Below are 103,087 nucleotides of genomic sequence, written 5' to 3' on the forward strand. Positions count from 1 at the left end.
GGTAACAAAACACCCAACTAGAAGATGCGTCAGAGGTGTGAACGCGAAAAACTTGAATTCGGGAAACCTCTATTCGGTTATCACGCGAGGATCGATAAGGGAGGGGAACAGCACGAGAGGTGGGAGGAAAAGATAAAAGCGGCATTACTTGTCAGGGGCTGGAAAAGGCCATCGTCTTTCGACAGCATTTGCAGCGATTAGAGCAGATACGCGGAGCGATCGCAGCCCAACAGGGTGCATATCATCGTTGCATAGGAATGGTGCAAGTTACGCACCGAAACTTGCCTCTTTTCCCCTTTACCGAAACCTGTCTGTCTAAAATTGCCTCTTTCGTAAATCCCAATTGTTTTCGTCTTATTTCTAGATTTCCGAGATGGTGAGTTGATTTTTAACGATAACATACAGTCGTCGCTCAAGACGGGTTAGTGCGCAATACTGGAAACGTATTCTGTCCTGGCGGTTAGTACAAGATCAAGAATGTCGGCGGTTTTCGGGTTTGATCTGGTCGTCTGCCTGAGAAATTGGGTAAAAAAAAACAGAGCCAGTGGGTAGTAATTATTTAGCACAGGTTGTAAACAGGCGCAAAGTGGGCGATTCGTTTTCCCAAGATACATTTGTAAAGTTGGTAACCAAGTAGGAATAACGGAATATTAGTATAACGCGTGTAAACTAGGTTAATAGCATCGTGTAACTCTTCGACAAAAGTGGTTGAGCTATGTGGCGGACGGTAACAAACACTGATATTAGGTTTTTAGGAGTTTAGTATGCATGCACGTGCCCGTAAGCCCACCGAGTCCCAACCTAAACCTTTGCCCTTCTGGATACACTGTTTCCGTGTTGGCCTTGTGGTCTGTCCCGAGAGCAGAACAGAACGAACGTGCGTTGTTCAGGACGGCGATTTTATTATAGCGAAGCTTGCTATGTTTCGCTGATGGCGTATTTCGCGTCGGAAACGCAGTTGACTAAGGGCAATATTCTCTGCCGATGATGATGATTGTGGGGGAGGCGAAAGAGAGAAAACGCTTCCGCTAGTATGAATGGAGCCTCGAGTTATAAAGCCGGCCTATACCCCACTGCGCCGCTTTGACACTTTGTTTTGTTTAATGCCATGTCTTGACACTGTAAACATGGACGAAGTAGTTTAGATTGGAAGAGGGATGCACGGACGTGGAAAATTAAACAAAGTTATGCAAAGTTATGGTAGTCTAATGGCAATTATAGTTAAACGAATTACTTCGTGCGAAATCAAATGGCTAAAGGTCAAAGTCGAAGCTTCTGCGATGAAAAGTCCAATCTGCGTGCGAGTCAAATCCAAAGCTCAACGAATCAAAGTCCAAACTGTCTAAGAGTTAAAAGTCCAAATTCAGACGACACCCGAAACATCCCTCACGAAAAAGCTTCTAGTTCAACCATCGTCGTCGTTAGACGGAGGGGTGCATGACTTCTTTTTTTACAAATTTCTGCGAAATGCGAGCCAACACTAATGTAGCCCTCTTTCTCTGTTTACAGCCCCGAATCACTGCCTCCCAGTGAAGTTGAAGATTTTGCTATATTCACCCCCGGACCTGTAGCTTCCACGAACCGAGGTGAGGTTTCGATTGTTTGCCAGGCAGATCAGGATGGGTATTCGTTTCGGCAGCTCATGTAGACACGCAACAAGTTACTCTTATAACCATAACAGGGGCGGGGACGTGCTTATCAGAAAAGCAAGTGATTAGCTACCAACTGGTAAAACAATGGAGCGTAATCATGTGGTGCGCAGATTACAGGTATAAGGGTTTCGGTGAAAGTGTGTGGACAAGTTGATGTTGGTTGTGATTTCATCAAAGCGGTGGAGCGGAGAATGACACTTTCGCGCACACGTGACAATCGCGTCGATGGTCTAATGCCGTTAAACCTGGATGTATCAAACCTCTATGCAACGAATTCCTGGATTTAACGAAGTTGTTCAATGCCATTGCCAACCCCGTTGAAGCCCATTTGTTTACGACCTGCATATAACCAAGGCGTTCGATGGTTAACCTTTTTGTAACGAATTCGCTACGATGCTGAGTCATTGTTTTTTGGTATTTTCCTGAAGAATAGCCTAGAGAAATGCACTTATTTAGGGAATTTCGCCCTCATCGCAAAATACTGTGCGTGTCTACGTGCGAGTGCGGTGTCAGGTAGGTGCTGGGCCTGCTTGTCGGCGTGTAGTTGCACGTCGCCGTTGCTACCTGTAGCGTCGGTTCTGCTGCAAGAAAACAAATATTTTTGTCTAGTCAAGACAAACTCTAAATATGAAATGCCGCCTCGTCGGTGAGAACGCACCTGCTCCCGACGTCACAGCCTTTAGTTGGTGCAGCCGACGCAGACCGCGCATAGCAGTTTTTCTTCTTTGGGGCATTATAAAATACAGACTTATCAAACCGATAAATGATGAAGAGTGTGTTAATTTGAGACGGTCTACGCAGCGCAAACAAAAATGGGAGCTTGAAGAATTTACTTCAGTGTCACTTTAATACCACAATCGAAAGCTTAAGCGCCCCCTTAATTCTTTTTCTTTAAGCTGTCGAGGGGACAATGTGGTGGGGAGAACGGGGCTCCGCATACGATAAGAATGGCCCATTAAGAGAAAACAACTTGCACACTATGAGAGGTTGGTAACTAGGAAAGTATGGCCGTTCCTTCTGAGAACTGTAGGTACCTGTTTTGAAGGAGAAAAATTCTCGCTTACTCGTGAGCGAGTTAGTCACTGAGTGAGTCAGTGAGGTGGGTTGGTGGGTGGCTAAGTGAGTGAGTGAGTGATTAAGTGAGCGAGTGCGTGAGTGAGTGAGTGAGTGACTTACTGACTAACGGACTGAATGTTCGGATGATCGATATGGTATAGTACTGAAGTTGGTAGTGAGTGAGTTTGCAGAAAAAAATCCTAGATCGACCTGCCTGCTTACTGTTCATGAATCCAGCACGCCCTAAGTGCCCCACTCGGACCTCCAGCTGCAGCGGCAATGCCTGAAGGCGCGGGCTGGTGTAGCCAGCTGGGCCTGGTGATGTGGCACCAGGTGTGGCTGGTCCGCGTGCGACGTCACTACGTCGTCACACTGGCTCAGCTCGCCGTCATGCTCCTGGTCCTGTGTTCTGTGTGGGACGAGTCCGTCGCGCCGTTCCGCGCCGGTCCCCACAAGGACTACTTCTTCGACAGCGCCGACGCCATCGAATTCTGGGGACGACCCAACGAGTCCTGGACCAACGGCGAGCTTGCCTTTGCGCCCGACGAGGCATTCTTCGCTGACCTGGTCCAGAAGGTCTGCGACTCGCTCAAAGGCACTTGGAGTAAGTTCACATTTATCCCTTTGACTGGACATCCATTTAGTAATTACAACGAATACGATTACCGCATGATCGTAACCGCCAATACCGTGAGCATCTACGTCATCATCATACTGATTATTGTCACCGAGGCCACCAGAGTCCTGGTATTAAGCTGGGAACTCCAGAAAAAAAGGCACCTCCCTTTCGCTGACATAAGGCTCTCACCTGATGCGTTGATCTTCCGAAATTCGTTCCAAAAGTGGCTGCTTCCTCAGAGACAAGTACGAGAACAAGTGCATATATAGATTGCTTGCAACTGTAATGGACCTGTCTCCGCCTGCAGAGCCGGTGCCCTTCAAGAACCGCTCCATGGCGGTCGAATACGCCGAGAAGACGCCTGCGTCGGGGTCAGACTTGCAGTCTCGGCGGGTGGCCGTGTGGTTCGACCGGCCTGCCGATGACAGGCTCACGTACCACGTGCGCATCCGTGACGCCAGGTTCGACAGACACGACGATTACCTGCGTGGACTCCTGGTGCCCGGCCCTTTCGACACGGATCGCTTCGACGAGATGAGTTGAGTGGCTCCTTTGCGATCGATAAATAGCCCACCGCATTAAGGGGCGTCCAAACGCAGCATGTAGTCAAGAGGTGTGGGGTCGTTGCGATTTCCCGGCCAACACAGGGTCCTTCATAATGCTGACGGCATTAATGGTACGGTATTCATGTTCCTAAGCACAACTCCCTTCAAACGTTAACTCACAAAAACCGGTAGTCGCTGAATGGCTGTTCAAATGGCGTTGCACTGTTGACGCCTGGCGTCACCATGAGTAATGATTGGGCCGGGGATCACGCCACGGGAACTGAATTAATGCTCGTTGTGCAGACTAGGAGACATTGCATTTATATGACTGCACAGAACTTAAACGATATCTAAACAAACAGCGACAAGGAACACACTATGGACATTCTTTTTACGTTAAGACAAAAGAAATAACCGAAGTGGTACACTACACTGCATACGAATAAAAGGTCCACGAGAGTCCCTGTAAAAGCCCCGAGAAAAGAACGAACTATCGGGGAAGTTCGCTGTGGAAGGGGGTTTCATTGGCGTTTCCGTTGGGTCGATTAGTCGAATTGCGTGAAACGCGTAGTGAACGTACATTGCGTTTCCATCAGATCGTTGAATTCCCGCGAGGGGAGGTGGGCGTAATTTTCACTTTTGACCATGCATACATGCAAATGAAAGTCGTTTAGGCGTTGTTTAGGAGGTACGGTCGCATCAAGTAATCGTCGGGTACGGCAAGAGAGCAAGCGCAAACGCAAGCGCGGACGACCGTCGACTGAGACCGGGGGGAGCGCCCGAAGGAAAGGAGACCGCGGACAGTGCGCACAGTTCGCACTGCGCAGTGCGCAGCCCCGCGCAGTGCGACCGCGGATGTTGGGAGAGAGTGTTCGCTATCGGAGAGTGGAGAGGAGGCGAGCGGAGGAGAGACGCAGCTGTGCGGACGCGGACGACGAACGCACGCAAGACAGGGCCGCCGGCAAGAGATGCTCCTCTCAGCGTCGCATCTAAAATGGCGCGTTCGAAATGAGGCAGAAATGCTCCGGCCATGCTAGAAAAAAAAGGTTGTAGAAATGATGCAGAACGGCTCCAGCCGATCAGGAAAAAGTTCTATGTTCGAAACGACGCAAAACAGCTCCAGTATCCGAAATTAAAGCAGGCGTAAAAAGAACAGAACTCCACCTGGCGCTGTTTCAGGCAGGAGGCGCGGGGGCGGGGGCGGGAAATTCTGATTGCATATTGATCAAGAGAGTAGGGAGACAGGGTGGCGAAGAGCTTCGTGGGTGGTATACCAGTAAGCGAATAAAGGCGCCACCACCCATTATGGCAAATGACTGCTCTGCACTTCCGACAGCTTTCACACTGAGTTGAACGGCTTTAACTTTTCTCCATCTCCCTGGCCGTGCGTCGTGCCGCGTGTCTTTTCTCACCACCAGCCACAATCGCTTGGTTATTGGGAACGTCTTCTTGGCAGCATCGGATGCGCGGCTATTCCCCTTCATGGGTGTTCCATCACACCCGCATACCCTTTTAGATTCAGGTTCAACGTTTTTTCAGATGCAGCACAAATGACCCTACGTTCCACGTTGATTATATAACACCAAATCGTGGGCGAAAACTATGTCACAAATGTGAAGAGAATAATGGAGAGTACACAAGTGGCCCTCAACCTGGTCGAGCGCTAGCACTCGCGATCATTTTAGTAAATCGAAAATATTTTTTCAATCAACTTGTCTCAGGCTCTACGAGCATGCCATAGTTAGGCCTAATTATAAGTTATACACACAGTTCTTTGCATTAGGGGGCAAGTATTTAGGCTTGCGCATTACGAGACATTTTTTAGTGAGCAAATGAGCCTAGAGCATCGGGATATGTAGACCATGCTACAGTGATTGCAATGAAAAGATATTTGCAGCTGTATTTTGGGGTATGACCTTGTTGTTACAAAGAAATATATTCATAAAAATTCCAATACGCATGAACAACCTCTAAAAAAGAACGCGTTGCAAAGATGATGGTCTTTCTTGGGCTACTTAAATGTAGAAATTCTGGTCTGTCTGCATGTCTGTCTGTCGGTGGCTCGATTTAGCCACCCGACCAGAGCGAAACAAAATCTGGGCAAAAGTCTTATATACCCACAGCCAAATCTAAACGTTTATATCCTGTGTCAGTGTTCGCACTTTTCAACATTGCTGAATAACAAGACATTACGCAAATATAAGGCAGCAAATCAATGCGTATGTGATATTTGCAGTGTTTCTTTATTAGAAAAATCATGGATGCCCAGTTTTTGCGATAGCAAAATGAAATATTACATCAAGTGCCGAAACCATTGCATTCTTTTGTCCGTGCTGCCTCGTGGCGGCATTTAAGAAATCAAACAGCAATAGCAACGAAAGGTTCCACTAGATAGGATCCACGTTCCGCTTGGAACGCTCGTGGAGTAGGGCAACATCTTTCTATAAACGTTGCAGTAGGATGCCCCAATTCACGCACGTCTCCGCCGTACGGCAGCGTTGGCATAGACATATGCCACTTGGACCAGTGGAACGCGGTAAATTTTAACTGACTTGAGCAAGCCTCTAGCATATTATCTTGGGCGGGACAAGACAAGAGAGGAACAGCATGAGAGGTGAGCGGGAAAAAATCTGCAGAAAGTCAGAGAATTATGTACTAATGCATACCATTGCATGTCGCTTGCTTTGATTAAGTTTTCTGCAGCCACCAAATATCGCCATTTACGCTTTTATAACGTTCAGAAGTGGAACTTTCGCGAAATCGGCAATAATATGCAAATGCGGGGTGTTACATGATTCACCATTTTCAGTAGTTTTTTTATATTTCTCGTTTTTTAATTTTCCAAAAAATTTCGTTCGAATATTTATTGCCATTTACGCTCTTATAACGCTTACAGGCGGAAATTTCGCTAAATCTTCATTATGGTGGAAATGACATGCTTTAAACATTTTGCCCATTTCTGCAATTTTTTAGTATACTTTTTAATTTTTTTAGTTTTTCGAAATTTCGCGTGGCCAAGTATGTCCATTTACGTTGTTTTAACAATTATATGTGAAACTTGCGCAAAATTTGCATTATTGTGGAAAGGCCACAGTTCACGGTTCGCCAGTTTCAGTAATTTTTATATTTTTCTTAAATTTTTTAGTTCTCCAAAATTTCGTTGCAGCAATTATCTCCCTTTACGCTATTATAATGATTACATGTGAAACTTTTGCGAAATATGCATTATTGCGGAAATGCCATGCGTTATACGTTTTGCCTATTCCGGAAATTTTAAAATATTTTTCTTATGTTTTAGTTTTTCCAAACTTTGTCCGGCAGTTGTCTCCATTTACACTATTATAACGATTACATGTGGAACTTTCGCGATATCTGGAGTATTGTGTAAATGCAGGGCGTTACAGGATTTGCCACTTTCCGTAATTTTTATATTTTCTTATTTTTTTGTTTTTCAATATTTCGAGCGACCAGTCATCTCCATTAACGCTATCATAGCAATTACAGGTGGAACTTCACTGATAGCAGCATTTTTGTGGAAATTCAGGGCGTTACGAGGTCCTGGCTGTGGGAGTACCCGGCAAAGAATGCTACCCAATAAAAGGAGGGAAGCATTTACTTTGCAGTAGCGCCAGTCGACTATCGTCTTTTGTAGATATTTGCAACGAAAGGAGCAAATACGCGGCCATTTTTTTTCCTCACCTGACTTATTCCTACTTTTACCTCATACAATATTTTCTTGCTTCTTGCGTTTCAGGCTTGGCTCGTAACGGCAGGAAATACCGAGAGCAACAGCATTTCTGCGAAGAGTGGGAGCTTAGGTGGCGCAATGTTTAGCTGGAAATTGTCTTCACTTTGAGATCAAAGCACCGGCACCTTCGTAATTCTATGTTTGTTGTTTTGTTTCCAGGATTGCTGCTTCCTATACAGTATTTCATCGAATCGTTGTTTATCGAAGCCATCAAAAACTCCTCAAAGCGATTGGCCCAAATGAAGGTAAGCATCAAGACATTTTCTGGCTTGACACAGAACGCGCGAGATCGACTGCTTGTTCTTTTGTAAACATTCTCAGTTGGGAAACTAGGAATTGCCTCTTTCTACCTACGGAAGAAAAACCATTGCACACGAAACCTTTCAAAATTCAGAATATGGATGGCACCACCAGGCTCTGCGCATTAGTTTCAAGTAACTGATTGTCCCCGTTGAGTTCGAATTAACAAGCCTTTACGGTACCCGACATTTATTGCGAAAGCGCAACTGCCCTACCTGCACACATTTTGCGGATTAAATATGAAGCCTTAGTAGTGGAGCCATTGTTGCAAAGAGCCAGCTACACTGCTGGTGGCGATGCGGGGGAGGGGAGCGGTCGCGGGCATCGGCCGGACTGGTATTGCGCCAAACGTATCTCGTTTTGGGCTAGTGTGGTTATACGGGGCCCTATTCTACATGCCATAAGTTCGACGTTGCTTGGAAAGCTGCTAAGGCTATTGTTATGGCTTCCAAACGTGTAACCAAGATATTGGCGTAACAAGGGCGATTGGCGAAGCATCCTCTTCGTGAAAAGAACACAGACAATTGGAAAGAATGATGACGCATTCACTCTCACATTTTAAGCCACCGAACTGTAGAATTCTGCAATCCAATTGGCTTATACCTTCAAACTTGTTTTAAACAGGCCTTTTCAAGCCGGCTAATTGGCTTGATCCTTTCCACAGTTCAGAAGTTCGTCCGTCCATCCATCCATCCATCCATCCATCCATCCATCCATCCATCCATCCATCCATCCATCCATCCATCCATCCATCCATCCATCCATCCATCCATCCATCCATCCGTCCGTCCGTCCGTCCGTCCGTCCGTCCGTCCGTCCGTCCGTGTGCATGCATGCATGTATGCATGCATGTATGTATGGACGGACCGACGGACCGACGGACGTATGGACGGACGTATGGACGGACCGACGTACGGACCGACCCATACGTCCGTCCATACGTCCGTCGGTCCGTCGGTCCGTCCATACATAACATGCATACATGTATGCATACATATGATCTTGCCATGTATGTATGAAGAAATAGATGCATGCATGCATGTGTCTATGCATGCATTTATGCATGAATTAAATCTATCTATCGATTTATTGATCGACCGACCATTTGATGAAGTTTAATGACGTTTAGGCACCCCGTCCGTACGAGAGACATGTCCTAACGAGCGTTGCTCACACTCTGGGTGAGAAAAAAAATCAGGGAAACTTGCACTCACGCTCAGGACTTGAATGATGAAGCTGCTGAACGTGAGAATCGCGGGACACGTAATTGTTTCAGTATCATTGTTTGTTTGCATAGTAGCGGTGCTAGTAACTGTCGCCATGCGAATCAAACACGTCGTCGTTTTCTTTGCGACGAATGGTGAATGCAAAGTCATCCGAAGCATTGTAGACCTTCACCTGCTCAACTGGCGAAGCTTGCACTAAGTTGCCCAAGCCTAGAAGCACAGCTATGCTGCAGGATTTATTTTATGTGAGCACTGAAAGACACATCACCACGCATTTTCAACTTTGAAGTTGTTTATTCACATGTACCTTTGTTTATCCGCACTGAGCTAGTAGTAATCGTCATATGCATAGTGTTCCTCGTCATAGTGTTCCTCATGCCAAGCATTACATGCACGGTAGCACCTGACGACAGTGCTGGAGTTTTTCTCTTTTTGTTGCTAAAGCCGTGGCTTGAGCCGAGAGCACAGCGCGAGGCCAACGCTCGCGAGTGCTCGGCATTTTCTGGCTCCTCGTGGTTGTTAGCAGTTTTTTTTGCTAAAGCCACTGCGCATTCCGCGAACGCTCGGTGGTCCCCGCGAGACACGCGTTCACGAGCACTCCGTATGTTTTTGTGATTTTCTGTGAAACAGATCATACGGCTTGCACAACGGCTCTGCTGTTAAAGGGCTCCAGTTTGGCGTGCCGAAACGTCATTACATCGTTTTTCTCTTGTGGTCAGCGTCTTCGTCGCAAGAAAGAGCAACTAGTGATTGCAATGACCGAAAACGTTTTTCGCACCACAAGTTTCTATGGTAATTGGGGGCACCTGACTCGCTATAATGTAGTAAAGATAGTGAAGGGTAAAGGGAACTAAGAGGCAATGGTTTTTTTCGGAACTTGAGCACACTGGTTAGATGGGTAAAGGTGTTACAATTGCCCGTAGGTGTTAGATTTGCCATATTTAGTAGGGTTTACAACGCGCCATAACTTTTTTGTGTATTTTGTTTACGTCGATGGCAATAAATAATGAACATATTTTGGCACATTTAGGATGATTGATATAATCCTTAGATAATGCCTAATAGGCAGGCCACCGAACAGACCCTGGTGACAGCCTCGGTGACCTGTAGTAATTTTGGCCTATTTCTTTTGATCCCACTGCAGGGAACGTTTTTTTTAAAGTCTTTTAGCAAAATATTATGACTTGCCAGAACGCAATCTCTTGCAAATAAAACTGCGTTACACATGCTTTTGCCGACGTCATAATCGTAAATTATGATGTCGTAAATACCGATGTCATAACCGTAGTCCAAGAACAAAGCACTCCGCGAAGCCAGGTAAGGGGTGGAAAAGAAAACTCGTCGTATACAGAGACATATTGGCACTCGTTGATTAGACAACGTAGAATCCAGGTACGATATGTTGAGTAATTAGACGAGTATGGGAACTTTTTCAATTCTTCCAGGAAGTGAAAGTTATCTGGATTTTAAATACGTGCATCCACTATGAAATCTGTTGAAGCGCTTGTGTTGTACAAGGCCGAGGTACTTTTTTGGCACGCGCCATGTCACTTGGGCTCTGGCGCTGTATTTAGATGCATATTTCCATTCCCCCGCAGTCACGTTGGCATGCGCCTCTCTGTCTACCTTTACGGTGTACGCAGTATTCGCTTAGAATAGTCATTTCTCACTTTGGTAGCGACTTTCTTCTACTCCCGTAAGCCAACTGGATGGCGCCCAACGGAGCATATTACGCCGCAGTATTGAGAAGGCGTTTTAGCAAACAAGCTCAAGCTCTTAAACGAAAGCTTTATCTGGCTAGGGTAAAGGATAATTCAGCTATCCCGTGTACGAAGAAACCACCTCCGGTGCAACCTCGTGCGTATGCGCGAACCAAAAAAAAAAAAAAAAAAAACAGAAAGAACAAAACAAACAAACAAGGAAAAAAAAAAAACAAGTTCCGGAGGAATTAGACGAAAAGGGAGAGATATCGGCTGAGTTTACCGAGGGCGTAGCCACACTCTCTCTTCTACCGACACCGTAAAGCGGCATCGGCGCATCGGAGGGAGCGAAACAGTCTCGCAGCTGAGCGAGCGGCTAACGAGCTAATGCGTGAAGCACAGCCCAAGCGGCAACGGCAAGTAGGGCGGTGACCGGTGACGGCGTCACAGAACGGCGTCAACATGGGAATACCAAACACCGCCCGCACGTTATTGTTTTTTCGCTGGTTAACCATCTGCGCAGAGTGCAACGGCGCCATTTCCCACTAACCTGTACCCACTTCTCCGGGTCTTGCCGCAGGTGGAGCTGATGCGGTTTCCGTACCCGCGCCTCTTCTACGGCTCCGAGGACCGCACGCTGAGCCGCGTTGCGCTGCGCTTCGCCGTCGGCTTCTTCGTGCCCTTCTGCTTCCTGGTGGTCAAGCTGGTGCACGAGAAGCGCACGGGGAGGAAGGTGCGATCACCCGGAACGCGATGCACTTGTCCGCTGAAATTCCCGCTGTTGAATTTGGGCGCGCTTTTTGAATTCAAAACCCAAATCTTATGCGGATAGAACTCCTCAGGCAACGGAACCCAAATCTGTACTTGCGTATTCTGTATATGATATAAAGCATTTATTTCCTGAATAAATTGTGTTGCAGCTTCGCTTGGTCGGTCACCTGCCACAGTTGTGGTGCAGCGGAGAGCTGGTGCAGGCGAACGTATACGACAACGTTCTTTCTCTTCTGATATGCGTGGGGACGATTTATCTGCGCCCGAAGCATGGCCTAAATACAGAGCGCTCAGACATGCCAGATTTAACTTTTTATAAATAGCAAAAACTGACCACATACGGAAACGTGTAGGTACGATTGATTAAAGATCCTGATATCAAGTAAAGAATTTATACTGTTTCTAGAGTTAAGTTTCATCATCAAGAGAGAGCGAAGAATTTTTTATCTCGAAGTTCGATCCTTACACTAATATGCCTCGTAGGCTCATTCTCAGGCACCTGCCTAAGAGAGCCTTCACGAAACATAATTATCCGTTAATCGACCAGATTTAGGGGAAATCCCCAAGGTGGAGTAAGTTTCTGCAAAGGAAAGTTTGACATCCACCTAAATGCAGCCATACGGCTACAAAGGAAAGCTATGCAGCTTTCTCGGAAACTTCGTAGTTGAAAAAAAAATCGTCGTGGACCAGGACGAATTTTTCTTCAACTGCGAAGTTTCCGAGAAAGCTGTATAGCTTTCCTTTGTAGCCGTATGGCTGCATTTAGGTGGATGTCAAACTTTCCTTTACATAATTATCCGTTGTACGTACGTATTCAGGTGAACGCGGTTCGCCCGCTGGCCGTGAGATTTTAGCTAGGGGAGTGAAGCCTCAGCCGAGGAAATTTTCCTGCACGCAATAGAATAAGTTTTTCGAATTATTTGCCGAGTACCCCCGCCCCCAAACCCTCCCCATGAGCTCCAACTGTGTACCTCTTGCATTTCTACAAACATGCATAATTTAAGGAGTTAACACGTTTAATCATTACAATACAGGGAAGGGGGGTCGAGCGGAATTTTAAGTGCCAAAAGCTACAAAAAGTAAAGCTGCACAAAATTGTGAAATGAAAACTCACAAAACGGAAAATGTGCATATTATACACCGTCCTCCCTAAATAGAGGTGAAAAAAGTCTGCGGCTTAGCTCCGTTAACCTTCGATATGCAAAGCGAAAGCTTGGCGTTGTCTGGTTGAGTCTTCGATTCGCTTGGTTAAACCATTGAATTAGCTGTATTGGCGACCACGTCTCAAAGCCGTTCGGTTCCGTGCAACGATCACAAGAGGAGGCCCAGCGAACGTGGCGTTCGCCTGGGCGAAAGCGGCTTTCATTCATGGCGAACGCACCGTTCCTCTTCGCCGGGCTCCAGACGAGTCACGTTGCCCGAAACGACCCAGCGCCGAATGCATGGGAGGCTGCGGGGGTGGTTGGCTGCTTCGGCCGCAGCGGCGGTGGCGACCGCTGTCGGTGCCAGCAGGAGCCAACAGCGGGAACGGCGAATCAGGCGATGCGCTTCGAGGGGTGGGTCGCCGGGGTTGTCTTCGGTCAAACGTCATTTGTGCCTCCTCCACGAAATCGCTTAACGAAAGTAGTAAAGCTTTGCTTTAAAATCAGAGAAGCCCGGAAAAGGCCAACGATGCAAGAATAAAAATCGTGTAGACCAACTGTGCGACGCCCTGCATTTTCACAAAAAGGCATAATTGGCGGAGTTAACAAATTCAATCGTCCTAACAGCGTGAATGAAGAAAGTTGGTCTAACGAAATTATGGAAACCGAAAATGCAGGCGTAACAGGAACTTCGAAGATGAAAAGTGACTTTACGAAGTCAAAAATACGGGTAGTGTACACCTCCGCCAAAAAGAGGAGGCAAAATGAAGAAAGCCCAGACGAGTACGATTAGCGAAATCGCTAAACGGGACCAAACTTGCGCTACAGCTTGCATCAATGGATCAATACAATTTAAACACCGTTATGCACCTAATCGCTATAATTGTGCGTCTGCACGTCATGGGCAACAAAGCACAAAAAAATATGGGGCCATCTGCACTAAGGTCAAACCTGGGGATGGGGCGAAGCATGCAGTGTATAAGTGTATTCTTGGCGCCACGGCGTTTTTGACTCGGGAGATGAAACCGTTGGGGGTAGAGGTATACAGCCCTTCTGTAAAAGTCTCGTGTCTTAAAAGCCCCAAGCGTTCTAGCACGAGGTGTTGGAAAATGAGTGTCCCGGTGTTTTAGTACAGTGACTACTTGAAACGACGACGACAGGAGAAGCCGACAGCCCGATTTCCTTAGGTGTTCTGCTCCTAAAGCAAACACTAAAACAATAAAATACCCTAACAAATTAGCAGCTGGTTACTCATTGCCAAATTTGGCTGTAAAGAACTAACAATGACAACAATCGTAGTAAGAATGCTATGCATTATTAGATCAATCCGCGAATTTATTCAGAGCTTTTGTACACCAAGCAAAATGTGAAATTGCGTGTAAGGTTTTGTCTGAATGATGGGACATCTCATAGAAATCCTGATTTTTTAACGTCTGTCCTGAAGGGCAAAGCGACCGCGGCTATGGGTCAGTGAATTCAAAGCCAATCATTGTAGATTGCTCAGAGCGAATCGGAAAACTTGGGTGCATACACTTCTCCTTTGCTGTGAATTATTGTCCCTCATGTATACGTAAATAGACTCAAAACGTTGCGTAATCTTTAGTTGCCAGAGGTTGCAGAGAGGAAACGGCCAACTACAGCAATCATTCTCGGTACGTTTGCGGTAACCGAGGACAAGAATATCGTTCCATGTAATAAAAAGGTGACTAGTCTGATAGCATGCTTCATACCACCGTATTTGTCATCAAAGCTATCTAAAGCAAGGATCCAGCAAATCATCTTTGGCGATAGACCAAGCGCAGATGAACTATTTAGAGCGTCTGAAAAAAAAATTATAGAAAATGAACTACGCCTGTATAATTGGCTTATGTATCTTCTAAAAAATGTCTTCACAGCAACGCCTTGGGGATTAGAGGTGAAACTCACTTTAAGAGTCCCGGTGTAAGCTTTGTGTTTGTAAGCTAGCTTTCCCACATGACTATCTAAGGAGGGAGTTTGGTTCAAGTCCCATCAGAGCCACGCTGCACGTTTCTCGCGCAGGCCACGCTACTCATAGCGTTCACAGTAGCTATGTAACATATTGTCTGATGCCGGAGCATAGGCTCATCGCTGCTCAAGCCATAATCGAAACGTCTCAGCCGCCTCAGAACGTTCTCTCGGGTGAGTTTTCGAGCATTTGGATGGCGAAGGGGAATGAGAAACTTATTCGCTGCCAAAGAGAAGTAACTGCACCTTTAAAGAACAATGCACGCAAACTAACACCAGTGTCTTGTTCTTGAGCAGTCTTGCCTTTGAGCGTTATTTCTTTACTTTCAAGACTATGCACAACCCAATCCAATATATCAAAATTTCTATGCCCAAATCAATTATCAGCAAGGAGCCCAGCAAAACCTCAGCAAAACAGACCAAAACCCACATACCAGGGAATCAGGAGCGCCTAATAGTACTGGCAAATCTGTATTCCCTAAACATGCTACTTGCTTTTTATACTTATTGGGAGGTTTTTTTTTTGTAACGCTTAGCGAGGAGTAGGTAAGAAGCAAGTACTTTCCGCAGAACTGTGCAAAACCAGCGGTTCTTCGAGAATAATTCGATTTACCCAAAATCTATCAAAGAAAGGCGGAAATGTAACTAAATTGTTGTTTTTACTCCGACTTTTACGAAGCGCTTCTTAGACTCTATTCAGATGAATGACGTCGAAATCATGAATTATTTTTACGTTCTAGGCTTCACTGCAGCATATTTGTGCTTGCGTACGAATTCGGGCCGATATTTACTAAGTTGTTTCGACGCATCATGAGAGAAGTTTGTCATGAGCCGAACATCTGACTCTAACTTCGCCTTTGGTCGGCTACACACGAAGCACAAGAACCTAGCAATCACAGACTCCAGTTTCAAAATCTTGCGTGCGAACATCCGTGAGAACCTCGACGTTGTAGATTTCCTTCTTTTTTGCCGCTAACGTGGCTACTGAGAAGCGCAATAACCGGATACTGACTCTTATGGTTCGTAGCAACATCATCCCTGCCTGATCCAAAGAATATTGGCGAAGAAATGTTCACCACGACCGAGCTATCCTGGCACGCGAACGTACATAATTAGGCTGCAATTTCGGCGCACGTTAAATATTCCCAGGTGGTCAAAATTAATCCGGAGTCCTCCACTATGGCGCGCCTCATCGCCTGAGTTGCGTCGGCACGTGAAACCCCTACAATCAATCAATTAGGCTGCAATTTTTGCTTGGAGCCGTGTGGGCAACTTATTCTGTGGCAACGAATCCCCTCGACCCACCGTCGTGGCTAAGTGGCAAAGGCGTTGTGATGCTGAGCACTCGGACGCGGGTTCGATTCCAGGCCGCGGCAGCCGCATTACTGATAGGGGCGAAAAACAGAAAAACCCGAGAGTTCGAGATTGCGGTGAAAGTTAAGGACCCGCAGGTTGTCAAAAGTAATCCGGAGCCCTCCAATACGACGTGCCTCATCGCCTACTCAAGGCGCGTTCAAGCCACAATAAATTAAGGAATCCCATCGACTCGCAAACGATACGCCGCGCCGCCGTCTTTCAGGATATGTTGCGTCGCGCCGGCCTGACCGACGTCTCTTACTGGATGGGCTACTTCTTCGAGATGGGCTTCGTGATCGGCTGCGCTATACTGCTCATGTACGTGCCGCTGTTCCTGTACCCCAACTCCAGCGGCACGGCATTCCTGGAGTACGTGGACGCCGGGCTGTTCGTCACGCTCCTCGCAGTGTTCGGCGTGCTAACCATCATGCATGCGATGCTACTCTCAATCTTCTTGTGGGAATGTAAGTGGCCCTTTAAGCGGCTATTCTTTTAATACAAACCCAGTAATTTGTTCTCATTATGGGAAGCACTTAAAACACCCGCGAACAGTTACAAATGGCATATTCTACAGGCTCGACATAAAACGTGCTTTGTGTTTGTGCAAACTGCTGTTTCATTTCTGAAAGAAAGGGGCCTCAACGGCCGACCTTGTGGTGTGCCCCCAAATGTTCTGTAAGTGTGGGCTTCGCGCATGGTGTGGGATAGAACACTGGCAGATCGTTGGACGATTTTATCTTCCGCAGTGCATCTACCACTAGTCTGAACGAGATTTGTCAACTGGGTTAGCTATATTCTCTTTAGAAGAAGCATTTGAAACCAAATAGACCATACCAACCGTACCACCGTACCAACCTAAGCGAGCGAAACTATTGCCTTCAAATCAGGTAGATTTCCTTGCTCTCCGTACCTTCAGGAGGTCCTAACTCGTGCATCCCGATGCAACAAGTATGTCATCATCATCATCATCATACCCATCATCATGACAACCATACTTTATGGCCTTTTGAAGGGTCACCTTGTCGCGGAAGTTAGCTAGCTTTGTTTTGTTATCGCGTGACAGCGCGCGCAGCCGCCCCCATTCCGAAAAAAGAAAACGTTTATAATTGTTGAGCTATTACTGATACGAGGCTCGAATTTGGTACAAATTGCTCTAGAACTTTTTCAAAATATGAAAGAGTAGTGCGAATGCAGCAGGACTTACATGACCGATTTTCTGACGAAAATGTAAAAATTCGCGCAGCACTGTTCATTCGCGTCCGCCCTAAATAGAACCTTTTAGAACGTACCAGCATGTAACCGTATGGAGATGAACCCAACACAATGTACTCGTTTAGGGGATTGGTTACAAAAACTCCGTGCACCTGGCAAGGAATGCCGGCTTCCTAGCTCTCGGGAACCTACTTGCTGAATCGCTCAGCCAGGGGGGTAATGTACATATTGTGATCTCTTGCGACCTAATTTGCTTAACTTAGAAATATTAATACCTTTTGAGATACATGGTAAACAAATCTGGGGGAGGATCTAGCTTCCGTGTCCAAAGATTTGACTTCGAAACATTTTTTTGGGGGGTGGGGAGGTTTGACACTTGATGTATTTCACCTCTCGTATTTCAAAATCCTAACGCAATTATGCAACCTTCGGCACAATCGCAGACAGGTGACGTCACCTGTTTAGACAGCCGGGAGCGCCGGTATTCTTACAAGTGAACGCCAGAATACATGGAGCGAATATGCGACGAAAAGACGATAAACAACGAACGGCGGCGCGCGCCCGAAGACGGGCGAAAACGTCGTCCACCGCCGATTTACCAGGGCCATAAAAGTTCGTCGGTACCACAGCGGCGATGAGCGGCGGACTGAAGGAACCAATCACGTCTTCCAATTTCCCCTTCATGGCATATGGTGTGTACGTTGGTGCAGGCCGCTGCAGACGGCAGCTATGGAAGAGTTCAATAGACGCACGTTTGTACCGCGCCGACTCGAGCTAAAAAAACGTATCTTAAATCTTGAGATGAAGGGGGGTGCAACAGGTGAAGTTTACGCTTTCCCGATAGCTCAAGCCTCAAGCTCAACACGGTCCCGACCCAACTACCGTGTCTTATGACGCCGACGTGGGCGCGCACGATATATTTTGTTAGGTTAAATAAAGGAAATCCGCCTACATAACTTGTATCAACAGGAACATGTGGCCCGTCTGCAAGATCGTAGTGTGAGGAACAGGTGATATTCGCGTGAGGGCCTCTCAAATATAGCAAAATACTAGAAGCAGCCAGCCATATGTATTCAAATCCGGGCTTGACAAGCCCTATTTTGCACCATACCGGCACCTGTCGAGATGGTGATGATGATTGAGGGGTTTAACGCACCGACGCAACGCAGGCGATGAGCGCGCCGTAGTGGAGGGCTCCGGGTTAATTTTGACCACCTCGGGATCTTTAACATGCGCCGAAATCTCGTACACACGGGCGTTTTTGCTTTTCGCCTCCATCAGAAAAGCGGCCGCCGCGGCCGGGAATCGAACCCGCGACCTCGTGCTCAGCAGCGCAACGCCTTAGCCACTGAGCCACACCTGTCGAGATGGAGTGGAGGTAGAACGCCAGTTCCATGTTCCGGGAGCCGCTGGTTTGAGTCTCTCCCGGGGACATTCGTTTCTTTTTAAATTGCCTTTTATGCCTTTGAGAACTGAAAACGCATATTTCAACAGAAAGAAGAGTCCCCGAGTCACGCAGAATTGTCAAACCACGTACAAACCCAGCGAGAAGCTCCTTCATTGCGTCTGTTTACTGAACGCCGTCGTTGACTCTCGGCATGTAGGTTGTTAGCCACACTGAGAGCAACCCAGCATAGGCGCGGCGGCGGACGGCATGTCTTTGCTTCATGTTGTTCAGCCCGACGAACATACGGCATCCTGCTGCGACGGATTTTCCCCTGCGCGAACATCGTCGTGAAAGTTCGCTCCATGCATTGTGGCCTATAGGAATGCACTCGATAGAAGTGGACACCGAAACAGTAGCAAAAGGAAGAAAGACGCTGTTAGGTAAGGGCGGAAATATAGCTTCACCAGGAGGGCACCCCCAAGGAAGGAAGGATCATTGGAAATGCCGCAGGTATGAAAAAGTTAGAACGTGTGCAAATACGCCGTGTTTGCAACACCTAAATAAAAATGCCTTTGTTGCAACTTTGGAGAAGTTGCTCTTCTGAAATTTTTTCGACTGCATAGAAAGGGGTGAACTGATTGCTACGCTACAGTTAGAGGTAGCGTCGCCTGTCGAGGTGTGCGAGTTTTATGTATTCAAAAATGTGGATTTAAAATGATATCAATGCCGGTAGCCCAAATTGACCCATTCCTTCGTGAGGGCACGGAGGCCAAAATGAGACTAGAAGCAGCGGAGTATAACTTCAAGTTGTCCCAAAAGAAAATTATCTCAGGTAAAGAAGGGGCAAACTGAAGTCAAAGGGTCAATTAGCTAGGCAAACTGTGTAGTTGCATCCACAATGGCAAATGCTTGTACCTTCCTTTACGGCAGCCTGCCTGGCAATAGGGTTTGTAAATAAATTTTGCAAAGGTTTTGGTGTTTTTGCGAGAATAAGTGTTTGCCGCGTAACACTTCTGCTCCACCGGCGGCGTGCGGGTGCAGCGTGCGTCGCATTCGCGGCGGCCGTCGTCTACTGGTTCCTGCTGGGCCTTCTGCCATACGCAGTGCTGCAGAACCCCTTCGGCTACGGCTACTACCTCACCAGGCGGTCTGCCAAGCTCGCATCCACGCTCAGCCCCATAATGTACCTGCACTGGTGCCTCAGGGCCATCGAGCGATTCGAAAAGTATGGTACGTGGGCCCTCAGACCAGCCCGGTTTCTTGGGTCATTCCTGTTGCTCGTTTAGGGGAGTGCGCTTCAACAGGAGGGCTGTTGCAATAGATTGAGGAGACGAACGTTTCTCTGCTTTCGTACGCAGTGACTCCCAAGCGCGCTATAGAAGGTAATTATATAAATATATTATCAATCAGATAACAGTCTTGGAGGAATGGACAACCCCACTTCCTCACCTGGAAGCAGCAAGCACACACACTGCTTTGTTGGAAGTAGTGCGCGAGGCCGACCTTACCAAGCGAATGTCACAATGATCCCACTCCCTTTACCCGTTTCCCTCTTCACCAACTGCGATGCAAACCTCCGTGTGTTAGTAATGGAGTTTAATTTATTGAAAGGCAAAATATTTTGCCAATTTGGAGGATTACTTTAGTACCATAAAGCCATCCATAATTTATGGTTGATGTATACTCACCGGAGAGAAATCCTGCATGGTAATGCTTCTTGCCCGCGTATGTGCGTGCACGTGGTAAGAAACAATTGGAAAATAAATTAAGACGTTATTAAAGCCCACATACCCTGAAATACGGGCGCATTTCGTAAACGACCGTACAGGGTTTTTTTTTTCGGGCTACGGCACGGATGTCCCCATGCTATGCCAAACACGAAGCGCTACTTTGCGGACAGAAGTCCATTGCTCCAGCTCGGTATTGAGGCGTGACTTGAAAGGTGGATTCCATTTTGCCCGACCTGACAATTTCGGGGAATAGAATAGAAGAATAGAAGAAATTGCCTCATAATAGAATAGAAGGCAATCCAGGCTATATGTAGTACGACCCCCCGCAGTCGAACATTATTCGCACCTTAAGTAGGAGCACCTAAGCTAACCGGCATCATGACTGTCGGCGTTTTGAGCAGTGCAAAGTATACAGCACTCATAATATTACCATTGAGAAGTGTTTACTCCTGGGTCCGCGCCCACACAAAAAACTATTTGCCATACGCACATAAAGTACGCTTCAAGAATTAGAACCCCCCTAAACTGTACGCTGCGGTCCACTGTCGTCAAAAAGACAAAAGGTTATTTTTGTAACCACCATGCCGCGCTCAGGTATGCAAACAACGTAGCCCGCGGTGTGGTTACTTACGAGGATAATGCAATAATCTCCTGGTGCGCCTGCCCACTCTTCCGTGGCAGAGCTCAGCCTGACGTGGAAGAACAGCTTCGACAGCGGCGCTACCCTGGACAACGTGAACGTTGGAGAGTTAAGCATGCTGGCCCTGTCGACGATGCTGATTCTGGCCGGCCTCATCTGGTACCTTGACAACGTTGTGCCTTGGGGATACGGCGTGCCCAAGCCCTTCTATTTCATCTGCTCGGTATGCATTGGACGCCTTTGTAGCCTCGGAACTCCGGCTGTAGCTGCAACCTGTACTCTGTCGTTTCCAGCGCGCCCGATCTCCAACGTGCGGAATCTACTGGTCAAGTGTGGTAGATAATATAATTGAACAACGAGAACGTTGTTAGGCAGCGTCCTGAGAAGACCCGCCGCGGTGGCTCAGTGGGTAAGGCGTTGCGCTGCGCTGCTGAGCACGAGGTCGCGGGTTCGATTCCCGGCCGCGGCGGCCGCTTTTCTGATGTAGGCGAAAAGCAAAAACGCCCGTGTGTACGAGATTTCGGCGCACGATAAAGATCCCCAGGTGATCAAAATTAATCCGGAGCCCTCCACTACGGCGCGCCTCATCGTCTGCGTTGCGTCGGCGCGTTAAACCCTTCAATCAATCAATCAATCAATCAATCAATCAATCAATCAATCAATCAATCAATCAATCAATCAATCAATCAATCAATCAATCAATCAATCAATCAATCAATCAATCAATCAATCAATCAATCAATCAATCAGCGTCCTGAGAAGTGTTTTGGCCAGTTTATACTTCAGTTGATGGATTCCTCGGTGTGCCGTAAGCCAATTAAAAGATATTCTGACGTATTTCATTGATTGATTTTTTTATTTGTTTAGTGAGCGAGCGAGCTAGTGAGTGAGTGAGTGAGTGAGAATTTCAGTGAGTAAAAAGCTACCGGCTTGTTATGTGTATCTACAACAACAGTTCATTTTTTCTGTGCTCACAGTCAACTTGATCACATTGCACCACTAACTAAATGCGCCACCGTTTCTTTACAAATGCCTACAGTCAATATGGCGCGAGGCTTAGTTGAAAACGCTGCTGTAATCATCATAAAAATGACAGAATGACCACCCAGTGAGATGAACTACAAAACAATACTGAAAACAAGTGTGCCTAGAACAGACTTCTGTGGCACACGACATGATGTAATACATATAATATAGGCTATTAACATAGATCAAGCAGGGTACAGACACTAGTAAGCGAATAAATACTCGACAACAAGATTATGTACGGGAGCGATAGTTTCCTAATTAAGCAGCCATGTCCCACGTCTTCACAAATCTTGAAAAGGTCAAATTACACAGTGTGAAGCGGTCCCGCAGAATAATCAAATTTGGTCGGTGGTGGCATAAGGAAACAAAATTAATAGTTTCCGAGTGGCCCAACAGGAACCCGTCCCGCTCAGAAAGAACTATGCCTTTAACACTGACAGGCAAAATATCGTGTAAAAGAATCTCAAAGATCTACGCACCACACGAAGAAAATATTCCGATTATGTCGAAGAATAAATTGAACTAGAGAATGTATAAATTTTATTGCGAAAGAAAGATTCTCTGAAGTTTACGTTCGAGTGATAAGGTGAAGCCTTCTTCCTGGAGGACCAAAGTCGAAGCAGCATTCTAGAGGTTCAAATAAGAATCCCAATCTCCCTGTAAGCTTTATTTTTGCAAAAATGCAGACATGGCACAAAGAAAACGACAAACATGTAGTAATATAATACCGTAATAACATATTCATAGCTCTGATAGTGCAACAAGAGTTCTTGATATCCTTCTTATTAGCATCCATCTCCTTACACAACTACACAGGCCATACCTTTCCACCGGCTCAAAAGGAATAATGTAATGCTACTGAACGGAGACGTCACAAACTTGATTTCTCTTTTTCTTTCTTTGCAGCCTGAGTATTGGTCGCCGTACCGGAAGTGGGACATACGCGTCGTTTCTACCGGACTAGACCCTCTCTATTTTGAAAGGCACGAGGCCAGGAAAGTCGAACCTGTTATTCACTTCGTGGACTTGACCGCGGTAAGCTTGCTCGTTCGACTAAACTTCGAGAAGCCGTGTCCACATAGCTTCTTCACATGTCCTACTTGTTAGGCCAGAAGGTCTCCTTGATGATACATAAAGTGATTGCTTTTGATGTTGCGGCACGAGACACTTGTGTGCGGAGGTACGGTGACATGCACAGTGTCCCTGCGGCACTGAATCGCCCTTACTTGAACTCTCGTCTCCTCTTTTTTCAATTCACGGTTTTTACTAAAATTGGCAACAAATGCAAAACAGTTTAAATGGTAAAAGCACTATATGAAAGGGTGCCGTTATTTTCTCGAGTTTTCAGCGTTGATACGCTTGGTCAGGGCCCTTTTGTACAGTATGCTTTTGCACGACGGGTGGAAGAATGGACAGAAACCACAAGGTCACTGCAAGGTGACCAGCTCGAAAGGTTTGTGTAATATGCAGGTTGGCATACTACAACTACTGCAACGTTTAAAACATCTCAACTTAACACATCACCACGAACTCTATATCAAGCAATTACGTTTCTTCTGGTGATGAAGTGTTTGACATGGCATCTAAATCAAGCCCGTAAGACCAATTGAGACTATACTTTCTGAACCTGACATGGCATCAAACAGATAGTGATTCCATCAGTAAAAACCTCACTTAAAAATATATCACCTGAGCTGACTGCGCACCTATTGAAAACGGAGTAGATAAGAAAGCTGAACGCAACGGTAATGACAAATTCATGCTGACTAACTGCGAGCCAAGATGAAGGACAAAGGCAAAGAAGGTGACGGGACAAGCGGTGATACCGTCGCCTTCTTTGCCTTTGTCCTTCATCTGTGCGTGCTGTTAGCATGAATCCGTATCAACTCGGCCAGTTGCCAATTCATCGCCAATGACGCGCAATATTTTATTGCAACAAAATATAACATTGTTCTCACAGACAACTACTTTCTTGTTGATAAGGAAACCATGTTCTAGCTGTTCACAAAGGCAACCACTGCGGATATCAAAAGAGGCGAGAGAGTATTTTTATTGTTATGCGTGGTAAATGTGCCCGTGCCTCTTCTCGCCACCGCGTTATACTCAACTTCGAACTTATTTTTTCTAAATAACGCAAACCATTGTTGCTTCGGTAGCACTTGTCACGGATAGCCATCTTAAAGGTTAGAGCGATCTCCTTTTCTAAACTGCACCGATATGTGGCTTGTTATCAGCATTAAAATGACAAGCAAGTGTTGGACCTTTTTTTGTAAACCCTACCACTACATTGATGTGTGTAATAATATCTGCAGAGGCATTTTGCTCATTCTTGTTATCTATAAGTTTAACTGGTTCTGCTTTAAAATATATAGTGATTACCATTTATGTGTATACCAAATCCTGAGTACAACGCTGCTGGATGCGGTCTTCGCAGCAGGGTCGTCACGAATGGAATGACGTCACAACTGAAAGAAGTCGCTAGTGATTACATAAACGGAGGAAATGTCACTTCCAGCTCTGAGATTCCTACCGAGGCTGCTAGCAAGTCCGATTCAGTGAGGCTTCTCACCCGATGGACTCTGTGGCCAAAACGCATTCCCCAACAATCGGAGAATGCTCGTAAGCGTCCCAACAAAGAAACTCTGGACGAGCGACGAGAGTTGGTATTTGAGTAGATAAAGTTGGTGAAATAGTGGAGGTTGTGGAGCTGTCCTTCAATCCAAACTTGTACATTTTCTCATGGTACACTTTCCAGAGAGAGAAACACGTTTTATTCCTGCCCAGACCTGATAAGGACGATTAGGCCGCGGAAGCGCCGCTCTAGGCCCGAGCCATGTCGACCTGGGCGCTTTGGGACTGGTCGTCTGACTTGCTAGATGCATACAAATCTTAACCATTTCTAGCCCGCTTGGGAATGAGTAAGCTGCATCGAAATCGATTCCTTCGATGGTATTATTGCAGTACACGGAATACACAATCTCTGCGCGTTTAGCGAAAGACCCTTATCACGAAGCCCGAAAACACAGTACCTCGTTATAAGGGGGATGTACTCTACAAAGCAATAGCCGCGTTCCTGTAGACGAACTGAATAAATCACTTTTGTGGTAACCCGCTGTTTGTGTCCTTTTTGTCGCAGGCGGGACGGAACTCGGTGGATGTCAAGAATGTCAACCTGACTATCTTCAACCGACAGATAACTGTGATACTCGGGCCGCAAAACTGCGGATCCTCGACAATGCTGGATGTTGTCATTGGTACGTCGCCCTGTGAAAGCTGGGGCGCGCAAGTGTGACGCTAATTTATGTTCTATAGCAGCTCACTGGAAAGTTCTGACTTTACTAGTCCGTCTTTAGGATAAACGACTGTGTATTTCTTTCCTAGAAAAATTACTTACGCACTGGCAAACAACGTCGTCGAATAAGGCGTGAGTTTCACCGGAACGCATCCGCGCGAGTATTACAATCTTGGTTGAGATTTAGGTAAAAAGGAAAAATGCGGGTTTACCTAGGGCACGCAGAAATGTTCCCGTTCGCTGAAATTATGCTATCAAGTATCCGAAGATACAGCGTTTTAATTTGAAACGTAAACGAACGTCGGTTTAAGTGTGGTGTGGCAACATCTGCTTATATATTCATCAAAAGCCCATTTTCAAACCATATAGCGCAGATGGTTGTGCTGCGCAAATATCTCCGCACTGGTAGCAATTTGTTCTTTCAGGGATGACGCTCGCTTAGCTTCCCTGTTTGAGTGGCGAAGTGTCGGCCTTAAGGTTGGATGATAGGTTTTATTTTCAACCAGTGTGGATAATCCCACAACAGTGTCTTGAGTGAAGGCTTGATTACTAGGTGTCTCCATGTGTGCTGCTCGACGGTAGAGGCCTGACAGCAAGCCAGGCTTTGTACATAAGAGGACTTATCATTCGGGGCAAGGGAGTCACTGAGGATTGTTCAGCTACATGTATTTCATACAAAGATGTTCTCTTTACAGCGCTTTTACCAAATAAGTATATTGCGGCAATGTAGCGCTTAATATAGCCCATCACTTAGAAGTTCTGAACTTCCTTCTCTGACAGGCATGAACTGTCCCACAAGCGGGGTAGCGTACGTGTGCAACTTCGATGCCAGCAGCAGTTCGGGGCGTGCATGGGAATACTTCAGCGCGTGCCCGGATGAGGGCGCCCTATTCGACGATCTTACCGTTGAGGAGCACCTCCTTTTCTTCGCAAGTGTGAGTACGCATTCGTGCTGCGAGAACTCACGCCAGTGGGAAAGCGACGAGCAAATTAGAACACCGTACTGATACTGCGTACTCAAACATCTGCACAAATGCGCATGCGCAATTATAATAGCGTGTTAGCAGTTTCTACAAACTACCCTGGATCACATAAGATCTGCCAATTCTAAGTGAGGCTTTTGAGATAACACCCTGCAACGGGGCAAATGTGTCGAATCACTTTCTGCATCCGAAAGCCCGCAAACAAGAGGAGCGCGGCTACATTTCAGAAGAAAATCTTGCAAACGAAAACCAGGAGAGCTCTGTCCTGTTTAGCAATCTTTTTACATGAGAAGCATGGCTGGTGTTACTTTATCTTAAAGATATTTGTGCCATTTAGGGCAATAGCAGGTTTGTAAAAAATCATTTATCTTGAGAACAGGTAAACTGGGCTTTAAAATCAACCCTAGTATATGAACGTTCGTCTAATATTACGCAATAGCCTATAAAGCGGTAATTTTCAGAGAGAGTTACGCAGTGTCTCCAAGAAAAGTGATGCTGCATGGAGCCGGCACAGCTCTTGGTTTGCCGTTTTTGCATTTCCTTTATGCGGAAACTATTTCACGGAAAAAATCTTGGAGCTTTCCGCTGTGGCGAACGCCCGGTTCTCGTCGAAAAGAACGTGGGTGAGAGCAGGCGTGGGAGATACGAAAGGTGGGCGGAGGCAGATAACACCTATCCGTATTCGGGCATGCTGTGCAGACGTGGTGGTGAAGCAATGTCACGTGGCCACGTCTACAAAGGGTGCAGCAAGAGCCGTGGCGGTGTTTCCAGGTCCGGTTGCGGACACACCCGCTACAGGCACTGCTTGCTGAAGTAGTGCGCACACCAAAGCGCTTCCGTTTTTCCATAGGTGCCGAAGTCCTCGAACCATGTTTTGGGGTGTCCTATCCTCTTTGCATGACTTGTGGATCAGGAATAGGTTGCAAATCATGCTGAAAAAGTCCACCAGAGCGGTCTGCACCCAGTACCGTGATCACTACTGATAACTTTCTTAATTCTACCCAGTTAACGATTAGGGCAAAATCACTATATGCTCCGATCTGAGAAAATGCAGCGTCAGTGGCGTGACTTCGACAACTCCAGAAAGGCCATCGAATGCTAGGAAAAATCATACTGAAACCGAACACGCGTAAGCGCCAGCGTACCGCTCCATTGGCTGCGAACGGAGATGTCCGTCGGCATCGCGACTTCACTCCCTATGATACATCATGCGGCTACGAATGCAAGTAAACAGAGGACTGACGTCATCATTTTGTATGAGCCTCCCCTACGTTAAAGGGTCCATGAGGACCAAATACAAGTTTGTTTTGTTCGAAAGATTTCGTGTTTAATAGTGGTCCTAGCACTTGTCCAGCAGCAAATGATGCCCTATTCACTGAGATAGTAAACAATTTAAGTTGAAATTTTGATTCTCGCGACAAATCATGCTTTTTTTGGGACGTCAGCAATGAAATCATAAGCGGGCGTATACAAACAAACTTGCACTGCGTGATTCGACTGCATCGCTGCTTGCCGTCTGCCTTTCCAGATGGGGCTACCGTACTAATACACGGACCATTGTCTGCCCTTGCTTTTGTTTTTTAACCGTATTTGCACCTAGCTTTTTTTTGTTACTGTAGAAAGTAGTCATTTCGTGAAACAGAATATCGTCGATAAACAGGCTCATGTAAGACCACGTCGCTTACGCCAATCGGCCAGTGGCTGTAAGACAACTCGAAAGCGGTAGACTGCTGTGCAGCTAAAAGAAGCATAGTGCGCGCAGTATAAAAAGTACGCATGGGTACTTCTGCATTTACGTGAGTTTTCGTAATCTCCACGGTATATACCCCGTTCTGACTGCTATTAAAAGAATGTGCCCTAAATTTAGGTGCAAGTAGATCGTTCGGCAAGATTCAAGCTTTGCATAATTTGCGTTTGCTTTCGCCGACATCTGCCAATTGCAGAGCTGGCTGGTATGACATCATAGGTTCTTTTGTATGAATTGAGCTAGTAGGTAACATGGCCATTCTATTTTTTCCTAATTTTATAGCTTATTTGAGTAAAGTGTGTCTTAAAAGTGGTGTCAGTATGATTGTAACGAAGCAATCCTTCGAATGAACCACCTTGTGTTTTGTCTTCATGGCCCCTTCGACCCAAGCAGGACGCCTTCAAGTTTACCTTGGTCAACCGCTACTTGCACATTCACGTAGAGCATGTTGGCCGTTTATACGTTCTTGCGCACAACATTACGTTACACAATGTCTATACTCCATATTGTATAAAGACACTCTCGTGGATGGGCCAATGACAATGAGAGATGCTGTGAGCTCATGGCTGATTCACAAATTTCCAGTTGGCTCTGATGCTAACATATCCTCCCACAATTTGCACATGTTCCCTGAGGGTGATTAACAGATGGCTAGTCACAATTGACGCTGCTATCAGAGGCTCATGGCCGATTCACCAATTCGCATCGGCTGATCAACAGCGGAAGGGAATTGAATCGACCGTTGATCCAATGGGGCGTTGGTTTTGCGTCATTCGCGGACTCCTCCCACATTTTTTTGCAGATATAGAATTTACGGTTAAGTATTTTTGCGAAATGTCGGCCTGGCACATCGTGACATATATAGCAGCCCTCAACCGATGGGGCGGATTCAACAATGCTTTATAAGCAGAAATTTAAGCTGGCTATTTCCTACACATGTAAGGGAACAAGCAAAGTAAATTTTGTCTGGCTAGCGACTAAAGTTGATCAAATGAGGCTCTCGTTCGAACTTAAAACAGATCCGAATCATGCCTTCATGGTTTTTATAACTAAACAAACCAACCACCGGTTGTCATGGAGCCAAAGCGGAAATGCTACACAGGTTGGAACTTGTGAAGGAAAATAAAGTCTGAAAAAAAAAACATGGTCATCTGTACTTTACTCCAAATCAGAACAGCGCAAGACAAGTGTAGTAGCCATGGCGTTGCAACGCAACGAAAAGCAAAACAAAAAAACCAGACGAGTCGAGAAGAAACGAGATGAAAACGCTTTATTATGTCATTTATCAGCTAAACAAAAAAAAACAAAAAACAAAATCGGTTTCTGTTCGAGTTAAATGTTCAAGTATCTCAGCATTCATTTCCGCTTCCATGCAGCGAGGTGGAAAACTGCTGGTGGTTCGCTGGCATGAAAACACCTTTCATGTCACTGGCGCGATCAAACATTTATTTATTTATTTATTGGCCTACCTACATTATCTATAAGTCATTGTTGTAAAGGGTGTTATACATGAATAAACCCAACAATCAGAAACACCACCTAATAATAAAGAAAAGAAAGAAAATACTATGTTTGTAGGGATTACAGCAGCTTGCATATATTGAAGTGAGAAATGCCGATTGCAGATTAAAGCGGCACACTCAACAAAATCAGCTCTAGTCTATTAGCAGTTGCACCGAAGTGCTGTCAGAGCGCACCCGAACGTTATTCTGAAGGTGCGTAACAGTACAGTTAGGAACGGCGCTTCACTTTGGCAGTTTTTAGAAAAAGGTACCTTGGAATTCGGATGTGTTCGCTAAACATTCATGAACTTTTAAAAATATCATCAAGTGTTGATATATACGCAGCGGACTTAAGGTAGTTATATCAGTCGGCTAATATTTCCTCACATTTTTGTAGAGTAAACCCCTCGAAAAGGTACCCTGGAGATCATAGTACCCCATGAGACAGAACGTTTTAAATTTGTAACGCTAAGATTATGACTAATTGACTTAGTAAAAAAGCGCACAGAAAGTTTTTGGAGAGCATCCAAGTTATTCATCATTGTTTTAGTTTTCGTGAACCAGACTCAAGAATAGAGCGTAGGCACGCGGCATGGCGGTTTTCCGGAGGCGTGGAGTGTACGCACCTAGCAAGAGTGCACCTTATCCCTTATCCCGCTGCAGCGCCCAAAAATAAATCGCGTTTTTTTTATCTTGGACAGCGGTTCAAAGAAACCGAGGTGCCAGATTGCACACTGCTGCCATGTAGGTTTTGGGGACTACTATGGTGACTTGGACTGTCATATGTAGCTGCACCATCAGGCATTCGACAGGAATTGCTGAGGTGCCTTCAGATTTTTGTGTGTGTTCGCGGTAGAGCTACTAAACTGCCTACATTTTAAGAAAATGATGAAGAATATTACTTTGTTTTTTGAATAAGAATATATTTCTCAATTTTTTTAACTAAGCACGAATGGTTACACACTGCTACGAACTATTATTTGCGTCGTTCCAGAGCTGAAGCGCAACGAAACTTTAATTTATGAAACAAAACTGAGACCTGAACGGGAAACATTATGTTCCAAGACACTGACTAGCTATAGCCAGCCACGTCTGGTGTGCGCATACGCAGCTTCGCCTCCAGTCGTCCAACGAGGTAGAGGCCGCCGTCTCCTGGGTGCTGCCGCAACTGAACCTCGAGCCTTTCAGGGACAGCCTGGTGTCCGACCTGCCCCAGCGGCTACGGAAGGCGCTCTGCGTGGCAATCACCATATGCGGCATCAAGGAGGTGGGCTGCTTCCCTCCCACGTCTCCCACCTCGCTCCGTAAAATTATGCCATGTTAATAACTTCGTCCCGGCCATCGTGCGGAGTGGCACGAGGTCCGGGGCCGCTTACTCGTTCAGCTCCTCTGGCCGTTCCTTCGATTTTGAGCCCGCAGTGCTCGCTGCAAAAAAGGCAACTTTGGCTAGCGTGTTGTTTTCAGCGTTATTTTCGATGTTGTTTATTATTCACCGCCATTTGCGGTGAGCCCGACCAAGGGCGGCGCTGCAAAGCGCGTCTCCATGACGCCCGCTTAAGAATCTGGCATTTTTCGTTTGCTTTTCTCGGCTCGCTCTCCCGGCTGTTTCGTGGCACTCCGTTGACTTTTGATGCTTGTCTTCGCCAGATTTTCCGTATGTGTAACTTGTTATCATAGTGAAAGACTTAAAATCGCATACACTACGTCAAGGCGTTACTTAAAGTATAGTTTTTCATACCGCTCCTTGCCGGCGCCACTCCATTCCTTGCGAGTCAATCCTGTGTGGAGCGCGAAGAGTTGGAGCTGGATGTTTGCTTCTGTATTCAGCAATCTTTCAAACAAAGCGAACAACCAGTATCCAATACCGGCAACAGCCAAAATGCAAGACCAAAACAAATTCCAAGCCTTAGGGGTTGTCGGCTTTGGCACGTGGCATTACGATTCCCGGTAATAGTATGGAAGGTAAAAGCTTTTGCAAACTTGCCGAACGCTCGAATGTATTTTATCAAGGCTTTCATGGCATGAAAGTATGCTGACATGCAATATGGGGTGCAGAAAGTGTAGGATGAGTTCCAAATATTCTACTGTGTGTGTAGGTGCGTGTTGGTTTTACACCAGGCTTCTAACCAGTATGGGACCTTACTGAGCAAAAAGAGTCACGTGCAGGGGAAAAATACAGTAACTTTATGCTCAGATTTGGAAGGATATTTTTGTACATTTACAAAAGCCATACTTTCCAAATATACAGATATGCGTTGAAGTAAAACTGAACGCCAGAGGAGGAGGATGAGGAAGACAAGCAGGAGGATAAAAGCTTTGTTTAACAGTGAAATCGAGCTGGTAAGTGTGCTGGCTCCTCAGTCCAGCACAAGATAGTAAGAGTAATTTTCTACATTTGGTAGAATGCCATTTCGAGTGCGCCAGGATTTGTCCTTTACGGCCGAAAAGCTTGAAAAAAAAAAATAGAGCTGCTTGTACATATCCATCTTTTTTGATTCTTAATTGTAGTGGGAACCGGTCCGTATACCATTTCTTGCGTTCGTTAGCGTGTATCCCCATCCTTCAACACTGTAATCACGTCATAACTGTGCGGGTTGAGAGTCAGGTCGTTATGGTAACGATGGCAAGTATAAAAATTCTGGGCAAAAAAGCCGCTTCGAGTACTCTGGACAACTTGTCTGCGCCATTTCGCAGTGGCGTAGCAGAAATATTTACATTGCATATTGCATGTGAATTATTAACAATGCATCGTGCGGATATGCAAATTCTTACATGCAGCCATAACGAAAACCAATTTGTGAAAAAGGTACCGTATGCCTTACAGCCTGAGCAAAATATCCAGACGAACGTGTTGAGTCTCCCAAGAACCCCCAAACTCCGTAATAAGACATTTGGGGCTACGAAGAAAAAGAATGCGCAGGGCACAAAAAAAATATTCATGTGATACAAGTTAACAAAAGCAACATAAATAGGAGACAACTAGTTTATTTCCCGCTGTGCGATACGCGTGCAATGGCCCCCTGCCTGGTGCGTAGCATTTGACTGTTGAGTCTTCATAAGAGCATCTCAAAAATACTTTAGGCAAGCCTACGCATTTGGATACTTATCGAGAAGCTCTGAGCACTGAACCTCGTGAATAAGAGAGGAAGGGCGAGCTAACACAATTATCTGACTGATGCTCTGTCTGAAGAACGTTTGTCTCTCGCACCTCGTATGTAAACACCTATAAATAAAGCACATAAAATGGTAGTCCCAAGCATGGACAAACCAGGGCATTTAATGTTCACTACAACCACGAAAGAATAATGAGCGGAATCACTATACCAAACAGTTCAGAACTTCTCAGCACCTAACGGTTGCAGTAACCGAACTACAGGCTAAATGGGCGCAACGCTCTGAAGTAGCGGAACGAAGTGCCCGAAAGGTCCCTGAACTTGACGTCATGACACCAGTGGAAAGGCTTTAGCAAAATAGAGAGAGTGTTGCCGGAGTGCACATCGGTGGCTTTTTCCACGCGCTCGCGTAGTCCGGAATGTTAAGTGCCCGCCTGTACGTATGGATGAATTTTGAAGCGAGGATGTTATTGCACCTTTACCAGTATCGTTCTTGTCTACCCAAGGAAAACGCGAGAACATACTTCGCTACCATGATTCGGTTGTGTGCGGCTAGAGCTGGCAATGGGATGTATCTCGTCAATCGAGAGGCAGTGACTCGGGTATTTCCACGAACGACGTACAGCCCCCCGCCCGTTTTCATGCAGAGCAATTGGCAGGCATTCGATAAAGGTGCATAGGAAGAATGCTGCCCATTTGGGCATCCGTTTTGGCACCCCATCAACATTTGTGCTCAGACGAAAAGCCCGTCCTCTGGTGACTCTCACTCTGGCGTCTGTCCCTTCGTTTTCAGAGAACCCTAGCTGCTGCAGCTCTACAACAGTGATGTCGTACCAGCTTTGCTACACCATAAAGTGAAAAGCGCTTGGTGGAATGCATTTTCATTGAACGCGTTTTTTTCGCGCTCCTACCCACCCGCAGACGCCGCTCCTGATCTTCGCTGAGCCGACTAAGTTGATGGACCCCAAGAATCGGCACGAAGTTTGGGAAGTTCTGGCCCGCGTCAGCCGCCGCAGCGCCGTCCTCGTCGCCACGCAGAGCATCGAGGAAGCAGAGGTCTTGGCCGACCGGCTCATCATCATGCGCGACGGCCGAGTGGTCTGCGCCGGCTCGCCTATGTGGCTCAAGACGCAGTTCGATTCCGGCTACTTCCTCCGTTTCACCAAGCTACCGAACTTCAGGTTTGATTGGATTGAGGATTTAATGCGAGGTTCTATGCGGCGAAGCTATACCTTGGCTGTGAGTAGACTGGGACATGTAAAACCCAACTGCGCTGAAATCTGGACGAAGGTGATATTAGATCCTAGTTTGCGTCGAAAAAAGTGCCGCAAAGTATAATCGAATTCGCGACTTTTTGATAGGTAGCCTGCCGCATTATTCCTTTAACCACAAGCGGCTGCGCGATGTCTAATTCCTGTAAGATAAAACAATGATTGATATATTTACCCTACAAAAATAAGTAGTAATACATTGACTTCTTTACGATAGAGGCAGCATATGAACATGTCTGGATGGCAGAAATCAAGGAGATTTTCCGCATCTCATAGGTGCCTTGTGCCCTCTAAATATAAGTTTATATTGTGTTTTTAGGATGTCTTATAGTCAGCCTATCACGTTTTCTGAAATAGGTCAACCTAAGAACAAGAGCAGGAGTTTTTTCTTGGTCGCGCGAAACTCGGCCCTAACGCTTTGCGTGTATGTATTAATTTTTATGTTTGAAAACAAGTTCTTCCCACCTTGGTTTTCTGAAAAAGCTAAGCCGGGGCTGTGAAGGGTGCCGAATTATATAGGCCAACTTTGCAGACCCTATCGCTTCGAAGATTCCGGTATTCGCGTGCCACTGTCGAAGCAGAAATGAGTTTGCAGTAACAGCCCGGACACTATTCCGATACAAGCGTGGGTCCCATCACTGCAGCTATGCAAATAGAACAATTCTGCCGGACCTTTATCGTCCGCAGGGGCAATGACGTGAAGCGTGTCGTCCAGTACCACATGGGACAGGGTGAACCAACGCGGAATACCAAGGTTGAAATGGTGTTCAACTTGAGCGACGCTAGAGAGGTAAGTTTGGAAATTGGGGAAGAGAGCGGGTGTTTCGGAATTTCGGAACTTGAGCGAAGTAATTTACCTGAGATTGAATCTCGAGGAAATTTTCTTCAATGTTTGATATGTGCGTTTTTGTTTAGTTTTATGGCCGACCCGCAAAGAAAGGAGGAGCAGCAAATAAACTTAATAATGCCTTTATTTCCATCTACAATGATGTAGGAAGAGAGGGGAAAAAAGCTAATCTGGTTAGCTTGACGGCGCTCCCTCCTCCTCGAATAAAACATTGATAATTCAAGAGGCACGCAGCACAGCACAAAGCGTAAAAAAAGGAAGTAACAAAAAAAGCGATGGCGCTGAATTTACAGTCGTTCAGAAAAAAAGAAACAGAAAAAAAAGTTAAATGGAAATCGGCCGCGACATTCACAAACGCTTTCTTTAACACTGGAAGAACTAGCAGGCTAGTAAAACAGCGAAGCAAAATATAAAAAAACAACAAAAACCACCTTCAGGAAAAACATCCATTTCACACCACAACGTAGGGTTGTTACGAACAGTTCAAAACTGGAACTAAACATAAACAAGAAAACACTTTTTTGCTTGGCAACGCAGCGTTGATAGTAGACCAGCGCACGTTTCAGAAATATACAAACAACGTTAGCAACATTAAAATGCTTTTTACACAGAAAACCAGTTTTGACCGTGAGATAGCGAAAAGGAACAAACCATCGATTGCACTCAATACAACAAAACAGAAATAGACAAGAGCCACGATTAGCTTTCTTTACGGCTGCAAATAAACACTCGTAAATCCCTTTTCTTCGCAGTATTCAAATTTATATTTGAATTGAATCTCTTTCACTTTGTTCACACTCTGAGTGAGTGAGTGAGTGAGTCAGTGAGTCAGTAAGGGAGCGAGCGAAAGATGGAGCAAGTGAAACAATATACAAAGAGAACGGATAACGACTCTTTATTAGGGCTTCAAGTGGGTGGTCGCCTTAGTTACAGTGTTCACTATTGGAGGCGAAGCACCTTGGGGGCACGGGCTGACGGCGTCTCATGTCGGCATCTCACGTCGTCAAGGCAAATCAAGCTGTGAAACGATCGTCAAAAAACGAGCGTATTATGTGCAAAACCGGTTCAAAATGACCTATCATGATTGAAACTGATTTAAAAATTGTAAACGCCAGGCTTTCCTACGAAATGCATATTTCGCAGCATGCTTCGGCTTGTGATACGAAGACAACTTACGGCCAGCTGTGTGTAATTTATTTTCTTAAATCCGCTTCAACGCAAGAGAGGGCGCCACCGCCTTAGCTAGCTCACGATCGCTTCACCCACCGGCGCTTCTCCGCCACCGAATCAGCAGTCGCCGTGTGTTAAGTGAGATACTTACAATCTTTGAATACATTTACACACTGGATGCTTCATTCTTTCTTAGTTTTCATGTTAGCGGAGATGAACCGGAATTTTGGAGCCACATGGACAATTTGGTCAAATGTTTCCACCACAGAACAGTGAGGAAGAACCAAGAAAACAAGACCGGTACTGACTTTCAACTACTTTACTCGTTAAAACGCAGACAGCTTATATATGCGTCAATTTTGATGAATCACCAAAAACAAACACAAAGAATGCATAAACCACACACGGCGCTCTGCTACGAACGTGGACAGGTCTGTTCAAGCGAAAAGTTTAGTTCCTTACCCGACCGGGCCAGGGATGGCACACTGACTCAGTAGTTTGGCAATTCCAGCAGCTCCAATAAGTTCTCGTACTTCCTTTTTGTGGTGCCTTGCAAAGTTACGGGTGCGTGAAAATCATAGAGTGCAGCCGCAGTCACGGCAGTGGGTGGCAAGGTGGCCATTCACATTTCGTTTCACTTTGTATTCATGCTCGCAAAGCCTGTATTCGTGCATGGGCCTGCTTGCCCCACGCACTCCATCGCAATCCAGCAGTATCGAATGCAGAACGCCGTGATTAGACATCGGAAACCGATTTTTGTGCTTTATCCAGCAGGTACGAGGCTCGCTCGTGCCTCCGTTGACACGTTTGCACAGCGCTTCCCATTTGTTGGGCGAAGAGAACACGTCGCCTACGTTTCACGGCGAGTGACCTTTTTGAGGTGGTGGGAAATGTTATGTATGTATGGTTCGACGAGTACATTTTTGTTTTTAATTTCGATGGGGCCTCCTTCAATTATCGCGTTGCTCAAATGCTTTTCAAGCGCTCTGAGATGGACACGACCAGATGGGAAGAGTACCCCACTGCCGAAACGTGGTTCACTTGCTGATTAATGTTGAAACCCATAAAATGATGGGAAACGTACCCCACTTCCGACAGGTTGTTTGCTTGTTGAGTAAGGTTGGAACGCATGAATGACAGCAATATTTTTTCACGGCATCGCTCAAATACAGGTTAGTGAGAGCCCTATTTACGAGGTTTGAGTTTGGCGAACTGTGCGGCAGAAGTGGTTTGTTGTTCTAGGCTCATACTTCCAGCCGACGTACGTGATCAACAGAAAACGTGAGCCTCAGGTCCAAGAACCTCATTGAGGAGTTCTCTGGATGCTTGTGGGTGACCGCGAGCTCTTACAGGCAACGTCGGAAGTTCCCGAGAACATCGGAAACATCATGTGGACGTCATCATGCGGAACTTCCGTGAAGAAATCATGTTATCAATATGTGCGTTCCAGGGTTATTCAGCAATTGTACCACCTGTCCGCAGGGGGTTGTCCTTCCTATCTGGCCGTGTACGTCGCAGCGCGCTTGAAAAAGCTTTTAAGCAAAGCACAAATTCAACTAGGCTCCAACAAAAAGGAAAAGAAAGGTAGTTGTCATAAAATAACTTGACACCGTGTCACACCGTGTCCAATATTCGTCGCCGTGGAAACGTTAACGTCGTGCTGATTGCTCCCAACAAATTCTAAGCGCTGTGCAAACGTGTCAACAGAGGCACCAGGTAGCCCCGGAAATACTCGATAAAGCCCAAAAATCGCTATGTTGTGTGTAATCAGGGGGTACTGTATTTTATACTCCTAGACTGCGATAGAGTGCAAACCTATGCATGAATGGTACGCTTCACGGGAATGACTTCAACACGAACCAAACTGTGAGTGTCCACTTTGGCACCCACTTCCGTGATTGCGGCTGCACTCCAGAGTTTGCACGCGCCCGTATCTTGGCAAGGCACCACAACAAGGAGGTACGAGAGAATATTGGAGCTGCTGGAATTGCCAGGCTAGAAAAAACTCCCCCGTGCGCCTTCTGTAGCCCTGTCCGGAAAAGAACTAAACTTTTGTAGGGGACATTGTTGTGAACGTTGATAGCCAAGTGCTTTATGCATTCCTTGCGTTTGGTTTTTGTGTTTTTGTCAGCCATGATGCATATATAAGCTCTCTAAGTTGTGTTTTCCAGAGTAAAGAAGCCGAGAGTCAGCGCTCGCCTTCTTTGGTTCTTCCTTCATCCTTGTTCTTTTGCGCTGCAAAAGTTTGATCATTTATGACGAAAACCCCAACCTAATCTCAGTGACACTTTTCTTTCTGAGATGTGACGCCCAGCATGCCACGCTGACTCAAGTGCATCTTAGTTGTGGGAATGTAATTGAAATGAGTTTGCCTAGCTGGACACAGGCTTTTATTGCGGAGGGCATGCACTATGAGAATATTACAAGGGACCCTGCGGAAGTACAAGCAGCATGTGGGTTTGGTCTGGCTCGGGCGGTGGTTCATGCTGTTTCAAAAGACGTAAGTGTTTGATTAAAAACTGCTGTGTGAGTCTAAGTTGATTAAGGATCTGTTTAGTGTGAACCGAATCCTCGGCGTGATATACGGTGCTCAAACAAAGGTTGCCGGATGAAGCGGGTTTCCTATTGTTGTTCTGACACCCAAGTGCGCCTTGCAGTTCATATTGTGCTGATCGTTGAGTGTGTACTGATTTAAAATGTCAGCAGTGTCCTTGCGTTGTGTGATGTGATTTCTTCGTTGGTCGACCTCTTGCGATACCGTAAGTATGCATTGTTCGCATTAAAGAAAACTCGTGAGATAAAAGTGGAATTCGACATCGTCAAGGTTTATGTCTAACCACACGAAACACAGAGGGAAAAAGCACAGGGTGTACTATTTTTTAGAGATACCCGTTGCAACTTATTCCAATTCTGCGCTTTATTCCTCATCCTTCGCCTATTTTCGCTGCACCACTTCAGCATGAATACCACCCAAATCGTCTAACAAACCGCTTTGTTCTGATCAGCAACATTAATACGCGTGTCGGCGAGGATAGCAAAGAACCTTTGTCCAGAACTAATGATACCACTTCCCGCCATCTATATCTACATGAACGTAGTAGGCGTCCAGATGGGGGATGTGGGAGCGTTTTGAAAATGGGTTTCTGAAGGCGTACAGCATGTCGACAAGACGTCTCAAGAGTGTCGACTGGGATGCGCGGGTTTCAGGAACAGATCCATAGAGCTGCCAGCGCGTATTGTGCGTAAGAAATGGTGATCCACGATTGAGTTGGAATCAGGGGGTTACGCTGCAAAAACGCCCAGCTTCTTAAGGATCTGTTGCTCTTGCTTTGAACACGGTAGTTTTGAAATTGACTGACCAAGGGCACACCTTAATACAGTTATCTACAGTGTGGCCGTTCAAACAAAAGCATCATTGCTCTGCTGTTGTCGTGTCCAAGGGCTACTGGAGCAAACTTCGCACGAGATCGTCTCGATTCACCTTTCTTTTTTAGTGAAGTTGGGACGCCGGATGGCTGCTTTCATACCTTTGCTTGAGGGCCTCGACCTGTAGACTTCACTTCCGACTTTAGGGAAGTTCAGATGTCGAAGGACTGGTTTACTGGCCTTGTGCATAAAGGCTTCAAACTACAGCCTTTAGTGAGGAATGTGACACGTGATATGAAAAAAGTGATGGTAAGTGAATCACAGTGACCTACAGCGTCTGCTTTTTGACGCCTGCGGCGAGGTTGATAATTCTCTTTATGATCAGTATGACTTCCTCACCTAGCCCCTGAAGGATCGCAATACGGGATACAGGCTTGTCATTCATCCGAAATTTAAAGCCAATAATACGGAACCGTGATTTCCAAGGAACAGGCACATCAAGGTGAAGGCCGGTGGTATATTTAAAGATCATTTGGCTATGCTTAGTTACAAGGGTCACCTTGATTTGTTTTGTTTGACAGCAGCTGAAGCTCGCGCTGTGCGGCTGTGGAGCCGTTAAGATGTTTTCTTGGGCATGTTGGAAGATGATTTTGTTGTCTTTACCTCGAAGTGCACGCTTTTCCTCTTTGGTCCCCCGAAAACCTTGATTACATCAGGCGTAAGTTTTTTGAGGAATACTCGAATTCAATGTTAGCTGCATGCCGAAAATTTTCTCTACGAAATGGCTCCACTTGGATGCTGGAAGGTACACTCACTAAAGAAAAATGAAGATGCATGCTCATCGTGGCATGCATGCAGCTAAGGCACGGTAAAGTTTCATTTTGTACCAAGATTGAGATAACATTAAATGTTGAACCTGGGCCTTTTTAATACCGGCGAGGATTGCTACTTCCCGGTATCTGCATAATGAAGAAATTACACTGTGCGCATGTTTCATTCTGAATCAGATATACATTACGCAATTCAAAAAAGTCACAAACCCTCTCGCCGTACCACTCCGCACAGAAGCCTTTAAATACTTCGGTGCGTTTCTTGTTAATCTCGTACGCTTGTATACGCTTGTCTCCATATCTTCGCAGTACACCAACCGCATGGCCGCAATGCTTCACTACTTGGGGAAGAGGCGCTCGCTTCTCGGAATCGCTTCCATGAGTCTTACCTCATGCACTTTGGAGGACATCTACATCAGGTAAACCCAAAATTCTTCCTATCCTTTTTAATGAAAATAGTTATAAAGAACGTAAAACAGGATAAAGCACTAGACTGTTGCATATACAAGCACCTCTTTTTTAACATTGTAGAAATTCTTAGCCCGAAGTAAGAAAAAAGGTTTCCTGCCACCATGGCGTGCCAAGCAGTGAAAAAGCGGTGTTTCAAGTTTAATATAAAACCAAACCTTTTTTCTGTTCATTTCGCAAGCTCATTTACAAGTTGTGGTGCCCAGTCCTTATTATAAGCCACTGGAACACGGAGAGCCGTCCTGAGAATTATTTCAAACGAAGAACCGAGATAATTATAATGGGGCTTTGAAAGTTGCACTTGTAGCTACGCAAACACACCGTCGGACGTCCTGAGAACAGCTCACAGTGTTACGTGTTCATCACGAGCCCGAAGAAGCGATGGCGACAAGGATGAAATCGCTAAATCGCTAATCGCGAATAACACGGTGACAAGGTTTTGCGTGGGAACAAGGCGGTTCACCTCGGACAAAGCAGAAGCATTGCGCGCGTTCACCGTTCATCCCCACTGAGATATCTGGCGCTCGCTCTTGGAAACGGGTTCTCAAAGGCCACTGAACTCACCAATCGTGTCTTTGTAACACGCGACAATAGGCTCAACAGAAAATTTACTGAGCAGGTGTGATGAATAACGAGGTAGTGCCACTGATACTTCTACAGGAACTTCTCAGTGATACCAGGGTCACAAAGGGCGCCCAAATTCACACCAGGGAGCCAGATAAACGCCCTGAATCAGCAGCAACGTTCTCTTGGCGATACTTCTGCCACAACTGCTTTTGAGCTCTGAAAACTCGAGTGGCTGGTGAAATTTGTCCGCATGCTCATGGTCATCATAAAGTGGTTCCCATTCCGCAAGATGTCGCCGGTAGGGAAGACTGGTGCACAGAGAGCACGAGGGTTCACTTTCATTTGGGAAAAAACAGAGAATTCACCGTGGCTTTCGCGGCGGCGTTGAACGCATACTTTATATTGGTAAACGTTGTATAGGTTGCCTATTGGTTCTACTCTTGCGGAGTCTTTCAGTGCTTGTCTTGTCACGAAACTCCGGCCGCCATTCCACACAGGGACAAAAGCTGGAGCTAGGACCGCCGCTGTTAGTGTGGGAGCGTTCCATGGGAACACCCGCGCTCAGAGCTTTTGGTCGCAGCTGCATAGCCGGTTTCAAGCCATTGTTTATCGGGCATGAAACCGCTAATGTTCTGTCATCACCCCATTTAGCTTGAGATACGATAAGGTTGGTGTATTCACTCGTGATAGAAGCTGATTTCGCTTATCTTCGCATAATACCAAGGCCCGGATGGAGGCAGTCTTGCTGACGGAGCATTAGTTGAAGTCGGAAGACGACACTATATTCCAGACCCTGCGAGAGCGTGACGATAAACTCCGCTCCACACTTTGAAGGCAAGGCCGCAGAGCGCCTGCTATGGGGGTGGATGCGGCGCGGATGCGCGTCCTTGCGTAGTCATGCGTTTCGCTTTCGGCAGCCGGGCTGTTATTTTTCGTAAGACCCATTCGGGGCGACGCTTTTGTAGCGTTTTTTCCGCCGCAATGACCAGTCTACAGCTAAACAGGCCAACTTACCGGCTGTTGAGTCTGTGTTTTTTGTGTTATGTGTAATCGCCCAGGCAAAAAGGTTTCTAAAGGTTTTGATACAGTGAACAATTGAAGCTTATTTTGTTTGAATGATAAATAAAAACCAGGGAGCAACGAATAAACTATTTCGAGTTACGGTAGATTAACACGCCGGGAACATATGCCCCAACGCCTGCCCAATGAAAACGTATGCAATGCCGCAGATGTGTCATCGGCTCGCACGAGGTGTTACGAAATTGTCGTCTCGCGGTGCGTTACCGACAATTGGATCGCAGCTACCGAACGCTAGGAAACTGGCATGCCTGCAAGTACTCAAGGGCGCGCACCGTGTTGGTTTTGGGCAGCAGAAGCCGTGCCTACAGAGTGCGCAGGGGTGGTTTTTCGCCTCGCGTTCGCGTGGTTCTGAATATTGTGTCACCGCCTGTACGTGCTGCTGCAGCTGGTTATCCCCCGCAAGGGAGCGTAATAGTGTGCTTTCTTTAACATGTTACCTCTTCGGTTTCTGACACTGCCGATACCGCAAAGTTAGAAACTCGCAAATTTGAGCGTCGCAGCGAGGCCTCGGCAGTGCCAATGACGCTAGTTATTATATGCAATCCGACCGTTTACGCTGCCGGAGCTCACCGTGGGTTCAGTACAGAAAAGAAGCTATTGATTTTTTTATGTTTACGGTTTATCGAAGTTAACTTCAGCCGTGCGTCTATCCCGTAGAGCTTCGGCAAAATTTAAAAGCGGTAATAAAGAAGTTTTCATCACTTGTGTGTCGCGAATGCAAGCTAATATTTAGAAACTAAACTAGCGAAACCTCAATTTTGCAGCGACATTGCGTTAGTTTTTATGCACGTAACTTCAACAGGGTAATTCTACGCAGGCACTGCACTAAGGAAAAGGTGTCTCACCTAATAGAGTTTTAGCATAGCGGCTAGCGGAGCCTCACGCCACAGCGGCGGGCTACCTTGACACTTCTGCGCATGCGCGCGCGGGCACGGCGAAGAGGTCACCCCGCACGGTAAGTAACTCGCGGGGTGGCGAGCGCCGACCCACCGAGCTGCTTCACCCTATCGGGCTACTTCACCTTAACGGACAAATCCGCAAGTGCCCAGTCGAGTCGCGGTACTCGCCGCCGTGGCGTTACCGGACGCTTCCCGCTATCCTAAAACTCTCTAATGTGCAGGCACGCAAGGCCCCGCGCAAAGGTCCGTTTTTCAAATGCGTTGAGCTCTCGGACGTGGGTCACATACGGGACAAATCCGACCATGACTACGATTTTGCATGCTTCCTATTAAGAGCCCGTGTTTCTGTGACAGACTGCGCTTGCAAGGTGCAATGTGATGAAGATAGAAGCGGTGGTACTTACTGAAGTTTGAAGTTTGAGTTTATTTCGCTTATTATGCAATGTCTTTCTACGCCTTCCCACAGAAGCACTCGCACTGGAGCTTGTATTTTGGAAACGCAGCTTAGTTCACACAAACCGCAATCGCCCAATCAGCTTACAACAATAAACAGAAAGTAGTTAATAGTGCAATTGAATACAATAAATATACTTGGGCTATGCAAACGAAAAACAGAAACGTAAAGAACCTACAGAATGACCTAAAAATTACGAAATAGCGTGCTTTTTATCATTGGCAACCGAAAAAAGAACACACACAAAAAACAGACAAAGCAATACACAACATTTAAAATAGGATTACAGAATGATGGCACACACTATTCTATGTTTGATTGCGTTCAAGAATTCACACATTTTTTGTTTGCACACTCAAGCTACTGTACAATACTCGGAAATTCATTAAAGTAAAAACGTACATAACAGGCTAGTGATCTTTTACTGTTCCCCATGTAAACTTTAGTCCTGTCAAATGGTCCATATGACGGAGATCTCGAGTTTGTGTGCTTTTTACTTTGTGTTCGTTTGCACAAGGTGTTTTGTGAGCAATGTAGCTGCCATACGTTCTTGCACTGTCATCATAGTGATTACTCGGTATATCTCTAATGGCTGCCATTTTGCAAGTGGCGCCATTAAAGACGTTTTTTAGAACATGTAATTTCTCCTTTGAAGCTCATTCACACATCATTGGAATCATCTATAAATCAATCATATATGATGAACGGTAAAGAATCCGTGTTTTAGTGTCCTTAAGCTAAAAAAAAACTAAACAGAAGTGTTTTTGAGCATACTGCTGCTCCATTGACGTTTAATACAGTAGACTTCTTATTAACGTGGGTACAAATACCCCTTATCTCGCCAAATCAAGGAGATACTTCGACCAACCTAGGAATGTCGCTGGGCCGAAGATTAGGCTTCTCACGCCATAAAGACACAGCGCTTCCGTTCACAAAGGTCGTCGCCGTAAACGTCTGTAGCGTCGCCAAAAAATTCACCTTCTTGGTGCCCTGGTATTGCACGTTACGGTTATGTAACGGCGTTTATACATGGATGTTGCAAAGATGTTGCAAAATTATCTAATTTAAAATATTAACCGTTCTCATTTCGGATCCGTAGCAGCGAAAAAAATCGTTTTCCGTGTGCTTTCTTCCGCAGGATGGTGACGGGCAGTGAGGGGGACGCAGGCACTGCTCTCATTGCGCCACGGACGAGCTTGAGTGATGCGAGGAACAAGATTGGTGCGTGGTTTAAATATAAACACTATACAACCTCAGACAATCCTCCTGTTTATTTACCGAAAATTTATTTGATTAACCAATCTATGCAGTCAACTATGACTGACTTCGTCGAGGTAATGAAGGGGTTAAAATGTTTATTCTGCAATGCTGGTGCATCAAACAATGCAAGGCACAGTGCCACAGCACCGACCCCATTTTGAGCCAAATTTGATGCATGTGGCTGTAATTCACCCAATTTGTTTTTCTGATAGTATGCGTTGGAAACCAAAGTGGATAGCCGGAGCTGCTTAAGTGTTTCCACCACCCCTGTTCTGACCTATTCGATGCCGGTGCTCCTAGTTTCATACCTTGGGTGTAATATGAATAGAAACTACTTTTAACTGCGTGAACCACCCGCGAATTACTTCATTCTTTTGCCCGAAAAACAAGCGGCACTAAATACCAGGGGCAGAACTTGTAATAAAAAATTACGACTGAGACTGAATGCGGGCCTGGTTCATGTAATTTCCTCATTTGCTGAGAACAGAGATACTCACTAGTGGGGCCTGCACATAGACTGCGACGCGTCATATGGCCACAAATAGGGTTATGTGGCTGTGGACACGTCCTCACGTCACCACATGGTATTCAGCGGTGCGACGTTATTCAAACCGTACACTAGCATGTATAACGACGACCCGTATCCGCACCTTCACGTACAATGAATTACACTTGTTTAAACGCCGTTAAGCTCAACGTTAAGGTCACCTATCATAAAGGCTGGACAGAGGCCAAAAACATCGCCACTCAGCTGGGTCTGCCAATGATGATAACTGCAAATGTCAGAGGCTGTGACGCGACATGCGCACATACAATTCTTGCAATTCTACTCCAGGGTAGTAGCCATTTGAATTAACTCTGCGTTGAAAACCTCAGCACCAATTAACGCCCGGCAATGTGGCTGCGACGTCAACATACACACCCACAATGTTCCAAATTACGCTCAAGGCAATTCACTTGTGACGATGACAACACCGGTTGGAAAGCCCCAACCTGCTGGGAACGACGCCCACATAACCACCCACACGTATGCCTTCACAAGTCAACGAGAAGTGATAGTCTCGAATTCCCACATATGAGAAATTTTTAGTGCCCCTGTAACCTTTTTGTTCCGGAGCATCTCGCATGCGGATTTGCCTCCGAGTGACGTACTCTCGCCCCAGGCAGAATGCCGTACATCATACACAAATAACGTTCCCGCTATTCGCTGCTGGTTTGTAGGGAATTCGCATTACAAAAACACAGTTTTTCAGGTCTCTGTAGAAGATCTGCATGCGAGATGCTCATTCTGGTGGTTCCATAAGCTCGCACAAGCCTGTTAGCTCTAATGAATATGGCGCACTGAGGCTTGAGTGAATTCCACTCTCAAATATGGGGAATATTCGCGAGTGAGTTAGGTTTAGGAATCACGCGTAGCAACACAACTAAAATGCAATTCAAGTGATACAATTCAACAATTCCACAAAAGTTGTATTTTGGACAAATGAATGCGCTATTCGTGGGTAAAATTGGAATGACAAAGTACCCAACCAGCCCGAAATGGAGAAACGTTCATTTTCCCGAAGCAGTCTTGAATTTGAGGGAAACTTTATCCGGTGTGCTGCGGAAATACGCAAAAAGTGAGGAAAGTCATTGGGACATAAAGCAATCAGAGGCAGATAAAAAAAGAAAATCGCCGTCGTAGTTGAGCAAATATAAACAGCGGTTGTTACATTACTTGCCGTGCGATGTGGCATTTGCATTGACCCCTTTTCAAACGGGAAGCCTTTTCTCACCCACATCATCATTCCCAAAGGCAGCACAAGTTTTGCAAAAGCCATGATAACCGCTTTGATGACGTAAAAAACGCCACCTTGGGAAGCGTTACTTTCTTCTGTACTGGACTCATCCTCAACACCTGATCTGCCTTCGCTCGATTATCCTGTCATCTGCGCCCACCATTAATCCGCCCACGCACCGGCCCACAAACGATTGACGCGCTCATTCGGTTCGCATGAAACAAAAAAAGTTTAGCGGTTGTAAACTTTTTTTGTACCCTTGACTGTGTCCGTGACACTGATTTAAGCTAAAGCGGGAATTCTTTTTCGCTCAGTTGGTTTATTTGTACTTTGGACCGCAGAGGTGAGAAAGAGAACAATATAGCTGGAGGAACTGGTGAGAAGAAACTGAAAACAATAAACAGTTTAATAATATTCCCAGAAAGGCCAATTACTCCTGCGATGTCATGTAAATAAAAATCTGGGCCTGGACAGGCTGTAAGCTTGCTTTTTTCCTACTGTTGATGGATATGGGTGCGACGGCTCCTCCGTTACCGTAACTAGTCAATTCACGAGTGAAGTAAGTTGGGCTTGCTACATTTTTTGTCAAAACCACGCTCCTTCAAAATTTCTCTGGAATGAAGAATCTGGGCTCGCTAACTCATTTTCACGTGACTTGCGAATAGGGGTTTGTGATCGTTCTGTCGGCAATGAGTGAATAGGAGCTTGTTAACTCATTCCTGATTATGGAACGAAGTGGGCTAATTTATTGCCAACACAGGGCCAAACTAGGATCTGTGACTATTTGAAGGAGAAGCAGAAATATGGGCTCGTAAAGTTTCTGTACTTACGACAAAGCTCGGCTCGTTAAGTTTTTGCCGAAAAGCGAAGGATGCGCTCGGAAGCTATTTCTCTAAAATAAAGACGAATTTGGGTTCTTTGCCTATCATGACAGAGTTGGGCACGTCAGTTCTGTCCCTTGTATAGCTTGGTAACTCGTTTCCTACTTAGGACGCAGCTAGGATAGGTTACTCTTTCACAAATGGCGACGAAGCGAGAAAAATTCTTCTGAGCAGGTAATCCTTACTGGGTCGGAAGGTCAAAGCGTGGTCATCCTTTTCGAAGGCTTCGTTACTGTCGTATCATGTTTTAGATTGTTTGCTTTGATATCTCCGTCTTTTGCCGCGAATTACATCGCCAGGCTTCTATACTTCTACGTCGCGTGTGCGGCCCTTCTCTTTCGTCTCTTCTTTTGGTGCAAAAAAAATTTACCAACACAATAGGAACACTAGCTGCCCAGCTTCCACATGATCTTTCTACGCGGCAGGGGTATCGCTATTTTACTCATCTACCGTCACGGTCACCTGTCACAAGGCACGCACTGGGAAAATATTTTATTGCCTCCTCCTCTCGAGGCCTGGGTTGGTTCCAACTTCATACAATCTCAACTGTTTTTTTATTAACTCTTTACAGTGGCGGCTATTTCTTGTAGGGTACCGAAGCCATTCTTCACTAGCGAGAGTTTTTCTGTACAATGGCCGTGTTAAGAAACCATACGCGAAATGCGCTCGTGTTCCGCGAATGAGTTCGGACACTAGTGCTAGGCCTTGGATGACGCTTTCTCGACTGGCCTGCAGAATTGGATGCCGTCAAGAAGCTCTGCACCAGTAGTGCGACGGATGCCGGCAGGTGCGCCGTCCTGGTGGCTCTCTTGCGCAAGCGCACCTTGATCTGGATGCGCGTCTGGTGGACGAAGCCCCTGACCGTGGGAATTCCCGCACTGTTTCTCATTCTGCTGGCGTTCTGCGAACGCCAACTCTTGCCCGCCCTCAGCCTGGAGCGGGACACTCTGACTTACGTGCCCGAGACGTTCTTCGACAAGGTCTACAGTTTCATCGAGGCCACAAACGCGAGGTTAGTTAGGTACTCCTTCGTTGATCATAATCTTTGGGCCTTAAAGGAGCCATGAAGAGAAAATGCAAGTTGGTTTTATTCGAAAGATTTCGTGTTTTATAGTGCCCGCAGCGCTTGTCCAGATACAAACGGTGCTTTATTCACTGAGAAATTAAACAATTTAGGTTAAAATTTTGATTTTCCCGCTCAATCGTGCGTTTTCGTGGTCCCAAGTGACATCACGGGAACCGACCGCTCTGCAGCCTAGAGTACCTTCATTCACGCATCCGCCGTACAGGGTAGAGACACGTAACGCTGGCGCCGCCATGTTCGGTTGCTCGCTCGCCGCCGAAGCAAGTCATTGTGTCAAAACCGCGCTAAAATTATCGCCGAAACGCGGTTTACTGAAGAAGTTTGAATCATATTGTCTGTTTCGCGTTGCTAGGTCTCGTGGGAAACGAAAAGAATAACGCGTTGAGCCCGTTGGCCCAATTGCGGCGGCACGGGACCGTTCAAAGGTTGTCTCCACCCTGTACAGCGGTGTTGGTTTGTTCCCGCGTTTCTTTACGTTCCGTAACCTAGATGGCGCCACCATACCGTGGCAAGCGTTTGGTTTGTTTTTGCCCGCATTTAAACCTGGCTTGTTTTTGTTCTGGGAGAAAATATTCGTTCCCTGAAACAGTGCTCGCTCGACAAATGGGGTCACGTAAGACACCGTTGCTTGCGTCAATCGGCCAGTGTCGTCTGAGACAACCCCAAGCCCCGTAGTGCTGTGCAGCGAAACCAAAGCATGCTGTGCGCAGTACGAACAGCAGAACGCATCAGTACTTCTATGTTTACATGTGCTTTCGTAACTTCCACTGTTTGTCCCATCATTCTTATTGCTTTGTAAAGAATGTGCCCTAAATTTAAGCGCAAATCGCTCGTTCGTCTGGTTTGTAAGCTCTACCTAATTTGCGTCTGCTTCTGCCAGCCTCCGCCAATCGCAGAGCTTAGCCCATGTGACATCACAGGTTCTGTTGCGGGAAATGAGCTGGTGGGTCGCATGACCATTCCCGTTTTTCCTAATTATGTAGCTTATTTGAGCGAAGTTTACGTTAAAAGTGATGTCAGTATGATTCTAACGAGGCAATCTTTTGAATGAACCAAACTTGTGTTTTCTCTTCATGGCTCCTTTAAGTGAAGCTGGGCTGAAGGATACGCTTCCAGCACAAGGAAGACAGTATATGGTGTAAGGAAGCACCTAGTACTGAACGCTTAAGCAAACGTATTTACAGAGGACGCGGGTTTGATTCCCGGCCCCGGCGGCCGCTTTTCTCATGGAGGCAAAAAGCAAAAACGACCGTGTGTTCGAGATTTCTGAGCACATTAAAAGATCCCCAGGTGGTCAAAATTAATCCCGAGCCCTCCACTACGGCGCGTCTCGTCACCTGCGTTGCGTCGGCGGTCTAACCTTACAATCAATCAATCAATCAATCAATCAATCAATCAATCAATCAATCAATCAATCAATCAATCAATCAATCAATCAATCAATCAATCAATCAATCAAACAATCAATCAATCAATCAATCAATCAATCAATCAATCAATCAATAGTATTTAGAGCTCTTTACTCCTGTGAAGAGGGTAGTCCAGCGAGGCTTCTATGTCCCTTGGCAGCAAAAACAAATTTTATAAAATTGACAATTTCAGTGTGAACTAATAATGACAAGTAAATGAAAATCGATGTGATAATAGCATCACTTTAGAATAAATTGTTCATAGAATTTGTGTTGGAAAGACAGTTGCAGCCGTTTTAGACGTCTTCTGTTACCCTACCTTCTGCGTAGACAGCAATGTATTGACAGAAAACAGGAGTTGTATAACATTTTTAAATCCACTCTGGTGTGCTCATTAAAAACAGATTTTCATTTAAAAAATCTGGCCAGTTTAGCAGCCATTTGTCACGTAATTACTTTATTGTAATGTTGATAAAATAGGTGTTTCGCAATATTCTGTTACTCCTACCCACATACCGTCACAGCAGCGCGAAATTAAAAAAAAAATTTGTCCTTTTTGGTTAAAAAACGTCTTTTGAAGGTTGAATTAAACCAGGTGAGTTAGGATGGCTGGGTTTTAAGAATTGAACAGAGGTGTATTTGCGTCCATGGCCCCTTTAAATCTCTCCTCTCTGAGGCCAAGGGGCGATGTTGAGTGATGTGTGGCCAACTTTTCCGTTCGCAGCAAGAACTTCACGGACAACGTGTTACTGCCGCTGCTGAACGAGCACTCCGTGACAGTGTTCTCGGTCACGAACCCTTTCGTGGAGCGGGAGCTCCTCTTCTGGGCACAGGAGAACATCTACGCGTACATCTACCATTACCAGATGGGCATCAGCGTGCTCGGGGAAAGGTGGGGGGCAAAACAAAACGGCTGCGTATCTGCTCGCGCCGCTGCAAATGTCACCGAAAGACGACAGTCTCTTTAATTTGCGCCCATTAATGCATTTCTTCTCTCCCGCCACATCTCATGGTCTTCACCTCCTGCCTCGCTCCTCCAGTGGAAAATACGGTGCAAGTTGCTCACGTCAGTTCAATTTCTCCGCGTTTGACTACTTGCGCGCCATCTCTTGGAACCTTCCGTTACTGTTGGGCTCCTATGAATGCCGTCACGAGATCTACGCTCGGGTGCGAAGGTTGCTTTTTGTATAACGCGTGCTTTTGATTTTTCTACCTCGAATATTAAGCACCCGTCTATTTTCCACGAAACGAACCCTGTTGATACCAGTTATGTATTGATGTGCTGCTTAAAATATGCCTCAGTCTTTTTGCTCAATAATGTTGAGAAGTTTGAAGTATTTTACGGGACTTAATGGAATGTATAGGTTTTCCCTGTATAAAATTCACCGTTCAAGACTTCAAGACGGCTGGGCGAGTGGACGGACGGATGGTCCAAATTTAGGTTTAAGTAGGGCAAGAAGGGCTATCTCTTTCAATAAGTTACCTTGCGTGGAATTACAAGGGAGCTCCGAAAAAGTCATCAAGCACTGCACTAGGCCATGACTCTTGGGCAGGGCCATCAGGTCCCGTCATTGCGCGTTCTGTTCCTTCATTAAATTACGAAATTAGGCGCCCTGTTTGGGCATGTTGATGTGGTATAAGGACGTCCAGGTTGTCCTAGTATTACATGTTATAGGCTCTTTCACTCCAGTTTGGCAATTTTTAATTAGTTTTATTTTAATTTTAATTTTGATTAAATTTTAATTTTAATTTGGGAAGCGGGAATTTAGAACTCTAGGGCTCATCATAACTCACCTAGATAAAAATGCTCCAATTAACTATACACAGATGATTGACCAGCGAAGCTGTAATGTTTGGTTCGTGAGTACACTTAAGTTACTACTTCAATGATTCATTAAATTGTGTTTGCGTGTCATGGTCGCATGGTTGCGGTATTTCCTTTCGTTTCCGTTCCTGGTAGCGGCGTCGCTAATCATAAACTGTATGCTCTTCGGAAGTACGTATGACGCGTAGCCTTTCCGTCTCTAATTAAAGTGCGGCCGGTGTTTACCAGAGCCACAATGATGGTTCCACACGAATAGCGACGCCCGTGCCCTACGTTGTCCGTTTATCTCTACTTTACGCGGCAGCTCGCTCAGCCACCGTTCTGCTACGAGCGGGGTGAGCACAACCACACACTGTCCTTTTACTTAAAACTCCTTTCCAACATGGTATTTTCACGCGAGCTTAACGCGTTGCGATGGGAGAGTTCTCTGCGTACAGAGGACTCCTTTCGCCTGGCCATTCAAAGGTTTCCTTTAAAAACAAGTATTCATGTAACAGTCAAAAAGCTTTAAAAACCAACATTCACGTCTCCAAGAGCGTTCTTAGGCACATCAATTTGCCGAATAGTGTCAATGCAGTCATAGAATCAAGAAATGAAGTGGGCAATAAGGGCACTATTCGTAGCTACGCTAAACCCTTCTTCACCGTGATGATACGAGCTTGTGAGATAACTGGTTCCCGAAACCGGACGTAAAAACTAAATTCAAGCTGCAAACCTCAAATGCCCCTCTTGAGTCTTCGTTTTCTGATCGCTCGGAGCGCACCCGAGACTTACCACACGTGTACGAGCAAATAAAGAGAGGGTCAATACCAACTTTCGATATGCGGGCATGTAAATGTTCACTCGCTTGACTTAGTTGGCATTAAGGGAGCAAAGTGGGCAAGTCCGCCGGGGAGGCACCTAAATTCCGCGCACTGACCGACCGCGCACTGGCTGAAACACCACACTCTGAGTGAATTTTCTTTCCTGAACCTGCATCGTATAGTTAACGAACTAAAATTGAAAGGTTATTCCGCCTAAACGTTTGCCTATGCACTTATACTGCGTCGAATTCCCCAACAAAACACCTGATAGAAAACAAAATATAACGTCTATCTATGGTTTTTCCTTCCTTCTGAGAACACGCACCTGCTCCAACCTAATTTTGTGATGCCAGAGCTGGTTTCTCTTCCAGAGCTCTAGTGAAAAGAAGAAACCGTGCTGTTTTAACCGAAAGCGATCTCCCGGACACAATGGTTTCCCTGATTTTTTTTGAAGGCGGGAGCATTAGGTGCCCTGTTCTGCGAAAAACTGTAGTCGAAAAACATCAGCCGCAAAAAACAAAGCTCAGTTCGCCTTGGATTTTAACCCGGGTCTGCAGAATAGGAGTCGGGTGTACGTGTTACACAATATTGCAACAAAGGTTGCAATATTGCGTGCCGTGTTGTGCACGAAGGTGACGCATGTGAGTAAGCAATGGGTGCTACAGCCACATAGAACTCTGATTCTGGGGATGCGTTGGCGTATGTTAGCAGTCTGCTTATGTAATGAATTCGTGCCATCCGGCAAAGAAACGAAATCGAAGACAAACACAAACATTTCGCCTTTAACGGGTCTGGTGATGCAATTGGCGGAAAAACGAAGAAACGGAAATAACAAAAAGACGAAAATACCATGTAGCAGTCAGAAGCTAGGTTAAGCATCACCAGGCTTTGGCCCTCACGCATAAAGGCAGACTGTGCCTAGGTCGTTGCACATATTTTCCTCTGTTTATGAACTGAACACTACAGACACGTTATAGGCCTTAAAAGGCTACATCGCCATTTAACAAACAGAGGTTTTCAAGACAAAAATCTCAAAAATTTTGTGTTTCGATTGCAAACTTTAACAGGGGCATGAGTGCACGAAAGGATTTTAGTAATGTTTCAGCTTCACGTACGTACAGACTTCACGTACGCGAACGTGAGAAGTATAGATATACCACGAGCATGTAGTTTGACAGTCTTGTAGTTACACGTATGCGATGCACGCCACGCGTATGGTGTCTAAATGCGTAGCGCCACCTAGGAACAGAGCCTGCTGCAGCCACTCATGATCTCGCGAGCCAGTTGCTATGACGACGAGAAACGCTACTTCGTCAGGCTTAACAGCTGAAAAATCGGTCTTGTATTTTGAAAAACGAAAGCTATTTAGCGATTTAAACTTGAGGTGAGGGTATCAATGGGCAAATTCAAGGCGAAATCAACAGCTGAGAACAAATCGCGGAGAGGGATTTGCGACGTAGCTGTTTTCGCTGCGACGCGGGAGGATAGGACGCAGCCGTGTTGGTCAACTCTACGTTCGGAAACAGCGTGAACACCACAACGTAAAAATTCGAATCTTACGTACCTCCGTGAGACTCCCGTAGGTCCTTCGCGTCCTGAGAATCCGCATTGGTCACCCGTTAAAGTTCTGTGCACGTGAAACTACAACTGTCTAATAGCAAAGTATATGACGCTGCTGAATCGAACCTTAAAGCAATATGCTACCTGGAGAATATATACAGCACATCTGGCCTTTGCCTGAAAGGTGAGCAATACCAAGTTGGCGGAACGTCCGTGAGAGCATACAAATACAGCTGTTCCTAGATCCCAAGGGCAGCCAACCAGAACAGCGCTCTGCCCGCAGGGTGTTCCTGTGGTACAACGGCCAGTGTCCCCACAGCGCGTCTCTCGTGGTGAACATGTTCCACACGGCAGTGCTGCGGAACCTGACGGGCAAGAAGGGGTCGGGCATCACGCTGATCAACTCGGCGTTTGCCAACAGCAGCTTGGACAGCCGCATAGAGTTTGAGAGGATCAACGGCAGGCTGTCGTTGCGTGCCGGTGAGTTCATAAAAAGAATGCACCTACGCTACGGTTGCCAAAGGGAAGAGAAAGCTAATTATTAAACAGCGTAACGACATTAGCTGTGAGCGATTGTTACTTTCGGCATCATGTAAAGTAAAAAAAAAAAAAAAACGTTATACCAACATTCCGACCCAGTGAATGTAGGAGCCGAGCAAAACTGTTGCACAACCACTGCACATGTGCACCTGACGACGGTGATATGCAGTGCTTTATTGCTTTTGAGCCACGGTTTCGCTGTGTTTTAAGACCGAATCCGAAAGCAATCTGTACCGTGTGGGTAACTGACTGAGGTCTTTGAAGCGTCCAAAGTTGTTTATGAGAATCACTTCGAACAACTCCTTCATGTCCTGTTTCGCAGTGTCAACATCACTGCGTGTTTCGTTTCTTCCTCTTCCATGAAAGTACATAAGCATGAAGGTCTTAATTCCTTTTCTGCATATTAGGATTCCGTCATTCATGTGTACAGCCCTGACCTCAAGCCCTCCTGTGGAATTCCTCTCTGGCCGCAGAATCAGAGAGTATAAGCACTCAGTGTCATTAGTACGTAGCATTCATATGCCGTTTGTCTAGACGATAAAATCTTTACACCAAAATATGGCCATGAGTAGCGGTAGTCATTGGATTGCTTTATTCTTTTTAAGTTTTTGTTTTTTTATTGCGCCAAGGATGTATATTTACACCATTATAGCTAGGGAGTGCGTTACGGCGCTAATTACTGTTTTTTTCGAAAATGCAAGGCGTAGTGCAGTCGGTTCGTTTAAGGTTTTTTTCAATTCTTTTTTTTCAATGTTATTATGCTGATTTATTTTGTTTGGTCTTCTATTTTGGGGGGAGATGCATAAGATGCACGTTCCTGATTTTGTATATCAATTTTGTGCAAAGGGTATTTTTTGTATTGTTCGCAATTTTTGGGCTTTTTTTTAATTCCATCGGACAAATTATCTTTATTTACGCGATTACTACGATCACAGGTGTTGCTTCCACAAAATCGGCATTTTTGTGTAACTGGGGGGTGTTACCCATTCCTGACTGTGTGTACTCGGTAAAAAATCGCAATGCATTCGAACACAACAAACTAGAGGCAAACAACGTCGGTGTCAAATTGCACGCAGATCAACCGAGACTTGGCCACGAGATGGAGGTGTTCGCGATTCGGAACGTATTCACCCGTATCCTGTACGCCTTCTTCCTGTCAGCGGCCATGAGCCTGTACATGGCCGGCCACGTGTTCGCGCCCTTGGTCGAGGGCAACAGCGGCCTTAAGCACGTGCAGCTGATGACCGGCATGTCGGGCTGCCTCTACTGGACGGGACACCTGCTCTTCGACTTCGTTATGGCCTGCTGGGCGAGCATCTTCTTCGTCTGCATGATCTTCCTCAGCAACACCGACATGGGGCCCGACTACCACAGTATGTTCACTGTACGCCACCTCCCCGCCGCTTGCAAACGAAAGCGCCACGACCTACGCAAACGAAAGCGCAAACGAAAGCGCCACGTCATGCATCGCTGGAACACTGTTTGTGGCATCACGTAAAACCACTAACCAGCACACAGTCTCAATGGGATACTTATTTTGAGCTCGCAGGCATCAGAATTTTCTTGCTCAGTCCTAAAGCATTACATTTCGTCATAACAGGGTCGCATCTGGCTGGTACCCAGTACCATCATGGCGTTTCGTTGCGCGTGGCCCTTGGGAGTGGGGGCAGAGGTCATATATTTAAAGGAACACTGGTTGTGTTGGACGATATCGGTCTACGCAACGCCGCCTGTGTAAACATTGCCTAACGCGTCGTCCCCTTTCCACTGGCAACAGTAGGGACGCTTATTTGAGGCACTCATCCCCTATGTGTCGCGCGCCGGCCAGCGTCCCGCCTGACGTCACTGCTCGCGAGTCGCGAACGCTGCAGCCATTTCTGCGACGTGTTTGTCAGCTTGCATGTTAGGTTTCAAGAGCCGTTTCGCTAATATGTTAGCCGTGACGGGGCGCTGGTTTTAGGCCGCACTGTGGTTCCTTTCAACGTGTCGGTCGCGTCGTGCTTGTATTTTTCTTAATATGACTGACGCAGACAGAACTGAAATGGTGTAAGAATATTTTAATTGTCGGCTAGACAAATAGCAAACATGGAAACGATATTTTCGGATGGTACAGCCATTATTTTACCGATATATTTCTCCCTTGAGGAATTAGTGAAGAAAAAATTTCGTGCACATTTTCTGTTTAGGCGCTCACTTCTACCATTGCTTTCCAAAAAGTGTCACGTGTTTGTAAATTTTAAGAGATGATAGAAAACAAAAATATAAGCAGTTGAGGGTCCAGCCACGTTGTGAGGGACTGGTACAGTACAGTCCTCATTTTTAAAACTGTGTACTTATGCGGAGTTCGAACAGCGTGGACAAAGCAAGGCCGAAACGCAGAGGGGGCGGAGGGGGATGCCCCACTCACAAAATTTTGTGGCCCGTGATCCCAGTAGGTACGCGTGCAAAGCGTGCATCAGCCTACGGCACCACAAGTGGTTTTGCGTCTGCCATGGTGCAGGCGGTTTTATAGGCGACACACCGAGACAGATAGGCGTAGTGATAAGAAAGAAAGCGTAGCAGCGCCGCCTGGGGAACGCTAGACAAAGTGTCAAATAGTTTGCATAGTTTTGGAGACGGGGCACTAGCTGGCGGACATAAAAGCACGCAGGAAGGATACGGAGTGGTAAAGGATTCGACAGAGCCGCAGAAGAGTAGCCGTTTGGCCATTTTTCGCTCACGAGTTAGGCAATGATTATACAGGCGGCGTTGGTCTGTGTGAGGCTAGGTGAGACGAAGATGTGCTATTCTATCATACGAAACGTCAATTACATAGGCGGTTTCTTGTTTTGCCACCGTCAAAACTACTGGCGCAGAAATGAGCCCTTCAGCAATGCAGGATCAATGTTGTAACTTTTGTCGTTTTCACGTCACTGACCTACCTGTCTCCTTCGGATTTGTTGTTTCAGTGCATCCGAGTTTGCGTAGCCTTCATTTTACCAGAAATCTGACAGATTTAATTCTGTCCACCGCAGTGGGCATCTTGCTCCTGTTCCTGGCAAACGCTTTCTCTAGCCTGCCGCTTACGTATCTCGTCTCCTTGACGTTCCGGAGCCCCACGTCGGCGTTCTGCTTGTTCTCCTTTGTGCTGTTTGTTGCTGGTGAGTTCATCTGGACTGCATCTGGACAGCTGCTGTTCTGCAGGGAACTAACGCTGAATCTGCGGAAAGCTGATAAATATAAAATTAAGAGTGTAGAACCACAACCGAACCGAAAACCGGAACCCAACCGGTATTTTTGCCGAAACTGAACCCCAACCCGAACCGTTATTTTTTCAGCCCGCTGAACCCTAAACGGGACAAAACCGAAAATAAAAATAACGGTTGTCTGTTCGCAACGAGACGGTTCGCCGGTCACTCGTTGATAACGGGTGTTCAAAGTTATTTGGGGCATTTTTCTTTTTCGGACCATCATCTTCGCAATCCCTTGCACACTTCCCTATTCACATAAATCAAAACGTTATAAACTTTCTCCCTGTTGCTGGAACAAAGGGAGAAGGTAGCGCACACATATGTCAATGGTGTGTTGTTGCTCGTCGCGCAAGCAGGGCGGCAGGCTGGAAAAAGAAATGTCATATTATTGGCGCAGCCTGCCTGACTGCTGTAGCACCGACATTGCCCTTCCCTCGCTGGGACTGTGCAGGGAAAAGCAGGCCGCGAGAATTCGGCACTGTGCACCGACAAACGCTCAAACCTTAAATGTGTCTACTTGTATCACCTTAAAAGTGCCACAATTTTGGCATGTTGAACATAATCGTAAGAACTTAATCAACTGCCCTATGGACGGGCCACAGAAAATGACGCGCACTTGCTCTGACTATTGCAAACAATTTTTGTTCTTTGTGGAATTGGCTTTAAACAAGCAAGGCAAGCCCAAAGCAACAAGAAAATAGGAAAGAGAGTGTTAGGTGAGCAAGACATGCGTGAGTGCAGCATTCCAATGATCAATTCGAAATTTGCTGAACTCTAGTCGTTCATATTCCCACATTTTCGCAGCGTTAGCCACTGCAGTTATGGTACTACAGTCTCTTGCACAGCAAAAGCTCATCTTAACAGGCGGCTAGAATGCCCTGCTGTGTGTGCGTGTGAGCGATGTATGTGAAAGTTTGACATAGGAATGCAGGCAGCATTCTCTTATGGGTAACATGGTAGAAGTCCGATACTAAACGTACCACAACCCGTAGTCGGCGATATATTTCTGCTCCTTCTCCTTATGTGCTTTGATTGGTAGGATACATGACAAACCATGCAGACAAAGCCCACCTTGCTTTGTTGAATGATCTTGCCTTAGTAACTTGTTGAGCTCGTTTTATGACCTCAAAGATGTTTTCTCCAATATGTCAAAATTAGAAAGATGTTCATTTTTTTGCTACACAGCGTAAGCAGTGATATGATATCGAAGTAAAGCAGAATTAACAATGTGTTCACTTCTTCGTGGCATTCAAATGGTAAAATAAAACAAAGAAAGAGGCATCAATAAACCCCACATTTATTCCTCTGGACGATGGCTTTATGTGGACGAAACAAATACTGGGTGAGAAAGTCGCTGGTAATTTTTTCCTAACCTGGCCGAATTCATTAAATTGACATTAGGATGGCACCACTTTTATTGTAAAAACGCACCATTTGGAACGAGGAAAAGCTTTATTTGATTTTTATCATGACAAAATACAAAACTTTTCTTGAAACTTCGCAGTAATGCCGCTATCTTAGACGGTTTCCGAACCGCTTCACGTTTGGTTACCAGTTCGCACACCAGCTTCATGGCTGGTTAGTCAAACCGGATCGAAATTCCAACGAAATGTAATTACCAAAACTCAAACTCTAACGGAACGTGTGTATTTTTTGGTTTGACACTCTGATTTAAATAAACCAAGAACCAAAAACAACATCAACATGTCTACACACTAAAATAACAGTAATTTTCAGGCTGCGACTGAGAGGGACATAATGGCGAAAGCTAATGGCGTTCGCGTGATAGCAAACTGCTTGCCTGGTAAAGAGACGCAGATGACGCAGATTCTACTCTCGCTTTACGCGGTTGCTGTAAGTCGTGTAGTCCCGAATATTTTATAAAATCGCGTGGTCGCTGCAAAACCATAGGAAGTTTTTGAATATTACGATATTCCTCCATAAATGCCCTCCATCGAGCGAAGTGCAGAGACGGTGTTTCGTTGCTTCTGCCTGGCGACGACGCCTTTTCGCCAATGATTTCTCAGCCATTTTACGGTCGCCTTCGATGCGAGTCGCGCATTCAGCAGAAGTGTGATCACTGCAACGCCGCCCAAGTGTTTCAAGGCCATTTAGGAAACCGACCGTGAGGAGTGCATGTGAAGTATTATGTAATAATGGCCTTAAGAGGCAAGTGTAAATCTTAAAACCGGCGTTCTACGCGAGAAAACGTCGGTATGCAGTGAGAGTAGTCTACCAAAGCTTCCCACGGTTTCGTCCACTTATTTTTCCCTTGAGGGATACTTCAAGGGGACTTGATCGTTACAATTATCGATGAATTGATTGTTAAAACGAACAGTAGTGCGACGATTGCTACGGTGCACAGGATTCATGTATCGTGAATCGCAAGTAGTACCTTCTAGTGTTCTTTAGGGGTAGAGCCATCAATGCCTGTGCACCTTACTTGGAAGGGTGCTTTTTTTGTCATTGCGTGCAGGGATAATGGGTTCGGCAGGTGTGGAGATTCTGAAGATGCTGATGCTGGAGAACCCGTTGACCACCTATTCCGTGATCTTTTTCATCTGGGGATTCGTGTTCCGCTGGTTCCCGACGTACTCGCTCGTACGAGGGATCGCCAAGGTGAAGTTGCTGTTCAAGTACAACGCCATCTGCCGCGCTGGTGGCGAACTACTTGCCGAGGCATGCCGGGACCCGAACTTCGCCAATGACGACAGAGTATCCCGGTGCTGCCAGGGTAACATTCGCAAATCGTTTGGAGCGTCCTCTGCTTTTTATTATGAAGCCTTGTCAAACCACTCAGTTCGTCCGGCATGAACTAGCAACGTTTTCTGTCACCTCCCTTCGCGACAGAATACGACACCAAGCAGGATATCTAGCGTTTCTTCTTCAAACACTTACTTCAGACATATGAAACAGCACCGCACGTTTGCAAACTGAAATAGTAATTGTTACTGCAAAGAAAGACACGTCGCTGTAATGGTTTGCTACCGCATTTCGCCTCGCACAATACGCCAGGAGAATTTGTCAATTTCTCAAATTTTGGATAAATGAAGAGGTTCTTCAAAAATTATTGAATTAAGTGTTTTGCATTTTAATATTGATATGCAGGGAACGCTGAAAGAGGCTTCCAAACGGACCAACTGATTAACGCGGAGAGAGGCACACATGACACTGTTACTCAAAGATCCTGTGAAACGTATCCCATCACGGTCTTGCTCCTGCAAATCCCCATTTTCCTCTTCTTGCCATCCTGCCTATTGCGAGATATATTCAATATACTGCAATCATTGGCACACCTAAGCCACCACGGAAAATCATTGTGAATTGTAGATTGATGCGACACATCAAGCCGCTCATATTGTATTTTAAGGTGTAGCTTGAAACGAAAATGAACATAGATGCGCAAATGAGGTGGGAAAGGCACTGATCTGAATCACGTAGCCCTGCACGTAACCCACGCGAATGCTTTTTAAGGCTAGTTGGGAAAACGCACGCTCGCACTGCATTCGTTGAAGCATTACTTGTAGGTACTTCCAGGACAAAGTTCTTTCCCTTCAAAACCACGTGGTATCGCATTCCACCGCGATCATGCGCACGACATAACCCACATTTGCTTTAGGGTGCTCGCGGGTTCATGGGTGTGAGTTCGCGCGTGCAAAAGGTGTAAGTTTTACGCTTGCAAGGTCACTATTCCAGCCAATTTCTTACAACGATAACCTCACCATTCCTCACATTCTCTGCGCCCGCGTAAAATCCTTGGAGAAAAGAGATGGCATCAGGACGAAGTCAATCTTAAGGTTTAACTAAACGTGCTGTCGACCTGTGCTGCAGATGTTATTTACAAAAATGACATATTGAACAAGTTTTATTGGTGTACAGATAATTTAGGTAGGCTATTGAACCACGGTTATGCAGAGGACTTTTTCGTTTATTAAGTCAGTAGTGACCACGCCATTTCAGAATTTTATAATTAACAACTTCAGACACCTGTCTTCTATTCATGTGCCCAGTTTGTAGGGACAACTGTCAGTAGCCTGAATCGGGCACTATTTTATCAGCGCAGAGCGTGCGCTTGTCACCGGTATAAATGCACATGCTCCGGCAGTCTCCGTTAGATGTGGTGGATGGTAACGAATGAGGGTGCAACATGTGCCGTGCAAGGTAGCCATAACAAGCACCGCAATCAGAATCTGCGCGCGGGAAATAAAAACAGTGCTGACTTACGTGCATGCCACTTATTGGGCGCGTTTATTGGAAAGTACACTTTGCCAACTAATGGCCTGGCTGCTAGCCTTGTGTCCTCTTCCAGCAAGTGGTCGTAGGCGAACTCGTTGTCGAACTCTTGCCCTAATGGGATGTTTTATGCAGCTCGGCAATATTGAGGGCAGGGGACGTTTGAGCCCAGTTCAGGCAAAACACAAGATGATATACAGTACCAGCATTGTTCAGTTTGGTTGTTAGGGAAAAAGTATTCAAGTATAACAGGATCACATACGTGTGACAGATGTGGAAAGCAAAGGGGAGCTGCCCTATGCCATTGGCAGGAGCTTCACATTTCCGTAGCTTGTGCAGTCCCAAAAGGAGAAGGAAGGAGTTAGTATGCAGAAGCTCCCCGAACGTTACGGTGAAATGGCCCACTGTACTACTGTGCTACTAACTATGCGGCACAATTTAATGCCTCCCGCAGTAGAGCCTCGACCACTGCATTTTACAGCGCGTCAAAAGCTTCGTGTGGTTGTAAGCAAAAACCCAGGCAGGACTTAGCAGTTCCGGATCAAGTCACCAAGCGTATTCGTCAGGATAAACAGGCCCAGCGTAAAGCTTAGTGTTCTTTAAAAAAAACGACAGATCTAGCATCAAACCCTCACGGTGGATAAGGACGCTGTAAAATATGAAGATAAGGGGGATGTTCGTGTTGATAGTGCAAATGGAGATAATATCAAACGGATGTAATATCAAAAATAAAACATGAGAAAAATTGAAAAAGAAAATACTGCAAAAATGGCCAGACACAAGCAGAAATATGCACCTGATACATCTCCCCTAAAACCGAATATTACACGTAAACATTCCGCTAAAGAATGTTCATAATACGGATAGTAAAACAGCGAAAAGGAGTAAACCGTGTAACGCCATATATTTCCGCTGACGCTGATTAGGTGGAAGTAACACCTCTAATCTTCACAATAGCGTAAAGGGAGGTTACCGGTGTAACAAAATTTCGAACCATTAATTCAAGCAGAAAAAATGAAATATTCATAAAAATGATCGGACAAAATTAAAAATATGCATTATCCTTCACCAAAAGAAATCGATGAATAAACAAAAAATTCCACAGAACGTTATAAATACGTTTAAATGGACAGACAACAGATTTTTGTCGAGTATGTGTTCTTTATTCCAAATGAAGGGGCACCCGTTAAACCACCTTAACGAGAAATGGTTTTGCTGATAACACCCTAGACCATTTTAAATCCAAATTTTTAGATCCACGAGCCGTATGTGTCCTCCCGAAACTAACGCTGGCAACCGGGACATACAGTTGCATGTCACTATGCGTCTGTCTGTGGGTCACATGAAAAGCGATATATAAAAAAAACTTGTCACCAGCTAAAAAAAGTGTGAATCACAGGCTTTCTTATTCCACTTTGTGTTTTTTCAATTCCCTTGTAGATTTTTCACGAAGGTGCCACCAGTTGGGATGGACGATAGGAAGAATCTGGCTTCACGTTCGATTCTTCTGCAGTTCGATTCTTCCTCGGGCAACTTTTTTTTTCCAGCTGCCGTTGGCGCATTTGGAAACTGAAATGAGATATTTCGGCTGAAGAAACAGCCCTGACTCAGGCAGTATCGTCAAAGCCCCTTTACTGAGTCTCGCAATAGAAATAACATACTGTTTACTGATTGCCGCCATTGGTTCTGGCATGGTTTCTCAGTCAACCACACTGAGCGTAACCCAGCGACGGCGGCTGGCATGTCCTAAAAATTTCCCAAATAATGTTTAAAAATGCATATAGCGTTTAAACTTATACAAATACATGTGTTAAAAGGTTTTCAACGAGTGATAGGCGTTTCAGCAGTTTGATAGGTTTGCAGGTCACTTGACCGGGACACAAATTGTAGTGTCTGTCAATTTTCCTCACTACCAAACACCACCCTTTGCATTTCAGGAAATTTGGTGCCAAATGAAAAATATTTTCGCCAATTGGTTTAAAAACTGCTTGTGGTTAAAGGCCTCTATAAAACGCTGAATTTAATTTGAGCTACAGAACATATACGCGACAAAAATCGGTTGTCCGTCCCTTTAAAACATAGCTAAAGGGACCACCTCTACAATATGCTTTGCGTATTCGAAAAACAACATAACTAAGAAGAAAAGGCACTTCATCGGCAGAAGGGTATAATTTAGATCATTCGCAAAAAGAAAGAAAAGAAAACTTTATAAAATTTAAGATATTCAACTGTCTTTCTCTACCAATAGGCTATACTTGGCTGCAAAAAAAGTACCCTATAAACAGGCGTCTTAAGCATTCTAGGCATTGGCATGCGATTGCATGAATTTCTGCAGATTTTGGTTGTAACGTTGTGCACAGCATTTACGCATGATAATTTCATGTTCAGAGAACCGCTTATCGGTACAGGGTAAGCACAACGCACACATCCACACGCGCTTGTCACCATAATTCTGTCTAGGTAAAATATCCTTTCGATGTAGAGACAATCGCCGTAGGCTTTCCTTCGTTTTCTTTCTTTCTTTTGCTGAATTACCCCGTTGTACGCTATTTTTCAGCCGCCTTTCGGTGCCCACAGAAAGCTATAAGCCGAGACCCCTTTTCTCAGCGCTACCAATCAAAACATTCTTCTGGTATGGGGAAGAGAATTCGACGCCACCACTGACTGTGGCACCAATAATTAAGTACTACCCATTCTACCGTCATCCAACCAATTAAATGATATTGATAACCGATTAATGCTACCGATATCTACTGGTGCATTACGTGGACGTGGTTATGGCGGCCGCTGAAAACGCTACAATCGGTGAGTTTATAATGCTTCCGCAGGCAAAAAATGCAGAAAACGGCCGGAAGGGTTTGTGAAAAGCGCATTCACATAGTTGATTTTTATGATACCTTGGTTTGGTGTGTGTGTGTCTTGCCTTCCAGTGGAAGTACCCCTGTATCCGTGGCATGTGACGCATCTGGCAAATGCCCAGTGAAGAACATCCTTGCGATTTTTTTCTTGGGCGTTAAATATTGCTTCTTTTGATGTGAGCACAAATCCGTACTAACTTCGGTTTCCGTTTCTATCAATGGTGAACACCGGCTCACACTAGAGGACGCGGGTTTGATTTCCATTCTCACTGGACGAAGGTTCACACTATTAAGCAGGGCCGTTATTTTGTAGTTTTTTGTGGAAATTATCATCACGCAATTGTGAAAAAGTTGTGTGCCTGTGATGTGTAGTGGCTACCGTTTTATAACAGTAAATAGCTGTAAGAGGCGCTTACCACGATCTTTTCGGTGTTTGCCAGATCCCAGCGTGTTCGCCTTTGACATGAGCCGCAAATCGCTTGCATCCACACTAAGCTGCCCTAACATTCTCTCGTATCTACCTCTAATGGTCTCAGTAATCAAAGGACACTTAAAATTGATTTGGACGATTAATCGCCCTAATACTGGCGGTGCTTTGTTCAGTGGACAATATTCTTCTAAAACACAGCTTTCATACTTTCAGCCTTATCCTGTCTCTCCCAAGAGGGATTTTAAGAAAGCTACTCCGGCTTTCTGAAGTCCAAACCCACTCCTTTTGCCGCCAACAATTTTGTAAAAGATGTTGTTTCGGCAATTCCCAGATATAACTATTCAAGGTTGAACTGGCTGTTATTGACAACTGCATACGCATTGCACATGTCGCTAAAAGCTGCCACATACGGCGCTTACTGGCTAACCGGAATCTTTCCCTATACGGGCTCTTCCCCACAGCACGCCAGGAGAACGTCACGGCGCGCCTCCTGCTCCCTCTCGAGCCTTTCTACGAAACCGGCTTCTACGAGGCCGTGAGCATGATGGTCGAGGGCTTGCTTTACGTGGCTGTGCTGTCATTCGTCGATTCGCCGCTGGCCTACACCGTACGCGCGTGAGTTTGGCCGGCATTTTCAGACGTCGGGGGCGCCATGGGTGGTCTGCAATCCATAAAAGGATTACTTTCGGACACGGTCTGCATAAGGCTTTAAATATGCGCCGTTCTCAGATACCTCTGATATGTTTTTTTCGTTCTCAAATTGCTTACATGACGCAATCGCGTTATAACGAGAAAACGACAAAACACAAGGAAAGTCGTATGAACACGCGCCGTGACATAGTAACTGCGCAGTGATAACTTCGGAGTCTTTCTGTTGCCGCATCAGACATGTTCGTTGCCGTCGCATTCGATCGGCCGCAAACTGTTCGCCTAGCTTTGGACATCTCTCAAGAGCCCTTTTTTTACGGCATGAAGGAATCAGTGGCTTAACTTGTCCATTCATTTTAATACCCTGGAGGCCAGGGGAATTACACAAAGAAAGGAAAATTACTACCACGGGCATCATCTGACGAAGGTAAACGTGCAGTAATGGTTTTCGGGCAGTAGTCTATTTTGATACCACTACACCACGTTTTGCTCAAGCGTGGGGGCCAGGGATGAGCCCGTAATTGCCGCTTTGGGAGAAAAACTGGTGGGAAAAAGTAGACACAAAGGTTAACAAAACCTATCTTCCTCGTAATGATGACGGTACAACACTAAAAGATATTTTCAAGGACAAGTTTTAACAAATCGTTGCTCTCAGCTGGGATGTTCCTCTTCACACAGTTTGATATCTTTGTCTGAACAAATCTCTTGTCGCCTTACTGGTACTGTCATCGATGCGCCCTTTCTATTTGTACTGGTGGAAATCGCAGAGGTAATTCTGCGTTCCCATAAACGGTATTTCCAACGCCACAGGTACATTGCCCGCTGCCTGCATGGCACCTCCGATGAGGACGAGGCGGCCGTTGAGAAGGGTCCCAGGCTTGTAGCGACCTCCTTGGATCCAGAAGTCGAGCGAGAGGTGAAGCTCGTGAACCAGGTGTGCCAAACCAGGGCTTTCAAGGACGTCGCAATGGCCATACGGAACCTCCAAAAGACCGTGGGACTGCTAACGAAAGTACGTAACGGCACCCACTTCCCTTTTACACGTGTCGACCGCTGTTCTTCAGAGGCAGTGAGAACAAAATGGTGATTTATTGGCCCATTCAAAACAATATTCGTTGGAATAGCTCATATTTAGTTATTTATTTTACTGTGAACGTCACTGGAATTTCAGAGGAGACTGGTAACTTATGTAGGGGTAGAAATTCCACAAAAAATAAAAATACCGCAGCAGCAGCAACAACAGTACAGGTTCACCAACACCTTGCATCCGATTGGTAGTGTGGAAACGTTCGCGATCTTAGATGCCAGAAAACCGTCCAGGAAGGTGGGTTCATGCGTTTGAAGTGTGAGAATGAATGACTGAAAGTACATGTTAGTGGCAAGTCAATGCCTACCGTGAAAGTGTGATCGGAGCGGTACGAAACATATAAAGAGAACGAATGAGAGTTGGTCGCAGAAATGAATTGTGGTAATAATGTTTATGAAACAAGCACAGTGGTCGTATTTAGGGCTCGTAGCAAGATTAGGTAACTGCAAGGAATTTTTCATGGATGGGACACTAGCTGTTCTGCCGTAGTTCTGAAGAATGAAGTGAGCGGCGTTGTTTTGAACTACTTCTAATGATTTACTCAGTCTCAGAGCTGGGGTCACAAATAGATGCTGTGTAACTAAAGTTTTGTTTAAGTGTTTTTTTTAATAAGACCTGTGTGGAATGGAAATTGTGACGTAAGTATGTACTATATGACGTATCCGACGGAAGTATATGACGTAAATATTAGGGTAAACCAACCTTCATTCAAATTAGCTGTATGGTGACAAAAAGAGTGAATAGCTATAAAACTCTCCAGCTGATTTTCCTGCACTGGTGTTTCCATGATTTACTGAGGCCGGTAAAACCAACGGAACAAATTGGGAGCTGTAAACGTCTCAAGATAGCCATGTTTGGCTTGAAATTTATATATATTAGATTCGTAGTAGTAAAGATCAGGGCGTAAGTTCCAAAACTTTGGAACAAGCACGGCAGCGCGTGCACAATTGCATACGAAACAACTTCCCGCCGACCCTCCGCACGCAGCCGCGGTGCACGCTGGGAACGTCTGCCACAATACCAGCCAACTCGCGTAAGCATGGGCGTCCGGAATGGGGGGCAAGGGGGGGGGGCAAATGCCCCCCTTGGAAAATGGGATATTTTTATGCATGACAAAAAAGGTGCACAGCTTGGTTGGCCCATAATTAAAATAATTTTGCCATGATGGACGGAAGAGAGAACTGAACGACACCGACGTTCTCTCCTTTGTCCCGTCCTTTACCGCAAAGTTTTTTTTTAATTATGTACGTGAGCCAACTAGCCCAACAATACACGCTATTGAAATGATTAGCACACTCAGGTCCTGCGTATCCGTATGTAAGGCTCTTCAGCACTGCGGTCAACATTGCACTATAGACACTACTGCCTGTGCTGGCTATTGAAGATCGAACAAATTCTGAAATTTTGAAGTTTTTTTGTTTATTTTTCTAAACTCTAGATTTATTCAATCTTACTGCAAGAACTTCAGTTTTCGGACAAATTTCCAGCTATATCTAGCAAAACATCGTCACCGCTACACCTAGTAGGGAGAGTGTAACATCCTCCCGTGCCGTCCCATCACCTTGTGCACCTTTTCCTTCGGAATTGCGAAATGTCGGTACCACCCAAGCCCCGAAACAAAACCTATAAATCAGCCCCTCAAAACGCTTGTACGCCTGTATTGCATTGAAAGGCAGGGACGCCAGTAGTATTTCTATTGCGTGAGCCATTTCAACAGACTTCATCACACATGTCATCTCGCAATTAGCCCAGAAAAACCCGAGGCTTCTGCAGCTGCTACTCAAGGAAAATTGACGGAGCGCAGTTGTATGTATGCGAACGTATTGTGCTGTGTGCTGGTGATCAGTTTGCGTGAGTCGAGAACCCTCACGAAGCGAGACTGGCCACTCTTCTTTACAAACTGACAGTAACTATTCTCATTTTCTTCATTAACTTTATTTCTTTGTACGGTAATAAAATACAATGTATATACTCTAAGTCTGGTTCTAATTCGCTGTTTGTAGTCTTTGTAACCACAAATAGCGCTTTTTTGGTGCTATCACAACCGTACTCCTGCACCCCCCCCCCCCGCTAATGGATACCCCCTCTTGCAAAAAGTTCTGCGAACGCCCTTGAGCGTAAACAACACTGTCGCATAGTGACTACGTTTTTCATTAGATGCCCAATGTTTTTCACTAAGCAAATAACATGAATCATGTTATAATGCAGCACGTACGGTTTCAATCAGAAGTTAACTGAGTAGCGAATCTGCCGCAGACTTTTATCGGCGTACCATGTGAGAACGGTAATAGGCGGTAACCGAGCCCATTTGCCATGAGCTCCTGCCAGCTTCAATTGCAGTTTCGGCGGAATTGCCGCGTTCGGATCCTACACGAGTCAGCAACAACTGTTTCTTTGACATACCTTCAATACATAATTCCTGACTTCACAAAACATGCCATGCCACGGGGGAATTGAAATTTCGGCATAATTAGTGCAGTTCCTCTGGTGATAAAGCGTCAGTTTCGCCAGGAAAGTGCTGACGGTACTAAAAAAACATCATATTCCCTAAACAAAACAAAACAAAGTTGTATGTGACTTTTAAGGCCTTTAAATGACACTGTGGCAGAATGAGGTACAACCAGCTTAACCCGATACTGTAGTTCACGGCTTCCTTAGCACTGCCGTCCACCTTGTCTCAAAATACAACATTCTCAAACCCGACAAAATTTAGTTATTGTCCAAGACGGTATTCAGGCATGGTGTTCAAACTTTCATTAGGCTAACACAGACCCAACTTGGATTTTCCTTGGTGCGTGGTCCTGGCTCTTCGTATTTTGGCGCGTAGATTTTCATTCTCAGTTATCGCAAACTAGGCCACCAGTTGTCCAACGCCCCAGCTATTTGCGTAACCACCAGTAAAACTGCTTTGTTATGCACAACCTTCACAAATCGATGCTACGAACCTCTCCCCAGATATGCGTCAACCGCGCAATATTGCTTCATAGTTTTCATTTGATTCATGATTCCAGTGTCTGTGCCAAAAGTTTCTTTTTTTGGAATTGAATGAGGGTAAGCGGCTGGTATGTTTCATCGCTTGTAGTGCATAAAGATGCAACAAGCTCACACGAATTGCAGATTGCATACATTTTGAATATTATCCCGAGTGTTGGAAATTCACCTATTGCCCGGACAGCATCATGCGCGCGTATAAAAAGGATTCATTTTGAAGCTTCGCCTTCTTAGTGGTTGGATTTATTGGCTAGTAACTTGGCTTTTGAGGGTCCTGTCACCTAGCTGCATATGGGGCGGTGGTTTTCCTAGGGCGAACAACCACTAACTATATCTATTTGCATTCTGTATTACCGAGCCTGGAGAGTACATATACATAGGAAGCGTAATGTTCGCTGGTTGTTTTCTCGGGGCATCCCCTCCAAGCCGCATCAGCGCTAGATATTGAACCCCAGAAATCCTTAACCGACAAGCTCAGATGCCGATACAAAACTGTGCATTTTTTTACAATACTTTAACGAAGTCAAAGACGACGCAGTTGCATTCAAAGAAAACGAGTTTATTTGAGCGAACTTGTGCTCTCCTAACATTTTAAAGAATACACAGGCGGCGAGACAGCAGTCAAAAAAGTGACGTGCGTAGGCGAGCGTCGAGAGTCGAATGCCGCGGCGTCAGCTCTGCAGGCTTTTATCTTTCTGCGCGAGTGTTTCTGGAACCGTCAATTTACATCCAGAACATTGTAGATCAAAGAAGATCATTTTGGTCTAGTGACGTTAGGGCGATACTGTCAGCTTATCTGAATGTGATAGCCCGTGCGGCATAGAAATAAAGAATGGAAGACGCGCTTCGCTTGGGGAGCAGATAACACAGCAGGGCATGGCCGGGCAGCAAAAACAAAGAAATTTATACAATGTTCGCGGCATTACCCCCTCTCTAAGAGTGCATCGAACCGATGCTAAAATAAAAGACAGTCCAAACAACAGCAAAAAAGTCCGTCATCTTGCATAGTAAGGTTTCAAGCGAACCACATGGACGACTTCGGGCCGCGTGCGTCGTCGTGATGTTCGGGAACCACCATCGGGGATCACCTCGTAAAGTTGGCCTACACGTCGTAGAATCTGGTAGGGTCCGAAATACCGTCGCAGAAGCTTCTCACTTAGTCCGCGTCGTCGGATGGGAGTCCAAACCCAAACACGATCCCCTGTGTGGTACTCGACGTATCGGCGTCGGAGGTTGTAGCGCCCGGCATCCACCAGCTGCTGGTCCGTTATAACAACTAGAGCGAGCTGGCGAGACTCCTCCGCACGCTGAAGGTATCCTTGGACGTCGGGGTTGAGGGCGTCGTCTTCTACATGATGAAGCATGGCGCCAAGCATCGTAGTCGGCAGTCTTGCGTAGACAAGCTCGAACGGCGTCATCAGCGTAGTTTCCTGGATAGCCGTGTTGTACGCAAACGTCACATACAGGAGCACTTCGTCCCAACTGTTATCTGCAACGTCGACGTACATTGACAGCATATCCGCTGTTATCTTGTTCAGACGTTCTGGTAGTCCGTTCGTTTGGGGGTGGTACGCCGTCGTTCTTAGGTGATCCGTGTAGCTGTAGCGTAAGATTCCTTGCATAAGCTCCGCAGTGAAGGCCGTTCCGCGGTCTGTGATAAGGACTTCAGGGGCTCCATGTCGCAGCACAACTTGGTTTATGAAGAACTTGGCGACTTCTTGTGCAGTCCCCCTCGGCAGACCGACGGTTTAGCGCATCAAGTAGTCTGTCGCTACAGCAATCCACTTGTTCTGTGATCGTGACGTAGGGAACGGGCCTAGAAGCTCCATTCCAATCTGTTGAAAGGCCTCGACAGGACGGCGATCGGTTGCAGAAGTCCGGCGGGTCTTGTCGTCGGCGGTTTTCGTCGGTGGCAGTCACGGCAACTCCGAACGTAGTGGGTGACGTCGGATGTAAGACGGGGCCAGAAGTACTTCGCCTTGATTTTTGCTACAAGCTGCGCCGAGACGTCCGGACGACGGATCGTCGTGGCACGCTTCCAAAATTCTGTCACGGAGGTCTGCGGGGACGGCAAGTAGATATCTCGTTCTCGTCCCGGGGCTGAAATTCTTTACGAGGACGGAGTTTTGAGGCTGAATGCTGGTAAGTTCCGCTTGAACGCCCTAGGGACAGCATTGCATCCTTCGAGGTAGTCTATTATAACGCGCAAGTCGGGGTTGGCATGCTACTGGGCGGCTAGGTTGCTCTCAGTCACGACTTCGAAGAACGTGCTGTCTTCATGAGAGTCTTATGGTGGTGGGTCGACGGGGGCGCTGGACAGGCAGTAAGCGTCGGGGTGTTTTCTGCCGGATTTGTAGACGACTGTAACCTCGAACTCTTGCAGGAGCAAGCTCCACCGCCCAAGACGGGCAGAGGGGTCCTTTAAATTGGCGAGCCAACACAGCGCATGGTAGTCTGTCACAACCGTGAATGATCTACCATACACGTATGGGCGAAATTTTGAAATGGCCTGTATAATTGCGAGGCACTCTTTTTCAGAGGCTGAGTCATTTTTCTGCTCCTTCCACAGACCGCGGCTGGCAAAGGCGATTAATTTTTCGGAACTGTTTTGCTTTTGGACGAGAACGGCTCCCAAGCCTATATCACTGGCGTCGGTGTGCATTTCCGTTTCGGCGTTTTCGTCGAAATGAGCGAGCACGAAAGGGTTTTGCAGGCGTTGTTGCAGCTCGCAGAATGCTTTTAAGTGCGAATGCACTTTATAAGCGACCCCAAACCTTCCACCGCCGGCGGCGGCGGCGGCGTCCGCAGTCCTCCTCTCCCTAGCAACGGCGTGGAGCGGAGAGGAGCGTCGGTAGCAACGGCGCGGTGACGTCACTTCACCACGTGACCACGCTCGCTCCGCCTGCTCGCCGTGGCTGCGCGGGTGCGCGCCGCTCCCCGCACCGCTCCTCGCGCCGTGACGTCATGGTATGACGTCACAGCGCGCCTCCTCTCCCCAGCAGCTGCCGCGCGCCTCTTTCTCCACCGTGACGTCACACTCTCTCCTCTCCCCCTCGCTCGGCTGCAGCTGCCGTGCGCCGCTGTCCCTCTCCCCTTGCGCTCGCCTCCTCTCTCAGCCACCTCTCCATCGCGGCCGCCTCAGACGCGAATTCGGTCACCGTCTTAGGAGGGTTGCGGACAAGGCAAGCAAAAAGCTCCTGCTTTACCGCTCGCATGAGAAACCTTAGTTTGTTTTATTCTGTCATCTCCGTATCCGCACGTCGAACCTACCTCTTCATCTCCTCAACAAAGATCACTACCCCTGCGTTGGGGTGTTGCGTGCGCGTTTCTAGCACCGTCGTGCGTTTCTCAGCGCACGACGGTGGCGAACGTTTTAAGGAACTCGCGCTTGAAGAGAGTACAGTCAAAGAGCTTCCATGGTTCTCGAACCAAGTTCGAGCTGCATCCGCCAAATAGAAGAAAGAAGACATGCCGAAACGTTTCTTCGTCATCCCACCTGTTAAAGATCCGAACACGCTCCACTTTCTCCAAGCAGTCCTCAATATCTACCGTGGGGGATCCATAAAATGATGGTGGTTCTCGGAGTTGCTGCAGAACTACAGGATGGCTCGTGGTAATTGTGGATGCGTTGTTCATGGCAACGGCCATGACGTCTTCCGCCTTCAATTTATCTGGCAGTCCAAACTCCGGCTCTAGGCCTTGCTGTCGGCGGCTGGCACGAGTTGGGCTTGCTTGACGACTTGAAGAGGGGTGAGGTTGCATGTACCCCGCACCTTCACAGGATGTGACGTTGCCAAAGACGACGCAGCTGTCTTAAGAAAAACAAGTTTATTGGAGGGAGCTTGTGCTCTCCTAACAACTCAAAGAATACAAGGCGGCGATACAGCAATAAAAAAAGCGACGTGCGTAAACTGGTGCCGGCGATTCAAATGCCATGGCGTCTGCACGAGTGTTTCTGGAACCGTCGATTTACTTCCAGAACATTGTAGATCAAAGAAGATCATTCTGGGCTAGTGACGTTAGGGCGAGACAGTCAGCTTCTCTGAATGTGATAGCCCGTGCGGCACAAAAATAAAGAGTGGAAGACGCGCTTCGCTTGGGACGCAGATAACACAGCCGTGCATAGCCGGACAGCAAAAACAAACTTACACAAGGTTCACGGCAATATGAAGGTTCCAGGTTGGGTTCGTAGTAATGTGAATGCCAAGGTATTTGTACAAAGCAACTGATTATAATTCGACATTCTTAAGAGAATATTTTGATGGATTGGTTTTAGTACGAGAAACACGCATTGTCTTGCATTTGTTAGTGTTGAGTTCCATCGGCCAAGTTTTCGACCAATTAACAACAGAATTTAAATCAGACGGCAAAATGACAGCGTCGTTATCAGAGGTTATTTCATGGAAAATCACACAGTCATCACCAAATGATAGGACACTATATTTCATCAAAGACGGCAAGTCATTTTTGTAAATAAGATACAAGAGGTGCTCAAGGACCGATCCCTGCGGTACACCTGTATAAACAGGGCTGAATGAAGAGCAAGAATGATTAGCGAGAACAAACTGCGAACAGTCAGTCAAAAAATATTCAATTCATTTCAACACACTTCTGTCAATGTTTGACTGATTTAGTTTATGAAGCAATAGCCCGTGTAAAACCTTATCGAATGCCTTTGAAAAATAAAAAAATATGCAGCTAGCATGCGAAGATCTATCTAAAATTTGATGTAATTTGGGAGTAAAATAAATTAGTTGGGTTTCACAGGAGTATGTCTTGCGAAAACAGTGTTGGGCTGCTGCGAAAAACGAGTTGGATTCCAGATAATTAACCAAATTACTGTAGATGAGATGTTCTAGTATTTTGCAGGAGTTACTGGTTATAGAAATAGGGTGATAATTACATGGATTATTTTCTTTGCTGGACTTATAAACTGTAATCACCTTTCCTATTTTTCATTTCTTAGGAAGCGTACCCGTGTCGAATGATTGCTGAAATATTTTTGTTAATATGATAGAACAATAAACACCGGTGGTTTTCAAACATTTTGTGCTAATGCCCTCAAAGCCAGGAGATGGGGAGCTCAGTGATAAGTTTAGAGCTGCCGGAAACATTGATTTGTACTGGGGGCATAGCTGCGCAACTGAGTGCTTGGGTTGGAGGCTTCGCAAAGGTAGACGCCGTGGAAAGGTTTTTTTTACGAATGTTTCGTTGAGGAGCATAGCACAAAGATTGCTGGGAACTGGCTCGTCAGATGGGTCGTTTAAGGTGACGGTGTCATCGAACGGAGAGTTTAGCGAAGCGCCCATTGTCCCCGTCCCTGATAGCGTCCACGTCCATGGCACCAGTCCAGTTCAACAGCAACAATCACGCTCCCGTGGTCTTCGTTATGGCAATCCAGTCTATCTGGGGCGGTATTCTCGTAACTGTCCCTTTTGAAAACGTCCCTTTTGCGTCCCTTTCATCGTGACGTACTTCCGGTTAATCAGAGGGCCCTTGATTCAAATACCGTAACTGTTCTTGCAAACGCATTTTAAAGAACTGAAACCGTACCAGAGTATTTTTTATGTGTTTATTGTTCCGCCAGCAAACCAACAATAAGGCGACGAAAAATCGTCTGCTCCAAATCGTCTGCTCCGAGTAGCCACGGCTCATAGCTCCGCCGTGCTGGCATGGCGTCACATCCGGGTGTTCGCTTTTAGCCAATCAGGGCTCGTTCAAAAGGGACACTTTTGAAAGGGACACACAATGGAAAAAACACGGGAATACCGCCCCTGATGTCACTGCCTCAGACGTAATCAAGATTGTTTCTGATGCTTTTTGTCAGCGTTTTTTCTTTTCTAAGGTAATGTATAGTTATTGCTACCATGTAATTTAACCTATTCACACATCCTTCTTTTCGGTTGCTGCTATTAGTGTATTTTAAGTTATTCTGCACAGAAGGTACTGCTACAGTCTCCGACCTTGGGACCTCCTTCTGTAAATAACCCGCTTGTGTCATTTTAAGATATTAATACATTGTTTGATTGATTGCTTGAAATTTTGAGCTCGGCCATCTTATTAGCGTCACCATTTTGTTAGAAAGACCGAGTCATGCGCCCCTTAAAGCGAGCGATCTGTTCCATGATGGGGCGGGACAGGCACATCTTTGAATGGTGATGATAATGGGACTATATGCCAGTGGCCGCCTACAACCACTAATATTTTCAAACCTCTGAACCCGCCCCCACAACCGACGACGCCCATAGGTCAAGATTGTTGACGGCGCCAGCATACTTCTGAATCAAGGCGAGTGCCTGGGCCTTGTGGGCGTCAACGGCTCCGGCAAAACCACTCTGCTGGAGATCCTCGTTGGCCTCGTTGTTCCGACGGGGGGCGGTGCGTACACATCGGCGCTGTCCCTGGGCGGGAATCTCCGCTCCTGGCAGCAAAGCATCGGATATGCCCCGGACGGCATCTCCGAGCAGAGTCTCCCGCCCCTCACCGTCGGCGAGTATCTGGACATGGTTGCCAGCCTTCGTGGTGTCACCGCAAGGCGATTGGCCATCGCAAGTGCCCTCACCCTCATGTCGGGCAGACTGAAGGCGGATAAGCGAATCAACACGTGCAGGTTTGTACACGAGCGCATCCTTAAACCTTGACAGCAATTGATTAATGTGGCAGCAGTATATGCCTCGTTGGAAGGTGACGCCAAATGCAACGGCATTGACAACATTCGTTCAAAAGCTCACGTGACCCATTGAAAGCCAGCAGCGAAGCAAGCGTGCGAATTGATATGCGACGAATAAGGATACCAGACATACACTCTAAGCTCGGTAACCCTTAATAGAGGTATACATTTTCGAATTTTTGTAACCTATAATTTATAAGGTACAAATGTAACCTATATTTTCGTAACCTTTATATACGTACACACGTAAGGGTTACTCAGTTATGGGTTACTTTGCAGCTTTCAGCATGTATACCTTTATATAAGTTACATCTACCGCCGTCCAAGGCCACACACCTGGAAGCTGTCATCTTGCGCGCCAGGCGCGCTTTCGCCGGCGCCGCTTTGGGAACACCCCGAAAACGCCTTTCCCGCGTGGTAAACAAACATCGCATTAGTAGAAGACGATATGTGCGACCATGCTGTCCATTGCGCCGTCTAAACTTTTGCGTCGGGTGTCTTTTCTTCGTCCCTTGAATAACTGCCGGCCACACGGCTGGGGCTAAAAAGAAGTTACTTTTATAATTCCTAAAATTGCGGTGCCAAAAAGCTGGAAAATGTTCTCTTAATATATATGCATTGCATTACCTGTTCGATAATTGTTACCCAGGTTGTCACCCAAAAATCTTCGTGAGTATTGGCAACGCTTAAGTCTTATAAACAGGCATAACTAAATTTGATGTTTGCATCAGGTTTGTGCCGTTTAAGAAACCCGTATCAAACATGCATGATAGGTCTTTTGGTAAATTGCGGGCATGAATTTGAGCTTTAGTTAAACAACATTAGGCTTTAGTGAAACCAAGCTTGAGTGGAAACATGCACTTGAAAGTATACTTCAAAAAGACGCCAAAGTTATGATAACATAACCTTAAGCCAAAAATTCTTGTCTGACAACTTAGGCCATGATTATCAAAAGAGAATTGCAGTACATGCACACATATTTGCGCATTTCACATTTCCAGAAGTTTGGCATCAGCAGTTTTGAACATTCACATTTATTATTATGAAACACCTGTGGGCTATTTATTAAAAAGCAAAGCTGCGAACCACCCCAATCTTATTATCGTTCCTTAATGAGTATTAGACGAGTGCGGATTCCTGGGCGAATTGGTGTTTCCTATATTGCTTTAGACTTCCAGCTAAAATTTGGTTTATTCATATATCTTTATTAAACCTATTTAATAAATGTTGCGTGAACAGCTTCACAAACATGGCCAAATATACAGATTCTTTACCTCAATATTTGCACGGATTTATGCAATGTATTTCGAATTGTTTGGATACTGCCATTGAACAATTTCAGACGAATTCGAGTTTTAGCTACATTTATAAGATGCTTCTCAGAGGTGCACTTTCCCAGTACAGCGTTATTGTCATGGTTCCCCCCAGAAAAACGCAGAATGTGGGAAAGTAGAAAGAACATTTATTAAAAATTCACTGTTTCATACAAAGCAGTGTTTATGGCTATGTTCCCTACATTCTCCGTTTCACTCAGTCTAATATTACACTTGGAATTCACTCGTCTTTGCGAATCCATCTTTACTCCTCTCTACAGGTTCCTCTTTACAGTTCCACCTGAGTTGTGATTCCCACGCCAAGTTATCGTTTTTTATGAAGCACTAACAAGCTTCTAGGCCGATTTCAATCTGTCTTTTGGACAAAATTTAAATGGGACATACAATTTCCTGCATGAAAAAAGGCACTTGTAAAAATTCATAGATAAGCTTCGCAATTTATGTAGTTCACAAGGCACAAAATCAGGGCACGCTGAAGATTTCTCGAGGTCATCTGAATAACTTGTTCCCTGCTGCCGCAGATGGAGGTATATATGTGAGGGGCCGTCACTTGGATTTCCCCACCTTGAAGAGCCATCTAGAGAAAATTTCCGAAAAAGAACAAAATCCAGTGCAACCATAAGCCCCTCACACCAAACCACAGGCATGTAAAGTACGAAAAATATATTACACGATAATGAAGACGGAGATCAGAGAATGAAATGAAAGGCCACACCAGAGAAGGAGTGATTTACGGCCTTTCAAATAATTTTACATCATTTCAGTAATCGTTACACAGAGTAATTTGGCTGCATTGTTCAGAGCACGAAGCCACTATAGCCATACCGGCCAACCTTCCCAATTTTTAATCGTGCCGTGTTCCAGTTTATCCCCGAAATGTTTCTGTATGCTCACCCAGAACAGGCAGAAACTTTGGGCTACGAGGTAAACTGACATACATTTGCAAAAGAGAAAGCAAAAACATTTCCGCGCCTTCATGTGGAATCACTAGTACACGCAATAGAGCGAACGTCGCACTAAACCCAGGAAACGTGCTTTCACGATGCTGACGCCGTCTGCGTCACATTTTTGGCTGTACTTAAACATCTGCCTCTCCCCCCTTGTACTGGCAGTTTCATTTTGAACACGGATCCCACGTGGAAGCAGAAACTTTTTTCAGTTCAGTAAAGTGTTCTTATCGGTGGTTTCTTCCTCGGCTATCAGTAAAAAGGAATCGCCAACTTACATTTTTTCTTCGTCCAGATGTGTTGTGAGAGAGGATACATCTAGAACTTGCACTAATCTTCAAGTGGCATTCCCAGGAGGTCTGTACCTGTAATGACTCGAAGAGTTATTTGGGTTAAAATGTATTAGGCTTTAGAGCTGGGCAGTTGGTATACATTCATAATGAAAGAAGAAGGCGAAGAAAAGAACATTGCACAAGCACTCACAACGGGAGCTTTCTTAAAGAGCTCTTTTCGAAAAAGAGTTCTTCTTGTTGGTTCTGGAAAACCACGCATCTTATAGAATAGCTAGAGGTGCTGAAAAGCTACAAAGCTCCATGCTGAGGAAATCGTTATGTGAATTCATAACGTTCATGTAGTAACGGACTGATAGAGTCACTAAACATGAGGCAAAATAAGATACGAAATATAACATCATAACACTTGAAGAAAGGCCTCGCATTTTTACAAGTGAATCATACTTTTGTCTGTGCAGGCCTGGGTGCCATCTTTATAAAGAATATTTGAATGAATGTGTTTTAGTTATTGCATTTTCATACCGTTGTTTCCACTGAAATCAGACTTCATTTCAACATGTGTCATACGCAGGGGAGTCCTGGTTGTCAGATCAAGGAACACTGACTGCAAGAAAAACAGTAGTGCTGATAAGTCATGGTATAGGTAGCCAGATGCAACCACACTTTTCGAGCAGCCAGGAACCAATGAGGGTGCAGCACCCATTTTTACACCTGCACCTGTCTCTGTGTAATTCGCCACAATTTCTGTATCATCAAAAAACAACAACAATCAAGAAGCCTGCCTGCTTGCTCATACATACCAACATTCTGTATAGTCACTTTACTGCACTACACTAGGCTCACGCGAGACAACCATTTGCCCTGCAATACCGCGCGAACAAATAAACGACTGATTTGTGCGAATGAGAATACTAAACCCACTTAACATGGTGAAAATGGCCCGCTATATCAAAATGACTAACACCAAATTTACCCACTCATAGAAAATAATGACAAAAATGAAGAGTGTTGTACATATGAAAACTTTTTATTGTGCGGAGAAAAAAGAGGCTTGTGCTGGACAAAAGTGAGTTTAGAAATTTCGGGCAGCATTTAGTGTACTACTTTTCTGCAGCACACACCTTGTGTTTATCCGGATATATTACTACAAGACCAATAAACTAGACACCATTCCGAATATATGCAGCGAGAAAAATGAACATTTCCCGACGGCTGAAACAAAATGATAATACCCAGAGAATAGCGCGATAATATAAGACGTTAATGGGAAAAAATTCAATTATTCAAAGAGAGCTACCTGACAATTAAATGGGCCAATAACTCGTCAAGTGCGCCCGATGCAGCCAACAGCGTAAACAAAACGCTCAACACATGACGAAGGCGCGCAAACAGAGCAGAAAGCAGGTCACGAGCGCCGTTATGTGTTATAATGCACGCGCTTTCCCGATCGTCCGCTCTAGTCTGATGCAACGAACGCAAGCCCGTGATTTCATTCAATTGCCGTCGCGGACAATAGAAAACATACAGCGAAGCAACCAGTCAGGTAACGAAAATCCCTCTCGAATGCTACAATTTCAAATTGAAAAGCTCCCAGCGAAAAGATACATCAAATGAAAAGACGGAAACCGTTACCGGAATATACTCACCGAGTTCGCTTTCACTGGCGCCGGGGCATTGGTCCAACAGGCGAACTTGATGCTGGTCGTAGAAGAATGGGCCGTGTAGCGCTGACAGTCACAAATGGGCTCGCCGCAGCCTCCATGACTCGCGCCGACAAATAAGTCTTCTAACAGCAATCCTCCCTTCATCGTAGGGGTATCACAGAGGTAAAAAGGCTCGAATGGCGCGAAAACGCGGCCACCGGGCCTGCGGGCGCCGCCATTTCTCTATATCCCGTCATGCGACGGAGAAATCAACGGCCGCCTGGAGAGAAGGCGCGACGAGCATCTCTTATAGGTTACAGGGCGTTTTATAGGTTACAACGTAAAGGTTACATGTCAGGTTTTGTTTATGTAACCTATAAATCATTAATGTAACCTATAAACCACTTTTACTTCACGCTTGTAAGCCTTAAGATGGACTGGGATAAAGAAAACATCAAAATGGATCCATTGTAACCTTTATTTTATAGGTTACTTTCGTTTAGAAGTTACATTATGGGTTACCAGGATTAGAGTGTAGTTACTGATGGATCATTGATTGATAGCAATCATTGCTTGATTGTAGGGGTTTAACGCGCCGACGCAACGCCGGCGATGAGGCCCGCCGTAGTGGAGGGCTCCGGATTAATTTTGATCACCTGGAGATCTTTAACGTGCGCCGCAATCTCGCACACAAGGGCGTTCTTGCTTTTCGCCTCCATCAGAAAAGCGGCCGCCGCGGCCGGGAATCGAATTCGCGACCTCGTTCGCAGCAGCGCAACGCCTTAGCCACTGAGCCACCGCGGCAGGTGATTGATAGCAATGACTGTAAGTGTAAAATTTGAGTAGAATTATTGGGTTTAAGATTAATTAGAATGAAACAATACGGGTTTACGTAGATGAAAGAGGATTGTGATGGAATAAAAGTTATTATGGTTGATTATAGTGGAATAAAGACGGATTGAGATACATCAGGACAGTAAAATATCGTGGCTATAGCGTCGACTGGTGGACGGTATATACAAGGTACCTGTCACATTAAATGCCTGTCTTCCCCTCAGAAATTCCTAAGCAGACTACAGTGTTAAGATTTAAGCTTGAAATTAAGACTTCAGCTTTGAATTGAAATTTAGATTCAAATCTGTTCAGAAAATACAAAAGTATATTAAAGTCCAAAAATTTACAAACGTCTTCTCTTGCCTCGGCGGATCGGTTTAACCATGTCCATCTGAATTTAGATCATGCTCTTTACTGCAAACAAATCATTTATGGTTCGAGTTAGCTCTGTTCTAAGCAGCAAACAGGCATCTTTTGCCGGCTTGTTGCTTGGGAATTAGGTTTTTTGTTGTTATGGTAAAATTGAAGGAAACAAACCTCAAATTTTGAAAAAGATTGTGTGGCTGCAAACATGCCTCCGAAATCTCGGGCATTGAAAGCAATAGCCGGCGTCTTGAAACCTACCACAGCTCATTGCTGTTGTCTTCATATTTGATAAATATTGATCCAATAAAATAAATAAGTTTGCTTTGTGGAATTAAAAAACTATCAGCTTTTTAAATAAAAACCCAGGATAAATGAAACTGGGACATAGAAAAACTTGAAAATTAGAATAAAAATATGGAATAATGTTGAATAAAAATACAGTTTGGAATTAGAAACTCTATTGATATTTTAGTACTGTGTGAATAACACGGTAGTTTAGTGTTCTAAAAACCTGAGATATCTTGGCATAAAAACCACGGGCAAACTCAGCCTAAATGAACACGTGGATCTCTAACGCGGATCAAGCTAGCGCAAGCTTGGGTTGTTACCACGTAAACAAGGAAATGCTCCTCGAGATACCACGCTCAAGCCATACACTGCTATTGTTGCGCGAAGTCTATAATACGCTGGTAGTTTGATCTTCATCAAAAGTACAAAATAGAAAAATTATTGTGTTCAGCGAATGGCGGCAACGTTTATTTTTCTGATAGCAGCAGTTAAAACAAATTGGGAATCATGCATGCTCGCCTGCAGGCTACTCTCACTACGATGGTTATGCGGCAGAAGATAGCACAATTTAAGTGTTTGTACGAACAGCTGAACATGAAATTGTTGCTATTGGCGTCCTCCTGGAAGAGTTTCACCGAGAACTACTCCCGCTTATACTTCTCCACTGTGAAGACAATTGCCGAGTAGAATAAATTAAACTACTGTGAATTTTCACTTAACGCAGTTGACTCATTTGAAGAAAATTGAAAGCATTTTTTTTGTATTACCGCCCTGTAACAGCCCGGAAGGGCTCAGTGTTAACACTAAACGCTGGAATAGTAGCACCAGCAGCTGTTTAGTTTTGATTTTTCATAGTTCTGGCGAATATGATGTTATTATTAACAAAAGTGGGAGCACTCAAAACTATCTAGCCGACCAAGTTACACAGTAAAACAGAGCAATCGTCATGACAGACTGAATGTTACACTTTACGCCATTACCCTAGAAAACAAGTGGCTTACAGCTAGTCATTGGATCAACAAGCGTAAATGGAATAAACGAATGTTGTAGAATACTGGGCAACAAAACGGAAGATATCTTTCCTAAGTATCAAATATTATAGCTTTCTCAAGTAAGATTACTCAAACGGATTTGCCCGCACACTGTTTGCAATATGCGAAAACAATGGCGGCACTTGTATGCATCCTCATAACGATGCTTAAGGCGACGCATAGCCGCAAGGGCATTCAAGGTCGTCTAAAATGCCCGTTTGATAAAACGAACCCTCCATTATATTTTTTTTCAGTTTGAGCACAACGTGGCTCCCATTCCTAACTCCTTCATATACGCTCTTATTGAAGAACGTATAGTAATATTAGGGCCTCCGGTGTGTAATTAATGGTGCACAAAAGGTACAAATAGTTGGCCTAAATGTTTCGATAACTCATAAAGCACGTCAGTGTATCGCTCGGTACTGGCGCTTAGACCTACGAATATCTGAACATCTATTGCCGGGATAATGCCAGGCAACACGATGGTAAAGTGAACGGCACCACACCAATATTGTCGCGTGCTCAGGGAACATTTTCTCTATGCTGCTAGCACTGGCAGTGCTCATAACTAACAACGCTTCCCCCCTTAATGCAATGCGAATGGGGGTTTCCTCGCGTTATCTCCAAAACATCTCACACAAGCACAAGCCTCACGACAGGCAGCGCAACCTAGAAACGTATTGAGTTAATTTAGATCGCTTCTAAACAATGCTCTTTTCAATTGTTTCAAAACACATAAGGGCATAAATGCCGCAATGCCTAAACTGCCTCATGTTTCAAATATTATTGCACTCTTCAGGAGAAGTAGATCAAGAAAGGCTAGTCTATATAGATTAGTCGGTGCACTGGAGGGAGCAATGAGAAAGTGGCTATTTTGGCAAGGCAATGAACGAGCTCACTGAAACATATACAAACATGTAATACACCGCACTGGTAGTACAGGGGCTAAAGGGTAGTACTCTTGAGCGCGACGATGCGGTTTTGAGCTTAATTGTGGTGGCTTCTTTTCAGAGGCACGTGAAAGCGGAAACGCCCGTGTGACGTGATTTCCGCCCGTGTAAATATCTCCAGGTGGTCAAAATTATTCTGGCGCCCTCAACTCAGAAGCACCTTAGAATCGTTTAGTAGCTTCGGCGGGTACCCCATATTCGGAACCTCTGAAAATTCGCTGCAGCCACGGCGAGCTGAAGATGTTACTGATCTCGAGCGCTGCCATCGGCGTGCCCCCCATCTTGCTGGTCGACGAGCCGTACTCGGACGTGGAGCCGCTCTATCGCAACGACATCATCCGCATGCTGCAGGTCCTCAAGGGCAGCCAGGCAATGTCGATCATCATGACATCGCATCGGTGAGACCTCTCAACTGCCTCGCGATAGAGTAGTACACGCTCCCTTCTGGATCACTTGACCAACCGAAGGGCCACCCTAACTCGGAAGAATAAAACTACCGATATGCACTAGTTATGTGCTCGGAATAAAGTGGAATTGTAGTAAGAAGCCTGATCATCAAGTTATTAGATGTTACCATTCGTTTCTATTAGCTTACGGTGGTTATTCAGGCCGATCATAATCGTAGATTTAACGCGATCTATAGGCCGTTATCACGCCACAGTCGCCATAACATGATTTTTCGCGACAACTGTACTCGTGATGTCGCTTTCGCCGATGTCAATTGAGAGATTCTTGCCGTCGCGTTTCAAACGGTTAGACTATTAGAAAAAGGTTGATGGGAGGGCAATATTCACCCATGCACCCCGTACAGATGCTTCACTAGTGAAAGAGTAACGTGCGGCCGGTGCCTTGCCTTACGTACCATGCATGGCCTACCCACTTCGAAGTAACGTAAGGCAGGTGTTTGTCACTCAAAAGTTTTATAATTCCGTATGGTCCATCCTTTCCATTTGTAGCGTGCTTATCGGGACCCGATTGGGCACTTGCGCTTTCGTTCCGGTCGGGTGCCATAGCTAGGCGGGCCAGCCCTCGCCGTGCGCGCACTTTTCTTTCGGTGGCAGGCTATCGTCCTCCCAGGGCTTGCGCGCGCAGCCGCAGTTTGGGTCCGGTACGAACGGTACGAACGCAACAGATGGAGCATACGTAGTTCTAAAACTTTGTATCACCACGTTGGCGCTACACTGGCCACAGCGCCACCACTCGTGTCACTGTTCTGCCCTACTATAGTAGAAATTGTTATGACGGCAACGCTGTCCTGCCTCTCTCATACTGTTTTGTAGAGTAGACTATCAACAATGTAAGGGAATTAGAATTAACACACAAGACACCACCGCAATGTCGAAACATTTACACCACCGCTAGTTTGACCGCCTTCGCTACCAGAGCCGTTGCCACGGCATCTTCATGAGGTTGGCGATGTTGGCGACACAATGTTTGGCGACCGCCTTGCCTGCTTCCTAATTACAGTGTCATCCTTGCAGCCTTCATTAACTGGCCGCTTGCTTGCACATGCTTTCGCAGCATGTCCCACTGCGAGGTCTTGTGCGACCGCGTGGCCGTCATCGAGGACGGCAAGATTGAAGCCTTGGGTGACGCGCTGCAAATGAACCAGAAGTACGGGCGCAGCTACGTGGTCTCCATACGGCTGCCCCTGGAGCGCCGCTTCGACTACGTGCTGCAATATCACATCGGGGAGAGCATGCAGGAGGCCTTCCACCAGTGCACCTTCTGCTACAACTACAAGGTACCGCGGGTCGCTTGTGTAGAATCAGAAGCTTAATTTGCGCTGCATATGATACATTTTTTAACAGCGAAACTGTTGAGCAAATCGTTTGTGGAAGGTGTCCGTAGTTTTAAAAATACTACGAAAATGCTCAGTGCTCGTTCACGCGTGCCTCGAGCGCACGTTTGTCAAGCCAAGCATACCAACATAGGAAGAGCGACAAACATTGGCCCCCCAAAAAAGCCCAGCGTTCGCCGTATCGCGGCATGAATTGCTCGGAATGAGAAAGACACGTCATAGCGTACGCCCATTGGTCGTTCGTTCCTGTGTCCTCATGCGTAATCGCTCTGTAGCGTTAAAGAGCCGCGACTCGAATGTCTAAGCTTCTGTAGGGGATCATTGACTCCTCATTGCCCGGCCACGGATATTTCGCACAGGCAAAGAAGAGGCCGCGCTTCGAGAGACGGTAAGTCGCGCTTGCCGAATTCCGTACGAAAGCATATACCAGAACGACGACCGCACTGTGCCCTGTGTCATCATAGGGTCATTCAAATGAAATTCCGCTGACATCAACCATGGCCCCACAAAAATAATAAAACTCAACTGTGTCCTTCAATGATCACCTACAACAGCTTCGGCATTCAAGTCTCGCGCGCGAGTGCAAATTTCCCTCAAATTTTTCTACCGGAGAGCTTTTGTAGGCGAGATTTCCTTGCTTGTTTATTGCACGGTCATCACCCGGTTAGTATATTTTTAATGCCGGAAACGCGATGATGTTATCGGCTCTTTCGGGGTGCGCACTGCACGTCGCAGGATCACCTTGCTCGATTCCGGGTCCATGAAGAAAACATTGCGAAAACGCGCGTCACCTGCTCCACTGCCGATAGAGCTTAATAGCAGCTTTTTTGCCGGGAAGCATGCAACTGGAAGACTTTTCTACGAAACCTAAATTACAGATCCGGTCAGTATTCCAACTGGAGTTGATGGTGTTATTCTTCCTAGTTGACTGAGCTTTGATCAGAGCTTCGGTGCGGTTTGTCCAAACGTTGTGGGTTCGAATCCCACCAAATCAGCACGTTTTTAAAGCAAAGCTTTCTACCTCTACCCTCCAAGGGTTCTTTCGCGACCGTTGGTGTCACCAGAAAACTCCAGCGAACAAATAAAAGAATTCACTGGCACCGCCGGGAATCGAACCTGCAACTAACAGACTAACAAAGCGAGAGCCCGTTGTCTTACCGACTTAGCAACGAGCCCACGCGAAGACGGGGAAGACGGGTGGTGTACTCACCAAGCACATCTACGGGTTTACCCCCTGCGTTCTCGCTGAATGCCACGCGAAAGCGTCACGCGACCACTCACGCCCGTCTAGCGGCCCTGTGCGCACCTTGCTCATGTGCTAAGAGTTACAAAAATTAAAGGAAGCTCACACCAATGCATGAAATCTCAATTCTAGTACGCCAATGTGCTAAAGCCTGAGCCTCCAGTGTTGACGTTCAAAATCACAGCTTCTTGTCGTCCGTCCTCACGCCAAACCTAGGAATACATTCAAATACTCCTTGATGGCCAGGCCATCACTCCAAGCCCCAGGATCAATATCCTGGGCCTACATCTCGAGGCTAACACCAAGAGTGACGTCTCCTTGCAGCGCCTCAAAAACAGCATCAATCAAATCATACACATGATCAGGCGAGTTGCCACCACGAAGCGAGGCCTAAAGGAATCCGGTACCTTTCGATTAATTGAAGCTTTTGTCCTCTCGAGAGTTACTTACGTGTACACCTGTCTTCTTCTCTACAAGGAAGACATAGAGATGCTTTATATAGTGATTAGAAAGGCGTTCGAGCAGGCCATTGGTCTTCTCATGAGTGCGTCCACACAGAGGCTGCTTAGCACGGGGCTCCAGCACGGTGGAAGAGAAGGCCATCTTTCTAACAAGAAGGTCCGATTCAGAACTGCGGTGGGTAACCGCATGATTCGCCAGATTGGCTGGGCAGCCCAGAATGTCACTCCGCTTGATGTACTCCCAGACTCTTGGTGACTAAAACTAAAGATGCTCCCTTTGCTTAGAAATATGAACCCCTCACATGACGAGGGTCACCAAAAAGCACGGGCTCAGGCGCTAAACGCCACCCTCAGTGGGGATCATGCAGTTATCTACACAGACGCCTCCAAACATCGAGGGCAGCAATACGCCATCCACGTGGCTACCTCCAGAACCAACCTCCTTGCGTGTACCTCGCTTAGGACCCAAGAAATGACGGCAGCAGATAAGGCAGCCATCACCTTGGCCCTCACTCAACCAGGGGTTCGGAGGGCAGTCACCGATTTCCAGCAAGCCGACTGGAATTACCAGTCGGGTTGGGTGTCCCGACCTGTACTGCGCGGGCTATAAAGCACTCCCAAAACGGTTCCATTCAGCTCATCTGGACACCCCCTCACGCTTCAATGAAGGGGAACAAATACGCCGCCCACCCAACAAGCCTGCGCTTCTTCCCACAGCCTACGGGTCTTCACTTAATGTATCCGAATCGCTACGACGCCGAATGTAAGTTTTGCTCAGAAGTAGGAACACTCCGCCCCGTAATCGGGGCGTGCTACTTTAGCCCTGAGCACCCTCCTTTCTTTCCGTCAACTACCCAACGAGAGCAATGGGAGATGCTGCTGTACATGCCCTCTCTACCTACCCAGCTTCAGCGGGTGGGCAGACCACAGGCCGCGCGGACTGCATATAGGCCCCACAAAAGAAGGAATCACTCCCCAGGGCTGCACTCTGGGCCGTTCAGAAATCTGAACAGAAGCATTTCTTCCTCGTCCTCCTCCTTCTCTGCCGCAAATCTCGTCGCCTCTGTCCGCGGCGCAGAGACGGAGAAGTCAGATCGTCTAAAACCGGACCGGGTAGGAGCTTACTTTAATTTTATAAAAAAAAGTTTCCACTCTTGTGCTACACCAATACAACTCAACCAAACACCATTCATGCATCATGCATTAATTAAGGCTTACCAAGAATATCTCTTCGAAGTAATAAATGGCGTGGTTAAGTGCATTTCACTTCTCTCTGGTTTTACTATTTGTAGAGCTATGTGAGTGAATGTAGAGCGATGTGAGTGAGGGCAGAAACTTGGAGGCTCACTTAGAGGGTTCAACTTAAATTGAGAACGACTCAGCGGGCAATGGAGCGGAAAATGATAGGTGTAACATTAAGGGACAAGAAGAGAGCGGAGTGGGTCAGGGAGCAAACTGGTGTTAAAGACATATTAGAAATCAAGAAGAAGAAATGGACGTGGGCAGGGCATGTAATGCGAAGGCAAGATAACCGCTGGTCATTAAGGGTAACAGAGTGGATCCCTAGAGAAGGCCAGCGTTGCAGGGGGCGGCAGAAAGTTAGATGGGCAGATGAGATCAAGAAGTTGGCGGGGATGAATTGGTCACAGTTGGCACAGGACCGAGGTAATTGGAGAATAATGGGAGAGGCCTTTGCCCTGCAGTGGGGGTAGATAGGCTGGTGATGATGATGATGGTGATGATGAGTGAATTTAAGTGACGTCGCTTGGGTAATCGTTATGGGTGCCGTTTACAGCTTTGCTTTCGAACCACATTCACGGGGTGAATTGGCGCGATTTTTTTTTGTTTTCTACCTTTGTGAAACGCGTATATGACGTAAAGATATTACGATTTCCTTAAGCCTTCGCGGCTGTTCTGAATTGTTGGTTGTTACTATCACCATTCAGTGGCCACACTATACCTGAGGAGTTTCAATGTAGTTTTTTATTTATTGATTCATTAAAATAATTTCTTAATGACCCAACAGGAAAATAATTAATGATGAGATGTTCATTGTGCCGAAATACGGTGGCGATCGCGAATTCAATCGTCTGGGCTAGTGTTTATTTCTTAGGAGGTTCAACAGGATCATGGTGATTAAGTTCTCGGAGATGATGGCCAAATTCAGTTCCCGAATTCGAGACGTAGTTGGTACGATGAAAAGTGAAATTTATTCAAAACAAAACTATTAACAATAGTCAACATCGTCATCCTCAGCGGGCTCAGGACCACTGCGGGACGAAGACCTCTCCTGTCGATCTCCCACAGCTCCTGTACTGCGCAGTTCGAGTCCATGCCTTGCCTCCAAAGTAGACAATTTCTTGTCGACATCGAGTCATTAGCATTCCCCCTCTTCTAGGCCTGTCTCTCGGAGCCCAGTATGTTACCCTTCTGATTCATCGGTTGTCATGGGACCTAACTACGTGGCCAGCCCTACTGATCTCCTTTTTCTCTATTTGATCTACGATACCCTCTAATCGAGCTTGTTTTCTGATCCAGGAAACTCGTTCTGTCTCCCTCAGCGTAACTCCAATCTTTCTTTGCATGACTCGTTGAGCCGACCTAAGTTTGCTTGCAAATTGTTTTGTAAGGCGCCAAGTTCCTGCTCCATATGTTATCACACTCTGGGCGCATTGGGTGTATATTATTCATTTATGTGATAGACGTAGCTTACCTTTTATATTTGCGTGCGTATGCAGTGCACACCCGCCCATACCAATGCTGTGCGGGATTTATTTTTCGGAGTTCGGATCAGCACAGAAAAGCTGATCGAGGTAGTTATGTGTGCCGCTTGTTCAAATATGCAAAAGGGACGCTTTCATTAACTATTTAAAGTAAAGCAAACAACATTCCCACGTACAATATCGCAGTCATTGAAGAGACGCTGTAAATAGGAGGAAGCTTTAGAGGAACTAAAAAGAAAAAGCTAGCTTTAATCAAAGAAAGAATCTACGTACTCAGGAATGATCAGGGTAATATTACACACAACCTGGACGCGATAATAAAAGTAACGAAACAATTTTTCACCCGACATATCCTATGAAGCATGCAGGTTAAGCTCGTGAAGTCTCAATAATAAACATAACACACTTCAAAAGGCTCTCAAGGGTATAAAAAACGAAAAAGCTCCAGGTGACGGTGGTATAAGCGTGGATGTTTTATAGGAGGGAGGATATATTGCACTGGAAGAGCTTTCTACATTGTTTTCAGAATGCTTTTCTCTAAAAGTTCCCATTGCCTGAGAAAACACCCACATGAGTCTACTTCGAAAGAAGGGGATACTAAACACTTTACCAACTACAGACCCATCAGCCTGCTCTCGGTTGTGTACAACGTGTTCACCAAAGTAATACTCAGCCGAATAAGTTACTGCATAGATTCACAAAAGCGCAGAGAGCAGGCTGGGATTATTAAAGCATACCGTACTTACCCGATTCTAACGCGCACTTTTTTTCCGGAAAAATAGGTCGAAAAATCGCATGCGCGTTAGAATCGGATACGAAACCGAAACTGCTGAAACAGCGAAAATTTCGTCCCACCCATCGCCATCGCCATCTCAAGATGGCGCCAAAGCTTTTAGCAACGATTTTTCGGACGCAAGAAGCATAGGCGCCTAGGCTTTTCTATCGGCGTTCACACAAATCGAAAAATCGTTCCACTTGCACGCTTGATAACAGCAATGGCAGCAGCGGCTCTCAGGCGTTCAAAACTAGCGGTCGGCTGAAGCGTGCGTCTCTGGAGAAGCTCGCGGGATGGGCGTGCGAGGCGTGGGCCACGAGCCAATCAACCATGGTTGAACGTTCTTTCAGAAGTGCGGCACCGCGAACGCGCTTGACGGCACCAAGGACGACATGTTTTGGTCAGCGGAGAGCGACGAGGAGTGAGATGAGGGAGATTAGTTCGAGAAATAAATTGCCAGTTTCTCTCGCATTCGTTTTTCTTGCTCACGAAGTTCCATGCGCGTTACAATCGGAGGTGCACGTTTTTTCGTTTTTTTTTTGCAGGAAAATCGGGTGCGCGTTAAAATCGGGTAATTACGGTGCTCAACAATAGATCACATCCACGTCATCAATCAAGTGATAGAAAAATACACCGAGTATTAGATTCCGTTACATGGAATTTATAGACCAGGAGTAAGCGTTTGATACGGTAAGAACCGGAGCAGTTCTGGAAGCATTGACAGACCAAGGAATATAGGAGACCTACATAACACTCCTCGAAAACATGTCTGAAGAATGCACGGGAAGAATACTTGTTCACAAGTTAAAACATCCTCATTCAAAAGGGTGTACGACAGGGTGATAGCAGCTAGCCAAAACTGTTCACAGCAAGCACCGGATTACGAATAAACGTAGAAGGTTTTAGCCATCTTAGGTTTGCACACGACATAGTCTGCAGGCCTAACAGGCTGCTCATAGCAGACGAAATGATCTGCACCTGCAGCTTCCGTACGTGCGTAGGGGAGGGACAATGTCGCAAGCACAGGTTCTACTGAGTCATCTGCCGAAAACATAGCCGCCCCGGCTTACAGTGCAAAATCCCGGTCGTTACACGCACAAACGGCCACAAGGCGGAAGCGGGGGATGGAGGGGGGGTGATAACGTGCATTGACACTGAAAGGGAGGGGGTGGGGGATAAGACTTGCGCGCAAAGACACATTTCTAGGGTGGAACGATTAGCTCAAAGGTGCTCGGCAGACAGTGGTCACCTTCCGGGTTGGGAAACAATTCGTTTAGTGCGTCGAATGTTGCGCAACGCATGGCCAGATTGCGACGGTGATCAGCTATTTTTTGTTCCTACGCCTGCGAATGCCCCGAGCTCAACGGGAACCACGTGAGTGAGTTATCCGTCCGCACGGACTGTCGCCCCTTGACAAGTCCGGAAAATTACAGCGTAGTTTTCAGTCTTGTATGCGCTGCACACAACGCGTCGGCTTCACCTATTGTTCCCACAGAGGCCCGGGTCGGAGACGACAGAGCTCTCAAATAACCGTCTATAGGGTATGTAGGCAGTTGAGGTACACAACACAGCAAAGCGAGGTGAGGTACTTAGAACAAATAAACAGGAAACGATGCCAATGAACACAGTTTGTACATTGGAGTCCTGTTAGATGTACGTTATTGTACGAATAACGAGCGTTCAGAAATTACAGGTTTATTTTCGCAAGTCCCGCACTTCATAGGTCCCACAGTACCGTCGTTCTCACAACCGTCGCACCGCACCACACCACACTCCACGCACACTGTCACTCATACCTGCGATACTCTCCGAATACCGATGCCCCTTTCGATGTGCTCCCTGCCGCCTGACAACGCACACAAGTAGAAAAAAGATCTCACGCAAGACGTAGAAAATTAGTTGTTACAAAAATCAAAGCCAAATGGGTTCACATGAAATACCACTGGAAGCCAAAACGAACACACATACAAAAATATTTTCGCTATTTATATAGCGATGTCTTAGCGTATGCCTCAAATTTTCTGGCATCGATAAGTGGCATTGTGTGACTGAGGGCGGGGAATTCAAATCAACAATAGTGCTCACTATAAATGATTGACACTAACTTATAAGGTCATATTTTACGTGCTTCACCTGGAACGAATGGTCACATCGGGATAAATGGCCGCTAACGAAGAAAAGTCGTCAATGTGCAAAGCGCCTTTCTACTCTACGATTCTCAAATGCATGTTCGGGCGTAAAAATGAGACGAGAATCTTCTCCTGAGCCATTGCTGCCTCGTATTCTGGATGTTCGTGCCATCACCATTCCGTTGTCATAAACTATTTACAGCCTAAATTTATTTATGGTTATTTAACCAATTGTTTGTTTTTGCTGGTTTGTTTGCTATAGACAGCTCCGGAAAGGCTCTAACTAGCGTAGTATCATAAAGAAGTTTCCGGCAGGTAAGAAAAAAACGAAGATATCTCAAGAGGTATACTTTTCAATGCCAGATGATATATTTTGAAAACTGCTGCGGCGACGCAATTCACTGCAGTGGTACTTCTCAAGGAAAGCTGAAATATGTTTCACAAGAATGCTTTAGAGGCGGAATTTTGTAGTTTATCGCAAGCTAACTCGAACTAACCCATTAAATGTTATCATACGCAAGTCCAACCATCATCTATATCTTGCAAAATGCGGGGTCCCATTTGATGAACCGGCGCTCATCGTCGTGACGCCTCTGATTGGTCGCGCTATTCATGACTTCAAAGGACGACACCCTTTCGCCGCGCGGGCTGGCGGAAGCATTGGGAATGATTGCGCGTGGCGGCGCTTGCGTTTTCCGTGATTTAGTTTCTAGTTCAGTGTTTGCACGTGAATTCAAGTTCATTTTCCAACTTCACGGCTTATTGGTTCGAATATCGTGGCGCTAGAATTTGCTTTACACGACATATAACACCCAACAGTGGCTTTGTGGCATCGCCGGGAAGGTTTCGTCAGAATATTTTTGAACTGCTCAACCCGCATAGGCCGTTTCTGTTGGTACTGTCTCAACTGTTTGTTAATATGAGAAGCTATTTATGCCTAAGATTAACCGGCGTTTCATGAGCCATGTACAAGCGAAACACAGGCACGTCCCCTGCGCGAAAATGTAGCGTTCGTGCGGTGTACACGTAATGCGGGACGGCACTTGTGCTACCAGTACAAGTATAAACCAGAAAGCGGTCTAGGCTGCCCAGTTTCCTCTGGCCGTTGTCCCCAATCGCACCCCCTCCACCCCCTCCCCCCTTACTCTCCCTAAACACACTGACGCGCACTCGCGCACCCGCGTGTGATTTTGGCAGCGGCGCTATGAGGCCTCCTCGCTCCCTGCACTTGCTCGATGAGTGACATCGTCCTGTGACTTACATTTGTTCTTAGCGTCTACTGGTGCCTCCGCAGCGCTAGTGGCTCCAGTGGGGCTTGCTTCTCGCATGTGTCTTCTTCATTATGCCATCAAATAATACCGTTGCCAAGTTATAATAGATCAACCTGACAATGCAGTTACAATGCAGTTACGTTACTCTTGGAAACAGTCACCGAGTGTGTGTGATAATAAATCGTTCGCCTGCTTCACCATTTCTATATTTAAGCATTTACCGCTGGTCAAACAAAGGCAGTACACACTTCGCTCTTGCTTTTTTGTACCCTCATCGTGATTTCGGGGCCAATTTGTGTTGACGTGTTTCCTATAGACGAATATCGCTGGAGTACAGGTGAGGTTCAGTGGCAACAAATGCCTGCCAGGTTATAATATGCAGGGACCCGGCATAAACAGCCCCTAAGATAACGCCGCGCACTTTTGTCAAAGAATTACACCCCCTTAGTCACTCGCAAATTATGGTACTTGGGTGATTTGGGTGGTACTTTTCCATTACATAAAAATATTATCTTGTCGTTCAATGTCTACTTGCAAAATACGTAGTATTGTGGTCTTGGCTAGTTTACTTTTTAGGAATACTATTGAGTTATTAGCAGGGAGAGAAGTCATACCACGATTGGAATCTTCTGTTATTTTCTCTAGAAGTTGGTATTTTCAATACAGTTCTAAGCCCTGCTGGCAAAAAAAAAAAACTGGCACGTTTAAAGAAATTATATTTCCTCAACAAATTGTACTTTCCTTTTATCTGGAACAGGAACAAAACATTCCAGGTGAAAGTGCAGCAGTGTTCAACATCCTTTCTATATCTAGCATTAGAAGTAAACATTATTGTCTGTCGCCGTAAAACGCATTGCAGTGGTTTCCAGAAAATAAAACGTAAGGTAGTATACTTTTTGTCATCAAATGCGACCATTTCGGATGGCACTTACGTATGCTATGAAACATCTCGGCGAAGTATTATCCTGCACAGGTTCATTATGATTAAACAGCGCAAACTACACTGGGTGAGAGAAAATTATGCAACACGAGTAGGAATAACAAGTGAAGCTTTATTAAAATCCCGAAGACATAAAGATTGTAGCCAGGTTTCCCACCTTTTTGCATCCTGCTCAGAAGCACCACATGGTAACCGATGTCTGCTTCGGAGTTTCGGCATAATTTTTCAACACAAAAATTGTACAAGTGCTACCAATACCACTAACAACAACAAAAAAACAACAACAAAAAACCCTCCCGCATCTTCCCACGGGGGGAACTCGAGTTAATGCGTCGCAGAGTGGTGGGGGTATCGCGTGAATATTGCGTAATTGGGTATGGTTTGGGAATGCTTAATTGTTATTTCGTCTTTATTATTCTTATTTATTGAATGAAGGAGAAGTGAAGGCAAGGAGTGTAAAGTTAGTCTGTCTTTATTGCTTGGTGCCGTCGTTGTATTGGACGGAGAGGATGACTGCTTTGTGGTCGCTAAAGTGCACTGTCAAGGGGTCTTTGAGGAGCGGTCGTGCGATTGCGTAACTGGTGAAGACGTTGCTTCCATCGCATCTACTCGATTCAAGCAAAGCGTCAAGTCAAGCGAAAGCCAAGTAAAGACGCCCTTGACTGAATTCCGAACGCGCGCTCCGCCGCTTATATACACACCGCCCGCGTTCGAGGGAGAGGAGTACGGGGGAGAGACGCGCATGCGCACACTTCCGTACACAAGCGCGCGAACTTTCCACGCACCCACCACGCCGTTATCACGTGTACACGCCCTGCCGCCGTTACTGTTGAGCGCGACGCAGCGCACGGGTAGCTACGACGCATGCGCGCCCAGACGCGCTCCCCCCGCACCGCCGCAGCTGTTCTTGAGAGCGACGGAGCGCACGGGGTACACGCGCTCCTCCCGCTCCGCCGCACCTGTTGTTGAGAGCGAGGAGGGTACGGGGGAGAGACGCGCATCTGCCCCTCGACGTGACGCGCATGCGCAGTGAGCATCTGGACGGCGCCGACAACATCGACGAGTGACATCGCGAGCCTAAGAAATGCTCCGAATTTAAAACAAGTGGCATTCTTCGTGTGGCAAGCCTCTATAGGAAACATGGTGAAAGAAAGCGTAGCCCAGGCGCCCGCTCGGGCCTGAAGTCCAGCAATGACGCTTCCCGGCCAGTTTTCGCCTCCGCTTTTCTCGCTTCCGGCATAGCGCGCCAGGATGGGGATGGAGAATCGGGCCAAGTTCGTTTGTATATTGCGCCGATTCTATTGCAGGTATTCCAAAGATATCTGGTGCAACGAAAGTATTCAATGTGGACTCGATGGTGGCTAACTTTTCTTTTAATTCTAAAACCTCTTCATCTTCCCTTCATGTACGCAGAATTGCTTAGTTCGTCGAGCAGTGGTAAACGTGAAACTTCACACCGATGCGATTAGACTTGCAAAAGGCAGATAACATAATCAGGAATCCAAATGTCAATGCCATAGAGGGTAAAACAAATGCCTACCGTATTTTTTTTTTTCAGAAATATTGTACGTTCATATATGCTGTTTTCACGAGAAATGTGACAGGAGTCTCCACTCGACATCGCTTATTTTGATGGAAATTTTACATCTGCTCTTGGTACACAGGGAGTGACATATGTGTAGTTTAAAAAAAGAAAACTTTTCCTTAAAAAAAATCTAAAACCCACTCGGATTACCAGTCCATTGGACCAGCAGTACGAAATTCGAAACTTTTACCGCTGTAAACATGGTGTACCTATCACCACAGGATATTTTTTCTGTGGAGACTTTCTATACTTTCAAATAATGTGAGGTACTCATGTTTATTTTCAAATAATTTTTTTCAATAACAAAACTAAGCTTACCCAGTTTAGAATATTTCTGAAATGTCGGGGATGTTGCTAAGAATCTAGGTAAAGTGAGAGCACAATTTGCTTACTGGTAGTTCTCTACCTTCTTTTCATCCTCCATGCCAATTCGATAGAAAAATAGTTTCAATTCCAAAAATGCGCCGCACCGGTTATCAATCTCGTATTTTGCAATTACTTTAAAACCGATACAAAAAGCCTTTCTCCGAATTTTCGGAACTTTCACAAATCGAAGCAAAATTTTAATCTATCACAAACATAAAAACGTGTAGCACTGAGTTCGCCGTTCCGTAGCTACAAAGGCGGAAATATGACCTTGTAGATTTGCAGCCACATTCCGGTGATATATTAGTGGATTTTAATGTATGCAGAATAACCAACGCATCATTCTCGCTGTTCTCTGGCGCAGGGCGTGATGAACTTCACCGTGGGCACCACGTACACCAGCTGGAGCGAGTTGTTTGGCAAAATGACCACTATCCAGCGCGACCACGAGCTCCCCGAGTTCTCAGTGGGGGACATCACCCTCGAACACATCTTCGTCGGACTCGCGCGCCGCCAGATCCTCTTCGCGGGCGTCCGGCCGCACAGCTACCTTAGCGGCGCCCCCTCGCAGGCCGCCTCGGGAGCCCCCACGCGGGCCGCCTCGGGAGCCCCAACGCGGGCCGCCTCGGGAGCCCCCACGCGGGCCGCCTCCGTAGCCGCGTCGCGGGCCGCCTCGGTAGCCGCTTCGTTGGCTGCGTCGCGAGCGAGATCTCCGCCAATCTAGTACCTCGCTTTCCTCGTTGTCAGCGTAGCGATAATGCCACTACCCCCCAGTTGCCCATGCCTTTCGCGTACTTATATGATCACAATGCCCGTTATTTGAGCAAGCGGCACAGTTGAGAGTGCCTTCGTTGGACATTCATGGTAATGAAGCCCCATAAGACTTCCACGCACGCAAAGGTAGCAGACCCAGCACAGGCTTCTGTGGGGTCTGCCATTTTCACGTCTGTGTTAGCGCTGTGATGGAATAATAAACAGCTACAACTTTCCCAAATTGTCTGGCATTCAGTTTTGTCGGTGGGGTAACCACACTGTTATGGAGATTACCCAGAAAGCAACAAAGTCCGATAAGTTCAGTTAAGTTTTCTTTACCCTTTCAAAATATTTATTTATTTATTTATTTGTACTGTTAGCCAAGGCGCCGGTACAGGGTGGACGTACAACAGAGAACATGGAGGCAGTAACTGCCGCCTCAGACAGTGCAACGCAGGATGTGTGCGCTACAGAATGCGGGACAGTATGTGGCACAAGTATAGTATTCAGCTACATTGTGCACAGGTTCAAAATGCAAAGGTACAAATGCAAGGGTACAAAACAATAAGCAACTCTTGCACAAGCGCAATTCAGCCAAACTGGATGCGACAGCTTCCGTATGGACACGGACCCCACTATATGGCCAAATCATCAAGAGACAGCACTATCGGCTTCTGTTTAGTGTAACAAGGATTTTTCAAAAAGTGTGCTAAGGAGCCTGATTTAGTAATTTCTTGCGGCAAATTGTTCCAGTCTTCAATTGTATTGGGAAGGAAAGAGTGTTTAAATGTATTTAAACGAGTCATTATATGCATTAATTGGTTAGGGTGACTACTTCTAAGTGTACGAGACAGTCGAAGTTTCAAATATTGCTCGGTGTTAAAGTTGAAGTAGTTACGGTGCATTAAGTAAATAAACTTTAATGTCGCTACTCGGCGCTGTGTTGCGAGAGGTGGCAGGTTTAGTTTATTTAGCAGGGCATCGCAGGCTTTTGTGGAGTCTCCCATTTTCACGTCTGTGTTAGCGCTGTGGGGGAATAATAAACAGCTACAACTTTCCCAAATTGTCTGGCATTCAGTGTTATCGGTGGGGTAACAGCACTGTTAAAAAGATTACCCAGAAAGCAACGAAGTCCGATAAGTTCAGTTAAGGTTTCTTTACCCTTTGAAAATATTTATTTATTTATTTATACTGTTAGCCCAGGGGCCGGTACAGGGTGACGTACAACAGAGAACACGGAGGCAGTAACTGCCGCCTCAGATACGAGTTCAACCCAGGATGTGTGCGATACGGTATGCGGTACAGTATGTGGCACAAGTATAGTATTCAGCTACATTTTGCACAGGTTCAAAATGCGAAGGTACAAAGTGAAAGGATACAAAACAATAAGCAACTCTTGCACAAGCGCAATTCAGCCAAACTGGATGCGACAGCTTCCGTATGGACACGGACCCCACTATATGGCCAAATAATCAAGAAGAAACAGCACTATCGGCTTCTATGCAGTGTACCAAGGATTTTTCAAAGTGCGCTAAGGAGCCTGATTTAGTAATTTCTTGCGGCAAATTGTTCCAGTCTTCAATTTTATTGGGAAGGAAAGAGTGTTTAAATGTATTTAAACGAGTCATTAATTGGTTGGGGTGACTACTGCTAAGTGTACGAGACACTCTAGGTTTCAGATATTGCTCTGTGTTAACGTTAAAGTAGTTACGGTGCATTAAGTAAAGAAACTTTAATCTCGCTACTCGGCGCCGTGTTGCGAGAGGTGGCAGGTTTCGTTTATTTAGCATGGTATCACAGTTTTTTGTGGAGTCTCCCATTTTCACGTCTGTGTTAGCGCTGTGGTGGAATAATAAACAGCTACACACTTTCCCAAATTATCTGGCATTCCGTGTTGTGGGTGGGGTAAGCGCACTGTTAAAAAGATTACCCAGAAAGCAACAAAGTCCGATAAGTTCACTTAGGTTTTCTTTGCCTTTCAAAAATGTTTTTAATTTTTTGCAGCCTCTCATAACTGCGCATAATTTTTGAAATAGGATAATTTGCGGACGCAACTTGGAACACGCACACGGCTGTCAAGAATCGAATGTACAAATACATAAAAAGGTAAATGCTTGTTCATCCTGAAATAATAATTCCTGCGATGCTTGCCAAGCTAGACAGGCTCTGAATGAGATCTGCAAAAAAATGCTCAATTATCCAGTTTGGTGCAAACCCGGGAAAAAAGGGATACATTCTAACTGGTACGTTTTACAATGCGAGGTGGTATATTTCAAAGAAAGATACCGCGGAGTGACTCACTCCACTGGAATATTTAATTGCGAAGAACTGGCGCCACTGAACTACCAACGTGGAAAACGAGGCCTATGCAGCGAGAACCGCAAGCAAAGGTTGTAGCCACGGTTAGCAGCGAGACCCACCACGTATTCTCAATGACTAAGGCAGTGTTCGCTGTTTGGGGATCGGTCTCGGCGGCCCTTTGTCAGGCAAATGCCGTAACTTTTCTTTCAAGATCACGTTGGTTGGGAGTCTGTGAAAGGCGTATAAAGAAGTTCAAGCTGTGCAAAAAAAATTTGACTGTAAACCAAATAGGGCTCTCAACTTTGGTATCCCACGGGACGTATTCAGATATGTGGATGACTATTTGGTGTTTGGGTACTATCCGCATTTTACTCAGTCTATGTTGTAGGTCTTTGAGCTGCCTAAACGAAGGGGCAAAGGCCTGTCCGGCACTTCTGAGGTTTCACTATATGATGCGTTACAATGTAACGCTTACTGGTCACATTCCCCTCGATCTGTAAAACCACTGGTAAGTTTACATTCGACCCATTCAAATGTGTGAAGACCGGGCTGTCCACTTCATGTGTCGGATTCTCGTTAAATCTTGTGCGCATGTCCTTTCCGGGTGTGTTTCGTTCGACATTGCCAAATTGGGAGCGGCAGGTTTCCCGCGTTTCACCCTCGCTTCAGTGTCTCAACGACTGTTAAATCGATTGAAGCGACAACAGAAAGCGGTCCAGGATGCAGCGGAAGGGCTCTCAGATAGGCGAAAAAATCCCGGCTTTTTCTTTCTGTACATCATCCCCTGAAACAGATGGCCGGCCACTACTAGGAAAATGTCGCGATTCGCGAAGCCAAGAAGCTAGAAAGTAATTGCGCGAATATCGACAGAAGGGTGCAGGAAGGAGCAGCAAGGAGGTGAAAAATGATCCGTAAAGCCCAATAGACCTTTCACAAACTGCGCTTGTGACAAGAATATTGGCCAGACGGTACAGTGCTTAAACGTAACGACCAAAGTCGATTCAAGAGAACATGCTGGGTCTCTCACTGGCGTACCGTCCTCTCACTTACCCCGCCCCAGTAGGGAGGCGCGTTGGCAAACGCTTCGCTTCAGTTTCCCACGTTGCATGTGTAAGGTCACTGTGCGCGCTGTTACACTAAGCTCTTGCTAAACGAAACGTGCAGTTAGGGCTCTGTGGCCACGAGGTAGAGTTCTTAGTGCTGGCCCTAAGGACCTGTTTCGAGACCCCATGGGAATGCTTCTAAATTTTTTGGAATTTTTAAACTACTATACCATCTCTTTTTTTACATAAATGGTGATTTTTATGTTCTGGGTTGCTTTAGGTTCGGCGCGCATCCTATGAGCATGTTTAATTAGCGTTCTACATCACGCGAAGAGACATGTCACAGCCGACGTGCAGCGAAGCGTTTGCAAATATGCTGCCATGAGTGCGCTGCGTTCCCGTGTTCAATCGCACAGTCTTGCTGAGGAGACACAAATCCAGCGCACGCGGGAAGTTGCCGAGGCAGAGCATCATTATCATAATCGTCGTCAGCGTACTCAGGTTCACTGCAGGACAAAGGCCTCACCCATTGATCTCCAACGTACCCCTCCAGTCGTGCGGTGCTGGAATCCACAGTTTACCCCCGAATTTCTCTATTTCATCCCTCAATCGGGGTAATGGCCTTCATCTTATTCTAGATCCATCAGTCGGTATCCACTGAGTCAACATAATTGTCCACCTGTTCTCGGTCCGTCACACCAAATCGCCAGCCAAAGTGCAATTCTTTTTACTTTTTTCACCTATGATATTTTCTACTCTAGTTTGTTTTCTGATACAGGTAGCAGGTTTCCTGCCCCTGAGTGGCACGCCTAGCATTATTCGTGCCATAGCCCATTGAGCCCACCTTCTCCATATGTCATCACCGGCAGTATTCACATGTTGCAGATATTTGTTCTGACTGAGAGGTCGCTTTCTGTTTATTATTCAGGAGTGCTTGCCGAGTGCTCCTCAACCCACACCTATTCTCCGCCGGGCGGATTTCTCTCTGATGAATGGCGTCAGCACTAACCATCTGTCTGAGGTTATCTTCTTTTA

At 45.9% G+C, this 103,087-nt stretch overlaps 2 protein-coding genes across 2 annotated transcripts; both read left to right on the forward strand.

The window, feature by feature from the left end:
- The first annotated feature begins 2,980 nt into the window (after window positions 1–2,980).
- Window positions 2,981–27,920, forward strand: LOC144168270 (phospholipid-transporting ATPase ABCA3-like). Its single transcript, XM_077697286.1, has 11 exons — window positions 2,981–3,312; window positions 3,635–3,865; window positions 7,780–7,865; window positions 11,427–11,579; window positions 16,325–16,565; window positions 19,742–19,930; window positions 21,112–21,293; window positions 23,006–23,134; window positions 25,236–25,353; window positions 26,172–26,326; window positions 27,903–27,920. The coding sequence occupies exons 1-11, from the start codon at window positions 2,988–2,990 to the stop codon at window positions 27,918–27,920; spliced, it is 1,827 nt and encodes a 608-aa protein (XP_077553412.1). The 5' UTR covers window positions 2,981–2,987.
- A 2,820-nt stretch (window positions 27,921–30,740) lies between these two features.
- Window positions 30,741–99,483, forward strand: LOC144168271 (phospholipid-transporting ATPase ABCA3-like). Its single transcript, XM_077697287.1, has 17 exons — window positions 30,741–30,890; window positions 33,658–33,917; window positions 34,695–34,797; window positions 40,530–40,639; window positions 44,827–44,909; window positions 48,343–48,619; window positions 50,825–50,992; window positions 54,572–54,768; window positions 55,905–56,201; window positions 57,843–57,968; window positions 60,535–60,792; window positions 66,041–66,194; window positions 67,038–67,239; window positions 76,554–76,915; window positions 84,886–85,059; window positions 86,183–86,405; window positions 98,320–99,483. Exons 2-17 carry the CDS (start codon window positions 33,694–33,696, stop codon window positions 98,677–98,679), a joined length of 3,318 nt encoding a protein of 1,105 aa, XP_077553413.1. The 5' UTR covers window positions 30,741–30,890; window positions 33,658–33,693; the 3' UTR covers window positions 98,680–99,483.
- The last annotated feature ends 3,604 nt before the right edge of the window (window positions 99,484–103,087 follow it).

The sequence above is a fragment of the Haemaphysalis longicornis genome, unplaced genomic scaffold (genome assembly GCF_048455015.1).
Source record: "Haemaphysalis longicornis isolate Haplotype H1 unplaced genomic scaffold, Haemaphysalis longicornis Haplotype H1 scaffold_2, whole genome shotgun sequence".
Classification (NCBI taxonomy): Eukaryota; Metazoa; Arthropoda; class Arachnida; order Ixodida; family Ixodidae; genus Haemaphysalis; species Haemaphysalis longicornis.

What these genes read in the sequence shown, in the direction of transcription:
- LOC144168270 (XM_077697286.1), top strand. Translation starts at nt 2,988, where the DNA reads ATGCCTGAAGGCGCGGGCTGGTGTAGCCAGCTGGGCCTGGTGATGTGG. An exon ending in AGAAGCGCACGGGGAGGAAG is followed by an intron (nt 11,580 to 16,324) that starts GTGCGATCACCC and finishes GCCGTCTTTCAG; the next exon opens with GATATGTTGCGTCGCGCCGG. An exon ending in CCTTCTATTTCATCTGCTCG is followed by an intron (nt 21,294 to 23,005) that starts GTATGCATTGGA and finishes CTTTCTTTGCAG; the next exon opens with CCTGAGTATTGGTCGCCGTA.
- LOC144168271 (XM_077697287.1), top strand. Translation starts at nt 33,694, where the DNA reads ATGGACCCCAAGAATCGGCACGAAGTTTGGGAAGTTCTGGCCCGCGTC. An exon ending in TTGGAGGACATCTACATCAG is followed by an intron (nt 40,640 to 44,826) that starts GTAAACCCAAAA and finishes TTTCTTCCGCAG; the next exon opens with GATGGTGACGGGCAGTGAGG. An exon ending in ATCATCATGACATCGCATCG is followed by an intron (nt 85,060 to 86,182) that starts GTGAGACCTCTC and finishes ATGCTTTCGCAG; the next exon opens with CATGTCCCACTGCGAGGTCT.